The sequence below is a fragment of the Triturus cristatus genome, chromosome 3_2 (genome assembly GCF_964204655.1).
Source record: "Triturus cristatus chromosome 3_2, aTriCri1.1, whole genome shotgun sequence".
Lineage (NCBI taxonomy): Eukaryota > Metazoa > Chordata > Amphibia > Caudata > Salamandridae > Triturus > Triturus cristatus.
Window position 1 is genome coordinate 1158839914 of NC_140584.1, and position 144179 is coordinate 1158984092.

Genomic DNA, 144179 nt, shown 5'->3' on the forward strand with positions numbered 1-144179 from the left:
GCACCTTCCGCGTCGAAACCCGACCACGCCGATTCTTGTATTTATAACGAGCAATTCGCACAGCCGCTCTCTCGGCAATAGTTTGGTACGTCTCAAGTTTGTCAGCAAGCAACTTATTTTGACACCGTAACAAAGTATGAGCATTCTGAATCTCAACAAAGTTCGCTTCCAAATCCTTATGCAAGTTCTGCAACTTCAACAACCTCTCATGGAGAAGCCTGTACGCAGACAGAACAATCCAACCTCTGCGCCCTAAAACGGGAAGCTCATCACCCTTAGATACCGGCGCCTTCTGTAAGCAAGTAATCACATTAGCCGGCTCCGCCAGCTCCAAAAAAGAATTCCAATTCTCACTCAAACCAGTAGAATCAGCCCACTCACGGGCTAAGGCTTCATAAGGCGTTGAATCCCAACCGGGAATATCAACGGGCAACTTAAAAGCAGATTTCGACTTTCTAGAAAACATTTTTGAAAAGAAAGAAAAAGAGAAAAAGAAAAAGAAGAAAGAGAAAAGAAAATTATACGCAGGTAGATACAAATAATATACAAACAAAACCACGCACGTGCCAAAGGCAAACACAATACAACCACAACGCACACAGGTTTCGTAAACGGTTCGTGACGCCAAATGTTCTGCTTGGGTTTTCGGATCAGATAGAACCCACTCATCAGAGCCTCACTAACCCAGCCAGAACGTTACCCCCTCCCTAGAACCTATTTACAAGAACACACAACCACATATATCTATCACCTAAGGACAGGGGATTCCTACTATGCATACCAAGATCTCATAAGTGGCGGCCTCGCGGTCCCATACGAACCCAGACCTCTCTGCCCATACGACAGTATCACAAGTGGCGGCCTCGCGGTCCCATACGAACCCAGACCTCTCTACCCAGACGGCAGTCTCAGCACAATCGGCGGCCTCGCGATCCCATACGGATCCAGACCTCTCTGCCCATACGACAGTATCACAAGTGGCGGCCTCGCGGTCCCATACGAACCCAGACCTCTCTGCCCATACGACAGTATCACAAGTGGCGGCCTCGCGGTCCCATACGAACCCAGACCTCTCTACCCAGACGGCAGTCTCAGCACAATCGGCGGCCTCGCGATCCCATACGGATCCAGACCTCTCTGCCCATACGAGAGTATCACAAGTGGCGGCCTCGCGGTCCCATACGAACCCAGACCTCTCTACCCACACGGCAGTCTCAGCACAATCGGCGGCCTCGCGATCCCATACGGATCCAGACCTCTCTGCCCATACGACAGTATCACAAGTGGCGGCCTCGCGGTCCCATACGAACCCAGACCTCTCTGCCCATACGACAGTATCACAAGTGGAGGCCTCGCGGTCCCATACGAACCCAGACCTCTCTGCCCATACGACAGTATCACAAGTGGCGGCCTCGCGGTCCCATACGAACCCAGACCTCTCTACCCAGACGGCAGTCTCAGCACAGTTGGCGGCCTCGCGATCCCCTACGAATCCAGACCTCTCTACCTAGACGGCAGTCTCATACGACAGTTCATCCTATGATCACCATAACATACAAAAAGGGAATCAGTCTCACTATTCATCAGATCACACAAGGATTCCCAGTTCGGGCATAGCCTGTTCTCAGGTTTGAGGGGCTCCTCTTTCCCTTATTCAGTTACCACTTACCTGATCAGGGTTAACATCTGTTCATGTAGCCGCAGCTGACTAGAAGAATAGGCTACCCTCTTATACAAGAACACACAGCATATGTTGGTTCACTACAAACTGGATACTTTATTACTCATTGCACATACAATCACATAACATTACGATATAACACATAACCTGCAAAGAAAAGTGAAAGATTAAGTTGTACACTCTAATAAGAAAGGGTCGACATCACCTTAGTAGTATGTAGCCTGCACTCAGTGGTCATCTAGGCTCCCTTCTCGTCTGTGCCTCGGCTCGCCTGGAATCACCCTTCTCCGAGTCACTGGGACCTCTTCCTTATCGGCTACTCTCTCCTCTCTGGTTATTCTGTTAGGAAAGCATCTGTCTCTCAGTTCTTCTCCGCCTTCAAGATGGCGTCTGTCTTCCCTGGAATAAGTAGTAGCTCTACTGCTAACGGCTAGATGCCGCCTACGGACTGAACATGTAACTGCCTCAAACTTTCACTAATATAGAGGTGCATTTCCTCATGGAAAATTCCGGCCCGTAACCTGCCGCCCACCAAATTCTTGTACCTCCCCGTACCAAGGACACGTTCCCAGCCGGCCGGCCTGATGTAGTGTCTTCGGCATGAAGAAAAATACAATTCTTCGATAAGGGCCGGCCTGAACCGGTTCTCTCCAAGCGAATAACACCTCATAACTAAAACATTGAATTTGACCTAGAAGAATCCCAAGCTGCCGGAGCAGAAAGAAAGATGGAGTCCCTCCCGTTTGAGGCCTACCAGGCCGCAATTCAGCACGGCTCCATGAAATACCCTCACTACAGGACAGGTTATCCCTAATACTAACGAATCTATCCCCTAGGCTATGTGTGCAAGCCCTGATCTATGGGGAAGAGCACATGATCATGTCGAAGTGCCTAGTAAATAGGCTCCATTCACTACTCTAGCCCTTAGGCTTGAATGGTAAGAGACTGAAGTCATATTCAATCACTTGTTAACACAAGAAGGCCAGGAAAATCGAGCAGAACACCATCGTGACTCCCATGAGATTGTAGATGGTGGTGGCCACTTTGACTTCCATGAGATTGTAAAAGTGGTGGCCATCTTGACTCCCATGAGCTTGTAGATGGTGGTGGCCACCTTAACTCCCATAAGATTGTAAACGGTGGTGGCCATCTTGACACCCATGAGATTGTAGATGTCGGTGGCCACCTTGACTCCCATGAGATTGTAAACGGTGGTTGCCACCTTGAACTCTTACAGTATAAGTTCATCATGGTCCACAGCGTCGTTGCTAGGCACTTGAGATATAGAGTTGCTGCAGCTAAATCTAGGTTATCAGCATTTTAAAACTTTTCAGATAGTTATTTCTTTAAAGTCGTCAGAAGAGTGAACTGTATACACAGAAATGTTCGTGGACAACACTTGTGTTTAAGGATTTAGACTTTGCCATTAAACACTATTTTTAGGAGACAGCTCTCATAGATTAGGAACTCTTATATTTTGCACTTATAGTTTTCATGAGAGGAATGAAAAGAATCATCATCTTGCACAGACTTTTGTAACTTTTCTTTTGATGCACATATGGTACCAAGGTATCAGTTTAGGAAGGAAAGTGATTGCTTGTTATTGGATGAATATTTAAATAATAATGTACATCAATTATCTTGTAGTTTGTGAACCTGTCACTTTGAATATAATGTGGATCACAGAGTGTATACACATAACTCCGAAGGCAGTCACTATACAATTAGTTCATAGTATACCCTTTGCATATATTATAAAGCTTATCATTTTATTTCAGTTTCAGTAAAGCTCAGTATTTTCTCAACTAGCAGAGAGTTAGAATTACAGATATTGTTTAAATATATAAACGTTGTACAATATTAGGGATTAGGTGCTGGAGCCAGAATGATAAAATCGTTGAAAGCTTCTAATTGTTCTAGGATAATAACTCTCCTACAGTACTGTATCCAGTTCCAGAGGAGTCATTCGAAGCGGGGTATCTGGCTCAAAAGGAGTCATCTAAAATACTGTGTGCAGTTCTACAGGAGTCATCTAAAGAGCTGTATCCAGTTCTACTAAAGCCATCTGTTTTTGGTTCTTGTTTTTTTTTAATGTTATTTATTCATACCCAGAGCAGACTATTTGCAATAATACACATCAATAAATCAGTTCATAAAAATAGTTGATTAGAATACATAAATAAGATATATCACATAATATTTAAATACAGTACCCAGGGATAAATAACAACATATCGAGATATAGTTCATAGAAATACATAGCTTTTAGATTTATCGCCAAATTCCTTCATAAAACAATTGAAGCAATCTCAGAAGTAAGGTAAAACTTTTAGCAGCATTTTATGAGTTCCAAGCTACTCCGGTCCCCTCACATCTCTGCTCCATTCAGAGATCAGTGCCCATATTTTTAACCCCCTAGTTCTGGCTTGCCTGCCCCTACATGCATACAGAGCCGCCTCTTGTTACCAAACTCCAAGAAGCCTGACTAACCACATCTGAAATGTTAGGGGTTCTATATCCTTCCATCAGGCCACTAACATTATTCTAAAAATAGCTGTGCCCAGGAATAGACAATATTCATGTTCTTTATTAAGGCCAAGAGAGTTATCATATCCCAGGATCAATAAAGTAGGGGTCAGCTCGAATCTGAGACCAAATAGTTCTTTCCAGAAGCCTAGCAGCCCTGATTTTAAGAGAGTCAATTTAAGACACTCGTAAAACATATGCATCAGTCCGGCCGGACCCGTCCCGCATCTGGGACATTTATCATCGGCCCTTTTCCCCCAAATAAATGATTTAGCAGGTGTAAAATATAGATTAAATATAGTTTTATACAATTGTGCTTTTAAGTTAGAAGATAAAAATATTTTAGCAGATAAGCCTAAGCTCATGCAAATATCCACATCGGGGTTATCCAATTTCACAGTCCAGAATGACTCAATCTTTTCCAAATTGTCTGGTAGTGCTATTAATAGCAAACTATATATGTTTCTAATTCTACATGATTGTTCATTAATGAGATCCATCAAAGGTATACTATCAATTTTAACAGCTGGTCTATATGCTCTAAGAATGCTCCTGATCTGTAGAAATTTTAAAAAGTGGTTGGGAGCTATATCAAAATCGTGTTGGAGCTTAGAAAATCGGGCAATTTGTTCTCCCCCATTGGACTCTCCAATTGTAATCACCCCTCTATTTTCCCAATCTTTCCCCATAACATCATAAGCTAGTGTCGGAAAAAGTGATGCGTGCCACAGGGGTGTATATTGAGTAACTTTAGGTATCTCCATACATTTTGACACTTGTTTCCAAATCCTCCATGCTCTATGTATTATTTTGAAGCAAACTTTTTTATAGTACCTTTGTTCTAATTGTTTCCATAACAGCCCAGAGGCCTCTTTCCCTATAGCAAGTTCAAATATTGTGGGGATTCTCACCATCCTTTCCTCATCACTACTTCTATCTATTACTAACAAAAAAGTCATCTGGTGGAGCAGGGCAGCCCAATAATACAATGTGATATTTGGAATTGTAAGTCCTCCTCTATCCTGTGGTAATGTTAGATACTTCAAAACCCTCCTCACCTTCCCATATTGCCAAATAAAATTAGGAAAAATAGAGTCAAAAGTCTCAAATAAATGATCATCTAAGGCAAGCGGATTTGACCTAAACAAATACAAAATCTTGGGTAAGATAGTCATTTAAAAAAAATTCTCCCTCCCAATTATTGACAGCTGTAGCCCGTTCACTCTCTTTAATTCCATGGCTATTGATTTGACCGGCAGGTCAAAATTACATTTAACTATTTCATCCACCTTCGCTGTAATTCGCATCCTGAGATAGACTGCTGATTACGCTCGACTAGGATCATTAAAATCCATGTTATCTGTGCAAATAACAATTGTTTTTCCTCTATTTAGAGCATACCCTGAAAGGAGGCCAAACCTTTCGGTTATGTAATTAATTTCCCCAAGGGCCTCTTTTCTATCCGTTGTTAAAACTGCCACATCATCAGCATAGACCAGGACTTTAGTCTTATACCCCCTGGTAACTATAGGTTTGATTTTACGAGACTGTAATAATTTCTCAACTAGAGGATTAATGTACAAAGCAAATAATATAGGTGAACAGGGACACCCTTGCCTGGTTCCCCTGGATATTAAAATATCGCCCGACTCTGTCCCCATCATTTGTATCCGGGTTCTTGGATCACAGTACATTGCTTTGATTGCCCTGATAATGACCTGCCCAAACCCTTTTAACTTCAAAATCCCCCATAAAAATTCCTATGTCACTCGATCGAATGCCTTCTCGGCATCTAGGAGGATCATGGCCATCTGGCTCCCCATTCCAGACATAACATCAAATAATGAAATGGTTCTACGAATGTGATCCGTTGTTTCTTTTCCGGGTATAAATCCGTGCTGCCAGGGGGAGACCAGCTGACCAATGATCCTCCCCAACCGAGTAGCCAAGATTTTAGAATAGATTTTGGTATCTGTGTTAATCAAAGAGATTGGCCTGTATGATCCTGGGTTATCAGGTGGTTTCCCCTTTTTTGGAAAAATTATAATATTCGTCTCCCTCCATGAGTCCGGTGTGTTGCCACCATATTGAATACCTCTGAAAAGATCTAAAAGGAGAGGCATTATCATTATACCCAGGATTTTATATACTTCAAGAGGTAGCATGTCAGGGCCCGCGGTCTTGCCTGAAGCCATACTTTGCATAGCTTCTTGAACTTCCTCAAGTGTGATTTCCATCTCTAAATCTTCTTTAAGAGACCTATCCAACACCTCTCCCAGTTCACAAGCAGTCACCAATTGAGGAATATCATGAAATGTCAAGGCTGTATCCTTATCCCTTCCCTCTAAATATAATGCTTGATAGTATTCCTGAAACATATCATCCGGGTCAGTGTATGTTAGTCCATTTGCATTAATAGACAACATTTGATTCTGCGCTATCTTCTGTCTAGTACGCAGATCTAATCTCTTCCTAACTAGTTCACCACTTTCTTATAAGCTATTCCGCTGGGATTTATACTCCTCTGCCGATTTCTGAGCAAGCCAACTATTAATTTCTGTTTTACTGTATCCAGTTCCATGTGAGATATCCGAAGTCCTATATTCACTTCTAGAGGTTCCATATGACTCTATGTCAATTTCTACACAAGGCATCTGTAGTTGTTTATCCAGTTCCACAGGAGCCATTCAAAGTACTCTCTCTAGTTCTAGAGTTATTGTATGAAGAACTGTATCCATTTCTACAGGAGGAAGCTGGAGTGTCGTATCCAGTTCTACAGGGTTCATCTGAAGTCCTGTGTCAAGCTCTGCTGAAGTAATCTGTTGTATGGTATTCAGTTTTACAGGAGTCATGTGAATTACTGTCAAGTTCTAGATGTGTCATATGGAGTTCTAGATCCATTTCTACAGGAGCCATCTATATTATGGTATTCGGTTCAAGGTTCAAGGTCCACAAACACTTTATTCGGATAACATTGTATCCATAAAAGCACCAAAAACACAACAACAAACAGATTAAACAAATATACAAAGGGAGTCATGATAAAAACCATTAACAACATGCAATGTACAATAAACTTTAAATTCATAAAAGTTCATTAATGAATAAAAGCTCAAGGATTAGACATCATTTGACGTGCGCGAACTGCAATTCTCAAAAAAGTGCCTGTGCGAAAAACCAGCTCTTCATCGTCCATGCGAAGTAGCCTCAAATAGGCGTTTTCCAAGCTGATGGGCATATGCTTTTTAAAATACAGAGTTAAAAGCCACTTAATATACTTTAAATAATAATTACAAAAGAACAAAAAATGTAAAATAGATTGGCCACTCTGACCATCGCATGGACAGGGTATGCGATCAAGGTCAGAGTGGTGGCCAAGAGGAAAACATAATACAAATTTAATAGTGCCTTCCCTTAGGCGAAACAGAAGGCTCCTTTCCCATTGGCTCATAGGCAGGGTACTGTAATTAGCCAGCGGGTGTGCTGAATTTTCAACAGCCATGTAGCTATGGACAAGTGATTTTTTAGATTCCTTTTCAATCCTTTCTGTTCTATATAGTGAATAGAGCGCACTCTTTAGCTCGTTTTTGTTTGTAGTCATTGCTGTGCTGGAATCTGAAAAAATTCTTCCCTTGTTAATGCTACATAGGCTCTGATACACCCCTGACAGCCATGGTATATCCTTCCCTTTCACACATCCCATACAATCACTGATAATCTCTCTCGTCAGGGATGCGGCCGGGTTTTTCCAAACCGATAACCAAAAAAGGGCAGGGCGTGCCCTGATAAAATCTTCAATAAAATGTAGGTTGAGTTCCCTATGGCAAATGTATTGTGGTGTTGAGATTGGGACGCCTAATAACTTCCTGCAGAATTTGTTCTCTTTCTGTTGGATGCAGGTTCTCTTGGCAAAGCCCCAAACCTCAGCGCCATACTTGGCTGTTGGCACGCATTGGGACTTACATTTTTTTTAAATGGCTAAAATGCCACCTGTTCTCTTTGGGCATGGAAGACTGTGGATCGAGCTGGTGGCCTTTGAGAACTTGCTCCTGGAGTGAGCCATATGCTCAGTCCAGGAGCCATTCACGGCAAAGACCACCCCAAGATAAGGAAAGGTGCTGGTGCTCATCAGCTTCTGGTTACCCATCGATATTGAACTGAGTTGATGTTTCTTTGGACCACACGACATTATGAAAGACTTTTTAAAATTAGTGCATAAATCCAGGCTATCCATGTGGTTTATAAAACCCTGCACTAAGGTGCGCAAGGAGTTCGGAGTGCGGCCCATAAGGACCGCATCATCTGCATGGAGCAGTACGGGGAGGGATTTTCCATTGATTTTTGGAACGTCTTGGGTTAGTGTTTTTAATCTTTATTTAGGCCATTAATATTCATAATAAAAAGGAGGGGGGCCAGAACACAAACCTGTCTGACTCCTGTACCTACATCTATGGCTTCGGTGACCTCACCCTCGCATCCAATCCTCACCCGGGCTTGGAGATCTTTGTGAAGGTGTGCCAAAAAAATACACCAGGGGCTCATCCAGTCCATGGGTCAGAAGGATAGACCATAGCTTTGACCTTTTAACAAGGTTCTAGAGGACCCATCTGTTTTACACTACCCAGTTCTATAGGAGTTATGCCTAGCGCTAATTCTAGTTATACAGGAGTCATTTGAAGAACTGCATCCAGTTTCTGAGCTTTCATCCATAGTTTGGTCTCTGGTTCCAAAGGAGTCATCTAAAATAGTGTACCCAGTTCCATCAAAGCCATCTGTTGACTGTTTCCAGTTCTATAGGATACATCTGAAATACTGTATTCAGTTCTAGAGATGTCATATGAAGTTGGGGCATCTGTCTTGCTTTATCTAGTTCTACAGAAGTCATCTGAAATACTCTATCCAGTCCTAGAGGTACTATATGAAGAACTGTATCCATTTGTCCTCGAGGAATCTGGAGTGTGGTATCCAGTTTTAACAGAGTCATCAGAAGAACTGTATCCATTTCTACAGGCGGAAGCTGGAGTGTGGTATCCAGTTATACAGGAATCATATGAAGTGCTGTATCAAGCTCCAGAGGACCCATCTTAAGTTTGATATCTGGTTCCAAAGAAGTCATCTAAAGTACCGTATGCACTACTATGTGTGCCTCCTGTAGAACTGTATTCATTTCTAGCGGTGCCTTATGATGTGCTATATCCAGTTCTACTCATGCCATCTGTGTTCTATTCACTTCTACTGTGGGTCATCTGAAGTAATGTATGTTGTTCCGAGGAGTTCCAGAGAACCCATCCGTAGTACTGTAACCCATTCCAGATGAGTCAACCGCAATTCAGTATCCGGTTCTGAAGGAGTAATTTAAAGTACTGAATCCAGACCTACATGAGTCATCCAAAGTACTCTATCTAGTTCCAGAGGAGTCATCCGTGGTTCTGAAATCAGAGGAGTCAACCATAGAATTGTATCTAATTGTACAGTAGTCATTGGAAGTAATGTATCCAATTATACTGAAGCCAAAGGAAGGACTGTGTCCTGTCCTGTAGGAGTTATTGGATGTACTGTGTCCTGTTCCATAAGAAATCATCTGACATACTGTACTCAGTTGCAGAGGAGTCCCCTGTAGTTCAGGATCTGGTTCCATAGAGATCATCCAAAGTACTGTAGAAGTGAAGTCATTTGACCCGTTCCATCCGCTTCTGTAGGAGTCATCTGAAATATTATATCTATACCTTGATGAGCCATTTAAAGTGTCTGAGTCCCTTTCTTTGGCTGCACCTGGAGTGCTGTGTCCAGTTTATCATGAAGGATTACAGAGGAGTAGAGTTAGCGAACTGGGGTGCTACCTGAGTGATGAATGACCAACGCCACAAATTGTATGGAGAGAGATGCAAGTATTTAAATATTGAATTTGAGGTAAGATTTGAGGTACACATCTGTTTCCAAATTCTTTGCAATTCTATGCTTGTGATGTGTAGATTATTTTTACTAACTTGCAGTTTTTCATGCACATAAAAATATTTTTCTTTTCACAAATCTAGAAAGCACTATTTCTCAGTGCCAGAAAAAAGGATTTACTAAAGTCCTATTTCACACAATATTCCTTTCAAGGACTTGCATATCGATTTAATTTTCAAGTATTCACAATATTTAAGAGATTTTTGCTCTTCTTATCAGCAAAAATAGGATATTAAATATACAAATCTTAAAGCTTTTTCTAATGCTTTAGAGTGAATCAGCCATACCTTCCAATTCTATTTGGAATCCATATAATATAGCCTTATAGCCGCTGCTGAGGGCTATACTGATTGTTAAAGGACCTGAACCAGACTTATAGGCCCAAGCCATAGACTGGGTTAGGTAAATTTAAAATGGGGATTTTTACTCACTGTTTTGGTGCACTGATTCAGAAGGCCCATGGAGACGAGGAAGGTGGGGCTTAATGCGTGGTGCATATTAGTCACTTCCGTACATTGTATCCCGAGATACAGTTATGTGGTCAGCACCGTCTATCACGGAGGTTCTGCAATGTCCCCTCCCCATGTGTCTTTGATCGCCATTCATAGTGCCTCAAACGATAGGAATTTGCGCTCCCGATTTGGGAGGTTTGGTTGGAACTCTGTGTGCCTGCTCACTTGTGAAATATTTAGATTGAGTGTTCTTAAGTACTTTATTGAGTAAACATTTCTCCATGAACAGTTCAGCTGAAGGACACTTTGTCAATTCCGGGGGGGCCCACCACATTGACATTGAGGCGGCTGGATCTCTCCTTCACGTCCTTCTCTCTTTCCTGTAGAATGTGTAAGCCCCACAGCATTTCTTATATCTGTTGTTGCAGCATCACCACCGTTGGTCTCAGTGTGGCTATGGGGGATTGTGTTGTTGCCACCCTATCTGAGAGTTCCCCATGATCAGCTCTCAGCAGGCCAACATCAATGACTACTGCAGTCACCTTTTGTTTGGGTTCTGTTCAAGAGTCTCGGATGGCCTGTATTTTTGCGTCAAAGGGGTCAGTTGATTCAGCGGCAACGTTCACAGATAGCGCCAGTGTGGTGGGCACCACATTCTTCTCACTCCCTGCTTCAGTCGGTATCGTTGCTTGGCTGCCTATCTGCTCATTTAAATCATTATTGCTGCCTGCTGTGTGCCTGATTGCCGCGCTGAACAATTTGCATTTCTGTACTGCTAAAGCGCCGCTTTTTCAGCATTTGCGCATTTCCGCTGGGCTCCCCCCTCCGCCTCCATTTTGCCTGTGTTGTTGTTGTTGTTGTGCTCATCTCTAGCCCGCCCCGCCTCCCAGCTGAGACGCCCTCCCACTGACCAGAACAGCGCTCCAATACCTGAAAGCGCCGTGACTCGCTCCTGTCCCTCGGGCTGAGTGGTCGCTCCCCAGTGCCTCCCTGCTTCAGTCGGTATCGTTGCTTGGCTGCCTATCTGCTCATTTAAATCATTATTGCTGCCTGCTGTGTGCCTGGTTGCCGCGCTGAACAATTTGCATTTCTGTACTGCTAAAGCGCCGCTTTTTCAGCATTTGCGCATTTCCGCTGGGCTCCCCCCGCCGCCTCCATTTTGCCTGTGTTGTTGTTGTTGTTGTGCTCATCTCTAGCCCGCCCCGCCTCCCAGCTGAGACGCCCTCCCACTGACCAGAACAGCGCTCCAATACCTGAAAGCGCCGTGACTCGCTCCTGTCCCTCGGGCTGAGTGGTCGCTCCCCAGTGCCTCCCTGCTTCAGTCGGTATCGTTGCTTGGCTGCCTATCTGCTCATTTAAATCATTATTGCTGCCTGCTGTGTGCCTGGTTGCCGCGCTGAACAATTTGCATTTCTGTACTGCTAAAGCGCCGCTTTTTCAGCATTTGCGCATTTCCGCTGGGCTCCCCCCTCCGCCTCCATTTTGCCTGTGTTGTTGTTGTTGTTGTGCTCATCTCTAGCCCGCCCCGCCTCCCAGCTGAGACGCCCTCGCCCCTCCCCCTCCGCTATCCATATATGACAGTAGTTCCCGCGCGCAGCATCCACGCGCAGCGTCCGCGCCCAACCCGCGCCGAAGGTGCGCCAAAGGTAAGCCCGTCTACGCCCGTCCGCGCCTGGACCGCGCCCAGCGCCAGTCCCCCTGCCCCTCGCGCTGCCCAGCCCTCCCGCATTACCTACGATGCCGCCTCCCTCCTAGCCCTCGACCCCGGTCGCGCCCCCAACTGCGTCCAAGCCGCTCCTGGACACACCCATGGACCTTTCTCTTGCTACTCCTGCAAATTCATCGGCACCGACAACATCTCCGCTACTACCACACCACAGATTCCCGACCCCAACCACCTACAATGCATCCTTCTCAACACCCGATCTGTCCACAGACACGCCATTGACCTATGGAATCTACTAGACACCACCTCCCCGGACATCGCCTTCCTAACGGAAACATGGATGAACGCTTCCTCCGCCCCAGACATCACCATTGCATCCCTGAAGACTATAAGATCACTCGCAAAGACCGTACCAGCCACACAGGAGGAGGAATCGCTATCGTCCATAAGAAATCAATCCGCATCTCAACCAGCTATGACGCCAACCTCGCCAACTCCGAACACCTTCACTTCCAGATCCACATCGACCCCAAGACCACACTCAGAGGCACCCTCCTCTACAGACCACCAGGACCCCGCGCAAAATTCAGTGAAGACATCACGGACTTCATCACTCCACTCGCGCTCCCCTCCAAAGAATACATCCTTCTGGGAGACCTCAACTTTCACCTTGAAAAGATCAACGACCACAACACCACCACCCTCCTGGACAACCTCGCCAACCTCGGACTTAAACAACTGGTCACTTCCCCCACCCACATCGCAGGTCACACACTCGACCCCATCTTCTCCTCCAGCAATCATGTCTCCTTCAGCCACACTACGGATCTCCTCTGGACTGACCACAGCTGCGTTCACTTCACCTACAACAAGCCCAAACCCACCAACCACCTCCAACCGACTCTGCAAAGAAACTGGAACAAAATCACCTCCGACCAGATCTCCTCATCGCTCCTTCTAAACACCCCAGCCCACTCCTCGGACCCAAACCTAGCCGCCGCCAACTTCACCCGATGGCTATCCAACACCGCAGACACCTTAGCACCACTGAAAAAACGTCAAAGCAAACCTGGCAACAAGAAGGCCTCATGGTTCAACGATGATCTTAAGAAGTCCAAGAAACTCTGCCGCACCCTTGAAAAAGCGTGGAAAAAAGACCCAACCACCAGCACCAAGGACGCCTTCAAAAACGCCACCCGCACTCACCACCAACTAATCCGAAAGGCCAAGAAAACAGCATTCAAGGACCGACTCGACAACAACGCCCACAACAGCAAGGAACTTTTCAACATCGTCAAGGAGTTTTCCAATCCCTCGGCCAACTCCAACGACATCACCGCCTCTCAAGCCCTCTGCGACTCCCTAGCCTCATTCTTCCACAACAAGATTGCAGACATCCACAACAGCTTCGACAACCAACCCGGGGCCCAACCCACCCAACCACATGCTGAACACTCTCCCCCCGCGAACACCCTTAACGACTGGAACCCAATCTCCACTGAGGACACCATCCGCCTAATGAACTCCATCCACTCAGGATCCCCCACAGACCCATGCCCTCACCACATCTTCAACAAAGCAGACTCCGTCATAACACCGCACCTCCGAGACGTCATCAACTGCTCCTTCAACTCCGCCACCTTTCCGGAAACCTGGAAACACGCTGAACTCACCGCCCTTCTGAAAAAACCCACAGCGGACCCCACCGAACTCAAAAATTACCGCCCCATCTCGCTCCTTCCATTCCCGGCCAAAGTAATCGAGAAAGCTGTCAACAACCAGCTCACCGCTTTCCTCGAAGCCAACAAATCCCTCGACTCCTCACAATCTGGCTTCCGAGCAAAACACAGCACTGAGACCGCCCTTATCGCAGCAACAGACGACATTCGAACCCTACTGGACAATGGAGACACAGTCGCCCTCATCCTCCTCGACCTCTCTGCTGCTTTCGACACAGTCTGCCACAGCACCCTGTTACAACGCCTCAATAACATCGGAATAAAAGGAAAAGCACTTGAATGGATCACCTCTTTCCTCACCGGAAGAACCCAGAGAGTCCGTCTTCCACCATTCAAGTCCGAGGCCACCGAAGTCATCTGTGGCGTACCACAAGGATCCTCTCTCAGCCCCACCCTCTTCAACGTATACATGAGCCCCCTCGCGACCATCGCCCGCCAACACAACCTCAACATCATCTCTTACGCGGATGACACTCAACTGATCCTTTCTCTCACCAAGGACCCCAGCACCGCCAAAACTAACCTACACGAAGGAATGAAAGAAGTTGCTGAATGGATGAAACATAGCCGTCTGAAACTGAACTCAGATAAAACAGAAGTCCTCATCCTAGGTACATCCCCCTCTGCATGGGACGACTCATGGTGGCCGGTAGCCCTTGGAAAAGCACCCATCCCGACAGACCACGCACGGAACCTAGGCGTTATCCTGGATTCTTCACTCTCAATGAACAGACAAGTCAGCGCCGTATCTTCATCTTGCTTCAACATTCTTCGCATGCTCAAAAAAACATTTAGATGGATCCCCACCGAAACCAGGAAAACAGTCACCCATGCTCTTGTCACGAGCCGACTGGACTACGGAAACACCCTCTACGCAGGCACTACCGCTAAACTCCAAAAGAAACTCCAACGAATCCAAAACGCCTCAGCCAGAATCATATTAGACATCCCACGCAACGAACACATCTCTGGTCACCTGAAAGACCTCCACTGGCTACCCGTCAATAAGAGAATCACTTTCCGACTGCTAACCCACGCACACAAATCACTCTACGACATCGGACCAGAATGCCTCAACTCAAGACTGTCCTTCTACACCCCCTCCCGCCAATTACGTTCCTCCAGCCAAGCCCTCGCCACCGTACCTCGCATCAACAAGACCACCATGGGAGGCAGATCCTTCTCTTACCTGGCTGCTAAAACATGGAACTCACTCCCCACTCACCTTCGCCTTACCCAGAACCACCTAGCTTTCAGAAAGCAACTTAAAACGTGGATTTTTGACAAGTAATCCTCCCCCCCCCCCCTCCTTAGCGCCTTGAGACCCTCTGGGTATGTAGTGCGCTTTATAAATTCTCTGACTTGACTTGACTTGACTCCTGTAATCATCTGTGGGGCCATTTTGTACCCTTTCAATGCAGACAGCATTTTATGTCATCCTGGCCATAGTTCCAGTCGTCTATGGAGGTTTTGCCCCAGAGGGTCACCTTCCATCCTGTACACTGCTTGTCTGCCCACGCTGGCTAGTTGTGGGCCTGAACATGCACAGACATATGCTTTGCCTGTCCAGGCATATGGGCTCTTAGTAATTGTCCATGTGGGTGGCTTACTGGTGTCAATTTGGTGAGGTCCACTGGCCATCACGGCTACCATGTCAGTGCCACTACCACTCCTCAATCCTCCCCAGGGCCTAAGTCTCTGTCACGTAAAGGAACAAGGGTTTTCTGTGCTGCGTAGTCTAGAAGTATTTCACCTCTTCCAGGCTGCCTCCCTCTGGGTCCTTCTTGTTTATGGCTCAACTAGGTAGCTGCTCCCACCAGAAGCCAGGGGATTTGTTGTCCTGTCTGTCAGCTCAGCCCGGATGGGCAGCTTCTCCGCAGAACAGGATGCCGCTTTGGCACCCCCAAGCATGGTCTGTACTCATTAGGCCCCGTGGGTCTGCTGCCTCACACAAGGGAGGTGGTTCCTTGGAGAGATTGCAGCTCACGGCTTCAGCATGTTCTAGGGGGTCTGCCAGTGCAGGGAGAGCCCCCTACAGTCCCAGGGCATGTTCCATGTGCATCCCAGCCCTGTGCTTCCATTGCCGCACCAGCACCCATACAAAAATATTAGCTTTGGGATATCAAGGTAGAATTTGATTCTTTAGTCTAATAGCTTGAATCATATATACAAAAAGTGGTGTAATATCATGTATAATATCTTATAAACTTTAGCAGGAACACTGGCAGGAGAGGAACTTTACCGATTTGCAAATGTAAAATAACCACTCTAATCTCTTGTGTCAATGCTGTTTGCAAGAGTTGTGTGCCTCGTGTTCCATATCTGTTCATGGTAGCATCTTATAGCAGACTTGAAGATGTCTTTATCCTTGGTGTCTTGACTTATTCTCCATTTTAGCTCCAGTTGCCTGAGTTCTTCTATGTACCAGCTGGCCTGTTGGAGAGCTCTTGGTCGGGGTGTTGATGCACACAGTGAACCAGCTGTTGAGTTTCTTGATGGTTTTATGCAAGTTGCTGGTGTGCTAGGTCCAGTACATGAGAAGGGCGGAAGCCCAGTCTTCTTCTTTGATGCTTTTCCAGCTGCCGCAGGTGGGTCTAGTGGTAGATATATGGCGGTGCAGGATTGGTATGCTGAAACTTAAAAGGGCATGGTCTGTCAAGGTCATACTTACTGACTTGTCGACTGTGATGTTGATGATTTAGAAGAAAATAGGATAGAATATGTTTCTGGCAATGTAGGTGAATGTGCTAATGTGCTGGCTGTGACTGAGGTTTCTGAGGTTTTCTAGAAGGGTCGTAAAGTTTGAATTTTTGCATTTTTTTTGTGTGAAAGTTAAGGTCTTCAAAGAGGATGAATGTGCTGGTGTTGGTAATGAGGGGTGCAACAAAGTATGTAATATCAGTGGTAACATTTTTGCAGGGTTCTGGTAGTCTCTATACGATGGTTCCGCCCAAGGAGAAATTGACTGTGATGCGTATTTTGAATGTGAGTTTTTCCATGTAGTTGGTGGAGGTGTCTTTTTAGGTGGTGCAGCTGATTGATGCTAACTCCGCCTACAAGCTTGTGCTGATTGTCTTGCCTGGCGATCTTGTAGCCAGCAGGAAAAGCTATAACAATGTCCAGTGCATAGGCTTGGTTTAGCCATGTTTTCATGAGAAAGCGCAGGTCTGGAGCAAGGTCATGCAGTAGGTCCATTATCTCCGTGACATGTTTCGTGAGTGAGCAGTTGTTGAAGAGCATACATGCAAGTGCGGTATGTTTGCTGGATGGTAGTTGGTATGTGTGAGCGGGTGGCTGCTTTGTGTGTGTGAGTGAGTGGGGTGCTGGGTGCTTTTGATGTGAGAGTGGCGAGTGTAGGGAGTGGTTGCGTGCATGAGAGCTTGCAGGAGGCACACCTGAACACTCCCTTCATGTTGTGTGGTGCAGTGTGGCAGAACTTCCACCTCGAGAACAACAACGACACAAACTCCACCACCCTGATTAAAAACCTCGCCAACCTTGGACTCAGACAGCTCGTCACAACACCCACCCACTGCGCAGGCCACACGCTTGATCCCATCTTCTCCTCGCAAGCCCCCACGTCACCTTCAGCCACACCACCGAACTCCACTGGACCGACCATCGCTGCATCCACTTTGCCTGACGGAACCACTCCACACACCACCGCACTCAACAGATCCCCCGCCGCAGCTGGAGCAAAATCACCAAAGACCAGCTAAACACCACCCTCGCCCGGAGCCCACCCACCGACCCCACCGACGCTGCAACCTCAGACACTGAATTGACAACTGCGCCAACACCCTCGCCCCAATCAAGAAACCCTCCGACAGTCAGCTGGTTCACCGCAGACCTCCAGACCTCCAAGCAAACCTGCCGTACACTAGAGAAGAAACGGCACCGCGAACAGATGCCGAACAGCTATGCAGCCCACAAGAACGCCATCCGTAGACACCATCTCCTCATCAGATCCGCCAAAAGGGTCAAGGATCGACTCAACAACAATGCACACAACAGCAAAGAGCTCTTAAACATCGTGAAGGAACTCTCCAACCCCAGCTCCAACACCAACGACATCCCACCATCACAAGGCCTGTGAGACTCCCTTGCCACCTTCTTCCATCGCAAGATCGCTGACATCCATGACAGCTTCAACAACCTGACCACCACGACACCCACCGACATCTCAGACCACGCAGCCACCACCCACATCGGTCCCCTGCTCACCTGGACCCACATAAATGACGACGACATCATCCACTCCGGCTCTCCGTCAGACCCATGCCCACACCACATCTTCAACAAAGCCAGCACCACAATCGCACCCCATCTCCGCAAGGCCATCAACATCTTCTTCAAGACCGTGATCTTCCTGGAGAGCTGGAAGCCCGCCGACATCAACGCCCTAATCAAGAAACCCAAGGCGGACCCGAGGGACATCAAGAACTTCCGGCCCATCTCCCTGCTCCCATTCCCGGTGAAGGTCATCGAGAAGACCGTCAACAGACAGCTGACCCGCTACCTCGAGGAGAACAACATCCAGGACCCATCCCAGTACGGATTCCGCAGCAACCACAGCACAGAGACTGCCCTCATCACCGCCACCGATGACATCAGGGCCCTGCTGGACACCTGCGAAACCACGGCCCTCATCCTCCTGGACCTATCAGCCGCATTCGACACTGTCTGCCACCGCACCCTATGCACATGCCTCCACACCACAGGGATACGAGACAAGGCTCTGGAATGGACCACCTCCTTCATCTCCGGCAGAACCCAGAGCTTCCACCTCCCCCCTTTCTGTTCTGAAGCCTCCGAGATCATCTGCGGTGTACTCCAAGGATCCTCCCTCAGCCCGACATTGTTCAACATCTACATGGCACTGCTCGCCCACGTCGCCCGACTGCACGACCTCGACATCATCTCCTACTCCAAAGACACCCAGCTGATCCTCTCCCTCACCAAGGACCCCCTCACCGCCAAAGCCAACCTCCACGAAGGAATGAAAGCTGTCGCCAAGTGGATGAAGAACAGCCGTCTGAAGCTGAACTCGGACAAGAAAGAAGTCCTCATCCTCGGCTCAGCCTGGGACGACTCCTGGTGGCCATCTGCACTGGGAGCAGCACCGACACCCACCGACCACGCACGCAACCTGGGGTTCATCCTGGACTCAACACTCTCTATGACCAAGCAATTCAACGCCGTCTTGTCCTCCTGCTTCAACACCCTCCGCATGCTCCGCAAGATCTACAGGTGGATCCCCACCGAAACAAGAAGAACGGTCACCCAGGCCCTTGTCAGCAGCAGGCTGGACTACGGAAACGCCCTCTACGCAGGACAAACTCCCGAAGCGACTACAATGCATACAGAACGCCTCTGCACGCCTGATCCTCAACATCCCACGCCACATCACGCCACACCTGAGAGACCTGCACTGCCTTCCCGTCAACAAAAGAATCACCTTCAAGTTCCTCACCCACGCACACAAAGAGCTCCACAACACCGGACCGGCATACCTCAACAGAAGACTCGCCTTCTACACCCCGAACAGACAACTCCGCGCCGCCGACCTCGCCCTCGCCACCATCCCACGCATATGAAGAGCAACCACCGGCGGCAGATCATTCTCCCACCTCGCCGCCAAGACCTGGAACTCCCTCCCCATCCTCCTATGGCAGACCTAGGACCTACTAACCTTCAGGAGGCTCCTCAAGACCTGGCTATTCCAGCAGTAGCAGCACCCCTCCCCCCCAGCACCTTGAGACCCTCACGGGTGAGTAGTGCGCTCTACAAATGTCCTGATTGAGCATTGTGACAAGAGACAGGCAGGTTGGAGAGTACATAGGAGTATGGCAAGGTAGTTTTGTGTACGGGCACAATCAGGGTTGATGGCACAATGCGCGGGCCATATGTAGAACAGCTTGACTTTGGCACCTGCAGCCCGTTCTACTGTGCAACTGGGCTTTGGCTGCCATTAAGTAGGTTCTGGGAGTGGGCAGGAGTGCAGAAGCGAAGGTGGTGATGGGTGTCTAGGTGGATGATGGGAAGTGAAATCCTCTTGCTTGGCTTCTTCTTTTAAACATGGTTTGGTAGAAACTAGTGATGCCACTTCCTGTGCATATAGATGATGGATGTTAAGTAAGGGAATATATACTCTTTACTCGGTCAATACATCTTAGAGCTGTTTGGGGAGCTGTTTTTGGATGATGTTAAGACAAATTCAGTGCTAAAGTTTGCCAAACCAAAATTCTTCAAGAAAATCACCTCAAGTCTCTAGCTAATCTAGAGAAAATTTGGTGTGTAATTCTTAACATTGCATTTCTGATTTTCACTCACTTAGGACCAGATGTACTAAGGTATTTTGCAGTCTGCGAGGGTCTGATTCACAAAATTGGACACTTTGCGACCGCAAAATGGCCTTTTGGTATGAGCCAAACTCAAATTGTGATTTGGTAACATGTTACCGAATCGCAGTTTGGGTCTGTGACTAAATACTGAATCAGTATTTGGAAGGGATGTGTTTAGGGCGTACCTTCCAAATACCGATTTGCAATTGGATGTATCAGGGCCGGCTCTAGGGCAGTGCGATCGGTGCCATCGCACCGGGCCCTGACTTGGGGTGGGAGCGTCACTTTCCCAAGTATGTTGTCTATTTAAGAACACCTGCTGCCGCCTCCTGGCCTCCAGGAATTTTCAGGCATCAATTAAAATGTCAAGGGAACTGTGAAAGTGGAAGTTTGACTCGTCCTAAGGTAGCGCAGAGGGTTAAATTGTCTGCTGCTAAGAATGTGTACCATGTAGATAACAAAGTGCACATAACGTAAATAGGTCAGTGGATTACTGCTTTTGTAAGAGAGCTCCTTTTGTTACTTGTCGTTTATAAGTCAAAATTCTAATATAGAACATTGAGCCAGGAACATCTTAAGGATTTTGGGGGCCCTAGGTCAAACGTATTTTGGGGGCTCTTGTTTGGATTAGGTTTGAATTTATTAACCAGTTGCAGCTGTTTCGCGGCCTCTATGGATAGGTCACAGACAGTGCACAGTCGCACTTGTCCAAATTGTAAATTGATACTCAGATACACCGGCAGCTCACTAATATTACTGCAAATATTTTCTGTGAAATAAAACCCGTGACTCCCTCCCATTTCTAATATGTGGGGTTCTGTTTTAATCTCAAAGAAACTTGTTTTATGGATGTTGCATGAAACGTATACACAATATTTTATGCAAACTGTCTGCAGCAGCCTCTCACACATCACACATATTAAAAATAAATTAACTAAAAGCAGTATTTAAAACAAGCTAAAAAATATTAAAGGTCATCAGAATCAAGCTGCCTCTATCAGGGGGCCCCCTAAAAGCCTGGGGCCCTGGGCCAGGGCCCACTTTGCCCCTGCATTAAAACGTCTCTGCATTGAGCTATTAACTGTCATCAAAGAGCTGCATGCAAACTGCAAGGTATATGTTAAAGCTATATGTGTTTTGCCTAGTCTTTCATTATCCTAATCTTGCCAAAAGGCTTCATTTGATTAGAAAACAATTCTTCTTATTATTAAAGAGAACCCCTAACAATGATGTTATGTTTTACATTCTGAATTTGCGCTTTACCAGAATAAGGACTCTTAAACTATATTGCTTACCAGTATCGATGACATGTCACTCCTACACTACACCTTGCACTACTGTCTGATGTAACATTTCCTATACAATGATTTACACACGTATGATTGTCTCTGAGCAATGTGTGTGTGGTGTAAAGTGCTCTGACACCTCTGAAACCCAACCTGGATCCTGCAGATCTGGGCAATTATCGCCCCATTTCCCTCCTTCAAGGGGTCAGCAAGATCAATGAGAAATACATAAACCAGATTTTGTCTGGTTTTCTTGAATCACACGACTTGCTCCATCCCTCCCAAACAGGGTTCCGCCCGCGACAGAGCACTGAAACTGCTCTGTTAGCTGTGGTGGCAGAACGCAGAAAGATTCTAGATTCAGGTGGGTCTTCAGCTATTATACTCCTCGACCTAGGCGCGGCCTTTGACACGGTGAGCCACCGTATCTTGGTTCACCGCCTCAGGAGCACCGGAGTAACTGGTACCGCCCTTCAATGGCTGCGCTCCTTTCTGGAGGGGAGATTCTTTCAAGTATTTGAGGATGACAAGGTTTGAAAGCCCCTCCCCTTACAGTGTGGAGTCCCTTAGTGCTCATCGCTGAGCCAGACTCTTTTCAATGTTTATATGGCCCCGTTGGCGGACATTGTAGCCCCATTTGGGATCCACATGGTGACGTACGCTGACGATACTCAACTGGTCGTAGCATTGAATCATACAGATCAGAGGTCTAAAGGCCTCCACCTATGTCTTGAAGAAGTCTCTAAGTGGATGGGCATGTCACACCTTAAGCTCAACGGTGAGAAAACCGAACTTATGATCCTGGGCAATCCTCTAAATTTGAAATCCAGCACTATGTGGCCAGCGTGCATGAGATAAAGAGCTTGGGCATCTGTTAGATCAGAACGTAAACTTCAAGGCGTAGGCCAGAAAGACTGCGGCCACTTGTTATGGCCTGCTCAGAATGGCCCGCAAAGTGCTTCCCCTCCTTCCTTTTCAAGCAAAAAAAGTATTCGTCCAATCACTTATATTATCCAGGATAGACTATGGCAACGCTCTATATTTGGGTGCCCCAATTACAGTAGTCTCGAAACTTCAGACGGTACAAAATTGTGCAGCCAGACTGCTGATGGGAGCTTCCAATCGCTATTCAGCAAAACCTGCACTTCACACCCTTCATTGGCTTCCGGTGCAAGAAAGAATCAGTTTTAAGGCCCTTTGCGCTGTCCATGAATCCCTGCAAGGGAAGGGGCCACCAATAAATTCAGCCATGATTTGCCCATACAAGGCTAAGAGGAAACTGCGATCGGATGAGCTTCATCTAGTTGAGGTCCCTAGGATCAAGACGGCCAGAAGTGGAGGTCGGCTGTTCTCATATAACGCTGCCAAACTCTGGAACTCTCTGCCTTTGTTCCTTCGCAGGGAATCTAATCACCTGGCCTTTCACAAACAATAAAGACTATTCTCTTCCCTTAAAGTTCTGTTGCCTTTCTCTAGTATCGCCCAGCCCTGGGATGCTTCCAGGTAGCCATGCACTATACAAATGCCTCTTTCATTTAATTTCATTTTATTTCATTAACTTTCACTGGTATGAGTGGTGCTATAAAACTAAATGAATCCGAGTGACAGTGTTTACAGAGACTTGAGGGGGCACTGGTAACGGGTGCTAGTGAGGGAATTTGTGGCAGAGGTGGTCATTGGGGGGCGCCAAAAGACATGGTCATACAGGGCGCCACCAGTGTTAAGGCCGGCTGTTTTGTGACCGAAAAATCCAGTTGCAAACATGAATATTTTACTTACTAGTGAAAGATAGTGGAAACACATTTGAAAAAGACAACGGATCTCTAAAGGATCTCTTCCCATTTGTGTGTATTGAAAAAAAAAGGAGTTCTTAAACGCATCATATTTATCTTTAAGGTAAATGGGCTGCTTTTTTTTTTTTTAAGATTGCTTTATGTAAAACCAATAATAGACATAGTGACCGCTGATCCCAGCAGGTCAGCATCCATGTGATGGGTGGGTTGTAATTTGAGGCCAACCTCATTAATATTCATTAGGTAGGCCAAACTGTGATCCACTATTATTTAGCTAACCGACCTATTAGTACATAGATCGAATTGCAAAATACCACAGTGTTCGAACAAATATTGGTTGCAAATCGTGACCAGTTTTTTGTGACCAGTATTTAGTACATCTGGCCCTAACTCCACTAAATGAAAACTATCAACTACTATTGTCTTTTTATGATAAATATTTTCAGAACTGATTTAGGAAAGGAATCACCAGATTAGCAGATTTATTTCAAGATAACCCATTAAAGCCCTCACAACAGTCAAGTTCAGAATTTAACCTACATAAAAACAATTTTTTAGGCATCTGCAAAGATCAGTCTAAATTTTGGATAATGCCAACGCACAATTCTGAAACTTTTACTCGGCTCTGAAGCATGTTCCATATCTCCTTTATACATCAAGGGCCTGATTTACAAAGACCCTCCACACTCGTGGCGGAGGCTCCTCACTCGTGACGGGATCTACGCAGTGTGAGACTGCAATGTGGAGATCTCGACACGAGTGCTAAGATCCCACCACAAATGCAAAGCCTCTGACACGAGTGCGGCAGATCTTTGTGAATCAGGCCTCAAGTGCTTTAATGTTAAACGTGATGATAGATCACAATAGAGGAGAAATTATATATATGGCTATCTGGAACTACTTCCGTTGATAAGTTTTGCAAAGTTATTACTCCCACTCGACTAAGAAGCCAAGTCTATCACATACTTTATGTTCTCTCTTTAACTCCATTGAAACTAACTAAATGATACAAACAAAGTAAATGCTTGCAGGATCAGGCAGACAATGTTTATATTGTCGTTCGCCATTTTATGTGAATTTTCAATTGAGATCTTTGAAAAACTGAGTAAAATTGAGAATGAGCAGGTTAAACTGAATCCATACACAATATTATTAGACGATCATGTAAAAGATATCCTTTTTTTTTAGGCAATGTCAATTGCACGGCTACTGATTGGTAAGAAATGGGAAGACTGTACAGTCCCGACCTATTAGAAATGGTGGATCGGATTTAATACATCTTTTGAGATGCTGTTACAAGAGGCACTATATATGTTTTTATTTTGAACTTGAATATTTGAACTTATTTATTTAATTGGATGAACTGTTATCAAATTGTGATCTCTTTTCTGTTACAAAAAAGGTGTTACTTGAATCACTACTACAAAGTGGATCTTTGAACTCAGAGAGTTTTAACTGGGTCAACGTTTCACTTACAGACTTTAACCGGGGAAGACTCATTTAGTTTTCTGCCCTTAGCAGATCAATCTGCACCTCTTCATGAACTTCTTCAAAATTCTGATCCACGTTAATTAAGGGGTATAAGGCTGCTTGGTCATTTAGGCCCCAATTACGAGCCCGCCAGATTTGTGGGGCACGGTGGTGGCGGTCTCCTGACTGCTCTATTACAATTTGGGAAGTCGGACCACCACAGCCCACCGCAGCCGCCATTCCCTGGTGGTGGTGCACCGGTCAGGAGGTAGCAAGATGCTTGGGGGACAGCCGTGGTCCCACCAAGCATATTACGAGTTTCTTCTCTGCTGGCGGTGTCATTGAGGTTCTTGCTCCATAAACATTGAGGCAGAGTTTAAACATAGGGGACCCTGCAGGTCCCCCTGTGCCTCCTCTGCATGGGGCTGCACACAGGAGGGCACAACGGGGCCGATTCACAGAACTAACTTAAGACAAAATCCTAAACTTACTACTTTTGGTATTCACAGAAGTTAGGATTTTGTCTTAAGTTTTACTTAAGACAAACTTAAGACAGACTTAAGACAGACTTAAGACAGACTTAAGACAGACTTAAGACAGACTTAAGACAAACTTAAGACAAACTTAAGACAGACTTAAGACAGACTTAAGACAAACTTAAGACAAAATCCTAACTTAAGTCTGTCTTAAGTCTGTCTTGAGTTTGTCTTAAGTCTGTCTTAAGTCTGTCCTAAGTCTATCTTAAGTCTGTCTTAAGTCTGTCTTAAGTTTGTCTTAAATCAAAGTTAAGACAAAATCCTAACTTCTGTGAATACCAAAAGTAGTAGGTTTAGGATTTTGTCTTAAGTTAGTTCTGTGAATAGGGCCCAAAATGTGCCCCAATGTGTGCATGCACTCCGGTTCCTGCACAAAGTAACTCCTTAGACCTACAAAGCATAGAATAACATTAAGAGGACCTGATTTCCTGATCTGTGATCTTAAAGCCTAGCATTGCTTGAGTGGTATTTCTTAATACGTTTGTGGCTGTAAAAATGTGTGAAGACCGAGGTACGTTTTTGGGAAACACTATGCCAAGATAGAGAAACCAGCCCATCAGTCAATGCATTTCAAGGTTTGTGTATCAGTAAGAACTGGAGTTGTGAAAAAGTGGACTTCACCAATATGTTCTTGAAATTAAAAAAAAGTATTTTTACAAGAGAGGAGTGTAGAGAATTCCAAGGGAAGGTTGATTCTAATGGATCGATGAGACATTTGGATTTTCCTAGGGAAAGGGTAATAAAAAAGCAACATTGTCTGTTGTGCATATGGCGCTCTGTGTTATTGGGTTTTGGGTTTCCAGTATGGAGGTGGGAAAGGTCCTGTAAAGTCGGTTGTTCGTGATCCTAGAGGGAGCTTTTGATACTTGTGGACGCTGATTTGAATAAAGTTTGGTCTTCAGAAAACTAGTCTCTCTCTCATTTTTCATGAGGACCTCAGGCAGGTCACCTTTGTGGAATCTACACCTTAGGTGGCTACTTTCGAGGATACATTCGGCTTCTACATCTTTTAAGGAGGCACAGTGAAACAAGAGCCAGATTCAGGGCAGGTGCAATAATTCCCCCTTCATCTAAGGGCAGAGATAAATCTAATCCTGTCAACTATCGACTTCTCACCCTTCTAGATACAGATGCCAAGTACTTTGCTGGGCTTTTAATTCCAGGTCTTGGGCCACTGAATAGGAGATTGTTACAATGAACCAAACAGGCTTTAGGAACGGATGGGGACAATGGCCTGGGGACAAAGACCCTAATCCAGGCTTTGACAGTGAGTCACCTTGATTATGGGAACTCCCTAATGGTTGGAATGAAGGAAGGCCCATTTTCCAGACTTCAGGTGGTGCAGAACACAGCGGCATGCCTTACTCGCAAGCTGCCTCCACGATCCCCTTCTGGGCGTTTACTGGCTTCCTATAAAATCATTGGCTTCCTATAAAAAGCCGGCCCTTTTCAAACTTCTATGTTTGGTCTTTAAAACCTTGCACAGTAAGCGACCCTGCTTTCTGAAAAGACTTATATTCTAATGCGCCGGTTGAGATCCAGCAGACTGCTTTTGCTGTGCCCCAAACGTATTCATAAAACCAGATTTGGGGGTCCCTCCTTCTCTTTTTGGGCTCCTCATCACTGGAATCATCTGCCATTGCTCCTCCGTTCCTCTTCAGAGCTAACTCTTTTTTAGAAAACTTCTAAATACGTGGCTGTTCAATCTTTAACCCTGATATCGCTCTGTGAACTGTTATCTGCGGCTACGGCGCAGAGAGATCCCCTCGGGGATGATTTGTTGCACCTAACAAATTATTATTAATATTAATTAAAATGGCAAAATGACTGGTCCTCTCCCTAATCATGCACAAAACGAATGTGACCTGTTGATCATCATATCCATGTTTTGTGGATTTTAAATCCACTTTCAGTCTGGACCCAAGAGCCGCCCTACGGACAAAACTCACCAGCAGAGACATCCCACCGAATCTCCTGAAGGGCGTCCTAATATTGTTGACCAATATGAGGCCACGAGTTAAAATCCATGATAGCGCTACGGTATCACGTAAAATGTCCAATCCACCAAGACAGGTTCAAAACAGAGCTGTGTCCTTGCACCACTATTTCTTATCATCTTTGTATCGCATTTACCAGGGGAGTTAGATGAAGTTAACAAGCACGCCCCAAAACCTGTCGGGGACTCCTGTAGGCTGACAAAACATGGATCAGGCTGCAGGGACTACATTGTACGAGTACGCTGTAATAAACAAGTTGGGATTAACCTTAGTAAAATTAAAATAATGGGGGATAAAATTGAAGAAACAAGGTTCTGGGCACCTAAAGGGTCTCAAGGTTGGCAAAGAGCTTGAGTAGAAGTATCTTGGAGTCCTATTGATAGCAAGGCACTTCCCCACCCTATAAACAATTTATAAAATCTAACGCCTCTTCCTTGTTGCTCACCTTTGCTGCGCTCTGTAAGAATCGTTGTGCTGACCCAGGGAGCCCAGGCAGAGAATCATTTGTGTGAAACTGCAGGCCTATGACAGCCTCTAGCTGCGAAGCTTAATGCAGGAGAGAAGTCAAGCTTCTAGACAAAACTATTGTCAATAGGTGCAGGAGGATATTCCAACTTCCAAGAAATTCCTCTCCAACACAACGTTGCTTAGAATTCGGACTCATGTGTGTAGATGTGTTTCGAACTCAGGCATTCCAAGCACAACACATTACACCCTCTACTTTGGTCGGAAATTACATATGCGAACAATAAAAAATGTTTTTTGTTCTTTTTTGTGAAGATACTTTAAATTAATAAAAAATAAGGGAGTTATGGTTCACTCTGGTTACTTTTAATACTTAAAAAAAACACTTCTTATAAAATATATGCTGGCCCTTTCTTTTCTTCAAGACAAAAATGAGCTTGCTAAGCTGTCACAAGCATGGAGGATTATTATTAATTATTCAACATTCATTAGCTGTCATATGGCCATTAGGGTCATTGTCGACATTGCTAAGTTAGCCTGAGCTCTGCTGCCATGATGCTGCTTTTGCGCACGTTACTACATGACTTTATTTTTGCAAGACTTTGTTCGTGCCTCTCACATGAGAACCATCTGCTTTCTGCGTTCTCTGCCTGTTCCTGGAGTTTAGTCCAAACACGGTGTGCAAGGTCGATAAACAATGCCCCTTGTTATTCTGTTCTGGTCAGTCCCTAGCACCTACACAAAACATGCTAACACAGCTGTGGCTGCTGGAAACTCGTGCTTTGATAATAGGGGGATGCATGTTGTTCAAACGCACTTGGAGAGAGATCTTTCCAGGGAGAAGAGCTATGCTGTTCCTATGACGTAAAAATACCATCTAGGCACTAAGGTATGGGGTCTGCTGACAAAGCCCGGAGATCTTCTTTTATATAATAAAACTTCTTCTTGCCAAGGGGAGGGTGGTTAGGCCTTATAGTTCTTTATCCACTGTCTGTATACGATGACATCCCCCTTTATAATCTATGGACTTGCAACAATGCTAACTGTTATAGGTTTTAACTTTTTGCTGCTTGGAGTGGCTCGTCTACTGCATTATAGAGCACTATAGTTAAAATACATTTTTTAACTATAACAGTGACTCTGTCAATTCTTATTGTGAACAGGTACGAGTGAGGAAGCAAAAAGGTACGTCTTGCTACCGCGATTCCTGAGAGAGTCGGGAGTGTTGTGTTCTGGGTTGTCTAATCATTTGCAGCTTTGTGATTATGTAGGAGAGCGAATGAAACACTATAACATAATTTGGTGCTCCCTGCCACATAATTCCGAGTGGTACAACATTTAACCAGGGCCTATAAATTATATGATACTGGTGGGCCCGTAGCTCTTGTTGTGGCACTCACGTGGCATTTTAACCCATGTCTCACGCCTGCCATTGCAGCCTGTCTGCAGTTTTAAACTGCCAATTCAGACCGTGAAAAATACCCTTTTGCTAAAACTAAAACCTCCTTTAAAATAAATGGTCACCCCTAGGGTAGGCCCTAAACAACCCATAGGGCAGGGTGTAATGTATTTAAAAGGTTGGAATGCACTTTTAAATTATACATGTCCTCACAAATTCGTTTTTCAATACTGGAAGGCCTACCTCTCTTATAGGATTATATTTGGTGAACTTATACCATTTTATAAGTGATAACATTTGCCTGGAAACAGGTAGAAATGTCATGTTTGATGACTAATGAATTGTGATTTATAGCTAACTTTAATGGTGAAGTCGGATTTTAAGTCACAATTCTGAAAATGGCACATACAGAAAGTCAGCATTTTCTTGTCCTAACCACTTGGTGCCTGCAGCCTGTTTGCTGGGTCACATAACTAGGTCCAGTTGGCAGTTGGTCTTTGTGTATTCCTCCCAGACAGTCACACATAGGGGGGACTGGGTGTTGGAAGGATGGGCCATCCTGACAGGATGGGAGGGGCAGAGCTGTGCACAGCCCTACTTGAACTTCAACGAAGCTGCCTCAGCCTGCACATAGAGAACTTCACACTAGCCTTTAGTGCCACCAGACATCCCGGGACAAGGAAAGGGAGGAAAGAAATTCCAATACCATCTGTGGGGGGTAATCTCAATATTTATCTTCTAATTCTAACCTACAGGACCCTCAGACCCACTCTTTAGTACACCCCTGAACCTATGGATACTGTAGAAGATGGACTGCCCTGCTTCCAGAGGACTGCCATGCTACCAGAAGCTTTCTCTGCTGTCTGAGATGGACAACTGGACCTGATCCTTCATACCAGGCTACCTGAGTGACTTAAAGGGTCTGCTGACTGACCTGCTAAGAGCTAAGAGTACAGAACAGGATCCAGAGGCCTCCCTGCAACTGGACCTACCTGAGCACTGCTGGACTCTGCAAGAGTGAGTCCCTGGTCCCTAAGAGGCACCTCCCCAGGTCCTGGGCCCTTGGTTGGCATCAGAGTAGCCTCCACTGAACAAACAGGAGAAATCCTGAGGTTTTGGGATCTTTATGACTGTGAATGGGCCCATTTGCACTGAGATCACCCACGATGACAGCCAACACCACACTCATGCAACTCTTTGTGATGCAGGAACCACCAGCAACAACTGGCAATGCGAGATCTGCACTTCGCGCTATAGCATTGACACCCTTGGTAACCATCAGCACGAAGCTCCTGCAATGACCGTCTGCGACGCCAAACAGGATGTTCTCCCTACAGCAACGACCATCTGTGATGCCCAACTTGCTCTTCACGATAAAGTGACGGCCATCCACAATGCTCTCACTACTCATCGCTGCCTCCTCCACCGCACACGGGACTCTTCAAGCTGGACATTGGGAAGGTGACTCTTTCAGTATGACATGACTTACCTTGTCCCTGTATCTGGCACTACTTCATCGCGGTCGGCCTGATCTTGGGACTTGCACCTGCTCTCACACAACCAGATAATTTGTGCTTTTAGGTGCTATATTTACCTTATATCATTGAAATTGCATTTCTACTGTTCTACTCATTGAATTTTTGTAGTTTTGGTGTCAAATTTTCTATTGTTTGTCTCTGTTTCCCTAAATTATTGTGGGATTTTTCTTTACACATTGCTTCTAAGTTAAGCTCAGCTGCTTTTTGTGCCAAGCTACCAGAAGGATTAGCACAGGTTAATTAAGTGACTTTTTATGGCTCACCCTGACAAGGATTGTTGCTGTTGCTTGAGAAGGGCTTACAACCCCCTCAACCAACAACGCAATTCTTCACATTCGTGCTCAATGGTGGGATCCAGTACTTGGGTTTGTGCAGTGCCATGCAGTGATTAGCGTAACACTAACATCCCAGATAAATGATTTGACACAAGATTTGACCTCTTTTCAAATTCTCCTTAGTTTTTGATTGCCTATTTTTTTTGCTAATCTAAGCTAACCTAACCTCATTTTTGCTGCAACAGATATGGAGCTGATCAAGGTGGATGACCTTAGCCAGGCTAAGCTGCAGAAGTTTTGCAAAGAGAGGGGGCTGAATGCAGTAAAGAAGGCCACAAAGGTGGACCTCCAGATAGACCTCTGTGCCTGGAAATCAGTGACATGATAAACGTGATGTTCTGGGTATGGGCACTGATGATCACATTGGTCGCGCTCCCACCTTTTTCAACATCCTGACATACACATGAGTGATGTCATGTCCTGTCACAGTCTGTCCTGTGTCTTTAAGTGTGTGCTTTCAAGTCGCGACCTGCTCGCGTAAGAACGTGTGATAAAAAGACTGTTTCTATGAGTGAGAGTTTCTCTGGGAGTCAGTTTAAAGGTCTAGTAGAATGTTGTAAGTATTTTAGCCCCAGAAGCAAAATACAACTATGCCAACTGCCCCCTCCTTCTAGAAAAAGGGTTGTATTTAAAATTGTAAAATGCGAAACATGACATCCTGCTGGTGGTGCCGGTAAGTGGTTTCTGTATCATGCATTTCAGTGTCGCTATCCATGCCTGTAAATGTGTTCAGCTGATAAATCTGTTACAAGTACCTTTGAAATTTTGTGGACAGCAGCCTTTAAATGTGAACATTATCAGAGCAGGGCTGGAGACAAGGTAGATCTTTCAGTAGGTGGGGGTGAGGGGGCCTGCATGTCTGCTTTTCTTCATAGAATTAGACGCCTGTGGTTTGGAGAGCAGTGTGAAGGACTTCCTGTGAGATAAGCGCTCGGCGTAGAGGCTGTGCTGGGATAGTAACCACATCCCACTTTGCATCTTGAGGGTCAGTCTTTATTTCCATTGCTTGTCAACACCAGGGGACAGTCCCACGCCTGTCCCAACTCACATGGCTGCCATCATGTCACACTTTACTTCTCACTCCTGCATCCAACTCTTCATCAAGAGTTTGCTAATGCAGGTGTGAATTTTCTCTTCTAGGGCAGAATATGATGCGAATCTCAACATCAGAAGGTTCGGCATCCCGACATGGTCTCCCGCTCATCAAAGACCACATATTTCAGCCCTGTACATTCCTTTTACAAATCTCTGTTTTCAGGGGCGTTCGGCCAAATAGTTCAAATGATGTGGGTTGAAACTGTGGCTCTTAAAATGCTTTCTTTTGAACTGGCCAATAGATTGCTACATATGGTGCCTGGTAACATTGACAAAGCTAATAACCTCCAGAATGGATTTTACTGACTTATCGACTATGATAATTTGATGATTAACGATATTGAATATTGATAACCACAATATCCACTTTGAGTAGCCACTTTGTAAAATACAAAAATCTAAATAAGACTAATATTGTGTTTCTAAATATTGATATTAAAACAATATCCAAGTGCACATTAAAGAGATATCAAATATTGACTTCCTATTAACATAATAAAAACACTAATATCAAAATGGGAAATATCAAGAAATAAAATGTTACTAAAATAATTAAAATATACATATATTTTATTGCATAAACTGACATCAGAAATTATGCAGAATATTGAAAAATGTCACATATATAACTAAATTAGCTCTTTAAATGTAAGGAAATCAACAAAGAAAATTAAAAACACATATCCAATCATATTCAAAATAAAAAAAGTTATAAAATTTGAACAAATATCTTATAAACAAAGCACTGTAAAGAAACAAAAATAAGCCATTATCGTAATTGCACCCTAACAGCAAGACCAACGCCTTCCATGCTGTCTAATCATGTAAGAAAACCCACAATAAAAAAGACAATAGTTTAACAACTATTACATTAAAAGACCTAACTAACCTGCTTTACAAATTATCAAACATAATTATATTCTCTCTATTGTCTTTCATACTTCCAAGAATTGAAAAAAGACTATGTTTTCAAAAGAAGCCAAACTAAAACACCAGAGTGCCTTCACCTTCAAACATCGAAAATAACAACAGAAAATACTACGAGAAATGTAAGTGAAATTGAGAAAAGAAACATATAACCATTCATGCTAATTAAAACACCACATAGAATGTGAGAGTGAAACTTTGTTTTTCTTATTTTCAAAATCAACTACAGATACCAACATGTCCAGTGAAGCCACTTTCATTGAATTTCAAATAGGCAAAACACTTCTCACAATGCTAGGCACCAACCAAAGCAAAGAGCACAGTGGCAATGAATGAAACCACTGGAAATGTATGAAATATTAATCCAATGGTTGCTATGAAACAGTCAACACTATAAATAACCAGGTTGAGAATTTAATTGAACACAATCACCCTCCAAATAGGGCAGAGATTGAGTTCCTCAACATACTACAAGGCTTAAAAGAATGATGTTTTTCAAGACCATCTGGAGCCCCCTCACTCAGACATCTATACAGTTGAGAAATCGTGCATTCGTCCTCACCTATTAACCCCTTCCATGCTTGTGACGGAGCGGTTCCTTCATGCGCGTCGGTCGCGCTGTGTGGATGATGGAACCGCTCCTTCACGGCCCCGCCCGCGCACGAACCTTTCAGCACAGCGCGGTAATCCGCGCCGCGCTGAAGGGGTTAAAACATCCAACAGGGATATCCTAGAAAATCCAGCCAAACCCCTCACCATTTTCTGTAAGAAATCCTGAAGTTGGAGGTATTTAAAAAAAATCCCTTGTACCTATATCAGATCTAGCCCGAAGCCCGTCAAACGGTGTCAAGTGAAGCACTTGAAAAAGATCCCCTAATCTCTCAAGCCCCAGTCTCTCCCAATTTAATAAACACCTATCATGAAACATTCCTTGTAGTTGACTTTTCCGATTAACAGGAGTATACCAACGATATATCCCTATTCCCAATTTTCTCCGTAATCCAGCCCTATTTTTAAAAGCAGTCTTCAGAGTCTTGAACCACGTCTTTTTATAGTAATTAGGCTCGAAAACCTTTAACAAACATCCCTTTGCGGACCTGTCAATCAGAAGCTCAAATATAGATGGAACAAAAACATCAGCGCCACACTCTAATACTTGTTTATCGAAGAGTGGACACATATGCTGCAAAGCCGCTGTGAGAAGTTGGCCTGGTGTATGCTGCTCACTAATTCTAGTGATCACCTTGTACCGTGCCAAGCAACCCTTATGGTGGTGGTTGAAGTCAACCTTGATAGACCAGCTATCCTAGTGGTAGCGTGGACAGTGCAGTCTGCAGGCTAAACTCTTGAGGGCATGTGAAGCCAGCTGTTTTACCATATGCAACCTCCTTGAATACCAAATGAAAGGACACCACACAGATATATATTCAAAATATATATGTATTTATTTACTAAAAGTATCCCCTATACTCTTTATGAGCACAGAAGCACATTCGTTTAAAACAAGGCAGTGTTTAAATATACAAAAGTTGCACAATTATGGATGGGCCAGGTGGCCAGCTAAACCATATACTAAAATAGTGGTATAAGAACCACATATAGAAAGGAAAGAAGGCCTAGGGCCTTGGGAATCGCTGGGACGACAAGGAGCTAACTGTAGTTAGTGACCAGGAGGCCCACAGGATGCGTGTGCAGTGTTAAAAGTTACACGCGGGCACCTATTGATTCCAATGGGTGCGTAAAAGTCACAAAGTTAAATGAAAAGGAGTCTTCCGGTTGGACCAGAACCTAACAACTTGAAACCTAGACCCTAGAGATGTTTCTCTACCCAGGAGCACCAGAGTGCCAGCGTTACCTCACCCACAGGAAGCGGGTGCATAGGGGTCAAAGTGCGTTGGGTTTCGTCGTGCAGGTCTATGGAGCCTGAGGATGAAGATGCTGCAGGCGGCCAGGCAGGAAGAGTTCTGGAGGATCCAAGGATGGATCTGAAGAGTAGATGACCTGCAAGCAGAGGGGACAATGTTCAAAGTCACTAGCCAGTGACCGGCGTGGAACCAGGAAGGAACCAGGCGATGTCGGGTGCCAACAGGTGAAGAAAGGAAGCTTGTCTCTGCAGCCACGTGAAAGTGAAGAGGTCGACGACGTCCAGGAGTCACTCACGAGCTGTCCTACAAAGGCTCTAGCTGACGGCGGTGTCGGCTTCTTGATTGGAGCAAACAGGCCTTGGCTTATGCAAGCCACGCAGGAATCGAGGAAAGCTTGGTGCTCTGGCCAGCAAGGTCAGAGGGGCTGCTCCTTTTCACAGGAGCAAGGGCCAGCCTGGAGCAACCAGACCCGCAGTGTTAGTTGTCGTTTTCGTCACCAAGATGAGCACTAGCCAACAGGCCAGTAACCGGGATGACGCGTCGAGTGGCAAAAAGCAAAATGGCCCCACGCAGATCTCGTGGATGCTGGAGGGCTGGTCTTTGTGCAAATGCTGCTCAGTGTTGGGGCTTCTCAGGGCCCAAAGCACAGCGTTGAGGATGCCTCAGGTGCTGCGCAGTCAGCTTGTCATGGACGTTCCATGATGGCCGGTCCCACGTCTCTCGGTGCCTCCACGGGTCTCTTCTTTGCAGGGACTGTGGATCTGGCTCAGAGATGTCTGGGAGTCTGGGTCTTGTTGGGCTCTTTGTTCGGTCGCCGGCGGGAGGCGGCGGCAAAGCAGTCGTTGAGTTGCTGGGTGGTGCCTGTATTCACAGGGTGGTCACTCCTTGGCCACAAGGGAGATTCTCTTCAGTCTTCTGTGCAGCAGAGCGTCGAAGTCCAGTAGTTCTTCTTATTAAAGTCGAGTTTCAGGATGATCTGAAGTCTTGGGATACAGCTCCTACTCTTATTCCAAATCTAGGGGCCGGATTACCTGCTAGGTCCCTCCTCTGGGTGGGACCAGGAAGGGGGCCGGTCACACCCCCTTTCCTTTGTCCAGTTTCGCGCCAGGACTGGGACTGGAGAGCCCCAGCTCCGGTTTGAACTGGCATATGCATAGGGACACCTTGTGTGCCCCAGGCATGTCTCAATCTATTCAGCCCTCCCTAACCCACTACACAAAATCCTGTCTAGGGTGGTGCAAGCACCTCCCCTGACAGGAAACCCTTTGTCCACACCTCCCAAGCTGGAAGGACTCCCAGCAGCAGGAGGGCAGACTTGTGTCTGTGGTGGCAGCATCCATTTTGTGATGCTGAGGCTCTGTCTAACTTTACCCGGGTTTCAGGTTAGGTACATGTTGTGTCCCTCTAGAAGGGTGGAATGCTACCCCCGTCGCCAGAATTGGCAAGGGGGTAGTATTCCAAATCGTATGACACCTTACTCGACATGATTTGATAAAGCCAAACCAAAGTTAGCATTTGACCGCGAGGTACATAATGCACTTAAGAGTATATGGTATGGCAATATCATGAAACAGCTAAAGGACGTTGTTCCGAAAGCTGTAGACAGGCTCAGCTCATGCCAGAGCACCATCTCACATGAAACCAAGCACTCTGCCTCCAGGATTGTTAAGGCCTGCCATAGGAGTGGCTGATTGGTTACCATGTGTCCATATATGTTAGATATAGATATACTATATCTAAGTAAGAGGTGATTACACCAACTTACCCCAGCTGAGTGATCAGCCAGTTGTGTCAAATAGTGAGGCCAGGCCAGGGGTGGTATAATACATGCTGCAGCCCCTGGTAGGCCTTGGATACACCTATGCCCTGGGTACCTGGGGTACACTGTTACAGGGTCCAATAAGGTGAACCAGTTCCAATTGGTAATGCACCTAGTGTGCATTGGCATTAATTTAGGGAGAGAGCAGCAGGGCTGTGGGTCTGATTAGCAGGCCCACAGCCACACTAAGTCATAAAACCAGTGAAGCAAAAGCAAAAATTTGGGGTGACCATAGGATAGCAGACCCTACTCTCCTACAACCACTAAGTAGTATAACCTAAAGTTAGGTGGAGTCCAAATCCCTCTTTCCCTAGATAAAGTCAAGAACTTATTTGCCCTCCTGATTTTCCCATAGGACTATATAAACCTAGAGAAAATCGCGTCCATTGCCTTGAACCAGAAACTCTCAAATTTAGGTGGAATGGTTCGAAAGATATACAGCACTTTGGGGAGAAACAACTTCCTAACTAAGTTGTACCGCCCCATAACTGATAAATGCAGATTCCCCCATTTTAGGAAATCTTTTTGGGCATTATCAATGACCGGAGACATATTTATCTCAACAATTTTTTCCACCTTAGCAGTAATATTGACCTCAAGATATCCCGCCTATACCACCACCCAATGGCCCTGGGTTACCTCTTGACTATTAACTAGCAGTTGCGTTTTAGTACCATTTAACAGCTAGCCTGTAAGTGCTCCAATTCCAAATGGCAAGAGAGGCTTGACCTGGACGGTCACTGCTTTTTTTAATCCCTGGAATTACGTTGTACAGTAGTTTGTACATCTACAATCCCAGCATTATAAAATGATTTTGGATTTATATTTTACTCCTTCTAAAAAATAGTTAAATGGGGGAAGTGTTTGGGATACACTGTCCTCTGTGTAGAGATCTAAGAGCTGATTGGATGCATATGTCTTGTTCTTGCTCTTGCCTCGCTCCTCGATATTGCATTATTGTTAGGGGAGATCCTTAATCTAAACATTTCCCTGACACCACCGAATATGCTGCTTGGGATATGTGAGTCGATATTGAGGACGGGGCTCAGTTAATATTCATGGCGATGACAGTTTGCTGGCTACGCATTGCTTCAGCTTGGCTGGATCCCCAACCCCCATCATTCCAGATATGGAAGGGGAAGAGGTGTGGCGCCGCGGCCAGTGCGATTGACTCCGGAATCTGGGGATCACGGTTCGATCGCCGGCGGCAGATTAGCCTAGCACCATGTGACTCTGGGCAATAGCTTGCTTAATTTCCCAACGGCCCCCAGCGCCTAGAGAACCTTACGGGTGATTGTTCGTGCTTTACAAATGTGGATTATTATTTTTCTATATTTATAGTCTCGAAACTGCACTTTATGAGTGCAAGGGAAAGAGAGCAAAACAAAAAGGTAGGAAAGTTTGGGGCCCCGTCAAATGGATTCAGTCTCATAAATAAACTACTTTTGGGCTGAAATTTAGATGGATTTAAGGATTGGTTTAATATTTTACTCCCAATTTTGTTTACGTTAGCACGAACACTGTTGAATGTTGTTTGGCTTCATTATGGATCTATTACTATTTATTGTTAATTATTAACGTTTTCAATCTTAATCATGATTAATTTGGAATAGAGATGACTTTGTATTTATGCTCAATTTATGGATTTTTTTCAATGATTGTATATATGCATATATACCTATCACCTAGGGTGTGATTAAAGTAAAAGGGTAAAAAGTTTCAATAAAAAATTAATTACAAAAAAAAACAAGGCTTAAAAGAAGCCTCAACAAGTTCCACTTCTCTGATACCTACTTAGTGTACAGCCCAACTACCCTTAACTACCACGGAAAATCTCTAAAAAAAAGAAGTAAAAGAATTGTTAACCCTGCTCCAAAAGTATTTTTCAGAAATCAACACCCCCACCATCTAACACTCACCTACACAAAAGAGGACCCCATGCAACCCACATTTTAACAATTATATACCAACCATGCAAAACTAATATTCAAATTTCTTATACACTTTGTGATTCGCCTAATTTTAGTTTAACCCCTAACTTTTTCTATATAAACCACCCTGTAACAATATAATCCACTCATTCGATATCAAAGACTAAACTCATTCTATGCCATAGTTTCGACTCATCCAATATCAAAGATCTAAATATTTATCTAAATCTTTATCCACCATGTAACTTACTCAGCATTAAAGACCTAACTCTTTCTAGTCCAAATAACTCATTCTTTTGATACCACAGACCCCACTCTTGCTATTCCAAATAACCCGTTCTTTTGATACCACAGACCCTACTCTTGCTATTCCAAATAACCCACTCTTTCGATACCACAGACTCCACTCTTGCTATTCCAAATAACCCGTTCTTTTGATACCACAGACCCTACTCTTGCTATTCCAAATAACCCACTCTTTCGATACCACAGACCCTTCTCTTGCTATTCCAAATAACCCATTCTTTCGATACCACAAACCCTACTCTTGCTATTCCAAATAAGCCGTTCTTTCGATACCACAGACCCTACTCTTGCTTTTCCAAATAACCCATTCTTTCGATACCACAAACCCTACTCTTGCTATTCCAAATAACCCATTCTTTCGATACCACAAACCCTACTCTTGCTATTCCAAATAAGCCGTTCTTTCGATACCACAGACCCTTCTCTTGCTATTCCAAATAACCCATTCTTTCGATACCACAAACCCTACTCTTGCTATTCCAAATAAGCCGTTCTTTCGATACCACAGACCCTTCTCTTGCTATTCCAAATAACCCACTCTTTCGATACCACAGACCCTTCTCTTGCTATTCCAAATAACCCATTCTTTCGATACCACAGACCCTACTCTTGCTTTTCCAAATAACCCATTCTTTCGATACCACAAACCCTACTCTTGCTATTCCAAATAACCCATTCTTTCGATACCACAAACCCTACTCTTGCTATTCCAAATAACCCATTCTTTCGATAACACAGACCCTACTCTTGCTATTCCAAATAACCCATTCTTTCAATACCACAGACCCTACTCTTGCTATTCCAAATAACCCACTCTTTCGATACCACAGACCCTACTCTTGCTATTCCAAATAACCCACTCTTTCGATATCAGAGACCACAGTCGTCCCAAGAAACAACACTTCCCGATAACATGCTTTAGGACAGATTGAATTAGTCTTTGCTAGCCCGAGTTGTAAAGCTATTTTGTGTGAAAGTTAAGCTTATATGAGCTCTTTAAAACCATTTTTGTAATTTACAAATGTGGTTTTATACATGATTGGGAACACAGTGCTGCAAACGTACTAGTTTCATTGATTGAGTATAGCAAAAAACATGTTTTTACTATGAACAGAACAAAGAAAACTGTCTTAAAGTTTGGAAAATATCGATGTATGCTCCTCTGAAGATTCTGCTCGAACAGGAAGTATCTTCACCACAAGGGTTGCAGGTGATAGGTCATTGGGATTGAAAGCTTTCAACTAGCGCGAGATCCCCAACAAAGGAGTTTCTATGTTCTCTATGTATGTGGTATTTCTATATCACAAACCCAGTCAAAGGCAGGCTAGCCCTTTGTGAGAGGTGGGGCAGCCTGTCGGATGCGTTCAAGAGGGCCCATGTGAGTTGCCTCAGGGTGGGGCTTATGTGGTCGTTTTTCTCCTGGTCCCAGGGAGACGTACTGCGGCATTGAGGCTGCCTTCAATAAGGTCCATATCTTCCACCAGGTAGCTGTGTTTTTCTTTCTTTTCAAGATGAGATGTGCTGTGTTGTGTAGGGTGTGCTCAACTGAGTCCATTTAGGCTTCATCAGGGTGGGGGTGATGTGTTCATATTTGTTCCTGCCCTAGAAGAGATGGACTAGGGATGTAGGATGTGCTCAAAGGGGTCCATTTGTGTTCCATCAGGGTGGGGGTGATGTGGTCATATTTGTTCCTGTCCTAGTTGAGAAGGGATTGGGTGTTTGCAAGATGCCTTCAATGGTTTCTGATGCTCCGTTTTTAGCGTTTTCATTCGAGTTAACAATCTGTCATTACTCGCCTTGTCCTGCACACTTTGACACTTAGAACATTTCAGCTTTTAATGGCGGAGGCCAAGGGCTGCGGCTGGACACCTTGAAAACCCTTTTTCTTGGGCACGGAGGACAGACCCTGAGGGGCACAGCACGTCCAGCTGAGCAGAGACCGGGGGCACGTGCTGTGGAGAGGCACAGCACGTCCAGCAGAGCAGAGACGGGGGCGCTGCCTGGGGAGGGGCACAGCACGTCCAGCAGAGCAGAGACGGGGGCACGTGCTGGGGAGGGGCACGTGCTGGTCCGTCGGCTAGACTGCTGACTTTAGTGCTGGAAACCAGGGTTCGAGCCTCAGGGTCGCGTCCACATCCTGTGATTCTGGGCAAATCACTTAATCTCCCCGTGCCTGAATATGTAATGTAAATATGGTGCTCATGTACAGCGCTAGGGCCGGCTTTAGTGCTGGTGGCGCCCTGTGCGACAATGTTTGTTGGCGCCCCCCCAATGACCACCTCCACCATGGCTTCCCTCACTAGCATCCTTTAACAGTGACCAAGTCACCATAACCACACTCTCTCAGATGCATTGAATTAATTATATAGCGCCACTCATACCAGTGTAGGGTGTCCGAGCACTTTGCATCACACACACATTACACAGAGACAACCAATCATACGTGTAAAACCGTGTATAGGAAATGATACATAAGCCAAAGGACTGAAAGTGTAGGAGTCACATGTCGTCCATCCTGGCAGGCAGTATGGTTTAAGAGTGCTTGGTGTGGAAAGCACAAACTCAAAGTCGAAAGAAGTGGATCATTCCCCTGTGTAGAAACTGGGGGATTAGGAATTGCTCATCTTCTTATCGAATATTAAAAACTGACCTATCTCCACTAACTGTTTTTGCTGTTAGTAAATTCTTAGCTGCCACGTGGAACATCAGAAGATCTCTTGTGGCAAAATGAGTTTGGTCCATCAATGTTTAATACAAGGGGCTCCAAGGTTATAAATGAGGAGTTGCATCTCCGTAGATATAATGTATAAATGAGGAAATTGTTATGATTATTAATTATGAGCGGAACTTTATTATAGATTTTATTTTTTCTAAATGTGTTAAGATTTGCTGTGTAATGCATTGTAATCTCTTTTATGACTTTCTAAGTCGAAATAAAGATAATATCAGATGCAAAGTCGAAAAAGAAACAGCATAGTTGGGAGTTTTCTTTAATAAGAATCGATTTCTAGCCAAATTATCCCTTTTTGCAACATTAATCAATGTTCTAATAATGTATACTTTGCAGTGTGTATGCAGTTCTGGGATGAAAGTTAATAGCTCACTATTCTGTATTAGGACTTTAAATTATAAATTGCAAGTAACAAAAGGATGTCTCTTTTGAAAGCAGTAACCTGTTGATCTGTTTACATCACACGCACTCTGTAATCTACCTGATACATGTTCTTTGCAGCAGGCATGTTAACCCTCTGCACTAACTTCACCGAAGTCAAAACCTCAACTATACAAAACTCTAATCTCTCTCCAGGAAGAAAATTAATCACACGAGTTTTCTTGACATTTATGTGAGGCCTGGTAATTGCCGGGGAAAGAAACGCTGCAGCAGGTGCTTCAAAAGCTTTATAAACTTTCAAACACGGCGCCCCCAGGAAGCCAGCACCCGGTGTGGCGGCACCGGTCGCACCGCCCTAAAGCCGGCCCTGAGCGCTCCAATACCTTCGCGCTATCTAAAAGATGCAAAAAAATATATAAATAAAAAACAGCATTGTCTAGCAGAGCAAAGACCGGGGCACGTGCTGGGGAGAGGCACAGCATTGTCCAGAAGAGCAGAGACGGGGGCACGTGCTGGGGAGGGGCACAGCACCTCCAGCAGAGCAGAGGCCGGGGCACGTGCTTGCGATGTCTGACCTAACCGGAAGCAGCTGCCATGGCCTACAGGGGAGGGCCGAGCATCTGTTGTCTGGCCCGGCAGAGACCGCACCTGGCTGAAACGAGGCTGTTGCCTGCCAGAGAGGCCAGCCATCCGCAGGGGAGTCGTCACACGCGGGCTTCAGCGTGCCCCAGCTCTGCTCGGCGGGGGACCATGGGTGCCAAGATCGTACTCTGCGTTCTGTCTCTTCTATCAAGTAAGTCACCTGTCAGTCCATCCATCCATCCGCCTGTCATCCGCTCATCTGTCCGTTTGTCCGTCCATCCATCCTTCTGTCTGTTATCCACCCACTCATCTGTACATTCGTCCGTCTGTCTGTCTATCTATCTAACCATCTAACCCTACCTGCCTAAATATCTACCTGTGTGTTTGCCTATCTACAAGTGGTTCTATCGATAAACCTGTCTATAAGCTACCTGCTTATCTATCTACCTGCTTATCTATCTACCCATCTACGTACCTTTCTGTCTATCTATCATCACTTTGACACTACAGCCATCTTCCAGACTATCTAATAATCTATTTCTCAAAGCCCCCTTCTGTTTCTCACATGTTCTCTCGGTGTAGGTCAGTCGACCTCTCTTTACGTCTCTTAATCACCTTGTCAGTCAGTCTGCATCCTAAAGGAACCAATGACTGGTCGATCAATCTATCTGACCTCGGATACACCAGTCTTTATTTATATCTGTGAAAGTATTTCTCGGTCTCTAGTACCATCTGTGGATCTGTACAGACAGATTTAACAATATGTATTAATAGAAAGCACGCGCTTCATATCGCGACCCAGACCAGTGGATGGACACTTGCGTGGAAGCGGCACGGACGCGTTAAATGCTGCTGGGGACGACTCAGTGTTTAATCCGTCTAAGGTCGATAATGTAGAGAGCATCCGTCCGAGGTTAAACTAGCACCTTTAATTCTTGTGTAAGGTGTTTTTCAGTTTGTGGTGTGCGCTCCATACAGGGTCAGTGCATGTGTGTCAAGGACGGGGGGGTGGGCGGGGAGTCAGTGAAAGCTCGCGGCCTTCCCTTGGCCTCTCGGTTTGTAGGTCACCAGCGCGTGACCGTACCAGCAGCCTTCTGCTGTGGAGTAACGTGGCCTCTTTTCAATCTGTTGTTTGTGTGTCTACTTTACAGTTGCGTATAAAACTCAGATGAAGGATGGAAATGTTTCCCCCTTTTACCACGCAATCCGCGTGACCTGGTTCTGGTGCTCGCAGCTGTGGTTTCTGCCCAGAGCCCCACGTGTCAGGGGGGCCTCTCTGGCAGCACACGGCACACTTTGACTGTAAAACATCTGGTTGTGTCTTTTACACACTCTACAATTGATCAGACTCAGTAAGATTTGTAGCTGCAGGAAAACTCTGAAGTCGAGGCAGGTTTGCGACCCCAAATGCATTTTTCTGCGCATTTAAAAAAAAAAAAAATTAAGCTTAAGAACTGTCCTGCAAAATGAACAATATTTTGCATTAATAAGACAGAAATTCTGCTTATATTTTCGGTCTGTGTACAGCTTGTGCACTTCCACCTGACCAAAGCTTGCGATTTCCAGATGATACAAACTTTTTGAATTATGCAACAGTTTAGTGGTTTTTTTTATTACCAGAGAATATACATACGAACATCCTAAAATATGTATGGGTTTTAATATGTGTAAATTGTTCATGCCTGTTTTGTACCGCACTCACAAACAGTCACACTGACCTACACCCGGAAATGCCAGGCACAGATTTGATTTACACCAAAAACAATTTGTATAAGTTTTTGCAGTTAGTGGAAAAAATGAAAAAGTTCCCTTTGTTTCATTTTTCCTGTGCTATTAATAATGAATCATTCTGACCGAGTTTGCTTTAAAGCAACATTTTGCACCGGAGCAGAAAATTACCAAAATAAACTTTTTTGCTGTCAGTTTTCAGCTGTTCAAATGTATAAAAAACAAGCAACTCTAAAGTGGAAACCAACTTTAATTCCAGTCTGTATAACTGTTATGGGACTGGAAAACGAACCCAGCACAAACCATAACAAACCCCCCTTAGGAGAAAGTATTCTTATCCTATAGTGGACAGCAATAATATTCTTCTACTAAAGATGTCCGTGTCTTCATGTTTGACAGCTATAAGCCTGCCTCGACTACTTGTACCTTTGTACAGTTTCTTAAAAATCAACACAGCCATACCATTAGTAACCAAATCAATCTTAGGCACAACAGTAGAAGGAAAAAATATCATTGTATTGATATACTTTTTTATTACTCATTAATCCTTCAGTGAATCACTACAGAAAATGTATAAATAAACTTGTGCAAACATTTTATTAGTCTTGGCAGACTTGACCGTGCTCATGGATTCTTCTACTGCACACATACACAGTGTGAATGCGGACAACTAATCATTGTTTCGACATCTATCATCGGAAAGAGTCCTTCTTCAGGACAGATTTGTTTTACATTTGCATTGCAAAGTATGGAAAATAGACTTGCAGAGGGAAATGTTTACACTAGCGCACATCCCTGATTAAGATGGAGTAGTCTTATAGACAGTATAAAAATCCATCTTCATGTGCTGAAGTCTAAAGGTTCACTATAAATATGAAACCTTGTAAAACTTAATCTTACGCTCAAATGCATGATCAGAGCATTTGTCGTTCAGTTTATCCTCCAAATATTTGCAATTTCAAATGTGCGACTTAAACCCTATCAGGGAAGTCACTGAATACTCCAACTGAGTGGTAGTTCCTAATGATATTTAGCAGGCCCAGTCCATTTCAAAATTGTAAGTAAACCTTGCAAAAAGGTGTGTCCTTGCATGGCAATGTCTCTCGATCATAAATATGTCTACGAATATATTCCGTTGCGGCAGAACACAAAAAGTTTGCACATGTGACATGTCTCAGACCACTATCAACAGTTTAGTTAACTGCAGTACATTTTGGAGTAAACAAGAAGCCAAACATAGCAACAACTATGGTTGTTGGATTCAGGAGGTAATAATGTAAGTCCTTGTGGTGACGAGTCCCACAAGCCAGGCCTCAGCTAACATGTACCTTGACATTATTTTCACCTCCGTATTGAGCTGGAAACTGCAGAAGGACCAACAGCTCATTCTTTGGTCCTCTTTACACAAAGCCTACGATGGACAATATTTTCCTTGGTCTATATTTTTGTGAAATCTATATTCTTGAGGCCAGAAGGAGGTAATGACTTTTATGGTAAATGTTTGAAGGAGGGCTTTGGTTTACATAGAAGTTCAATGATTCCGTCCCTGAGGGTTGCACGTGTCCTTGGGTATTTGGAACAAGTCTTACAATGACACTGTACCTCAGCAATTAAATATTCACTCCCTGTTTTTTGTATCTTTTTGGTGAGTATTGGATTTTTGGTAAAAATGCTGTTGGGCTCATTTGGATGTCAGTTGGAAAGCCTCTAACTGCAGGTCGGAGGCTTTCCAACCAACATTCATGGTTTAAAGTCCGACCGCCTAATTACAATGTAGGCGGTCGGAGTTTAAACCGGCCAGTCAGACCGACTGGCTTCCGACGGGCTCAAGGAGCCCATCGACCAGTTGGAGACTGCACATAATCCCCTCCAGACGGTGTTTCCGCAGTGGGGATCATGATGTCGTTTTCCGACAGGTTTTTCATGTCAGGCTTTCTGCACCCTGTATTATTATGTGACTGCACATGGTGTGGTCACAAACTCCTATTTCTCTAGGGGAGCTTGTGTGAATCCCTACATCAAAAGACAGGCACCTCACGGTGCCTGCCACATGGTGCAGGGATTTACAGGGGTGCACCATAGGTGCCCCCCAGGCCTCCAACCGGAGGCTGCAGAGGCATGGGGACCCTGCTAGGGGCCCCCCAAAGTCGGTTTCTGACAAGCTTTTCATATCAGAAAGCACAGCATGAAAAGCCTGTCGGAAACCAACATCATAATCCCTATGGCGGAAAGAGCATCTATAGGGTATTATGTGCGGCCTCTGACAGGTCGACGGGCTCCTTGATCCCGTTGGAAGCCCGTTGATCTGACTGGCAGGTTTAAACTCCAACAGCCTAAATTGTAATTAGGCAGTCGGACTTTAAATCATGGACGTCGGTTGGAAAGCCCCTAAGCTTTTCTTCATCCAGATCAAAAAAGGAGAATTATTAAATTTAAAGACTGGGGTGTTACCCTTGCTTGATGGTGTTAGGATTCCTACCTAGAAACACCACTTGCTGATAAAATGTTTTAGTTCAAATAAAATTAGTCTTTTATAGCCCAAGTCGCAAAGCTATTTTGTGTGAAAGTTTATCTTATATGAGCTCTTTATAATAAGTGTTGAACCATTGCTGAAATTCACAAAAGTGTTTTTATACTTGTAAAATAATTAATTCACCTATAATTTCCCGGGAGTTAAACTACTCCCAGGACCAGAATGGCGAAAAAGATTGGGAAGACAGCGCTCACAATTCATTGACTATAAACAATACAAAGATTTAGCTCTTTAAATTTTGGAAAGATCACTGCCTACATTTTTGGTTTACAGGGGGGTAACGGTGGAAATGGTGTATCAGACAAGCACCCTGGCATACCTGTAAACAGAACCCCACTGCTGCCTTAATCCGGAATGAACTCTGCTACAGTTATGCTGTTTTTTACCCAATAAGTCCTAGGTATTTGGCGTCCAGATACTAGAGCCCAATTAAAGCTCAAGAAGACAGGCCATTGTAAAATGCAAATAAAGGGTTTGTCATGAAGACATTAAGGGGCATATTCACAAGCCCCTATCGCCTCGGGAACGTCACTTTATTGACGTTCCCGTGGCGATAGAGCCAGAGTCCTATTCTCAAGGTAGCGTTAATTCACTTAACGTGGTTTAAAGCCACGTTAAGTGGCTTAACGCTGTCTTGAGAATAGGGTCCCTTTCATGCTAACCTTAGCATGAAAGGGGGTGTGCAGTGGGTGATGCGGTGAGCGTACCACCGCAACACCCATTGAGTTTGACGCTACTCCTATTATCAAGGGCGGCGATAATAGGAGGTAGCGCCAAACTTAAGGCCGGGACATTTCCCGTCTTAAGGTGGCTAAACGAGGAGAAAACCTTTATTTCTCCTCGTTTTTGCTTTTTCCATGTGTGCTGCATGTAGCAGCACACATGGAAAAAGCAAACTGGCATTTTCGGTTTGTTAATGTACAGGAAGGGACACCTTGCTGTGCATTAGCAAACCCCCCTGCTCAGAGACACCCTTGCGCTCTGGTGCAAGGGTGCTTGTTTTGGCGATAAATCATGAGATTAATCTCCGTTGATGTGGGTAACGCCACTCTGGACCACATTCTTGTGAATAGGGTGCAGTCTGGCGTTTACAAAGTGGCGGTGAGAGGCGGTAAGCCGAGGAGGCTGACGCCTCTCACCGCCACGTCTTTGTGAATATGCCTCTAAATTTCTTGGACACCTTCCAATCTGTTGTGTGGGAAGAGAGATTTATGGTTCACTAACTTACATTGTTTGCTTGCCAGTCTATCTGCTCTAAGGTGTGGGACTCATTTTTCATAAGATTTCAGCAGATTGTTTTAAAGGATCACTCTGGAAGATGGGATAACAGAATTTTTAATTATAAGTGTAGGGTCTGTTCTCTTCATAGAGGCTTTATCAAATTATTATTATAATATTACTGGGCCTCTCACAATAGATATTATCTTATCCCGGATATTTAAATAATATAGAATAAGAATCTGTTTGGGACCTTTGAAATTGTGCTTGGAGGGCCCCTCCAATACGATTTTTTATGGAGTGTTAACATTTGTCACAGAATCTATGAAAACACTTGAGAAGTAGGAGTTGTTGGAAGGTGGCATCTCACTATACAATTGATGAATTGAAGTCTCAGTTTTGTACATGCCGGCCCAGAATTCTGGTTATTGGACGGGGAATTGTATGGCCATGATGATTTGATTTTTTTATTTGATTTTTAATTCTTTTAGAGCGCACAAGCACCAAAGGGCTGCCTGGGGCTTGAGAGCCACAAACCAAGACCGAGATATTGATTAATCGAAAAGATGAGCCCCTTCCTGAATGTGAGAAGAAGCAGGACTTCTCCTTATTCTAGGAGATCCTGATCCCAGAGTTTGGCTCCCACGAATCCGAAGAAGCAATGCCGCCTCCTGAATTTGCGGGAGTTTAAGTTTCTCAGAATTATGCCAATGAGCAGGAGTTTTAGGTTTAAGTCGTTCAAGCACATATTATCCTGAAAGTAAAAAGCCTTACGTTCAAGGCATAGGAACTCTTTAATATACGGGGAGCAAGCGAAGCACCCTTCTAGCTTCAGATCCATGATTGTGTTCTCTCAGATATCAGACGAGATGGACTTCTGCTGCATTTCGGGGTCTTTAAGTTTGCGCCAAGGTCCGCCGTGAGATGAATATAAGGATTGATTCACAAGCTGTGATCATACTCACTTAAAAACAACTGAGAGATCAGTATGCCTTCCTAGATTCTGTAAGTCAGTTTCTCTGGGATTGAGTTTTTTTTTTAATAGAAAGTCATCCATTGTTCCATCTTCAACAAACAGGCCTGAAGCATGACAAGCGAGGATTTAAAGTACTTATCCAAGGAAACAATGATCTGAATATCATCATGGTCAGAATAGATGTTGCATCCGCAGGCGCTTATCATTTCAATAAAAGATTTAACTTAAATTTTCAATGACACCGGGGACAAAGACGATCCCTGCGGATCCCTCAAAGAACTGAAATAGAATCAAAGAGAAATGTGACCAGTTTTTCCGGCTTGCGCTCCTCCATCTGAGGAAGAAGAAAGCATCTGAGTGAAGTACCACCAATGCCGAGGTTCTCAAGATGTTGAATCAAGATTTGGGGGTCAACTGCTGCGGACAAGTCTAAATAAATGATAATCGATGAGTGTCCTTCATCGGGTATGGGCTTCAGTTCTTCCGTAGCATAAAACCACGGCAAGCTCAGGGCATCTCTTCGGTCCAGAGTTGAACTGCTCACCATCTGTGGTGATGTTGTTCCAAAGATAATCTGGTAATTGCTTGGTGACTGCCTTTTGCAGCACTTTATTTAGTGCATTTTTTATTTAGTGCATTTTTATAAAGTGCGGACATTACCCAAAGGTGTCAGAGCGCTGTACAATAGAGCTAGTTACGTTACAAGAGAAAAGTGGTACAGAATATAACATTACACAGACTAAAAATGAAGGGTACACAAACACAAAATCCAACACAGCACACAGGGGTGAGGAATGTACAGGAAAAAATACAAATTTACAAAGAAGAGCGAACTTCCAAGAGGGGCCTGAGAATAAAGGGTACACAAACACAAAATCCAACACAGCACGCAGGGGTGAGGGATGCACAGGAAAAAATACAAATTTACAATGAAGAGCGAATTTCGAAGAGGGGCCGGAGTATGAAAGTATTAGTTCTGAAAGTGTGTTTGGAAGAGAAGAGTTTTGAGTTCAGCTTTGAAGATCCGGGTAGAGGAGGTGGCACGGAGCAATGGGGGAAGTGAGTTCCATATTCTCACCGCATTGCCTGAGAAGGATTGCGCCATCGATCTTTGCCTTTTGAAGACGGAGGGCTCAAGCAGAAGCTTTTCCGCATTACGAGAGGGTCGAGAGCCTCTGGACAATTTCAATTTATTTGCCAGGTAATGAGAGGAGGACGTGTGCAAGGCTTTGTGTGTGATGCAGGCAGTTTTGTAAATAGATCTTGCCTTAATCGGAAGCCATCGAAGAGAGGACAGGATAGGAGTGATGTGGTCGCTTCATTTAGACCCTGAAATGAAGCGAGCTGCTGAATGGAGGATGGATTTGAGAGGGGAGAGGTGGGATTTGGGTAGGCCCGTCAGAAGAGAATAGCAATAATCCAGTCTTGAGAGAACTAGCAATTGTACCAAGGTTTTTAAGTCATTCTCCAGGAAGAACCGACGGATCCCCCATAGAAGGCGCAACTGGTACCGTGCGTTCTTGGCAATAGAGTTGATGTGGGAGATTAAGTTGAGTCTTTTGTCAAGAATGACACCTAGAGATTTAGCGCTGTCGACAATGATGGGTTTGTTGTTGAGCAGGTTCAGCTGATCCATCCACGATTGAACAGGAGGAGGTGAGAGAGAGGTCGAAAGGAGGAGGAATTCAGTTTTGGCGGGATTTAGAATGAGTTGGTGAGCTAACATCCAGTTGTGGATGGAGTTGAGAGTAGAGTCGAGTAAAGAGAGATCGTGTGCGGAAGACACCTTGAGGTAGATTTGAGTGTCATCCGCATAAAGATGGTAATGGATCCCAGATTTGCTTAGGAGGATCCCTAATGGTTCCAGGCAGAGATTAAACAGAGTGGGTTCCAGGATAGAGCATTGAGGGACACCTTGACCTACAGCCAATGGAGATGAAAGACTGTTCGCTATCTTAATCATTTGGGATCTGTCTGAGAGGAAAGAGGCAAACCATTTAAGCACTGTGCCATCCAATCCCATTCTCTGTTGTAGAGTGTTGAGGAGGGTGCTGTGATTAACAGTGTCAAAGGCTGCTGAGAGGTCTAGAAGAATCAGAAGACACGATTCCCCGGAGTCGAGTATATGCAACGCATCATCAATCACTTGCAGCAGGGCTGTTTCAGTGCTGCAATTTTGGATGAAATTTGCTCACTTTACTCACTGCTGGTTGAAGGGTGATCCGACGGGAGCTGGAGACCTCTCTTGGATCTAGTTTACGCTCTTTGAGAGCAGGCAGGAGGTCATATCCTTCCTGCAGGCCCAGGGACCAGTGCCTGTTGAAAGGGAAGTAGCAATACATTTATCAAAGACCCCTAAGGGGGAAGGTATGAGCAATTTCCCTATATGGACTGGGCCTGGGTCTAAAGGGTCCTGAATTCTGACCTGATGCTGACACCTCGATAATTTATTTATCGATCTGACGAATGACGTCCGAGAGGACTCGCCCTAGAGCTTTATTGGCCTCGGTATCTAGAAAGGTCTTTAGCAGCTGTTAAGCAGATATAACATCTGTATCAATCGGTAAGATTTCTTAATTGAAGAAGGCAGCAGGTTCTCACAAACATCCTGCGTTGGTGTGGTTGTAAGAGGTTCACATTTAGGATTGATTACAGAATTCAGAATATCGAAGGTCATTTTAGGTGCGTTCCTGCATGGGTAATCTCATTTGCTAAAATGTCGATTTGGCCTTGACCATAGAGTTTTTGTAAGTCTTTAATTGTGTTTTATCAACGAGTCACTCTGCCGCGGCATAGGCTCTATGCCTTCGCCACGCAGCGTGTTTAGTGATGAGTTTAGCACTTTTTAGTTGTTACTTAAAGCAAGGGTTGATTCTGCGTGAAGTGAAGGCTTGACTGTACTTCAGAGGCACATGGTGAACGGACGGAAGTATATGATGGTTTATGGCCAAGGTATGTGCTGAAGCACTGTATCATGAATTGACATATTAAGGTTATCAACACCGATTTGCTGTGACATGCTTAGAACAATTTTGGTTTATCGAGATTGATTTATAGATGCAAAATATATATTGTATTTAACTGGTTTCGTTTTAGCACACTTCTGGATTGTATTAATCCTGCATGAAAGTAAATAAAGATTAACTACTCATCTGTGCCACCCTTGAAGTGTTCACAGACTGGTTTCTGTAAACAACAGCAGTAGATTCCTTTCCAGGGAGGGACCACATGGGTAAGTTGGCGACCCGTAACCATGCAGAAAATCTCGCGAACATGCCGGAAAAAAAATTCCGCATCTTCGCGATATTTCCGCTTGTTTGCGATAATTTTAAACATTTTCGCGAAAATTTGCGAAAGTGGATTTCACAAATTCCGCCCACCCCTAGTTGGAATGGAACACCCCCGAAACTGGTGCGGGGAAACAAAGATATTCCCATTTGGTACAATATTATGTCTCATAGAGAAAAAACAGAAGAGTAAAATGATGTGCAGTTGCACACATGCATAGGTGTTTCCCAGTGCACACTGTACGTTGTTAGAGCTGCCGATCTATTTATTTTTGTATAGCGCTGTGCACTGCTTATCACTAACTTCGGAGCGCTACGGAGATGCAGCTTGCTTTTGGAAGGGACGGTTCTCGTCCACCAGGGCGCGAGAGTAACATGTCCAATATGACCCATTCCCATGCTGATCTAAGCTGAAAGAAATCCGAAGAAGTCCTTTTCAAGGGGTTCCTGAAAGTGCTGAAACATCCCCCCCCCCCCTCCCCTCCGAAACTATAAGCACAGTACACATGAGGAAATACCTGTGGTCGTATGTCACAATTCACATACAATACCTGGCAAAGCATTGTGAATGCATTAAATATGGAGGCCTGCACTCTGCCAATCACCTTTGATGAACTCATCTGTTGGATTTGATATTGCACTGCTTGGAGGGGAACCCATGAACCAAATACACACAGTTCTCTGCAGTACGGACATTAACCCAAAAGGCTATTCGGTCGAGATTCACACCAGTGACCTTTACTCCTCTTCTGCAGTCGCCTTACTGCAACAGCGTGTGAGCTTGGGACTCAAGCGTGTGATCGACACCTGGGGTACAGATCTCTGCAGCAGCCACATTAACCACCGAGCTCTCTTGCTGGGATGTGAACATCTGCCCTACGGATAGCCGCAGCTGCCATAGTGACCCACTGACGCAGGTCACGGGGATGGGAAGTTTAGCACAGATATCGGCAGTAGGCACATTAACCTGCCGAGCTATCAACCTGCGCCCCACTTAGACATGTTGAGCTGTGCCCATTTTTGTTTTTAGATAAAATCTCATCTCAGTGAACAACTGGGGAGACAGTAAGCCTGCTCGAAGCACACAGACCCTGCACCATAATAAACCTTACAGCCTATTCTTCTTACACCTCCCTTTCTGCGGTGAGTACGTACCCCAGGTGTGCACTGGCTTGTCTCTGAAGGACACTTCTCGTGACATAAAAGGCTCCATCCATTCGTTTCAAAGGTAAAACTGTATGCCACAATCAGTAGGTTTTCAAACCAAAATGTGTTTATTGCAGGGTTCGTCCCCTTAAACTAAATACCATAAATACATACAGTCCAATAAAAAAGATAAATATATATATTACAGCGTTTAATACAATTACTACAGATTTAAAATGAACAGAGAAATCATTTGAGTTATAAAAACTTCCAGTTCATCTCGGTTTCAGCCACAAAACACTTCCTCAGCCTCCATGCTCAGGACAAAAAAGCTGCAAACCGGATACAGTTAGGTCGTTGGTATCCATACCGGATACAGTAGGGTCATTGGTATCCAAACCAGATACAGTAGGGTCATTGGTATCCAACCCGGGTACAGTAGGGTCGTGGTATCCAAACCGGATACAGTAGGGTCACGGGTATCCAAATCCTATACAGTAGGGTCCTTGGTATCCAAACCGGATACAGTAGGGTCCTTGGTATCCAAACCCAATACAGTAGGGTCCTTGGTATCCAAACCGGATACAGTAGGGTCCTTGATATCCAAACCCTATACAGTAGGGTCCTTGGTATCCAAACCAGATACAGTAGGGTCCTTGGTATCCAAACCCTATACAGTAGGGTCCTTGGTATCCAAACTGGATACAGTAGGGTCCTCGGTATCCAAACCGGATCCAGTAGGGTCACGGGTATCCAAATCCTATACAGTAGGGTCCTTGGTATCCAAACCGGATATAGTAGGGTCGTTTGGGTGGGGGGTATGGGGGGGGCTGAAGCCCGTTGAGCCCAATGGGTGTTGCCCGCCTGCTCGGTACTGAGGGTGGGGAGGCACCCTCTGCACAAAGGCATAGAGAAACCCCTTATTCTGTAACACTACAGAGACTGGGGGTGATATATTCCCTTTCCAAAACTGTACATGTGCCTTTGCTGGAGTAAATGTCAGGCCATTTCCGGGTTCGGAAGGGGTCAGAGAGGAGTTTGTGAATGCCAACAGCTCTCACGGTCAGCCAAATTTTGAGCAACCCCTCCCCGAGACTAGCGCAGAATTTACTATTGCGTATGGTTTTTTTACCTATAGTTAAATAGAGTATCATCCGATGTCAAGGGTAGGCAGCAATACAAGGTGACATCTCAGTTAAGAGACTTAAGAAGCAAGGACTAGAGAGACAACAAGAGGAGCGGAGCGGGGGGGGGGGGGGGATAGGCGGTTCTAGATCAAGAGAATTCCCAGCAAAACAGACTGAACTGAAAAGAAAATTTAATTACACGCCATCCTGGTGTACAATTACCCAGTATTAAAACCATTGACACTAGTGAGGTATTTTATTATTTATTTATTTTAAAGGTTTTCTATAGCGCTAGCTGGACCCTGAGGTATCAGAGCACTTTAAAAACTCAAGAGCAAGGCAATAATCATAGGTACAAGTATTACATAAAATATAAAATAAGGGAAGTATAATTTTACAGAGGAGCACACAACAATGTAGCCATCCTTTTCGGATACATAACGAGCCTAAATGGAGCAAATTACTGGCTGTAAAACTAGCTTTATGTATGTCTAAGGAGCCTATTTACAAAGGCAAAGTTACATGTAACCAAATCTACATATGTAAATTGCCCTATACATGCTTGAGTACATTTACTAGTTTTGGTTGTTCCCATTTATGAGTGTAAACTTACCACAAACTGTAGACTTCAACGTCTTCATCCCCTGAAACAAGAATGGAGGCAGAATTGTGCGTGTAAAGTTACTACCAGTAATGTTTCATATGTAGACAGAGTTCTCTGCCACTGGGGCAGACATCTTGCTATGGATAAGATAGGTAACATTTAAAAAGTTTGATGGAACTAAAAAATAAATTAAAGAATTTTAGGTTAAATATATCTTTATTTTAAATGTAGAGCAAAATAAGTTGCTGCACTAGTAACATAATTTTGAATAAATATTAAAATAATTTACATATATCAAAGTGATATAAGTATTGAGTTTTATTAAACATAACTTCCCAAATTAAAAGGTTCAGATCTTATTATGTTTTAGAAATTACAATATGTTATAACTAGAATACATTGAAATTAATATTATTATGAAAAAAAGTTAGATTTATTTCTAAAGTTATGAAAATATTTTATAAAAATATATTAATTGTTTACTTATATGTAGTTTTTTAAACACTTCATTAAATTCATATGTATTTTAAAATTTCGAAATTGATTAATGTATTTTAACATTTCAAATAGGGTTCTTTTTTAAGTCCCTGCTTTCATTATTTTATGTGGGAGGATGTTGCAGTGCCAGTGGTTGGCCATGTGTGGTGCTGGTCCTACTCCAAGCCTGAACTGGAGTAAATTTACGAATATTTTTGGTCCATTTTGACTGTAGTAACTTCAAAGAGCAGTTTGTAAATAGCAATGGCTAATCTTTTTTGGGTGCGGTCTGTCCCTCCCCCAAAATCCTCTTTAGCCATTCCCAATTCTGTCCTTATCCTCCTTTGCATTTTGTCGTAAGTAAGTTGTACTACTGTAGTATGACTTTACATACTTCAGAATGTAGTTTGTGAATCAAGTCCAAGGTCTTTAAATATCTTGCTGGCAGGGAGACATTAGTAGTCCTCCCCGAGACGATGGTCGAGACGAGCCTCAGCTGACTGTGGATTACACCAGTTCTTGAGGGCAAATTCCCAGCTCGCTGCCTTAGCCCATTGGAGTTTGCACTATACTTTGGCTGGGGATAACAATAACCAACCACTGAGTGCACAGCACAAACTGAATTGTCTCTGTGTGCAGAACTTATAACCAGTAAATTGTTATTTTTTCCAAGTTTAGTATGACTCAGAGCAGGGTTCCCCAGAGTCTGTCTTCGAGGGCCGGATCCATGCCAGTATTTTAGCATTTCCCCTTTTGGAAAAATGTAGTTATCTTAAAAATCTGGCATGGATCTGGCCCTCCAGGACCGACTTTGGAGAACCCTGACTGAGAGGACAGCGGTGAAGGGGGACCCGCCAAAAAACATCAGATCCTCCGTCTGCATCTCTGATGGCTCAACAACATGGTGGACAAGACACCAGCACTGCCGCCACCATCTTTTTTGCGCCCACTAAGCGGAGGCTCTAAAAGGGCAGCAGCATCTGCCGCATCAATTAAGGTGGTGATCCCCCACCATGTTTAGTTGAGTTAAATAGCAACAGGGACAGGATTGCACATTTCTACTCATGGGTGAGTATAGTGCCTGCCAACATGTTAGTCAGTTATGATCTGTGGCACAGGCGATGCACCTTCGCTGCGGGGTACATTTTGAAGCACGCGCTTGGCACCTTCTGACACAGGCAGAACCTCTGCTGGAGGCTGATTTCCCCACGCTGGAACAGAAGGCCCTATTCACAAAGGCGGTTTGGGTTGTAAATACTGATTACAGCTGAATTGGCCCTCATTTATGCCTGTCAGGAATTCTAGGAATGATTCCCGAGTGTGTAATTCTCCACCACACACGCGTAGGATCACACAGTAATATATGCCATGGAAGGGCAGGCCGAACAAAGCACGGCTGCCTTGTAAGTCTGAGATTGCCGCTTGTGAACTTGTTGGCTTTCACCACTCTAATCTGAGGGTGAGAAGGTGAACCGGGGAGGGGTTTGGTTCCCCAAGAGGAAAAATGTTTTCCTCATGGAAAAAAATCAAAACACTATGCTGTTGCACATACAGCTGCGGCTTCTCCGCTAAGGCAGAAAAAAGGAAAAATCGAATGATAACAAGATGTTATTATCATTTTAATTTTCCGTATTGAGGCAGTTTTAAGGAGTGGGGCGGGGCAGGGCTGGGCTGTCGTCACAGCCAACAGGAGGGGAGTGGTTGGAACAATTAAGCGCGCATGACAGTTTGGCCGGCCGTCTCGGTGTCATGCTGGTGACAGCAGCATCATGGTTCGCTTTGGGGAGCCTGTGTGCTTCCTGCTTTTCGAAGGAACAGAAGAGGACGGAGGCGAGGCGGCCGCCAGCAGCCAGGTAAGTCACTTTTATTTCTTTTTCTACCTCCGCCCTTTGACTCACCCCTACTACTCGGTGGAAGCGGTCACTGTGCACATTGGCTCAATTTCCCGAGTGCTTAATTGTGCACTAGACGCTAGAGGAAATTAGGGCCTTGAGATGATGTCACTGAACATTTCCAGGAGAATGTCTATAAACCCGCACATTGCTCACCTCTCCATGCGTGCGACAGGAAATGTTGGTGAACTGGAAAGAACATACTTTTACACGTTTTTGTTGTGAGTCGGACCCACACAATTTAGTGGAGCAGTTCAAAGAGCTCTAAATGTGGCAGTTTCCACTGGCAGCGTGACACCAGCAGATGAAGTTACCACCAGCAAACTCTAAAGCGATTTACCAACATTTCACCTCAGGACTTAAGGCCCCTGTTTGCCTGAGGTGATTACCATTATTTTTGTTTTTTTTGCGGGGATACCCCCTTTCCCTCCTCACCCACAGGCATTTCACTACCACTGTAGCGTTGTTCAAACAGGCTCCGCAGTGCAGGCGATGAAATATCCGTCAGCAAGAAAGACACAACTCACAGTTCGCACCCCTCTGGATCAGCCAATCAGAACTGGTGAAAAGGAACCTCTTAAGAGCAGGTATTCAGTGAGACAACAGAGAAAACAAGCTCAGACTTTCTTTCACAAGGCCTGCAGTCATACATGCCTTACTCTCTTATCACTACCGTCTGACGTCCTTTGTCATGAACAAAAGACTGTGCAAAATGCCACAATCGCCTCACATTAAGTAATGACGCTTTCGCCTTTTATCAAAAAAGACGCCTGCAGTGTTTTTCCCCATTATTAGTAATATTAACTACACGTTTTTAAGATGGGTCCTGCTGACACCATGTTCATTTGGCAGCTTTGAGGACTGCCGGCTCGGACGGACAGTGTGGGGCGCGGTATCAACCTGAACTATTGTGCTTTACACTGGGCTGCAATCTAAACCCACTGACAGACAACCGGCACGGGAAAATATATTTACCGGTATCTGCGTTAAAATACATTTAAATTGTGATGCTTACCTTTAAATTCATCAATAATTTCCTCCCTCCTCCTCATGCCTCAAGTCACCGTGACTCCTGAGCATCCAGCAGTGACATGACATTACCTCCTCGCAAGTCTTCCTTGCCACATGCTAAATGAGGTGAGCTTCATCTCCACACCAGAACCCTCCAAAGCAAACGTTAGCCTCTTATGCCTCCCAACCCTTCCCAACATGGCCGACCCAAATCACCCCTGACCTCTATAAGAGGTCCCAACCCCCAGCCCGTTTTTTTGGTTCTGCACTGACTCTCTAGATGCTCTGTCAGGTAAGTGTGTTTCTGCTGTAGCAGGAACGTGGGTCCCTGGTTGGTGGCCCTGCTCTAGCGGGCCCATGGGCTTTGGGATACGGTTATACCCTGGTTAGTTGTATAACATGTACTCCAGCCCTGCTGCCTCTTGCTGCTCAGCCAGAGTGAGAGATGGTAATGGAATGGTGGTGTGCCTGTGATGCTTGGAATGCCTGGGTGTCTGAGTGGATGAGTGTTGGCAGTTAGAGATGGGCTGAGCAGCTAGGCAGGCTGCTTCTGGTGGGGCTGGTACCACACTAGGCTGGCTGGCTTAAAGACTGATGTAACCTGTACTGGAGACTGAATAAAGAAGACTTAAATATACATCCTGGCTCCAGGTGTCTACCTTCATAGGACACAACTTTATTTTGGCGACGAGCGGACTTGAACCCTAGAGACTCTTGGTACAGCACAGAAACAAAGGGACTACAAAGAAACTTCAATAGAAACCAATAGATCCCACAAGTAACTAATCTAAAAATAAAGTATTTCCAGGCAAGCCAGCACCAGCCCCACCAGTGTCCTTCCAATGGACAGCCCCACTGACCAGTGTCATCACCAACTGACACTACAGCCTAGGAATACTACAGCCACCGAAAGGACTACAGGGAGTTGGAGGAGTAGTTAAACTACAGCCACATCTGGCGTTCTAGCCACATCATACGCTAAAGGATTACAGTGAGTTGGAGGAGTAGTTCAACTACAACCGCATTTGGTGTTCCAGCCACAAAAGGAAGAAGAAGACAATTTGGGATTTTTAGTCAAAAAGATGCTAAAACAAACAGCGTGCAGTTGCTGCACAGAAGGAGATTGCAGAAGCAGATTGTTTAAATAAACAATGGACCTGCTTCAAGTTTGTCTTTACCATCCTTTCTTGCTTTAATGGTTCTTTCTCCTGCGATGTTTTGTCTTTATTGCTGCATCCGAGAGACTTGTTTATAGTTCTTGCTTGATGTTATATTACATTAATTTTTCGTTTTCTTTGAAGAAAAAGGGATAATGTTATACCCTACTTAGTTGTATAACATGTACTTCAGCCCTGCTGCCTCTTGCTGCTCAGCCAGAGCGTGAGATGGTCATGGAATGTTGGTGTGCCTGTGATGCGTGGAATACCTGGGTGTCTGAGTGGATGAGTGTTGGTAGTTAGAGATGGGCTGAGCAGCTATGCAGGATGCTCCTGGTGGGGCTGGTACCACACCTGTGCTGGCTGGATTAAAGACTGATGTAACCTGTACTGGTTACATCAGGTGTAACCTGTACTGGAGACTAAATAAAGAAGACTTAAATAAACATACTCCCCCTTCTTTCCCCGTTGTCCTCTCTGTAGGGGCGGTTAGGCTCTGCCTTAATAGGGGGCGGCCAAGGAGTTCTGGGGCGCTGCCTATCGGCCCCTTCTGCCCCTTGACCGTGTGGGCAGGTTTTTTTGAAGGATGGTTTGGTTCGATCTGGTCCCAAACCTTCCATCTCCACTTTGAGTCAGTGGATTAAGCAGGCTATCTTGCTGGCCTACGGGTCCCATGGGTGAGCTCCCGGCCGGGATTCAGGATCGTACCACCTGGGGCCTCTCTGTGTCCTGGGCCTCTTTTAAGGGGGTTTCTACAGAAGATATTTGCAGGGCTGCGACCTGGGCCTCACCGCACATGTTCATGGAGCATTACCGGGTGGTTTTGGGTGGTACTCCTGGGGATTTTACGGAGGCGGTTCTGGGTGCTGGGTCCTGCGTCCCTTGATTTGGGCTTCTGTGTTTGTCCTGTGTGGTATATTCTGTATATTTTGTACGCTAGAATAAATCCTGTTTTTTGATATCATGTTCTCCTTGTCCGTGGTTACTTGTTCACTATGAAGCCTCTTGGCTTGGTTATGTGCTCACTTCGTTAATCATGTGGCGAGGAAGACTTACAAGGAGGTAATGCCCTGGTTACTTACTGGTAATCTTCATTTCTCCAAGTATTGTCTTCCACGCCACTTGTTTTCCCATCCCTCCCTCCCAGTGGTGCTATCGGCTGCCTATGTGGGCTTGGTAGTTCTTCAGGCTGGGGGTTGGGCCGACCCTCCACTTATAGAGGTCAGGGGTGATATGGGTCGGCCATGTTAGGAAGGGTTGGGAGGCATGAGAGGTTAACTTTGGCTTTTGAGGGTTCTGGTGTGGAGCTGAAGCTCACTTCGTTAATCATGTGGCAAGGAAGACAATTCTCGAAGTAATAAAGATTACGGGTAAGTAACCGGGAAAATTTACTGGGATTAAAATCTTGAGATGTAAACATTTTGGAAATTAAAATGGAAGAAGAAAAACATAAAAATTGTGATAAGTTGTAACTGGATATAGCTCTGTTTAAGAACAGTCAAGGAAGGGTTAAAGACCAAAGGGAGAGGGTTAGGTGAAGGGACCATGATGAATAGAGGTCTCCCAAATAAATAAAGCATAATAACATTTTTTAAAACTAATCTTAAAACCAGAAGCCGGACATTAATCATCCCAAAACTGATCACTTGTGTTTGACATTGAAAGGATTAATTATCTTGAAAAGACTATCATGGACCCAACCACGTGCATAGACCACGTGGTAGAAGAGCACAATATAGAAATGTAGAGATACTAGTGCTGCATGTAGGTGATGTTAATGTTACCATTATTAGTGATACTCATTTCCCCAGTCTCTGAAGGATGAAAGGCTTACCCAGTCCTGCCACGATTGGAATCTACTGTCACCATCTTGTTGAGCAGAAATAGTGTGGGTTGTTGGGTAGTAAATCTGCAGCAGCAGAATTAAGTCTAGGTGCTGTTTCTGATTTACTACGGTTTCTAATTCAACATTTCCAATTGGAATCAGCATGGAAATCGTCACGTGTTATCTTTTGTTTCCATTCCGTCTGGAAGGAAGGAGTTCTCCATGATGCCAAGCTCTCTGAACAGGGAGAATGAGTTGCCTTGTACAAATGCACCTCTTTCTCTCTCCATCGGGAAAATATTTTTCCTCATAGAAAAAGCCCTTCCCTTACACCCTGACCAAATGTTGAGGAAATCAGTTCTCTTTACCAACCAGGAAGGAGGGTCATGCCAGCCATGTCCTGAAGTAAATCCTAATCTGTCCAGGTTGAACATCGGGTATTTGGACAAAATATTGCGTTTTAAATATCGAGTTACAGAAAAATCGTAAAACAGTATTGTAATACAGTTCAGTTCAGTTCAAACAAAAGTTTATTTGGCCTAATTAGTCCTTAAACACCCAAAATCTCCATGAATACAATCTCGTAAAAAGCATATCTTAAATAAAATCTGTCATAAAATTCATACATTTAAAATTGACCGATCATTAAAATATTATATATCATATAATTATTTATAAGAGACAAATTTCAGTTCTATTCACATTTAAGGATTAAAAAAAACCTTTTTGGATAAACTTCCCCCTGGCACATACTACATCTAAATTATTCATTTCAGTTAGGAGATCTACCGCTTGTAGCCTATTTTTAATACCATACTTTTTAAAAATTGGACACATTTTTTTTCCCTTATATCCAAAACCTTCTGACAGGCCAATAATATGTGTAATATGTTGCATGTAGTTCCCAGATTACAAACACATTTCCCTGTGATATCAATCATCGCTCTTTTTACCCCATCGTTAGCATAACAGGGGTTAATACCAATTCTTAACCCTCTTCTTATCCAATGTCAGGGGAGTATATCAATATAAGGGAAATATTGTTCATTTTGCCACAAATTAGTCATAAAGAGTACTGATTTGTTTCTCGTGAGTTATACTTGGTCACGATAGCGAGAGATTCCTCTCCCCTGGGCCCTGAGTTTCCTCTTGTCTACCTCACAACATAATATTATCGTGGTGCAGAAATATCGTTGTTAAGAATATCAATATTTACAGGTATTATCGTTGTCATTGTGTACTAATTATATTTTTTAAGTTATATATTAGGTGTGGGCTGCTGGGTTTGTAGGGGTATAAGGTGAGAAGGTAATTAAGTAATAACTAATCATCAATTAATTATTAATTTATCATTAAATATTTAAATTATGTAAATTGTGTAATAATTATATTTCTTAGCTATATATTAGGTGCAGGCTTCTGGGTTTGTAGGGGTATAGGGTGGGAAGTTAATTCAGTATTAATTATTTGGCACTTATTTATTATTTTATTATTAATAATGCAATTGATTATTAATTATGTAAATTGTGTAAGAATTTTTGTTGTTGTTATATTTTAGGTGCGGGCTGCTGGGTTTTTGGGGATAAAGGGTGGACAGTTAATTTAAGTAATAACTATTTAATAAATATGTATTAATTTCTTGCTAATTATTGAATTATTTATTAATTGTTTTATTTTTATTATACATATTTATTGCAGTTATATTTTAGGTGTGGGCTTCTACGTTTGTGGGGGTATAGTGGGGGAAGTTAAATAAGAATAAATACATACAAAATAATTGATAATAAATTATTAAAGTGTTTACTAATCAATGCATTGTTTAATTTTTTTTACTATATATATTTTTGGGGGTTATTTATCAATGTTCATATTAAGAGTTTTATATTTGTTGAAAATTAATAGGGTTATTAAAATATGGTATGTGTTTGAAGTGCAGTACTTTCCCTACTGTTACACAGAATGGAGTGGGAATAGTCAGACCCTCCAGGATTTCGCGATTTCGCGATTTGCAAAATAATCGCGAAATCGGCACTTTTGTAAAAAGGCCGCGCTTTTTACAAAAGTGCCCGCGAAATCGGGGCTGGGCGGCAGAAAGATTTCTGAAGAGGAAATTCCTGCAATTAGTTAACAGCAACAATGTGCAGGCAGCAAGGGGGGCCTTTTTTTACTGTCACCTCCTGCTGCCTCCAAGATAAAGGTCAAGTTAAAGGGCCATCAGGCGGCTCCTTTTGATCAAAAGGAGTAATGTTGTTATTAGTTGAGCTCAAACAGCTGTTCTGTGGCATTTCGACATTTAGCCGCGGTCACCGTTTGCTCAATGAAAACTCTTCTGTAAATCGATTAAAGCATGATTTATTTACTAAAAACCACGAAAGTCTTCAGAATTATGCAGCAGTAAGCATAGCATTTCCCACTGTGTTTGGTATTCCTTTTGTATAGCATTCTTTCCTTTTGGAGAATTGCTGCTGTGAGTACTGCCTATCAAAGAGCAAGTGAACCAATGTCCACACTTAGCAGGCGTTGAGTAGTGTTATTTCACCGAAAATATGCTAATCATAAAAATGATTAAACCATAATTCAAAATATTTTAATTCCTTGATCTTCGTAGACAAAACGTTTTTTGATGGTGTGTGGTCAAGCAATGTGCAGTATGACGCACAATCTATTTCATTTAGAAGATGCCGCTTTCACCTTTACTGAGGAAAGTAGTTTATTATATAATGTGGTTCTGTGACATTACCATGTAATAAACACACAAACCAATAACAAGTCCAGTCAGACTCATAAAAACCTTTAGCTCAGTCCTGGCTAGCTGTGCACGTGGCCTGGAACCTCACTTAAATACAAATACAAGGAACGGAGGGGAAACAAAAGCACACAGCTTAGCAAACAAATACTCTCAGACACTTTACACATGCCTATTTGAAAGTGGAATGCTATGCTAAAACAGTTTTCTTTGATTTAAGACTGAAAAGGAATGATTTAGAGTAAAAATAAAAGTGCTGCACTAATGCCGCTAAATTTCAACTTTTGTGCCGCTAAATTTACATTTTTGTGCCGCTAAATTTGTGAATCTATGCCACAATATCCTGGGGGGTCTGAATAGTAAATATTAGCCCTCCAAAGTCCAACGCTTTCTCTACTGTTGCATAGACTGGAGTGGGAATAATAATTTGAACCCCTCCGAAGCCCAGCGATTTCTTTACTGTTGCACAGGCTGGAGTGGTATTAGTAAATTTAATCCTTCAGAAGCCCAACCCTTTCCTTTCTGCTACACATACTGGAGTGGGAATAGTAAATGTTACCCCTCTGAAGTCCAATACTTTCTCTACAATAACGTGCACAATGGTAAAGCATTCTGGAACCATAGTTGCAAATGCATAAGGTGAATATAAATGATATGGAAATCACAGACACCTATTAATTTATAACAGCAAACATAAAAAAAGGGGGAATAATGTAGCAAAATAGCGCACACTTGTAAACTCATATACATCAGCCCCAGTGAGCACAATATGAGTACTCCTATCGATCAGCCCCAGTGGGCTCCTTTGGACTACACGATCAGCGTATCTACACTGAACCATGGCGAACAATTATGCCATAGTTGGCAAATATTAAACACGTATTAGTGCAAGTAACCCCTTACCTTCAAAACAACATACAATGGTGTCATCATGAGTTCCTATTTGATTAAATATCTGCCATGTGGCAAAACCAAACAATGCAACTGATTACAAATAGCATATCTAACCCAGGATAGCTAATGTGGCTTCAACCCAGAATGTACAGCAGTCCTGCACTAGTGGGCAAAGTATCAACAGTTCACCTGCGAGTTCATTGTCCAAATTGTCTATAAAATATTGCGGATGTGTGTACGGCATTACACCCTAGACTTCATAGGACATCCTGACCAGCATCTAAATGCATCAAGAAACTCGCGGACTCATTCTAGGTGTAATAGCTTCACTGCTTAGTAGACTTTGCCATCTAGAACAAGTACAAACATAAGTAATGATTAAAACCAAATTAGAACAAACACACTAAGTTAAAAAGGCATAAGCCTATTGCAGAAGAAGAAAGAGGAAGGAGTCTAAAAGGCAAAGTTTAGCCTAGGTGAACAGCCATTTCATCATCCATATTCATACCATTAGGATACATGGTGTTGTACTTAATAATCATCCTGGACTCTAGTCACCTCAACTCGGTAGTACGATCACCCCCCCCTTTAACCTTTTTGGTATGTTGTCTAGCACCACGAATTTCCAAAAATTACTGTTTTGTGCATGTTTCATTTGGAAATGTCAGGCCATTGGATAGTTTCTATCATTGTTACGAATGGCACGTATGTGTTCAAGTTTATGTTTTTTAGCCCTGTGTATGGTACTGCCTATATAGGCAAGTTTGAGGGACAAAAAAGAGCATACACCACATATTCTGAATTACATGCTAGGTGTTTGTCAATGAAAAATGGTTTATGCATAGAAGATAGTGAGACCTTTTTACAACTGTTGCTAAACTTGCAGGCCTTGCATGAATTGCACGTGAAGAAGCCTTTGATGTTACGGCGACTACTACCTGGCTATATAGAGGAATGACACAGTGAATCTTGTAGCGATCTTGCTTTTTTGAAGGTTATTTCTGGATATTCGCCTATTGCTTGTGCCAAGTCACGATCAGTTTGTAGGACATGCCAGTATTTCTTGAGACTTTCTCTCAGCTGCCCCGATTGATTGTTAAATTTACTTATGAACCTGATCTTTTGTTCACTTGTCTCTTTAGTTCTAGGACTCAGTAACTCAGTTCTATCTGTCTCCATCACTTTGCTTACTGACTTATGGATGGTTCTATGACAGTAACCTCTTTCTTGGAATCTGTTAGTCATGATAACAACTTTGTTGTTGAATCCCTCCTTGGTGCTGCAATTGCGCTTGGCACGTAGAAGCTCCCCATACAGGATACTTTCAATCAAAGATCCTGGGTGGCAGCTATCAGCCCTCAATAGGCTGTTACCTGCCGTAGATTTTCTAAACAGGTAACTGACAAGTTTACCCTCTTGGACAGAGAGTCTGAGATCAAGGAATTCAATCCTTTTTTGTCAATGTGACTCGTAAATGAAAGGTTGAGTGAATCCTCATTCAGAGTGGACAGAAACTCAAGAGCTTCATCTTGAGATCCACTCCAAATGCCAAAAATGTTGTCGATGTAACGTACCCAGAGAACGGCATGGGCAAAAAGTCTGATGTTGTGGACAACTTGCTCCTCCCACCAGCCAACGTACAGCCATGCAAAGCTGGGGGCGAATCAAGTGCCCATTGCTGTTCCCTGTGTCTGTCTATAGATAGTACCATCCCAAAAAAATAATAATTAGTAAGGCACACCCTGATCATTTCAATGATTATTTCAGTGTGTCTTATAAAATATACCGATCTGGATTAAAAAAAATATTTACATGCATCCATCCCGAAGTCATGGGGGATGCATGTGTGCAAACTGTTCACATCAAGTCTTAAGAGATGGTACTCTTCTTTCCACTCAATGTCCTTTATACACTTCAAAAAATCGCCTGTGTCGCGTATGTAAGATAGGAGAGCTTGCACCAATGGCTGGAGAAAATGATCTACATATTTAGATGTGTTTTCTAACATGCTGTCTCGTGAAGAGACAATGGGCCTCCCTGGTGGGTTAGTTGCATCTTTATGCAACTTCGGTAATAAGTATAGTGTGGGAATTTTAAGGAATTTGCATAGTAAAAACCTAAATTCCTCTTCTTCCAGGATTTCCTGGTCCTTCCAGTCAATTAATTTATTTGCATACAATTTGTTGCTCATCTCATAGCAATCAATAGATGATTTCTCGTAGCGTTCACAATCATTCAATTGTTTCATGCCATCACTGAGATACACTGAGAGTGGCCATACCACAACAATTCCTCCTTTGTCAAATTTTTTTATGACAATACTTTTGTTGTCCTGCAGTTCTTTAATGGCCTGTATCTCCGATTTCTTAAGATTTGTAATGCCATTAGTTCTTTTATAATTCAGACGTTTTAATTCTTTGATCAAGCCCTGTTCAAACACATTGATTGCCTCGTTCATAATCTGAGGCACAAAAAGACAGATTTGGCTCTAAAACCACAGGGTGCACTCATGCCAATGTCAATGTCATCATTGACTAGATTGAGGATAGGATTATCAACAAAGTTAGGTTTGCCCTGCAGCTCATGCATTATATGTAATACATCTAAATCATTTACATCGAGTATACTGCTCTTCTCTCTTTATTTCTCAATTTTTTTGCATGGCATAGTAGCATACCATTTTCTGATTTTCAATTTGCGTACAAACTGGAATAAGTCAATACGACAGTCGGTGTAATTAAATTTAGCAGTCGGACAAAAACAAAGTCCTAAGGATAAAACATTCATTTGATGTTTAGACAAAGTCAGATTGGATAAGTTTACCACAGTTTTTTTGTCCATCATTTTTCTGACTTCTTTCCCTTTGTTAAAACTCCCACAGGGGTTGATTCTTCATTTTTTTGCTGCTGCTTGCCTCCTCTGCCTCCTCGTCCGCAACCTCTTTTGGCTGGTGTTCCCCTGTTGCTTGCGTTGGTGGCTCTTCCACGGGCCATGAGGTTGAACTCCTTTAAAAACTTGGTTTTTACTCCCGGTGGTTCTCTTTGTGATGGAGCATTGCTGTCATCAAGTGCGTCATTGCTACTGACTGTAGTTTCACTCACTGTGGCGCTCGGCCCGCTTGTTACTTCATCTCTTGCTGTCCTTGATGTGGATGGTGCCTCCTTATTAAGGACGTCATTAGCCTCAGTTCTTAGGTGGTCGATCTTTTTTCCAAAAGCGAGAATCTGGCCTATCAAATAGTCAGTCTCATCCTGGTTAAATTTCCTCTGTTTTTTTAATTTTATCTCATCCTCCACTTTCTATAATCGTGTATCGATTTTGGCCATTTCGGAATCAAATTCCTCTTCAATGTGTAATTCTTTCAGTTTGATGGTTAGCATATCAATTTCTCATTTAAGTTTTTACCATTCTTAATTTAACCAGAATGTGGAGCATCACTGTGGAGCATTCGTGGTTATTTGCCGTCAACTCATCCAACATATCTGGGTCAGTGTTTTCAAAGGTGGGGGTTAGGAAAACCTTCAGTCCTTTAGGCACTCGGTTGCAGTCTATGTACTTTTGGAGTGCAGTCGTCTCCCACCATTTAGACTGCTCTGTTTTTAAGGCTTTCCAAAGGGTGTCCCATAATTGTTTCTTGGTTTTTGACAGACTAGAATCAGTTATGGATGAAGTGCTCTCCACCTCCTGTAAGGCTGATGCGGAAAACAGTTGATCCGCCGCCTCTCTTCTTCTGATATCTCTGTTTGTTGCCATATTTTTGTGTGCCACACATAAAATCCCAAAACGTTGTAGTCAGCTTGCGTCAGGGAAACCGTTGTATCAACCGCCAACGCGTCTCTCACTTCGACAAGGACGCGTGTTTGTAAGTCACAGCCTCTGTATTTAAACGGAATCAGTCCGTGAACAATTCAACACAATATAGGCTTACCTTTTCGGTACTAGCTCTTGCTGCAGGCGTCCTCCGACTTGAAACTCCAAGACCTCGTAAACCCATTCCGATAAGTCCCAATCCAGTTTTCCGTTCATCAAATTCAGTTCCGACGCGGTGTTTCAGCCGTCAGTTACAGAGGCGAGCGGGAGCAAATTTAAATATCCAACAAAGAACGTCGCGTATACTCCAGCCTCTTCGAGTGAGGAGTGGTCGGCGAGGTAGCGAGCCTCACATATCCAACACAAACTGCAACATTTCGCAGTTTAGATCACCCAGGTAAATGATTCAGAGACGCCACTCGATTTCTCAGCAAAGCGTATGTTTATTCACACACGGACAACACAGGGAAAACCCAACGTGTTTCGGATTTTTGTATTTTTGTAAAAAAACATTTTACTGAAACACTAAAAGCACCCTCATTGGCAAAGGCAACAGGCTGGCAGCCAACACCAAACCTATTGTCTTTTCCCATGCATGTTTCATTGTTGTATTTATCCCGTTATGGGACCATGTAATTCCCGAGTACAGCACCAGGGGGAATTAGTTTGGGAATGCCTACAAATGTGTACATTTGCACGTTTAGAAACTTGAGCAGTGTTTTCACCCCATAAAACCCAACCATACAGGTCCCGTCTGGTAGGTTCACGCGTATGTTATCGATGTGCGAGTGAATCCTTTCATAAGTGCCCAAACAATGAATGTGAATTGCAAAAATGGTTTGGCAGTTGTAAAAAAGTCTATTGCGTATAGAGATAAACTTTACATGTGGAAATATTTTTGATAATTTGGCAAAAGTTTTGTCACTGCCTTTGTTATTTACAGATGGGAAGAGAAGCTGAGGTACCTTGGCTAAAGGGCTTGGGGAGGCACATGTTGAGAGGAGAAGGGGTTTGCACAAAAATATAATTTAGAAGAATGTCACCTCAAAAAACTTCTAAAAATTTGTAAAAAAAGGTTTTCAGGAGATTTTTCCTAGTTGGACAATTTTTTTTCAGGATAATTGATCTGCAACAAATGTAGCATTGATAGATTTGTTCGCTAATAAAGTTCACATTTTGCAGTACTTTTCAACTTTTATAAACCGTTTCCCCCAAAAAAGTGATGTTGGCAAAAGCAAACCTCGAAATGTGACCCGCTAGGATCCCGTTAGGTAGATCAGATGGAGGCGTTCAGTAGGTGCATGAAGAACATAGACCAGAGGTAGGAGGGTACATTCCTCGTGATGTGCAATCACATTCCATTATTTAGCTACACAGTGGAGGAAATCATTGAGTTGAAGTCCTCTTCTGTGCTGGAATGAGGGCGATGGCGTGGATGCAGGTTGCTCTCTGCCTACCAAAGGCCAGTGGGCCATTGGCAAGGCAGTCAGAGATTCAACAAGTCTTCAAAAGAAAGCCAGCTGTAATGATACATATCAAACAAAATAGTGATAAGAAATAGAGATTCATCAATAGAACTGATATAATTTAAGATTTCATCACTGGAAATGCATGATTCCTTTTCTTTTATATAATAGGATATGCTGTGATAATGCAAAGATCATTGTAAATTATTTGTCGAAGAAGGGTATTTAACTAGTTGGACCTCAAGTCTTCTAGCAGTGGTACTAATGATGAATCTTGTGGCCACTCTTGTACCTACAGGTGCCCAATCACTCAGCGTTACCCAGCCCAGCGCCGCTCACGCGATCATTGGCAGCTCCGTCACCCTGGAGTGCACGTATAGCACCTCCAGTGGTTCAAGACTGGGCCAGTACCAATGGTACCAGGACCATGTTAGTGGCCTCAAGGTGTCCAACGAGTCACGAGAGTTCTGGGGCCGTGTCTACCGCCCGGCTAAGAGAAGCTTTCAAGACGAGCAGAAAGCGGACATCGAACTGAGGGATGTCCGGTTCTACGACGCGGGCATTTACATATGTGAGGTGGAGATCCTTGCAGATGGGAAGGTATACGGAAATGGCACCTGGCTGCATGTGGCTGCCAATGGTAAGTGGAAAGGGATGTCAGGTAGAGATCAAGTAGATAACAAAATAATCCAAAAATGAAAACCAAAATAACAAAAGCTCCAAGCTCTACATTTCAAATTTGATTAACAAGGGCGTTGAAACATCACAAAATACTCCAAAATCTAGAAAGTGAAGACTAACTTATCAAATATATCTGCAGATTGTGAAAAGTAAGTTTCCGAATAAAATGTAGTAAAAACCTTTCAAAAAGTAATGTTAACTTACCTAGTAGTTTACGACCCCTGTAATGCTTTGAAGGTTATTTTACAGCAACTGTACTACAAGGATATTTGATTTGCATTCTCTTCTGGGTTTGCCAAGTTTTGTTAAATTGTATTGGTTTTTTTTTTGGGTGGAGTTGAGTCCCATGAGGACAAGTAGCTTGTGAAACGAATTGTGAATGGAATGGATTTTAAGAACCTCTATGGATAAAGTGGGTAAATGTCCTATGCTGGTGGGATGAGTCAGGCAGTGGGAATGCATGTGAAGGCGGGCAGTAGGATTAAATGAACGGTAGATGAGGGATTCTGCTATTTCAAAACAGACAACAAATGTAATTACCTAGTTACTTCAACCTATCATTTTTAATATTTTACACATTTTAAAAAATGTGTAGGAAGTGGAACCAAATTTGGTACGTCTTTTTTTAGTGCTATTCGTCTGAAATTTTCAATTTTCTTCATATTTATTTCTGTAAATAGGGCACATATACAAAATAAACTGCAGAGTATTTTCTTCTGGAAAACTTGGTTTCCCTCGAATGCCCAGTATTGCACATGACTGAACTGAAATGCGGAGACGTACTCCATCAAGGTTAAAATCTTTCACTATATATACGTGCAGTTCTAGCGAAAATATTTCCATGGAATGCCTTTTCAAGTTAATTGACATGGTATCAATTAAAATTATGTATTTCAGATCACCAGTTCTTCTATTCCACTTTCCAAAATGGAACGGCTTTCTGTTTGCCAATTGCTTGTTGGCCATTTATGCAAGGTTTTGAGGCTCTCTAGCTAGTGTCACAGATCCTTAGCGCACTGTGTATGTTTGCTAATAACATTATAGTAATATTTATTTTCTGAAAAAATATTATTAATGCGCTGTGCTCATTGTAAAAATGAATTGCCCCTCACAACAGTCAGAGCCTTTTTAGGCCTCAGCTAGACAGGCCTTGTGCTGTCTCTTAGAGACATGTTGTATATACTTCGTGGGCTTCAACCCACCCATAGGCTTCCCATTTGCTGGCTCCATTGTCGTTCTCATATTCTTTATCCCCATTTGTCCATGGCATGCATTTATCGTGCCTCTTCCTGTGTTTAGCCCGCCCAGAGAGCAGGGACAAATTACAATTTCCCTTCACTGCTTTCAATTTAGAATCTTTCAGGAACTCCTTTTTTCTTTGTTAAAAAGCACCTAACACACGTGCACGTGTTTGCTCTGCATTCAAAGATCGAGGTCAAATTGCTTCTTCACCCGTCCCACCACTCCCTCCCTCATCACTGCTTGTTAAAACATGCAATTACACAACAAACAGCTTGTTTAGAAATTGTTTTTTTCTCCCTCTCACACACTCGCTCTTGGCTCGTGCTCACTGTTTCCTGCTCCAAAAGCCTCTCCCTGGAAAGTACACACAGCTGCACGTGTGGCTGCAGCCCGACCAGGAGTGGATCCCTGATGGATGCAGCTATCTGGAATCCTAGACCACAGCAAGGTGACATGCAAGAAAATGCAAGTGGGCGCCATGTTGCATCTGCTCGTTATCATGCACACACAAGCTGTGCCCATTGTACCATGCATGCTTGTGCAAAAGCCGGGCCCTTCTTGCTCATGCTGGTTCCTAGAGGTGATCCTGTGCCTGATTATGCTTCTTCCTGTTGGTGATAATATTTCTCTATTCGTAGGTCTTACTTCGTTCCTTCTCCTTTCCCTGGCTGCTGCTGCTGGCCCGGTTGAAGCTCCCTCTTTTAGTTGTAAATAAGTTCCCACATGCCATGAACTCAACCTGAAGGTATTGGATCACTTTACACTACCACCAGTTTAGCAGGTGTTGGATTTACCAGCTACATGTTAATTAGCACAGGTTGGAGAATTCTAGTGATTTCAGTTTTTCCACATGATATTGACTGATGCCAGGTTAATTTCCTTTTAGCAACATAAGGCTTCTTTTCAGCCAACCACTCATATTTTTGACCAAGTGTTTGTTTGACCTTTATTGGGTTTAAGCAGCTAAAACTGGCTGGGCAAGTCTCGGTCCCTAGAGCCAAACGGCCAAAGTTACATCCAGACCCACGGCAGTCGGTATTCTCGGTTATTTATCTGAACGAAATATACTTGAAAATGTTTGTGATTAAATGGCTATAGCTCTACTCTCATTGTTAGTTGGAAAAAGGGCACCACATAATGGCCGTGCAAACACTGACAAAAGCGTTAACAACAATTTTACTTGTTTAGCTATTGTAAAGAGACTAAATAGTTACTCTGGGCAAATCTCTTTTTTCTAAGGTTTGTAATTACCAGCATTCTAACATGGCCGCTGAGCACCAAAAGATACTGGTGTCCATCTCTAACTTCTCTTGTATCTTTGCCAAGCTACAAACAGTAGCTGGCTAGGTGGATTGACAGATGATTTATTTTAGAAAATAGCTTCCCAAAGGCTCCAGAGCCATGATGGCCACAGCACTCTTTGCACATAAGTTCAGGGAGGTGTACAAGCGGCCACTGCCGTCTATGGCCCATCAGCCCATCTCCTGCCCCAACCATCTTTGTTTGCGGTGTACAGCTCCAGTCGCTACCTCTATAGTATGCAGTACTGGTATTGCTGGTCAGTGAAGGCCATTTTCTGCTGTGAATGCCTCATCTGCGAGGAACTGTACGTAAAGGGGCAGGTTTGATCCTCTCAGCCGCACACCAAAATATAGACCGAACCTCGTTACGTCCGCAGCCTCGAAGAGCCTTTGCCTGAAACTTCCAGGTTTTGTTCGCTTTCTACCCACATGCACATCACGTTTGTCACTATAAAAAAACCCTTTCTATTTCATTTATGTAATAATTCAGGTACTATTTCTTGCAGGAGCGCTGTCCCGCATGAAAGGTTGAATTTTCCTCTCTGAGATTCATACTCACAACCTGCTTGAAACTGCGTACTTCAGTGATCAGCTCACTGAACCATCCTGTTGTGTGTGAGGATCAGCTCACTGAGCCATCCTGCTGCATGAAGCGGTTGTTTATTTCAGCTAACATCTTTTAACAATGGCTACGATGCTTTATTCCACTCGCACCACATTTGAAAAGCAGGAGAAGGCTGTGGTGGATCAGATTTAATTTGATTTGAACCCAGGATTTACAAGTATTCAGCGCAGTGAGCCAGGCAGCTGCCTGTTTAAAGCAAGGTTTCCTGGATCATCCATTTATTTCTACTCCTAGTGTGTGTTGCTACATAAACAGGGGCATAGCTATGAGGGATTTAAAGTTTGGACTCCCTAAGTCCATGTTGCTTCCTTTCCCTATGTCCATGTTGCTTCCTTTCCCTAAGTCCATTTTGCTTCTTCTCCCAAAGTCCATGTTGCTTCCTTTGCCTAAGTCCATGTTGCTTCTTCTCCCTAAGTCCATGTTGTTTCCTTTGCCTAAGTCCATGTTGCTTCTTCTCCCTAAGTCCATATTGCTTCATTTCCCTAAGTCCACGTTGCTTCTTCTCCCTAAATCCATGTTGCTTTTTCTCCCTAGGTCCATGTTGCTTCATTTCCCTAAGTCCATGTTGCTTCTTCTCCCTAAGTCCATGTTGCTTCCTTTCTCTACGTCCATGTTTCTTCCTTTCCCTAAGTCCATATTGCTTCTTCTACCTAAGTCCATGTTGCTTCTTCTCCCTAAGTCCATGTTGCTTCCTTTGACTAAATCCATGTTGCTTCTTCTCCCTAAGTCTATGTTGCTTCATTTCCTTAAGGCCACATTGCTTCTTCTCCCTAAGTCCATGTTGGTTTTTCTCCCTAAGTCCATGTTGGTTTTTCTCCCTAAGTCCATGTTGCTTCATTTCCCTAAGTCCATGTTGCTTCTTCTCCCTAAGTCCATGTTGCTTCCTTTCCCTACGTCCATGTTTCTTCCTTTCCCTAAGTCCATGTTGCTTCTTCTACCTAAGTCCTTGTTGCTTCTTCTCCCTGAGTCCATGTTGCTTCCTTTCCTTAAGTCCATGTTGCTTCCTTTCCCTAAGTCCCAAATGTTTTTTTTCCCTCCAATGCATCCGTTTTACTTCTTTGAATCCCAACCATCCCCGGTCCGGGCTGTTTCTTCTCCTCCCACCCATCCATCCCTGTTTTTTCTCCCTCTCTCACTTTCCCTGTCCCTATTTATTTTCCCTCCTCCACCTGTGCAGTCAATTTGCCCCACTCCAATTTAAAACAATCAGCCCCACTCCAATCTTCCGCACTCCGATCTGCTCCACTCCAATCCAAAACAATCTGCCCCACTTCAATCCAAAACAATCTGCCCCACTTCAATCCAAAGCAATCTGCCCTACTCCAATCCAAAACTATCTGCCCTACTCCAACCTGCCGCACTCAATATACAAAACAATATTCCCAACTCTAGTCTTGCCTGCTCCAATCCAAAGCAATCTGCTCCACTCCAATCTGCCCCATTCCAATTCGCCCCACTCCACTCCAATCCACCTCATCCCAATTTGCACAACTCCATCCCAATTCAATCCACTCGTATCCACCACAATCCACCCTACTCAACTCCAATACAATCCACCCCACTCCAACCCAAACAATTTGCCCCACTCCTATCCAAAACAACTTGCCCCACTCCTATCCAAAACAATCTGACCCACTCCATCCAAAACAATCTGCCCCACTCCAAACCAAAACAATCTGTCTTAATCCAATCCAAAACAATCTGACCCACTCCAATTCAAAACAATCTGCCCCACTTCAATCCCAAGCAATCTGCCTCACTCCAATCTGCTCCACTCCATCAAAAACAATCTGTCCCACTGCAATCCAAAACAATCTGCCCCACTCCAATCCAAAACAATCTGCCCCACTCCAATCCAAAGCATTCTGCTTCACTCCAATCTGTCCCACTCCAAACCAAAACAATCTGCCCCACTCCAATCTGCCACAATCCAATCCAAAACAATCTGCCCTACTCCCATCTTCCCCACTCCAATCTGTCCTACTCCAATCCAAGCAAATGTGCCCCACTACAATCAGCACCACTACAATCCAAAACAATTCTCCCCACTTCAATCAAAAACAACCTCTCCCACTCCAATCCACTCCAGTCCAAACCACCCCACTCCAATCCAGTCCACCTCACTCCAATCCAATCCACCCACCCCACTCCAATCCACACCACTCCAATCGAACCCACCCCAATCCAATCAACCTTAATCCAGTCCACCCACCCGAATTGAGTTCACGCCACCCGTTCAATCCACCTCAATCCAATGAGTACCATTAAATTAGCTAATAGAAGAACTTGCTATTGCAATGCTAAGAAACTGCTTTAGAAAAGGCTGTCTAAAAGACGTCTCCTCGGTATATAACACTATCTTCTCTAACTCACTCATTGGCTATTGGGTATTTTTAGCGATTTATGTCCTAGATCAAATCTCTTTAATTAGTCTGTAGAAATTTGTAGGATTGTTTTGTTAGATGTCTGTTTATTTGATGTTAATCTTTCATTACAGCCTGATATAAATTTCCCATCAAACATGGGATATTTTCTGCACATTATGCACATGATGCGGTCACATTCCCTATGAGAGCATGTGTTACGGCTGTAAAACCTGCCACAGCACAAGCTCCCATAGGGAAATAGGAGGCTGTGTTAATGCACAAGGTGCATGCCACAAGGTGCAGGAACTAACAGGGGGGCACCATAGGTGCCCCCTCGACCCCAACTAGAGGCCGCATGGAAAAACGAGCCCTTCTAGGGGCCCCCAAACTCACTTTCTGATAGGATTTCCATGTCGGAAAGCCTGTTGGAACCCGAGCATCGTAATCCTGAAGGCAGAAACGACTTCCTATGGGATTACTGACCAATCGCCCACTGGCCGACGGGCTCCTGTAGCCCGTCGGAAGCCAGCAGGAATGACCAGCCGGTTTTCAATTCCGACTGGCTGTATTGTAATCAGCCAGTCGGAATTGAAACCAACACTCTCGGTCATAAAGGTTGTAGGCTTTACGACCGAGATCATAATAGGCCACTTAGTAGTGAACTTACATGTGGGAGGATCTTTCCATAGAAAAGGTAGGAGAGGTGAAGATTTACACATGTAGGTTTGTGAATCAGACAGCGGCTGGGTCTTCTATTTTTAGCGGGCCAAGTAGTAGTCTTCCAGATCTGGATTATTTTTTAAATGTGGAACCTCTAGCAGAAGTTTAAAATCATATAACAGCATTCTTCTAGAAGTCTTACACAGTGGCAGTGCGTCCATTAGGGCGCTGGGGCGTTGGCCCACAAGCCGCTCACACCCGAATGGACGCAACGCCAGTGTGACTAAAGTAAACTGACAATTACAATGCATGTCAGTCAGCGTGATGCTGGCGTTATGCTGATTGACATGCATTGTCACTGTCTGGCCAAGGGGTGGTGCCGTGCGCACAGCAGGCAGCAGCACAAGTGCGCATGCCGGGTTTAGGTTGGAGAATTTTTCCGACCAGCCTAGTCATGCTCACTAGTGTTGCGTCTGGCTGGCGGCTGCGCATTAGGAGAGTGAGGGTTGCTCAACGCTGCAACCCTCGGTCTCCTAATGGGTGGCAGGGCGGTGAGTACCCCTGCTAAGCCAATCCTGGCGTTGCTGGAGCAGCGCCAGTATTGGCTGAGGGGTTGGTGACGCAGCTGTTGTACTTGTGTTCCTGTTCACAACGGCAGAAGGCGCCAAGCAACCCCCAACGCTGGACCCCGGCCCAGGCGCAGAGGCGGCGCAGACCAGGTAAATTTTCTTTTTTATTTGAAACTCCCCCGGCCCACGCAACCCCCCCCCCCCGCGCAAGTTTTGCGAGCCATGACAGCTTACTACTCGGCACTTTGAGCAGTCGAATCATCCTGGCGAGTAATCGAGGGTGCAGGGTAGAATGTGAAACTGGGCTGAAATGCTGTAATTTATTGTCGTGCATCTTGCCATCTCTGTACAGATACTTCTGTAATCCCTGAGTGTCTAAATGTTTCAGTTCAGCCTTTTCCTAGGGAAGAATAATCCTATTGTGACTCCAATGTGCTCCGTGTTCATTAGCCGCCTCTCATTTGCACGCTACGGTTCTACTGCTGAAACAAAGGCTTTTATTTATAAGCAGCCCCTTGCCTCATAAATCACACCTGCGCCGTGGTGCCCTGGGCTCCCTGTGTTCTCCCAGCATTTACCTTTTATAAATGATTTGGGTTTACCTCCCAACATTCGGACTGTGCAATGTTTTTTTTATAAGATGTTGTGTGACGGTGTATTACTGGGAATAGTACTAATGAATTCCAAATGCTCGGGTAGAATGGGTATAGGGTCAGGGAATGGGTGACAAAACAAGTGCTTAACTAAGAGGAGACAATTTATGGGTGAAACTGACCCTCCTTGCCGCTGTTTTTTGTGGTGGGATTTCATCTGAGACATGGCATAGTGCCAATATCGGCAACTGTAGTCACATAACACACATGATACATTAATAAACCACACAACACTTTTGTAAGTGGAGAAATATTGCTGCAGGTTTATTAGCATAACCAATATGCAAACATGGTGGGTTATCTTACGGGCGATCCCAGGGCAGGCCAACCCCTATGCCGCCTGCCCATCTGATAAGCCTAAATGACACAGTGGCAGTCGCCAATTGGTGCATACCAAATCTTGGGAGGGCCACCCCTCCCATCCGTGGACCACCAGTCCACTTGCTTACTCACGCCCCCCCGAAAGAGGTGGGCGGAGCTGATTCTGGCAGCCCCCGGTTGCTCAGACCCACAACCGCCTGTAGGACTAACGGGGCGCCGTAGTTCTTCCAGGGGACAACGCTACGACATCCCTGGGTATCCTGGCTTAGCACCACGCTGTGCTGCTGCATGAAGTACCCCTTGGTATCTGCAGACTCTGGATCGCCCTGTAACTCCTCCACAGCTCTGGGGGTGGCCACTGTCACAACCAGGGCCCCCCACCAAGATAGGCCTCTTTGCTTACACTGCTAATACCGGACTTCTCCCACGTCCAGCCAAAACAAGTCTTAGCCCATACAGGACCGGAGGCCAGCTGCCCCTTCTGGACAGGTGCCCCCATCCTTTCTAAACTCCCCGTGGATTTTTGACTGACATGACCTGAAACCTAAAAGTAGGCGTAGGTCCAATGTTACCTTTGACTGGCTGAAGAACAGTACATTTGACAGCCACTCCTGCCATGAAGCCAATGCAGGGGGCGGAAAGAGTCGACAAGCCCGCTCTACATCCTCCTACACTCAGTCATCTGAGTCTAGCACTAGTCGGAGTATGTCCCTCGCCTTCCGTCAGTCACCACTCACTGTGAGGCCTTGCCCTCCCAAACTTCCGCTAGTATACCAGGGAGCAGACAGTACCGAGTGACCCAGAGGGGAACCAACATATAAAATACCTCTCTATTTTGAATACCGGGAATGCCAATTGTTCTCCTGATACTTTGTCGCCCAAATTTGTTTCCCAGGAGATTCCCCCAACCTAATGGACCAAATCCCCCCGTTGGAAGGCCACTTCCACAACCTGCATAGCTGCCCGCCAGTGCTGGAGGGCGGGAGAAATCACCCGTTACCGTTCCTCAAATCAATGGTACCTGTTTCCTTGAACTCAAGGCCGGCGTACTAAGTGAACCTACCAGGATCTGCAACTTGCGTTTCCCACCAAACCTATGTACCATGTCGCCCTGGTTGGAAGGCAACTTCCTCAACCTGCAGCTGCCAGCCCAGGCTGGAGGGCGAAAAATTCACACATTAACGTCACTCAAATCAAGGTGCCTGTTTCCATGAACTCGAGGACGGGATACTAAGTGAACCGACCAGGATCTGCGCCTGAACCAGAGGTCGGACCCAAGCCCCTCTAAATTCGGACGCTCAATCTGCCTGTTAACATGAATCCCAGGGCAGACCACCGGCATCTAACCCCTGCATGGCCCAGCCTGAGCTAAAACACCTCTGAAAAGCATGACAACGTGCTAACCACCAACATAGCATTCAGAATGTTCACAGACGTCTACCAAGGGCATTGCGTGTGATGAAGTAACTGCACCATGCCATCAAAATGTCAACTTAACCTTCTGTGACTGCAAGAGAGCTCATATTAATGTCCGTGTTATTGCTCACTCCCATATATGTCAGCCCTAACCAGGCAACCCGCACCGTCTTGGCACTGGCACCCTCCCGCCTCGGCAGGCAGAGGGTGCCTGGTCATATGTAGCCCCAACCATACTTATGTCACTGACGGTATGCCAGGGTACGGAGACACTCAGCTGGCTCCACTGCTAAGTGCCGTTGTACCAACACAGGTAATCTTTGCCTGTGCCGTGTCTGGCTGCAAAGTTCGCGACATTGCCAGGCCCAGTCCCGGACGCAAAAGAAGCATTACAGCTACTGGAGCTATTGATGGTACACTTGGCCTGCAGACACAGAAAGAGATGCCCTAACTACTGCTGTGTACGAACCCACAGCCATTGGCTCTCCATGGTGCAATACCTTCCTGCTAATAATGGTTTCCTTGAAGAATGTTGCCAACCATGTTCTGCCATAGCGGGACTGCGAGCTCTAATCAGTTTCTAGAAGGACCCTAGTTCACGCCCCCAAAATTACCACTTATCGCCGTGTTGCCTGCGCAGGGGCAACTTGGCAAAGTATCCAATGCAACCAAGCAGGCTAACCTTACCCATAACAGTGACCCCAACTAGCCCTGAAGCGAGACAAACCATGCAAGGGCAACTCAGCCGCCTCCCTCCGACTTTCCTGCTGTTTATAAGCTCAACAGATTGACGGCTGATAGCTCCGTTCTCCCTGTGACCCCTGCTTGCCATCTTCGCCAGGGGTGGGGCGGGCATTGAGGACTACTTAGCATGCACCATTTTACCAGTGCCTAGACCCGAGTCTCCCTGCCCAGAACTTACCATAGACACCACAACACCCAAAGTTATTGCTCACCGACCTAAGTGCAGGAAGACACCGGCCGGTCCATAGACCCGCGGACCTCTAACCCCAAATAAGGTGACCTGCCACAAACAACAAGATTTCCAATATCGTCAACCCGAATTCAGAGAGCAGTACTGCTGGGAGCCCAGGCCCCCGACTTCGCAGCCCCTCGGCGAAAGGACATGCCGCGCTCATGCCCAAACCAAACGACATGCTACCCACCACACTTGGCACAGTCCCCTTGCCAGGTTACTACGACCTTATTACGCACCTCCTGCAGGAGGCTGGGAATTGGTGCATGTGCTCTGCATGGTATAAATTAGTAAAAGATGCACGTTTGAACGGGTAGCGGATGGCGTTGATAAAGCCTGCAAATACTCCACTCAGAGCAACCCGCCAGCCAAATGGCTTCCATTGAAACAGCGGTGCAAAAGACCTCAAAGCACCGGAGACGGTAGAATGGAGCACAGCTCTGATCTAACCGCTGCCCCTTGCATCAGATATCAACCGTACCCTTTTGGCTGAAAGCTGCTCCGTGCTTCTGATGCATCGGCACCCCAGCCCGCTAACCCTGATAAAATCGGCTCATGACCGGGACTTAATCATGCGATGAAAGCACAAGACCCACTAGTACGATGTTAACTCTAGAACCAGGCTCCACCACAAGAGGCCTGCACAAGCCATGTGGCCTAACATGTTTACCTTGTGATGCGGTTGCAAATGGACTGCGAACAACTCCTAGGCATTCTCTACCACTGTAACAAGCGGAGTTCTGGTTGGCAAAGGTCTGCCCTGAGCCTGGCCGAAGCCCCCACAAGTCAGGAAAAGAAAGTACACCTTATATCTAACTCCTAATCACCCCTTAGTCGCTAGCCAGAGTATCCCAGAGACAGTGTATATACTATTCAAACCGCACACCCATAATCGCCAACTAGGCACCCCCACAGCGGCGACTACATACACCTCTCACCTAGTTACCAAACTGTCACAGACCGCCACCACTATGCCAGCTGGCACCAGTCCTCAACCTGTCTTGAGCCTTGATGCCGCGGTGCGCCTCTTGCAGTCATGTAGGGGACAAGAAAATCAAGCACACAACCATTGTTCCTGCAATATGTATAACATAATGCCCCGATCGTGAAGTCAGCTACCGCTCAAGAGAAAACAATGACTGGTACGCCTCCCTCGTCACCCCTGTTACGCGTTCAACACAGCGACGTGATGCCCCCAGGACCTGGTTAACGGCGTGATCGTCCCAATAATCGCGCTGCATCGCCTGCCCAGTTCCAACACCGCCCCTGGCATTCCAGTGCTGACGTATCCTCTTCTAACATTTTATTTACTTGCCAGGCTTCCCTTTCATCAATCCTACTGATGTCATCAAAACTAGAAACACCTCACAATCCATGGATGTAATTTGAATGACGCTAGCATGCAGGTAACCCAATAACATTCCAAAATTCCATCTGCACGCTCATCCCTGCTCTATAATTCTACTCTTCATTGGAATATACTTACACAGCCAAGTTCTTAAGAAGGGAAGGGAACAACTGACACAACCTTTTCTTATAACACTAATGTATCCCGCCTATCAACTGCACACCACCTACTAATTGTGCTTTAATGAAAGCGCTGTAACGCAGAGACCCGTGTAGCAACAGTACCCGAGGTAGAAATATACCCGGAAATAAGAAAACGTTGATGCAATAAGGCTCAAAACCATATCCAGGGTTCAGATCCCAAACCTGGCCTCCCTCGCCATGTCTGACACATTCGCAGACATTCCCAACAGACCGCTGCTCGGTGGACAAATCCACAGCTGTCTGACCAGTAGGCGAAGATTCGGCCCTATGGGCTGACCGCACGCACGCGGCCGAGACCCAAATCACCAGACTCGCTGCATGATGTCCTGACGTTTTTCAACATACCCATAGATGATCTGGTTCGAATATGGATGGCACCAGAGTGGGGTCAAACACATTGAACAATACTGCCAAAGGTTAATTTTGCTATGTGAGACGTTTTCGCACAGTGTAAAGAGTGATAGTTACCCAAGTGTGAGTGACACTTATCGCCAGCATAGTAAAGCCAATGAGCATAAATGTAGAAAGATGCACCAGTTCGAGCAACAAACTCAAAAAGATCGTACCCCTGATGCGAAGCACCAGAACGGAAGGGCCCTTATTGATGCCGTGTTGCAGTTTGGAAAAAAGACAGACGCGCCGAGCGGACCCCGCCCGCACATAGATGGGCTGAAAAGTCGGCGCGTTCTATTAAGCTATCAACCGCGACGCCATAACCTTAGCTTGGGTTGCCATAGAGCGCTGTGTCCTAATCCCCAAAAAGAAACCTCCCGTGTGAGGCGCCCCTATACTGTGACGAGCACATCCGTTGACGGATGAAAGAGAGCATGGAACCTAACTACTGGAATATGGGGCACCAATTAGGTGCTGTCAATCAAATCTGCCTCCCGGACATCATAACCCTTTGCTTATGTTCGATCCTTCCCCCTGGCGCCACCATATTACGCCTAAAAGACATCATGTGAGATGTGGCCTAACCTACGGAGCATCAAGCCGCCCGTGACCACTCCCGCCTGGCCACCTACCCCGCAGTACGGTGGAGGTTCCAAAAGGTGGGGTGGCCTCCCCTGCTGCCCAATGTGACCACTCCTGGGGCTCCCTAGGGACGTGGACGCGAGCCACGCAATATCATAGTTCATCATGGCCAAAACTGAGAACAATACCAGCAGCGCAATGAAAGGGGTATGTTGGACACTGCCCAAAGGCACTGGATATAAGTGATTCGTCCGGAGCAGAGGACGGAGTTGGCGCACCAGCGTGCGCACCCCCCTACACCGCACGAGGCACAGGATATAAGTGATTTGTCCAGGAGCACGTGGCACAGGAGATGCGTGATTAGAGCAGAAGCACAGGACGGTATTAGCGTGCCGGACGCGCACCGCATTACACTGCATAAAGGCACAGGATTGATTTGTCCAGAGCCCTCAGGCCCGGGAGAGGAACGACTTGCCCAGCCGCACAGAACGGTATTGGTGCGCTGGCAAGCACACCGCCTCACATTCAACATTCAGGCACGCGAGACAAGCGCGTTGCCCAGGAGCCCAGAGCGGCACCCGTCACCACTGCCGCACACGCACTAGCACCACGACAAAATAAGCACCACAACAAAATACCACGCACTACCAACACAACCGACCGGCCTGTGCAGAAAGCAACGCAACGCGCCAGTGCTGCCCGGCGGCCAAACAAGCTATCCCCAAACCCCCAAGTCGGGACCATCGACGCAGTCAATGAATGTCAACTGCCTAAGAGAAACAAGCAGCAGCTAGGCCCTTGCACCATAGGCCGTGAGCACAGCCACTGAGACACCCCCGACAGCGTTCCGTGAACACATGCTGTCCGGGAACCAGCGTCAGAGCCATGCTGCAACCCCACTGAGGGAACAGCACCTGCGCCCGGGCCCAGCCCCTTGCCGCCAATAGAGGGCATGGCAAACCCATGTGCCCAGGCTCTGGCCGCCACGGCACCGACCTGTGGACAGCTGCCTCGCCACAGCATCCACGCTTGAGTGACCCGCAGCACCTCCCAACCACAAGTCAGGGCTGCCGGCACACATACAATGCCTGCCCCTCCGCTCGGGCCGAAGCCCCGACACCGCCACGGAGGGAATGGTTCATATTTTCCATATTTATATATAGCGCAAGCTCGACCCGAAGGTAATGTAGCGCTTAACATAGCATCGTCTTTGCATTACGCACTCACGCACGGGGAGTATCAGTAATTTGCCCAGGATCACATGATGTGAACGCGATCTCGAGACACGAGCCCTGGTTTCCTGCCCAGAGGCGGCCGCGCAGCCGACAGACCACATCCGCCCCTCCCAAGGTGATCCAACTCATTCACCCATGTTTTTTTTTTGTTTTTTTTTATATCTTTATGTAGTGCGGGCACAACCGGAAGGTATTGGAGCGCTGGCCGCACCATGTATACTACACATACAGGCGCCGGGAGGGGGTGAGCGGCTATGCCCAGAATCCCAGCATGTGGACGCGACCTCTGGGCTCGAAACCTGGATCCCTACCACCGAGGCTGTGGCGCAGTCGACGGACCACAAATGCCATCAGGAAGGTGCGAGCAGCGATGATGGAAAGCGCGAGCTCGACCCGCCGGATAAAGGCGATGGCCTAGGCCCCATGGAACAAGCATAATCGCTCACGGTGCGTGCCAGTTGTGCCCCAGGAACACAGGATGCGGACACGGCCACGATGCTCAATCCCTGGTTCCTGGCTGGGCCAAGGTAGTGCCTCAACGCACTGCGCCAACCGGCGCTCCCCTTCCCCCACGCACCTCAACCCCTAAATAGTTCCGAGGACGCAGCGAAGAGAGGGACCTCACGCGACAGAGCCACGCGGGCCACGGGCACCCGCCACCGCGTAAGCCTGCCGCTGGCGCGGTCTATGTGCCGCACCTCGCCCCCCCAGAGGAGTCGCATTGCCGATCCTGGCGACCTGGAGAGGGCCGAGCAGAATGGAATTCAAGGGTTGTCAGAAGTGGGATCGAACCCACGCATCCAGGAGAGACTGCAGTGAAAACGCAGCACCTTAGACAACTCGGCACGCGCAAAAACCCAGGGGCGACCCCAAGCCCCATCCCGGACACCGAGTCGCTGCCGGCAGCCCAACCGCCCACCCGGAACACAGGGACAGCGTCCCGGAGGGTAAGATGAGAGGGCCTGCGCGAACCCTGATAGCCGCAAAGCTCGCCTGTTCGACCTCTGCCCTATCCCACACCCGCTCCCACCCGGGCGCAATGGCGCTGGCATGCTCTGATCGAGATGCTGACCAGTGCCATACACCTATCATATTCCGCGGAGGCACCCGCAGCCGGGAGCGGGGAGAGATGGGGGGAAGCATACCCGGGAGGCCACGCAAGCGAACTACCAGCGTAAAAACACTTGCCCCCCCACCACACCCGCAACTGCATATCCGACGCCTTGAGCCTGGCTCCGAGCACGGCCCCCCCCGCCCGTGGTACTCCGACCACAGGGCCCCGTCGCCTGGGACAGCCCAGGGACAGGTCCGCAACGGATGAACAGAGGCAGCTGGGCGCACGACGATCAGCTGCGACATGCGATCAAGGCAAGACGGCGAGGGAAAAAGAGGGCGAAGGATGGGCGGGGACAGCCTAAATACCCCTGTCCCCTCCCCCCTCCCCGGAAATGGGTTGTCTGGAGGTCTTCCCTGGCCGTGGCCCAGGGACTAGACCGGCGACCCCAGTGCCTTCCTGTGGCACTAAGGCGGCTGCCCTTTTAGGGTGGCTGCTGCGCAACCCCCCCCCCGGGCAGCCTTGCAGAGTCACTGTTAAGGAGGAGACATTCATCCCTGACACGTAAAGACATTAATACTTTCCCACAGCTCAAAACCTGGCCAACGTATACAGAGACTGCTTCCATTAAAGACTGACAGAGCAGAAAGCAGATTAAAAAAAAGATTCACTACTGCTCTCTCAGCGGAAATACATCCAACCCCCTCCCCCCGTCCATAGCCCTGCAACCCCCCTCCATAGCCATGCATGCACAGCTCCGTGAACCGTCATACATGGTCTCCATAGTCCCGTGCGGTGCACCCCCTGCTTTCACACCCCTTTCGCCTTCATATACTACCTGCACAGCCTCGTGTACCTTGCACAGCAATGCCTTCAAAGCCCCGTGCACCATCATACCCTGCTTGCAGAGACGTTTTAATGCAGGGGCAAAGTGGGCCCTGGCCCAGGGCCCCAGGCTTTTAGGGGGCCCCCTGATAGAGGCAGCTTGATTCTGATGACCTTTAATATTTTTTAGCTTGTTTTAAATACCGCTTTTAGTTAATTTATTTTTAATATGTGTGATGTGTGAGAGGCTGCTGCAGACAGTTGCATAAAATATTGTGTATACGTTTCATGCAACATCCATAAAACAAGTTTATTTGAGATTAAAACAGAACCCCACATATTAGAAATGGTAGGGAGTCACGGGTTTTATTTCACAGAAAATATTTGCAGTAATATTAGTGAGCTGCCGGTGTATCTGAGTATCTTAGATGTAAATGCATTTACAATTAGGACAAGTGAGACTGTGCACTGTCTGTGACCTGTCCATAGAGGCCGCGAAAGAGCTGCAACTGGTTAATAAATTCAAACCTAATCCAAACAAGGGCCCCCAAAATACGTTTGACCTAGGGCCCCCAAATCCTTAAGATGTCCCTGCCTGCTTGCATAAACCCGTGCGCCATCAGACCCTGCCTGCACAGCCCATTGCACCTTCATACATTACTCTGTCTGCACAGCGCCTTGCACCATCATACCATGCCTGCACAGCCTTGTGCACTTTCCTACAGTCAGAGTCCCTCCCACCTTCATACTCTGTCTGAACGGCCCCATCCAGCCTCATACACTGCACACAGCCCTGGCTGTAGACCTCCATACACCGGTCTTGCCCCGGTTACTTACAGGTAATCTTCATTACTTCGAGCTAGTATTCCTCGCCACATGACTAACGAAGTGAGCTTCAGCTCCACACCAGAACCCTCCAAAGCAAAAGTGCCTCCCATCCCTTCCCAATATGGCCGACCCATACACTCCATGACCACTATAAGAGGTGGGCCAGCCCAACCCCAAAGCCTGAAACTACCAAGCCCAAACATGAAGTCGATAGCCAGACAGGGAGGGAGGGATGGGAACTCATGTGGCGAGGAAGACTAACTCGGAGTAATGAAGATTACCGTTAAGTAACCGGGGCATTACCTCCTCATTAGTCTTCCTCGCCACATGACTAACGAAGTGAGCACATACCCAAGCAAAAAGGCTTCATGGTACACAAGAAACCACAACCAAGACGGAACATGTAACCAAAAATACTTTAATCCATCGTATGAAGAAACAACAGAATGAAAAACACAGGCCATCCAAGGGACCAATCAAGGGACGGCAGAACCTGCACTCAAAACAGCACCCGCAAAACCCCCAGGAGGAGAGCCACCCAGGACTACCCGGTAGTGTTCGATAAACATGTGGGGAGATGACCAAGTCGCCGCCCTGCAGATCTCCTCAGTGGACACACCCTTAAAAGAGGCCAAAGACACAGAAACGCTCCGGGTGGAACGACCCTGGACAACCCCCGGGAGGTCAGAACCCTGGGACTCGTAGGCTAGCAGGATAGCTTGCTTCAGCCAGCGACTCAAAGTAGACACAGAAGGCTTGGGACCAGAACACACCGGACCAAAGATCACAAACAAACTGTCACATTGACAAAAAGAGGAAGTGCTGGCTAAGTAAATCTCCACCGCACGATAGACATCCAGCAACTACAGGGAGACTTCCACCGCAAGGACACCTCACGAGAGCGCTTAGCCAGGGAGGGAATCTTGGCGCAGGACCAGCCGGTCCGGCAAGACCTTCAAGAAGGGAGGAGACCGAAGGAAGGACCCCAGCTCGCCCATGCGGCCAGCCGAGACAAGGGCCACCAAAAAAACCACCTTGAAGGTGAGGAATTTAAGATCCACCAACTGAAGGGGCTCAAAGGGGAGTACCCTGCAGAGCCCGCAGGACCAAGGGAAGATCCCAGGGAGGAGCCAGGCACAAAGCCCGAGGCAGCCACAGGAAACCGCTCCGCAACAAGCGAGCCACCAAGGGATCCAGTCTGTCCAGGTCTGAACTGCAGAAAACCCGTAGGGCAGCCCACTGAGCCCTCAGAGTGGAGGTAGCCAACCCCAGGGAAAAACCCTCCACCAGGAAATCCAGAACCCTCATGGGGTCCACCGACACCAGGTCGGAACCCAGCAGGCCTCACCAACGGGAAAAGGAGGACCAGTGACGGAAACGGGCGATCCGGAATCGGCCAACAGTCCCGAGCCGCCAGCTCGCACAGGAGAGGATACCAGGAGCGGCGAACCCAACTGGGAACCACCAAGAGCACCAGGGCCCGGTGCATACGGATTTTGCAGAGGACCAGAGTAATCAAGGGAAAGGGGGGAAAGGCATACAGGAGACCCCGATGCCAAGGGAAAGACAGAGCATCCACCCTCCAAACCCCCGGAAATGGATGGAAAACGCAGAAGCAAGGCAGGAGAGCATTGCCCAACTCCATGAACAGGTCTACCCGGGGAAGGCCAACAGGTCCACCAGACGCCGAAAGATCGAAGGCGCCAGGGAGAGGGCACTCAATGGAGGGAACACCCGACTGAAATGGTCCCCCACCACATTCTCCGACCTCGGGAGATAAACCGCCCTGAGAGACAAGACCGACCCCTCCGCCCAGGACAACAGTTCCAGGGACAGCAACCACAGGGAGCGCACCCAGCAACTCCCCGGTGATTGATGTAACACCTCACCACCTGGTTGTCTGTCTGAACCAAGACATGATGACCCTGGAGAGAGGTAGCGAATTCCCGGCAAGCCAGCAGGACCGCCTTCATCTCGCGGAAGTTGGAGGAGCAGTGGGACAGAAGAGGACCCCAATGACCCTGAACCGACCAGGATCCCAAGGTTGGCATCCACCGAGGTGACTGGCATGAGTCGTGACCACCCGGGATAGGGAGACCAGAAAAGGGAGACCCTCCGAGACATAGGACGCCACAAGCCACCAGCCACCAGCCCAGGTCGGACCGAATCTTGGGGGACACCAGGACCGAAACTTCATAGTCCCCGGAGCAGGGGTCCCAGAGAGACAGAAGGTGATTGACCAAGGGGTACAGGTGTAGGCGAGCCCAGGGGAGAACATGGATGGTGGCAGACATTAACCCCTGAACTCTCAACCACAGACTCACAGGAACAGAGTCCCGCCCCAGAAGAGCCCCCAGATCTCGCCATAAGACGTTGTGGCATTCCAGGGGTAAGAACACCTTCCCCAGGAGCATGTCCAACCGGCCCCCAATAAAGACCAATTCCTGGGTGGGAGTTAGGTGGGACTTCCGTAGGTTGATCAGGAAACTGTGGGCAGATAGGACCTCGTAGACCCTCTGGACGTGCAGCCTCCCCTTTGAAAAAGAAGAAGCAGAAATTAACCAGTCATCCAGGTATGGAAAAACCCTGATCCCCTCCCAGTCAAGAATGCCCACCAAGGGCACCAGAATCTTGGTGAACACCCCTGGGGCAGATTACAACCCTAAAGGAAGTACCTGGAACTGGTAGTGGAAGTCCCCCACGCAGAACCGGAAAAAAGGTTGAGAAGACAGGTGGACTGGCACATGGAGGTAGGCACCCAACAGGTCCAGCGAAGCAACCACCTCCCCCTGGACCAGCAGTGGCAGAATCATCTGTAGAGAAAGCATCTTGAACTTAGTGTGAGGAATGAAAAAGTTCACCCCCTTCAAGTCCAAGACAGGCCGAAAATCCCCAGACACCTTCCTTACCAGGAACAGGATGGAATAGATGCCGGAGCCCCTCTGAGACGGAGGAATACGCCGGATGGCCCCCTTCACGAGTAGGTCCTGGATGCCGGCGAGCAAGGTCACCCGTTTGACTGGAGAGGAAGGCAGCGGAGCAGCGCGGAAGGCGTCCGGAGGAGGGGAACTGAAGGAGATGGTGGTACCCTCCCTAACGATCCGAAGGGCCCAAAGGTCCGAGACAGAGGACTCCCATGCCGGAAGGAAGTGGCAGAGCCGGCCGCCCACCGGGAACCCAGCCGGCGGGGCCAGAAGATAGTCAGGACTTGGGCGCAGAGGTGGAAGCTGCAGGTTGAGGCCGGGATTTGGAGACAGAAAGGGGTGCTCCGGCCATGACCCCTACCTCGAAAGGGCACCCCGCCCCTAGCCGAGGACGAGGTGGAAAACGCGCTCTTGGGACCCAGAAAGCAGGCCCTGTAGGACCTGAGGGGAGCCAGCAGCTTCCAGTCCTCAGCCGACTTCTTAACCATGTCCTCCAGAGAAGACCCGAAGAGCTTCGGCCCAGAAAAAGGAATCTTCATCAGAAAAAGCCTTCTGGGCAGCCTCCGCCTTCCAGTTACGCAACCAGATCTGCCGTCGGGCCTGAATAGCGGCACTACCAGCTGCGGCAGAGGCCCCCAAGGTGTCGAAGGAGATGTCTGACAGGAGCCGAGTTTGCTGCTCCATCAGAGCCAGGGTAGGAAACACATCTGCCCCCTGGTCCAGTAGCTCCGCCATGGACTGGAAATCCTTCAACAAGGACTGCACCGTGTAAAATAAGTAGGCAGAGGCCCGAATGGAAAAATGTGCCGCCGAGTAGGCCCGCTTGGCCGCGCCCTCCACCTGCCTGTCAACAGGGTCTGATGGTGAGGCGTCCTCGGAAATAATGGACCCATGCGAGGAAGCCCTGCCATCAGAGAGTCCACCTTCACAGAGGGAGGAAAATCCTTGACAAAGTCCTGGATGGTGTAGCGCTTCGCCAGGTACCCCGGGAAGGCCTGTTTTTCAATCTACATCCACTTCCCCTCCAGCACCTTCTTAATGGAGGAATGAAGAGGCAGAGACACCGGTCCCTTGCGCTGGTAGTGCAAGAAGAAGTCCTCCGAGAGCTCCTCAGCCACCGGAGCCGGAAAAGCCAAGTTCTGTTTGATGTGCAGGAGCACATCCCGCAACTCTTGACCCTGGGCATAGCGCCCCGGAGATCCTTCTCCTCCCCCTTAGCATCAGACACCAGAGAGGGGTCCAAGCGAGGATGTTTAGGAGAAGAGGGACCCTGCTCACCAGCGCGCTGCGCAAAGGCAGCCACCACCGCAGCCTGGATCATGGCCTGAATAGACTGCAGGGAGACCGACTCAGCAGGAACCTGGGAGGCCGAGCCTTCCCCCACAGGGGCATCCCCCTGCTCCATGCCAGAAGAAGGACAGCAAAAGTGCAGGGCAAAGCAGCAGCACACGGTGAAACCACAGCCAAGACCGAGAAGACCCGAGAACACAGGGGCCTCTAAAAGCAGGCAGGAAAGGGCGGGCCAGCCGCTGAAACTGACCAGCAACACTTGTGCAGCAGCGCGGGAACCTGCATCTGACCCCGCACCGGGAGGACGAGCCCGTCACAGGAGCCGCCCACACCGACCGGGCAGAAGGATGAGAGCCCCACACTGCGGAGACTCAGTAAGAGCCGCGCAGGACCGCCGCAACACCCCGATGGGCAGGTGGGCGGCGAGAGCAACATGAGCGAGCGGGGTACCCAGAGCAGCACAGCCGCCTCCCGCCGCAGCGCCATAAGGGCAGGCGGGAGGCCGGCGAGTAATAATAAACAAGCCAGCGGGGACGTGGGTAACTGAATGCCACGTAGAACTGCTGCCGCCTGCCACAACGTCACGAGGGGCAGGTGGTCGGCGCGGGCAGCAGGAGCGAACAACAGGGTGGCGAGAACAAAGAGCAGGGACAAATGTAGAATCTGAAAAACTGCAAGCACAGTCAACGCTCGCCGCAATGCCACAAAGGGCAGGCGGGCGGTGACAAAACCGGGCACAGAGTAAAGGGATTAGACAAAAGGACCGACCGTACAGGGAGCCCAACGAGCAGTGGCATGGCAGAGCACCGGTCTCCATCCCAAATCGTACCCCGGCCACCGCCCCTGCAAACCTGTTGCCCGCTGGAGCAGAGCCTAACCGGCCAGAACACACCAGGGATAAAAGGGGGGAATAAGAGCCCAAGATCCTAGGGTACGCTAGAGCAGGACCTCCAATCCGAGACCCACGTACCTGCTACCGCAGGCACCACTTACTTGACGTGCACAGAACTAAAAAAAACAGGCTTTGGGGTCGGGTCGGCCCGCCTCTTATAGTGGTCATGGAGTGTATGGATCGGCCATATTGGGAAGGGATGGGAGGCATGGGAGGCTAACTTTTGCTTTGGAGGGTTGTGGTGTGGAGCTGAAGCTCACTTCCTTAGTCAAGTGGCAAGGAAGACTAACGAGGAGGTAATGTCTGCACTACACCGGGTACCCTCCGTTGTCTCGCCTGCACGGCCCATGCACTTCTATAGTCTGCACAGCCCTTTCCACCTCCACACCCTGCCTGCACATCCCACACGCTTTCCGTAGCCTCTCTGCTGGAGCCATGCACAGCTGTGCCTGTTCATAGGCCTGTCTGCACACCCATGTTTGGCTGTTGCAGCATTCTCGTGGCGCTTAGTGCGGGTCTGCAGTAATGGGAGTTTCTATAAAAGGTGTTTCGTGGAGGGGGCCCCATTGGGTTCAAAACCTGTGGGGAGTACACTCTTCTCGTTTTTATTTTTTAATCATTGACAAAGGATGCATTAAAAATGGTGCAGTGTGCACAGCGCTTGGCAATATGAAAGGCATTGACAGCAACATAACCATTTTTTACAATACATACTTAAATACGCGAGCACACACACTGTGTGTGCTCGCGTATATGTATTGTAAAAAATGGTTGTGTTGCTGACGCTGTCACACATGTCGAATGCATTGGAAATACAGAGCGGGCAAACACGCTCTGAGGCAAGCACACAAAGACATTGATTCTACAACACACGAACGCTAACTGCACACAGGCACACTCCCCCACCAACCTGTCACACTTGAACTACCCCGAAGCGCAGCCACACACACAAACACAAGTAAGACACATAATCGGAAACACAGACACCAGCCCTCCTCACACAAACACACTCACACTAATATCACACACATCAGTATCTCACGACACAGCAGTCACACAGTCCAACACTACAGAACAGCGTGCACTCATCACGCTCACCAACTACACACAACAAAACACATAAACTCACTAGCTCAAAAAAAAACCTGCACACGCAAATAAAATGAAAAGTGGACAAGTGGTAGGCCAAATAAAGATAAAAAAGTGATCGAAAACTCGAGCACGAACTTTAGGAGGGACTATGAAAGAGTATGAAAGAGGCCCCGCGCAGATGCCGGTTTCCTTGCCCTCTCCTGAGCTGGTAACGTCGTGGGTTAACATTTATTATTCACTATTTAAGTGGTGTACTCTCTTTTTAAGTATATCCCAATCCCCGGAAGAGTGAGGGTAGGAGAGGGATGGCAGAAGACACCAGAGAAGAGGGGAGCGGCAGGGAGCAGGAGAATCACGGAGAGAACAGATACAACCTTTTCTGGTACCTTCTATTCCTCTCGCACTCATACAACTAATGCTGCTGTTCAGCAATCGCCAGACGTTTGTGCAGTGCATGCTTTTTGAAACAGATTGCTTAGACAGGTTAACAGCACGTTCAGTATCACAACCCACCACAAGTGTCCCCATTACACTATTCAGCACCCAGTGTGAGAGGCCCAGGTAACACCCACATTCAGCAATGGGGCCCTTCACAAATCAGATTTTTCTCATTGTGTTTCACTTATTTGTGGGGTGAGGCTGAGGCGCAAGAACATTGTGAAAGTTAAAGGTGTGACCAAGGGTGCTGCAAATACGATGCCTAATGGTATATCGGTTATGTACGAAACAAGGCTCAATGGAATCTATGTCTGCAGGGTCTTAGGGTACTAGCCTTTTGTGCGAGACTTTTAGGCCCTTCACCTAGCAGGGATAATTGTAATTATGCAGCTTAGGGAAACCAAATTATGCGGCAGGGTTGACTAAAGTATGTGGCAAAAAAATGCAATTTACAGAGTGTAAAGGGGCACGTTTTATGATATTATTACTTCATTTTTTGTATGAGTTGACACTGTCTTGGCAAAGCTTACACCTCGTTAGTATCAGTTTAACACTAAATACAGCAATAGGCAACTGAGAGTTGACCAGTCAGCCTCTGCAAAGGGACTTCACTGGGAAGCAACAGGTCACTGTGTTTTTTAGTTACTTTTGATCCGTTTGAGGCAGAAACTTTTTTTCTCTTAAAATCTGCAAATTATGCAGCAGATGATGGAGTATGTGACAAATGTGGCAAATCCATAATTATGCGGAATATTCTATAGCCTCAGAATTACATATTTCCAGCAGCCATGCTTAAAGACCGTGTATTAGGCACCATAATTCTGACTATGGCAACGTTTTGGCTCTTGAGTGAAAAGACTTGCCAAATTTCACTAATAAAACACAGATACAGAATATGAAGGAGCAGTGCAAGTGCCTATTATGGGAAGACAAGCACTGGTAACACGTGCTGTCAGTGTTCTTTCTACTCTCATTCTCCCGAGGTACTTGCAAAAGGCAGAAGAGAACTCTAATATAAATAGAAGGAGCATAATGAACACACCCCCCACTTTGGGGTGCCAGTGTTATAGCCAGGGGGGGAAACCCCCACGAACCCCCCGTGGGTTGTTCAGGCACGCTTGCTACGCTCGGTCGCTTCAGTGCAGTACCGCAATAAATTTACGCTCACCACTTCAAATGTCACCAGCCGCCACTGGTCTTACACGCTCATGCAGGTGATAGATCAGTATCACTAAAGACCTTGTGCATGAGATGAAGAACTGTAAAGTAGATTATTTAGTTAATTGGAAGCCAATTAAGTTGGATTCTGTCTAGCCAACTGTAAGAAATTGGGTTATAAGTAGAGGGTGCTAAGTACCCATCTCAAACAATGATCACAATCAATGTGACGATGAACCCTTAAAGTCACTAAATTAACTTGAGCTCAACCCTCTCGTAGATATGGCACAGAGCAGACAGTCAACTTAGAGTCAATGTGTAAAGTTTTTAGGCATTACCACAAAAGTAATAAAGTAAAATGCAAAGCGATAAAAATTCCCAAATGAATGAGAAAAATAGAGTAAAATCTATTAAATGAAATGACACCAAAATATCTCAAATCTAATAAGGAGAAACGGAGATATGATTTTTTAAAGTTTTAAGTAGAAATAGTGCCAAGAAGCACAACGTGCCAATGATATTCAATGCTCACAGCAAAACAGGAGCAATTTGATGTTGAAAGTGATAAAGCATGGGTCGATTAAACTAACTAGGTTCAGCCTGGTCAAAAACGTTATCTTCTGACTTCAGTCCTTTAAGGTCCAATTCACCATATGACTACACTTCAAAAGCCCCCAGGACCTCAGAGGAGGCACCTTGAGACTCTGAGAGGCAGAAAGCGAACAGCAGAAGGGTCCAGCCCAGGTCCAGTTGCTACTTGTGAGGTGATCAGTTGCAGGGAAAGGCTTCTTGTAGCTTGTTGTGTCTCTGTAGCTGTAAGCCTTATGACCCTTGGAGTCCTCCTTTTTTCCCTGGGTACAACAGAGAGAGAGCAGGTCCAGTCTACTGGGTTCTTCTCAGGTGTCAGACATCAGCCTCAGTCCTCTTCTGATCTTCCACAGGTCCAGGAATGTTCTGAAGTGGGTGCATGGAAATGCCACATTTATGCCTGACACTAGCAAGTGGGTGGGAATGACCCCTGGTGATGCCCTAACCAATGGGGTAAACGTTCCAAGGGCTAACCCTACTCCTTTAGTATTTTAAACATGGCTAACGTCTTTGGATATACTAAATCTGGGATGTGAGGGCTTGTTGTGTGCATGGGGAGTGTAATGATCTTAGTGTCCTCCCACATCTAACACTAAAATTCACGTTTTAGGCAGTCCTTGTACCTCCAATAAACTCAGAGTAGGCAACTCCGCGAAATGACAAATAAACTCCACGGAGGTCTGCACGCTGCGGAGTATGGCATGAACTGCTGTTTGTGCTGATCTTATTGCTGCTCGGGTAGATATTCTACCTGAGCAGCAGCTCGCGCTCGCCAACTTACTGTTGGCGAGCACAAGGGGGGTAAAAACTCCGCTCTGCTATGCAGACAGAGTTTTCTGTACTTCTCAATCTCCGCGGCACACCGAGCGCGGAGTGCAGAAAACTTCAAAAACTCCCCTGCACCTGGTAGAAAAAAGCTGAGATTTCAGCAACCGGACAGTAGATACACACAAATTGTTTTGGCAAACTGCTTCCCTGCTTTGAAATGTGCCCCAAATGTCATATGAAAAACCCCAGCAGACCAGTCAGGCATGTCTTGAATTCCAAGGGGATCTGACACTGTGATGTCAACAAGAGGCCCACTGTCACGGAGGATGGTCAGGCGGGGGGGGGAGGGCAAAAGAAGGGTGAAGGTCTGGATTTATCTACATCTGCTTGTGATAGTGTAGGCCTCTTTAAAGTTACTTAAGTCCTTGGGTCCTGCCCACAGGCAATCCTGTCAAGGGCACAACAATTTCCCAAATTCAGGGTCTTTTGTCACTGTCTAGGAGCAAGTTCCCACTTCATTCACACCTATTCAAATGCTAATTAATGGCTGGCAGAAGTTGGAGAACAAAATGCAGATTTAACTTTTAAGGATTTCAGGCAGGACAAAGGTAACCTTTTAAAAGTCATCTTTCCAAAATATTTATTACAAATCTGCTTAAATCAGTGGATTGAACTTGCAATAAATGTTTCAAAAAGTCCAAAATGTAATTTGTGGAAGCTTTTATTAGGTGAAGAGGTAACATTTATTAAACTTACTATTGTATACCAATGCTTTCCCATGGAACAGCTAACCAGAGCTACTATGAAACTAGCTTCGAGAGCTTTTTCACTCAATTTGTACATGTCCTAATTTTGAATACAATGCACCACGCCTGATAGGCAACAAGGCCAATTTATGGGTATTTAAAAGGAAGTATTAGGCCTGTCCAAAGGCGTTATTAACTGGTCACATTTTCAGCTAATACTTGCACAGACCGGGTACTGGTGGCAGACTTCAGTCATGTTTGCATTGTCACTGTAGTGGATGGCTCAATTGGTGTGTCACTCCACTTGTGACATTAATTTTAAAGGCCCTGGGTGCCCCTTGGTACCCCTTGGTACCCCTTGGTACCATATACTAGGGAGTTATAGGTTAGTTAAATATGCCAATCATGGGTATGCCAGTTTCATCATGTTGAAAGGAGAACCACAAGCACTTTACTAATGGTTAGCAGGATAAAGTGCACAGAGGCCTAAAGTCAGCAAAAATAGGGTTCTGCAAAAAGGCACAAAAACTCTAGGATGACCTTGTGAAAAGGGCAAATTTCCATCAGTAACGTTTGCATTTTGCTCCTGATGAGCTATTTTACGGGCCATAAAATTGTGAATTCGCTGTTTCTTAGCTATACATGCTTCTGGTAACACCAGGTAGGACAAGTTACAGTTGTAAATCCTGAACAGGCCTAATGCTGAAACTCCTTGAGATCGGTCCCGGGGTGCTAGAGTGGCAATCCTTTCTCAGATACATTTAAGTCTGTAAAAACAGGTTTTCATACGTTTGTTTATATGTGGTTTAAGTGAGAGATCTTTATCAAAGATCATTTTAAGGGATTTCAATTTATCTGTGTGCTGCATGGCGCCACTTAGCAAATGTAGTCCACCAATGATTTTGATAGTTGCCACAATATCAAGTCACTGGTTCCACCTGTAAACGGATCTCCTCCCACATCTTCCAGTCAGGTCCACAGCCAAATGTCTAGTGAAGTATTGGTATTTTTCAAATTGCTTTGTTTTTGGGATTTTCCACACTCTCTCAGCCTCAGGAAACAAGTTCAACAGTAGGCAGGTTTCCCTAGTCCAGACCTCGTGGTAAAGCAAGAAGTTAGCGTCCCTAGCCCTTAGATCAGAATTTAGTTTGAGAGAGGTAAAATGAAACTAGAGACTCCTCTCAACAGTCCTTTACTAGTCATAGGAGAATTCTTCTAGCAAACAGTATATTGTCTTCTATGATTATCTCTACGTCTGTCCTTTTCAGATCTCCCTTGCAAGTGAGGTCACAGCAGTTTTAAATGGGTAATATATAGATAGGATGTGAGAATGTGAGAAAAAGAGAGCGAGTCAGAGAGGGAGAGAGAAAGAGAGGGTGAGAGAGCATTATGCATTTTTTCATTACAATCTAAGAATATGCGGTGTCGTTTCTGATCCCATCCTGCAACGTTACTCTGCTCTCAAACTTAAATTCCAACATGTCTCATTCTAGACTCTTAAATCCAATCTGATCAGATCAACAAAGAGGCATCCTAGAATCTTAAATCAAATTAGACCAGATCAACAAAGAGGCATCCTAGAATCTTAAATTAAATTAGATCTGATCAACAAAGAGGCATTCTAGAAACTTAAATTAAATTAGATCAGATCACCAAAGAGGCATTCTAGAATCTTAAATTAAATTAGATCAGATCAACAAAGAGGCATTCTAGAATCTTAAATTAAATTAGATCAGATCAACAAAGAGGCATTCTAGAATCTTAAATTAAATTAGATCAGATCAACAAAGAGGCATCCTAGAATCTTAAATCAAATTAGACCAGATCAACAAAGAGGCATCCTAGAATCTTAAATTAAATTAGATCTGATCAACAAAGAGGCATTCTAGAAACTTAAATTAAATTAGATCAGATCACCAAAGAGGCATTCTAGAATCTTAAATTAAATTAGATCAGATCAACAAAGAGGCATTCTAGAATCTTAAATTAAATTAGATCAGATCAACAAAGAGGCATTCTAGAATCTTAAATTAAATTAGATCAGATCAACAAAGAGGCATTCTAGAATCTTAAATTAAATTAGATCTGATCAACAAAGAGGCATTCTAGAATCATAAATCAAATTAGATCAGATCAACAAAGAGACATTTTAGAATCTTAAACCAAGTGTGATCCCATCAATGAAGGGGCATTCTAGAATCTACAACTCAAACACATCTAATCAAGCCCAGGCACATTCCTGAAACTAAAACCTAAAGATTCCTCATTAACAAGAGAGAGGCCAGAAATATAAAACCTAAGAAGACCTTTATTTAGGGGCATTCTTAATTCAAAAAACATAATTTTACAAAGAGGCCTTCTACGACCCACACCACCATTAGACTTCAACAAATGGGTATTCAGGAATCTTTACAATTGGGGTTTTTATTAGTGGTGGAATAAGAGGTAAATAGATTTTTCCCTAGTTGATTCGTCAATGGCTTTGTTTGCTATTGTAAGACAGATGACTGAGGCTCTCTGCACACGCAAGTCAACGACCAAGCGTTATAAAGATAGTAAACTGTATTTGTGTGTTTGCTAAACTCACGTCCTCTCCTCTTGTGTTTCTGTTTCTGCACAGTCACCAACGGGGCTGCTGATGGAGGGACGCAGGGCGTGGTTTTCGTACTTCTGCTCCGCGCAGTGTGCTACACATTCGGCTTGATCCTGAGTGCCCTTGTGTCCATTATTTACTACTGGCACAAAGGTAATACCTGCGGAATGTCACAACACTGTCACTTAGAATAAAGACAGACCATTACTGTTATGTGTGGTTGGTACCACGGTGTCCCCAATGTGTAGGAGGCACAGATCAGATCCCTCCTTTTATACTGGAGTGTCTCTGTTTGTGATGGACACTGTTAGGTATTTGTCTACCTTTCCCAAATTCTGAGTTAGTCCTTCTAAGTTCTGCGCCAGCAGAGTGACAGACACTGGGGCTATTTGTAAGGGGGGGGCAGACTTAAAGCGTATTACATGTGGAGCCCTGACCGCCTACTAAGAAATGGGATGTTATGGGAGAATTTACAAATTCGATCCTAGTTCCTCTGGTTTTTCCTACTTTCTCCCTTGATATTTCACCCGGAGAATCCACTGGCCTTTAGCAGGTCTCTGAGTAAAAGACACCAGATCCACGGAGTTCCCATAGATTCATGTAAATCTGATCTGGTCAGCAACATCGGATTTAAGAATTGACTCATAATGAAGGGCTGAATGTGATGACGATTTATAAGGTACACCTATCTAAAAGCAGCAGAGGGCTGTACAAAGAGGAAAGATATTTCCTTGGTAATGGGGTGATTGGAAAACAACTACGGATGACAAGGGGTTGGATGGCGGGAAAGGGGTTATGGGGATAAGGGAAGGGGAAGGGAGAATGGGCATCACTGAAGGTGGCCAGCTTGCCTGGGCAGAGCAGGGATTACAGTATCTTCATCTTGGTCTCATGGTCATGGTGTTACCTGTTGAGAAGATGTTGAGATAGATTTTGCTAGATTTCGACCGGAACGGGGTACCAAACTCTTGGTGCATAAATGAAATAAGTCTGGCCTTTGATGTTTGTTTTCCTGTAAATCCTGGACTCTGGCTTGATGTCAGTTTTTCAGAAGTGGAGGGTCAAACCACTAGCAGTGAGTTAGACCTCAAAAACACACGTGCAGTCACCTTGAATGGGAAAGAAATCACAATAGACTTGGAGTTATGTGGGAAGGAAACAGACACTTAAAAATGTAGGGCCTTCTTTATTAAGGCCTGCGTCACATTTACGCTGCTGTTGCATCACTTTTAGTGATGCTGCAGCAGTGTAAATAATACGCCATGCTGCGTCATATTTACGAAGTGACATCTAGGCAGATGCGTCAATTCGTAAACTCCTGCACTACATTCTACCTCCAATCGCCAATGTGTCAAAACCTTACGCCTGCCTCATGGCAGGCGTAAGGGAGATGCAGGCCCTTTCACATCGGGCTTGCCCCATGTGAAAGGAAATATTGCTGTAGTCGCGTCTCTTTTCAGACACCCCAGCAATGTGCCACTCTGTTACAGATACATCAACAATACTGATGTATCTGTCATTCCTTGCAACATGCTGCGTCAGACAGTAAATATGATGCATCCTTCAAATCGCATGGAGGGCGCACTGAGAAGTGTTGCATTGCTGCTTTTACGCAGCGATGCGATGCTTCTCATAAATGAGGCCCGTAGGTTGAGGCATAGGGGGACAGAGGACACCTGGGAAAGGGGAGGTCACAACCCAGAATAAGGGGCCCTTATATAGAGGAGTAAAGCAGAGGACAAAATGAGCCAGGCCTAAAGTCGCTTACCTAGGGTTCCCTGGGTATGGATCTTGTAGCTACAAGATTAACTAGGAGTGTTCTCTGAGTTTAGGTGAACTTGACAGAGCTTATATGGGATCTCCTGTGAATGTGGCTGACCCTGAAAAAAGTTACCTGTACACATCTGACAATGCGGCAAGGCATGAAAACACCGGCCTCAGGTCCTTAAGAATGTGGCAGGCACAGACACCATTGGTGTGGCATTACATGAGAATGGGAACAGCTGGACAACATTGAGCCAGGATCACTGGAGAATGAACAGGCGTGGATGCTTTTTCCATAGGTTTTTGTGTTTGTAGACAGCTCTTCACCAGATTTGACTGTCCTATTTTCTATTGTTTTCCAGAACCATGAAATGAAAAATACGACAAAATGGTGCATCTCACTGATGGGGAGATGCCAGATTGGATGCCAGTGTGTGGATTTCAGCCAATCAGATATCATGATTGAAGACACCGCCTTGCTGCCCTCTTCAACATGCAAAAACCAAACACTTCCATCTGGAACCAGCGCATAGGAATTTCAACTTTGCCCATACTTTTATTCATTCAGTCTGGCAAATATTCACTATTTTTGCTTAAGATATTATTTCCATTAGAATCCAGTTACCAAAACATACACCCATAATTTCAAGAGGTTTCCACTTAACTGTGGGCTGTGTGACACCACTTAGGGAAATTGACCAAATACAGTCATTCCAGTGATTTTGATAGCTGCCAGCATGTCACGCCACTGGTTCCAGCTGTAAACGGACCACCTCCCACATCTTCCAGTCAGGTCCATAGCCAGATGTCTAGCAAATTGTTGGTATTTTTTCAAGGGCTCTGATCCTCATTTGCAATGATCGACACATACGGAGGATGCTGGTCTGGTGGCCCAATGGACTAATGCCTCCTCTCCAGATCTGTGCTCTGCCTCATGGCCACAGGTACGGATGCCAGGGGCTCCTCTGGCCTGACATTGTTCTGAGCTCCATTGATTGACTACTATTGAATTGGATAACAACAAACACCTGTTATTCAGCCCGAAGAGGTGAACATGCGCTTTACAAATACACGTTAGTCAGTAGATGGTCATTTGCTTTACTGTGCAACAGTGTGTTCTTTCACTAAACCATCGATTCAATCAGTGGATTGTGCCTTTACACCAACAGGTCAGTTTAGTCATAGACACAGCCATTCACCTGTACCTCCTACGAATATAGCATGTTACATGTCATGCTATTACATTGCGTTCTATTACAACACGGTTGTTACAATGACGCGTAGTTAGAACTCGATAACTTTACATAGCAAGTCATTAAAGGTAGGGGCTGTAGGGGGCGCGCTGGACTCAGGAATAGTATCACTTACTATTCCAACTCCAGCCTGCGCAACAGTAGGGAAGGTGTTGGGATAGTAAATTATACTATTCCTGAGGTTAGAGCGCCCCCACCGCAAGTCAATCTAATGACTTGCGATGTAAAGACATTGCGTTCTAACAAAGCGGTCGTTGTAACGACCGCGTTGTAATAGTTACGCCACGTGATGACAGCATTGTAAACGCTGTTTCCCACCTCCTACAGCCATGCATACATTCATGCCCGAAGAGAAGTCTTCCAAGCCACTCATTGCTGCATTCTTCTGGATTGACACCTTATGTTAAGGAGACATCCTATTGCACAAGTCCCTCTTCCACTGTCAAAGAATAAATGGCACAATGCACCTTGATATGGGAGAGCATACCGGGAGTGATAATGCAGGTCGTGGCACAATGGTCCTTTCCACTGATATTGGTCCATGCCTACTTCCATTGGTATTGTGTCCAACAGAGCATCACTTTTACCCATTGACAATCCATATAATGCCACAGAGCCATCTTCCCTGTTAATAAACTGTACGCAGGGGAGACTATCGCATGTTGATACAACCAGTGACTCATTATTCAAGCAGCAAGCTCACATTGCAGCCATTGCACAACCTTCCATTACTAATCTTTGCATTCAATGTCACAGTACCTCCTTCCATTACCAATCATTTTATCTAATGGCACAGTGCTTCCTTTCATTAACAATCTATGTATCCAATGGCACAGTGCCTCCTTCCATTAACAATCTATCCATCCAATGACACAGTGCCTCCTTCCATTAACAATCTATCCATCCAATGACACAGTGCCTCCTTCCATTAACAATCTATCCATCCAATGACACAGTGCCTCCTTCCATTAACAATCTATCCATCCAATGACACAGTGCCTCCTTCCATTAACAATCTATCCATCCAATGACACAGTGCCTCCTTCCATTAACAATCTATCCATCCAATGACACAGTGCCTCCTTCCATAAACAATCTATTTATCCAATGGCACAGCGCCTCCTACCATTAATAATCCATCCATCCAATGACACAATGCCTCCTTCCATAAACAATCTATTTATCCAATGGCACAGTGCCTCCTTTCATTAGCGTTCTATTTATCCAATGGCTAAGTGCCTCATTGCATTAACAACATATGCCTACAATGGCACAGTGCATTATTCCATTAACAATCTATTCATCCAATGGTGCAGTGCCTCCATCCATTAACAATCTATTTATCTAATGGTGCAGTGCCTTGCTACATTAACAATCTATTTATCCAATGGGTCAGTGCCTCCTTCCATTAAGAATCTATTCATCCAATGGCACAGTGCCTCCATTACTAATCTATGCATCCAATGTCACAGTGCCTCCTTTCATTAACAATCTATTTATCCAATGTTACAGTGCCTCCTTCCATTATCAATCTATTCATCCAATGGCACAGTGCCTCCTTGCATTAACAATACTGAATACAATTGCACAGTGCATCGTTCCATTAACAATTAATGTATCCAGTGGTACAGCGCCTCCTTCCCTAAACATTATACGCATACAATGGCACTGTGCATCCTTCCATTGACAATCTATTTGTCCAATGGCCCAGTGCCTCCTTCCATTAACATTACACGCATACAATGGCACAGTGCACCCTTCCATTAGCTTATCTACTTATCCAACAGTGCAGTGACTTCTTCCACTTACAATCTCTGCATCCAGTAGCAATGTATCCAGTTGCTTAGTGATGTTAAAATACAATGTATCCAATGGCACAATCCCTCCTTTCACTGGCATTGTATGCAGTTGCTTAATGACTCTCGGTGACAGTGTATCCAATGGCACAGCGCCTCCTTCCACTGACAATGTATCCAATGGCATAGTCCCTCCTTTCACTGGCATTGTATGCAGTTTCCTAATGAATTTCATTGACAGTGTATCCAAAGGCACAGTGCCTCCTTCCACGGACAATGTATCCAATGACACAGTTCCTCCTTCTATTGACAATGTAACCAGTTGCTTAATGGCTTTCATTGACAGTGTATCCAATGGCACAGTGCCTCCTTCCACGGACAATGTATCCAATGACACAGTTCCTCCTTCTATTGACAATGTAACCAGTTGCTTAATGGCTTTCATTGACAGTGTATCCAATGACACAGCGCCTCCTTCCACGGACAATGTATCCAATGACACAGTTCCTCCTTCTATTGACAATGTAACCAGTTGCTTAATGGCTTTCATTGACAGTGTATCCAATGGCACAGTGCCTTCTTCCATTGCCTTGTAATATCAATGTATCCAGGTGTACTTTGACTCCTTTTGGGTACAATGTATTCTGTGGCTCGTTGTTCCCTCACATCTTCTCAAGCATTTCTCACATTCAGTTAGTCTCTTAAACAGTTACACCTTAAAGTCGCCAAGCAGTTTTACTTTTTGCTAGCTATGCAACCACAATGTTTCTCATTAGATAACCTTAGTAAAGTTCAATAAAGCCGAAATTGACATGATAAAAATACTGCATTTTAATATTTGAAAAGAAATGAGATGTCGTTGGGATCCTGGCTCATGATCTTTCTGACCCGGCACGACAGTGGTGGCCTAGTGGTGATGCAGCTCTTGGCCTACAAATCACCAGAGTGTGGACACATTCCTCACCATGGACCTCACAATGGTGACCATGTGTGAAATCGATACCAAAGGGGATGATGGACGGAGCGCTTGAGCAAATCAAACACTCAACCCCAGTCAACTGAACTGGGTTTAATCCAATTTCATTCTTTAGCTCACGCCACCACCCCTTTTCAGACATGGCCATATGCAAATCAGTCTGACCCTGTGCCTCATGGGAACAGTCCAGCCTGAATTGCCAAGCCATGTCTTCCCTGGACCGGAAACAAGCATCCTGGGACCGGTTCCGGGTTCATAACCCTCATCAGCCAGGCTATCTTGAATCCAGTGGCAAAGTGAGCAAGGGACCCACGTCTGGGCATACCCTGCCAAGTTAGGGCAAACAAAGCGATACCAAAGGGGTTGATGGACGGAGCGCTTGAGCAAATCAAACACTCACCCCCAGTCAACTGTTGTTTTTGCATTTGTCACCCCGAGTGGGAAGGGTATGCCCAGACGTGGGTCCCGTGCTTTCCATGTCACTGGAATCAAGCTATCCTGGCTGAAGAGGGGTGAAACCCTGAAACCAGTTCTAGGATGCTTGTTTCCAGTCCAGGGAGGACCTGGCTTGGCAGTTCGGGCTGGACTGTTCCCATGAGGCACAGGGTCAAGACTGATTTGCATATGGCTGGGTTCAAACTGGAACGGCATGGTGAGGAAAAAAACGAAGGATTTAGGCCCAGATCTCTGTACTGGGGTGAATGAATGACATTGTTCTGCATTCTGTCCATCAGCTGTTGTGTTTGCATGTGTAAAACCATCACAGTCTGCTGCCCAGTGCTTAAATACGATAAAACCCAGGTGTTAATCATCATATCCTCGTTTCTGGACTGTGGTCTGCTCCGCTCCTTGGATTTCAGGCCTAAGTTTACCTTTGTGAATTGGGCCCTGCGTTTTCACTGCAGATTCTGCAGTTGTGTGATAAAGCTTGTATGAGCTATGACATGGCTGCCGGTTTAAGTATTTCCAATGGGGGTAAACGTGGGAAAATGTGCAGTGTGAGATATTTGTCCAACATGGCTGCCCCTTGCAGTGACACCAAAAGATGCTGCTCAGATTAGCCCTAAAATGGTGGATTGACATTCGTTCACGGCAGTCAGTGCTCTTGTCACACCTCAACACCCCCTTCAACTGCACTGGGAGCAGAGAAATGGTTTAGTTTTATTCGTGATCTCCCAAAGCACAGGCCTCCCTATCATTGCAAAACAACTTGAAAAGTTTGAAATAATTTCTTAATCCTAAACCAGTGGCAGAGGACAAAGCATTTCCAAAGGTTTGTTCCGATTCTTTGGACCAAGCCAATGGTTTAGGGGATACCGTGTGCAGGGTGTAATCCCCAAATAATAGGATAACCTTAAATCAAGGTCTCGTGTAGAAAGGAGGAGCAGCGCTTCCAAGACAGTGAGGGGAAGGGGATGGGAGATCACCAGGGATGGGAGGGAATAAGAGGCATCATCCACGGCAGGCTTCTTGTATTGGAAGAGAGAGATGGAGCACTTTCATAAAGAAGATGCCAACTAGTGAGCGGGAAAGTGTAGAGGAAGAAGGAGCTGCTCTACAGGAGGGTATAAAGACTAGTAACCAAGGGTCAATAGGGGGATTGTGTTCAACGATTGTACTGAGAAGGGCGTGTCTGCTACATTTGCAGCGTCTACATCGCTGCGCCCATTCAAAATATGTATTGACAAGAGGTCTAGGCAAGGTACGGGCAACGATTCTGTATCAGAAAGGGTTCAGGTCTCTGTGAAAATATGTATGAGATTCAAACGTGATGGGACAATATCAGATATGGATTTGAGTGGGGCTTTCACAGAATCACCAGATTCACGTAGATTGATTTTTTCACACAGAATCGCTTAAACAGCTTTTTCGTTTTCAATACATCAATACAAAAAAACAGCATTACTAGGACAAAATGCAGTACAATTCATGATGGACCTAAAGAAATAGCCAGGGGACCACTAATATGAAGAGGAACACATGCATTAGAAATGCCAAGTGCATCAATTCTTTTGCCCGGAAGCGGTCAAGACGAAAATGATGAGGTTTTCAAAGTTGATCAAGTAGCCCATGTATCAAAGCGTATGGCTCCCTTCAGGCACTCTTAAAAGGACTTGGAGCACTCTTTCCCTGCTAAACAGTGGTCTAACGCTTGTGCTCGCCCATGAAAACATGGAGAACTTGGCTTATGCCTGATTGGTACATTTCATTTACTTCTAAGCCTCTAGTAAATGGCACTCATACGCCTAAATTAAATGCTACTAGTGGGCAGCGGCTCGTATTATGCAACCCCTTTTAAACGCCTGCCACTGCGGCCTGCAGTGCACTTTTAATCTGACATTTCTACCTGGCAAAATACAAGTGTTGCCAGGCTTAACCCTTCCTTTTTAATACTTATAAGGCACCCATAAATTTAATACTTACAAGTCACCCATAAGGTAGGCCGTAAAGCAGGGGTTCCCAAACCTTTTCGATCCGCGGATACCTTGACCAATTGGCTGTTGGCCACGGCACCCCATTACATTATTTTTTTTGTCAGTGGAGGGGTCGAATTTACGCTACATAAAAGGGGGGGATGTACCATTATATGGGTAGATGAACTCTGCATTGAGACTTTATTCTTGATCAAGAGGTGTGTTTAAATCTGGATATGACACTGCCCACAACCTTTTGTATTTAATTAAAAAAAAATATATAATATACATACTATCAGGGGCTTTCTGTCAGCCCTTTTCATCCATTATTAGTCTACCGTGGTGTCATTCACATTTTGTTTCTGCCCACCAGCAATACATGGAATGGGGCACAACGTAGGCCTACTTCAACCATTGATTTACCTGTGAGTAATGGCACTTTGCTCTTGCACAGCATGCACTTCAATGCTCATTCATCAGTCTTCTAGCAGAGACCTCATGGCTAATGCAGCATCAGTTCACAGCAAAGGGAAAGAGAATGCTTTAAAATGGCAACTGCAATCCAGGCAGCTTGTAGTTTCTGTACACCAGGAGATACTGAAAGAGGAAGCATGTACATCCTTACTGCACACCAGCAGACGCTGAAAGAGGAAGGATGTACATCCTTACTGCACACCAGGAGATACTGAAAGAGGAAGCATGTACATCCTTACTGCACACCAGCAGATACTGAAAGAGGAGCAGATACTGAAAGAGGAAGCATGTACATCCTTACTGCACATCAGTAGATACTGAAAGAGGAAGCATGTGCATCCTTACTGCACACCAGCAGATACTTAAAGAGGAAGCATGTACATCCTTACTGCACACCAGGAGGCACTGAAAGAGGAAGCACGTGCATCCTTACTGCACACCAGCAGATACTGAAAGAGGAAGCATGTACATCCTTACTGCACACCAGCAGATACTGAAAGAGGAAGCATGTACATCCTTACTGCACACCAGGAGATACTGAAAGAGGAAGCATGTACATCCTTACTGCACACCAGCAGATACTGAAAGAGGAGCAGATACTGAAAGAGGAAGCATGTACATCCTTACTGCACATCAGTAGATACTGAAAGAGGAAGCATGTGCATCCTTACTGCACACCAGCAGATACTTAAAGAGGAAGCATGTACATCCTTACTGCACACCAGGAGACACTGAAAGAGGAAGCATGTACATCCTTACTGCACACCAGCAGATACTGAAAGAGGAAGCATGAACATCCTTACTGTACACCAGCAGATACTGAAAGAGGAAGCAGGTACATCCTTTCTGCACACCAGCAGATACTGAAAGAGGAGCAGATACTGAAAGAGGAAGCATGTACATCCTTACTGCACACCAGCAGATACTGGAAGAGGAAGCACGTGCATCCTTACTGCACACCAGCAGATACTGAAAGAGGAACCATGTACATCCTTACTGCACACCAAGAGATACTGAAAGAGGAAGCATGTACATCCTTACTGCACACCAGGAGACACTGAAAGAGGAAGCATGTACATCCTTACTGCACACCAGGAGGCACTGAAAGAGGAAGCATGTACATCCTTACTGCACACCAAGAGATACTTACTGAAAGAAGAAGCATATACATCCTTACTGCACAGCAGGAGATACTGAAAGAGGAAGCATGTACATCCTTCCTGCACACCAGGAGATACTGAAAGAGGAAGCATGTACATCCTTACTGCATACATTCAGGAATCAAACTGATATCACACAATTTGTTACAGGGGTAAGCCTGAGAAACTATGGAAATCTAAAGGCCAGACTGACTGTTACAAACACAGCACTTAATGTAAAAACAAAATGTTAACACCCTCATGTCTCACTTACTTCAAAAGAGAGTCCTGATGTAAAATATCATCATTATTCTGACAAAGCTGAGAGTGCAACCGTGAGAACAAAAGTGAGTCACCCTGAGTGTGTAGGGCAGGGGTACCATTCTTCTGAAAAACTGCACTTTTTGTTGGGATGAGGTGGCTTACAAAAGGAGAAACATGAAAAAGTAGAACTCGTTCTCCAGTAATCACAATGATGCAACTAGAACCGCTGTTCCTAAGTCTGGAGGTATGTGCTCATACTGGCATCTAGTGGCTGTTATAGGACCTGCAGTTCATTGAAACGATCTGCAAAGCTTCACTGCTACACAATGTGTGCAGCATTGATGGTTTTGTAGTGACCGCGACACCCCTGACTGAGTTTGGTGGTGCACCGGGTTGCCGCGGTCCACAGTTTGGGAATTACTGCCCTAAAGGATCAGAGGGCAGGGTGCAAAGTATTTAAAAAGTAGGACATGTGTGTTTAAGTTTTACATGTCCTTGCTGAAAAATACTCCAAAAGTAGTTTTTCACTGCTGTAAGGCTATCTTTCCCGTAGACTAACACTGGAGAAGCTTATCTCAATTAATCAGTGCTAACATCAGGTTGGTAGCAGATAAGAGAAATGCTGTTCACACTCAAATAAATTGTAATTAAAAATCCTCTTTAATAGTAAAATCTGATTTTAAGTAACCCTGGGCAGAAACCTCCCCTCCGCCTGCGGAGTGTGCGTAGATTTGCCTCCTCAGCGTTCCGCAGAGAAGGCAAATCTCCGCATACTCGCAATGGAGCGGAATTGGCCAGCCCCTGCATCCACCCCCCATATTAACAATTACTTTTACATGACTTAAAATTAAATTAAAACCACTTACCTGGCATGCGACGTCCCCGGGCTGCCCTCCTCCTTTTCCTCGCTGTCCGGGTAATTCTTTGAGAAAACTGTGCATGTGCGCGCATCCACGGAGTTTGTTCGCAAATCCGTGGACCTCCGTTTAGCCCCGCTACGCCCAAAACGCCCAGGGTTAGTTTTAAGTTACTATTTTAAAAATTGCACTTTTAGAAAGTTTACATTTTTCGGCCCCAACCAACTATTCCTTTTTGCCAGTGTCTGGGGTCACATGACTGTGGACTGCTCTGTTGTGGGTTGTGTATTGCTTATTGACAGTGGAACAAAGGAAGCCTAGGTGTGAGGAGAAGAACTCTTCGCACCGGACTTTGAGAAGGTAACTTTTTCAGCTGGACTAACCTGGCCCAGGTATCTGGCTAGTGCTCCATCTCGGTCAGCCTGGACTTGTTACTTTGCCCTGGTCTAGCACGACAGAATGACTGCGAGTGGTGCTTTGTGCTTTTAGGCACTATTTTACCTAAAGTTTTCAAATTCCATTACTCCGGTTCTACTGAATGGGTTTTTGTTGTTCTAGTGTCATATTATTTATTCAAAGTTTTTCTATTGGATTGGGATTTTTCTTGTGTTGTGCTTTCACTTTATAACTGTTTGTATGCTGCATAAATACTTTACACATTTTCTCTGAATTAAGTTTAACTGCTTTGTGCCAAGCTATCAGAATGTTAACAACAGGTTCATTTAGTGACTTTTGTGGTTGAGCCTGAAAAGGATTGTGGCTGTTGCATGAGTGGGGCTTCAACTCCCCACAAAAAATAACCCACGTTCAAACAACCTTTAAGTCCTCCCACAACTCTTTGGAAAATTTTACAAACCTCACTACTTGTGTGTCAGTATTTTCTTACAATTTTGGAAACTAATTTGTAGATTTGGAAAGATCACAAGGACTGCAGGGTACATGCATATATTATTCACCTTCATACACCTCTGTCAATGGGTGCTCTTTGACTGCTGCATCATTGGTACCAGACTTCCCATTTGTCCCCCATATTGTTCTTCTTTTTCTGTTTCTTCTCTTTTCTAGGCCACCATTCCTTGTGCTTTTTGAATTTCACTCCATTTCTGGATTCTACCAACTAATCTCATTCACATACCTGCTGCTCTCATATTCTTTACAATTTTCTCACTTATAAACCTTCTGAGATTCTTCCCTAACTCCTGACTGTTAGACACATCAACCATTTACTGTGTGGCTATCTCCTCCACTTTTTTATGGGTTTCACAAGTATGCCTTGCAGCTTTTTTACTCAAAAACGAAAGCTCTTCCTTCCTCTAACCATCTACGAGCCCTAAATCAAGATTTCCTTTGGCAAGATCCTCAAATTCTGCCCTTAACCTCAAAACATCCAGTCCACTAAGAGGGGTCTCTTTCTCCTGGGTTTGTGGCGAAGGATCTTCCTCAACATCAAAGACAGGCTCATTTATAATGGGAGCTCCTCCTGTTCTAGGTTGCGTTCCCACATCTTGGGTAGTACTAATACCAAATACCAGATGTACCAGGGGCTTTAGTAAGAGTAGATGTACTTGGGGTTGTAGTGAAGACAGTAGTAATTGTGGCTCTCAGTAATGGATCTGGAATGGCAACGTGCAAACCTCATCTGGGGAGACCCTGATCAATAGGCGCACTCACACCGGTGTCTACGCTTGATGCTCCTCCCACCTATTGTGTCAAGGTTTCTTGGCTCTCCCCAACATGATAAACAGCGTTATATTGAGGTGGTTGAGAAGTCAACGAATCATCCAAAATATCATCACTTGAGTTAATATCACTCTCATCTCTCTTTTCTTCATTCCCACCTCCCACGTGATTTCTTTCTTTTCACTTTTCCCTTCGCTATCACAGGGTACAGCCCTATTCCCTCAATCACATTTTCTCTCCAATCCTCTGCATGACATTTTACCTCTAGCCAGCTATGGAACTTATTTCTCACATGTCTCTTTCGCATGTGCTGCTTATACTCACTAAGGGCTGATTTCGATGTCAGACGGACCTGAGTCTGTCCGACATCGATTTGGTACTGGGACCGACTGACCTCCTGTCGGCAGTCCCAACCCAGCAATTAGGATGTGTCTGAACACTGTTCAGTCGCACTCCTATTCTTTACAATGGGAGCATGCATTCTGATCGGAATGCATGCTCTCATTGTAAAGCGATGAGGTGACAGTTCATCCCTGCACCCCGTGGCAGGCACCTCACGGGGTGCAGGGATCTTGAACCGGAGTCCGTGCACCCATGGGCGCCCTGCTGGGGGCCCCCAAAGTCGACTTCCAACAGACTTCCACAGAGAGGCTGTCGGAATCCGACATTGTAATCCCTCAGGCAAAAAGAGCGCCCTTGGGATTACTGAGGGCTTTCAAAATGGCAGACGGGCTAAATCCAGTTCGAATTCCTTTCCGACCAACTCCGTCCAAATGGGTTGGTTGAAAATGAATCCGAACAGCTGATTATGATGCCTTAGGAACGGCTCTGACCGCGAGCTGGAGCCATTTACTACGGCATCGTAATCGCCCCCTAAGTCTTTTTATTGTCATATTTGTTTGCTTATTCAACAGGTACATAGCCATTCGCTAAATCATGTATATGCAACACTGCCAATGTACATAACAGCTCACAATCAATAACACAATGTATGATCACAAAGGGATACAAGGGATGTTTGTGCAATTCAAAGACATCCCAGTGGGCACTGATGTGGCATATGTATCCTATATCAAGCATGACGTTGCTTAAAACAATTATGGTTTCCATTCGTGGAACCATATTATCCTGAACTGTGAAGGCCGGTATTAACTTAATGAGGACAAAGTAAGAAGAAGGAAGGAAGGAAGGGAAGAACTTGTATGCAAAATGCTGCTTCACCCCCGAAGACCCCAGCCACTCACGAAGGTGCACCCTGCCCAGCCCTGCCCCCGTCCCCCACCTGGGTCCACCTCCTTACCCATCTACCACTGCGTAGCGCACCTTGGATGCCAGATGGCATGTGCACTCCTACCCGTCATTGTGGTTACTTGCTATCGGGTTACTCCTCCCCCCTGTCGGGGCGTCTCCTCCACTTCCTTATTGTCCCTCTGGGTTATCCCTCTCGGTGTGCATCAGGGCTTGCAGTATTCCCTCCCAGTGCGCTGCTATGGGTGTCTTCCGTAGCCCCAGCTTTTCCTCACTCAGAATGGCAATTCCTTCTTCTTTGGCCCATGCGAAGAGTGAGTGCCTCCATGCCCGTATGTTTGGTGGGTCTCGTGCATTCCATTTCTTGGTTAGGAGTCTCTTGGCTACCACCAAACCTAGGTCTAGGAAGCGAGAGGATACCTTCGTGGTCAGAGACCTGCGGAAATGGTGTAATAAATAAACGGGCCATTCAAAGGGTGTGTCTCGGCCTGTACAGGCGTACAGCGGCGCGCCTACGGCTTGCCAATAGGCGTGTAGCTTATGACAGCCCCATAGCATGTGTACCATTCCAACCCCCACCTCCGCGCACCGTGGGAATAGCGCTTCTATGTGGTGAAAGTACCTGTTTATCTTTTTAGGTGTGAGGTATGCCCTGTGGATTATAAATAGCTGTATTTGCCGGAATCTCATGTTCCTAGGGATGCGCGTTGGACTTTTTAGTATCCTTTCCCATTCCCTGTCCTCCAATGGCCGTTCCAGGTCTGCCTCCCACTTACGGCATAGCGGGTCGAGAGTTATCACTGCGTGTATACGAAGGGATGCTGCAAATCATCGGAACAAGTGTCTACCACATCCCATAACATGGAGGTACTGGATGGTAAGGTGCTGGCTTGGTTCCTCTTGCATTTCTCCCCATCTAGAGGACAATGTCGCGATGAGTGAACGGTGTCTTAGAAATTGTCCCGGTGGCAGCCCCATCTCGCCAACCAGAGATTCATATGAGCCTGCCGTGACGATACAGGTCTCCCAATGTCTGTATGTCAGCTTCGTGCTGCTTCCATACCCTCATGGAGCTCTAAATATGACACTACTAAAGAAATGCAGGCAAAGAGACCAAATAGATACTGAATTGGATTATATCTAGCATCTGTTATTACTAATGTACTGTTAACTGTTTAAGAGACTGTTGATTATGTTGCTGTAAAGCTCTCTGATACCCCATGGGTCATGCCAGCGCTATATAAAACTCCTAAAATTAAATTAAAATAAAATAAAAAAAATAAGTTGGTATGTATGACATGTGTGAGCGATAGAACTGGGATTCATGGTTGGCTGAAGTTTGCTCCCAGGCCAGCAGGAACCACCAATCTAGTCAGGGTAAGCCAAGTACACACTAGAAGATAGCCTATACTCACCCTCTGGTAGCTTGGCGAAGAGGAGTCAGGCTTATCTAAAGAGGCAATGTGTATAGTATTTATGCAATACACACATGCAGTAACACAATGAATACACCACAAAAAGACTCCACACCGGTTTAGAAAATTAGATGAATATATTTGAACAAAACAAGACCAAAACAACAAAAATCCAACATAGGGAAGTTGAGATATTGAATTTCAAAAGAATAAGCGAAAAATAGCACTTTAGGGGTTATTTGAGGTGGCACTGGATCGGGACAAAGTCAAAGTTCAGGCCAACAGCGATGGCACACCGGCCGGCTACGGGACACAAACAGGCCCTGGTGAGCAAAGCACCTTTCCTGGTCGCAACAGCGAGATGTATCGTGAGATGCGTCGATGCGTGTCCCAATATTTGAGGATGCATCAATTTTCTCTACGCGTTGATGGCAATGCTTCAGTTCCGTAGCTGGATGCCGGAGTCAAGAGACTTCAAGTGAAGCGCTGGGTTTCTCAATGCAGCAGATGGGATGAGTCAATCTCTCCAAGCTGTAGCCGGGGTAATACACCATCCGATGCGTTGATCTCGGGAGTCAATGCGCTGATTCTGATGCAACGCTCTGATTTTACTCCCGCAACTGGGTCGATGCGCTAGATCTGCTCCACGCAGACACGAGATGTGGCTATGTCCGTGTTGCAAGTATCTGCACTCATCCAGTGAGCCAGGCACAGGAGCAGAGGTAGAGACTTTGATATCCCTGAGTCTCAAACAACAGGAGGCAATCCAACAAGCCCTTGGAGCACACATGGAGTGAAGGCAGATTCCAGCTCTCCTTTACCAAAATGAGAGACCTCATGACCTGGCTCTTCAGATGACCCCAACGGATCTGCACCCCCCCACCCCCCTTCCAGCATCCTGATTGACTGAGAGAACAGCAGGCAGCAGGGCAACACGCAGAAAAGCAGGCCTTCCAGATCATCAGTCCAGTTGAGTCCTTTAAGCAGATCAGCAGTTCTTCTGTCAGCGCTTCAGTTACAAGTCCAGTAGTGTCTGATTTTAAAAGGTCAGAGACCCAGTACTTATACCCCACAATGCCTTTGATGTGGGTGTGGCCTGAAAGCAGCTACTTGAAGTGCAAAGGTCCTCATTTCAACCCAGCCCTGTCTGCCAGGCTATCTATGGGGGCCTTTGTTTGGGGACAGTACACTATCTGTTCAGTGAAATTGAAGTAATCTAATAGTAATCCCAAGGGCCACACTTACCAGTGGCCCGCAATTTCAAGTCAATAATAAGCAGTTGGCAACGTAGAAGGTTCAAGTGTTTATTGGCCACAACAGAACTCTACATAGAGGAGCCTCATCGAACCGCACCCATCAGGTGCTCCGAAGAAGACTGCTGGCTCCTTGACAGAACCACACTTATATACATTACAGATTCAGCATACAAAGCATTGCAAGTGGAAAAGTACCAGTTAGCCCTAGAGCTCCTGGGTGAGCTCATACCGTCTGCACACATAAGGTTACTATCTCTTCAGAGAAGGTCGGCGGGGTGACTCCCTTTCGTCTCGGGCGTAGAGGAATGTCTCTTGATACTCCCTACTGCAGATGTGACCTTGGGCCTCAGTCGTAAATACAATTCACCCTGTCTTTAGGCTGGTACGAGCTAAATCATACAGATGGTGTTCAAAGAGAACCACATGACCCAGGCATAGCTAGTCATAATCCAATATGGCTGAACTGTGGCTTTTCGGCCCTTTCTATCATGCAGGATACTATAAGGAATAGGCCATCTTAGGAATCAGTTCTAGTGTACATAGAGGGAGACACAACCCTAGATACGTTATGCTAACTTTACATACTGGCCCGAATCCCACAGAACGGTCCTTTTTAGCATAATGTAGCTATCCATGGAACTACTCTTCGAAAATTCCCTCGTCTATTTGCATCATGTCGTGTATCTCTTTCTGAACTAATTGAGCGTTTACCTTACCAGGGTTTGCTTTAGGAGTAGGTAAGGCAAGGCGAACTTGGGTGGCACAATAGGAGCAACAGGCGGGCCCACATTGAATGCAGACACAACAAGTGAAAAGGAAACCTCCTATTCCTAGAAGGACCATGAAGATTTTCCAACCCCAGGTGGTAAGGAGATCCCAGAACCAGCCTGAAATAGACCAGGTTCCGGTCGCCGTGTGAATCTCGGATGCCAATCGATGTAGCTTCTGTATGGCCAGATGGACTGAGGGGGCGGAGTCAGGTATATATACACAGCAGGAGCTGCCAATCACTCTACATGCTCCTCCGCGATCAGCTAGGATAACGTCTAAAACAAGGCGGTTCTGAAGCGTCACAAATCTGGTCGCTTGAAGCTCGACTGTGATATTGGTCAGTATCCCAGCAGTGGTATTTACTACTCCCTCTACTACCCTGGACAGTCTTCTAATTTCTTTACTGGTCAAAATGGGTCCCCACATAGGCAGAACTCCCTTTATTATATCAACAAAATGTTGGGCAAGGGTGTCAGTCTGGTCAGTGGCATCTCCATTAGTTTTTACTGAGTCTAAACTTCGTCGATTCAGCGAGTGGGATCTGTGATAATCAGAAGGCGCTATATAAACAGGAGGGTCCAAGAAGGATAAGTAGCATTTTCCTGACCATCCTCTGGGAAGCCAAGTGTAAGCATTTTCTCCACACAAAAAATATACATTCGGGGGTGTGAGTACAGGTGGGCTGCTAAAGGTTTGCAATCTATAGGTATAGTTACATCTACTATAACCAACAAATAAATGGCCAGTACCATGTATGCAAAAGGAGGATGTGCTATTCAACACGGGGACCGGGATGATTCTTTCATTTGACACATTTCGCTCCTGGAAATATCTAAAATACTCGGTAAAGTTGAAGGACACAAAATCCGATACTTCATCCCTTAACCAGGTGTCATTCTCATGTTCCGTATACACATTCATACAAGCGGTAGGACCCAGGGTACCGTCCGTACCTTCGTCATTTGGAGTGAATCCCTGATGTCTTTCTATATAGGCCAGAATCAGCTCATAATCCTTTTCTGAAAATCTGTGCCCATCAACTGAATAATGTTCATACATCATCGACAATAATCTAAACCATGCTTCACAACTGCCTAAATATGACAACGGCATTGAAATGAACAGATCATGTTTGTGCATTACTGAGGGGAGGAGCCCACATACCCAGCAGTTTGTGGTATTCGTTGAACTGTGGGTTTGATGCAACATTTCAATGAAAGCATTATTTACATAGGTCTGGCGGTGTCTTTATGCGGGGCAGAAAGTCTGAAAATGGTGCTCCTCGAGGACGGGGGTGGTAGCTATCAGGGTATGCACAGGATAGCGGAATTCTAGATAAATGAACATCCCTAAACATAACATTAATGAAACAACTATTATGACAATAAAAACAATCTTGGCACGCAAGCTCCAAGTAGAAATCATTGGCAAATGTGGATGTGTACTATGGGACGCTCCTCTTCAGGGACAAAACGAGCAAAAGGGTACATTCTCACTAAAAGTCCAAAACTAATCTCGGGGAAACAGAAAATCTATAAGCAGTCCAACCTGCCGGAGGGTGCTTCTTTCCTGTGTCCGTTATAGAGCCTCACAGGCAGACTCCTATTGTTCCATGTAATCACAAAAAGGAAAATGAACACAAAAACTTCTCGCGTCGGAGTTGTACTTGACACAACTCTTGTAGAAAGGAAAACTCCACCTGGGCCCCCACCAATCAACCAATGTCTCTATCTTCTTTCTGAACAGAGCAATATCAAAGGTTCCAAGCTCTCAACGGGTTTAGTCCAGTGTTTTTACTTATTCCCAGAGACTACTCAGATCTCTCACTTTCATTCTCTAGCCTGAGCCTGGGATCTTTGCTTTCGGCCGGGGCCGCAGGTTATAGCGAACATGACCCGGTGTTTCAGGATTAATGAAAAGAACAGGCACAGTGGGGTCAGGTACAGGATTGAGTGTGTGACTTCCCCTGTCACCTGTTGCAACCCCAGGTGCCTGATTACCTTTTACAGATGTCGCCGAACTAACGACACCCTCCGCTCGTTTCTCCTTGGGCCTCCAGGGAAGGTGACTCTTCGGTCGATTTGTCGCTTTCGTATCTCAACACCTCGCTTTGGTCCCGTTGGTCATCTGGCAAGGGAAGTGGAACCTTTTTTAGATGAGACACATGGATCCAGTGCCGCTTCCCTTCTACCTTCACAGCCGTCCTCGTGGCTAGAAGCACCTGGAAAGGCTTGGTCCAGCGTGGGTCTAGGCTCGATTTCCGTTGGTAGTTCCGAACCAGGACCCACTGTCCAGGCTCCACGCCGTGTCCGGGACCCTCCGGCAAAGGCTGCAGCACTGCTGCTATCTGTTGGTGAATGGAACAAAGATCTTTAGTTAGTGCATAAAGGTAGTCTGCCAACATAGGGTACTCGATGTCTCTAAGGGATTTTGGTCGCGGCACACCCCATACATTAGCAGGCCTACCAAATATCACTTCATATGGCGATATTCCACTGCGTGAGTGGGGAGTGGTCCTTACAGATAGTAAAGCCAAAGGTAAGAGATCAGGCCATTTTAGACCTGTGGTGTCCTGCAGCTTAGCCAATTTCAATTTCAGGACCCCATTCTATTTTTCCACCAATCCTGCTGATTGGGGATGGCGAGCCGCATGAAACTTCTGCTGTATTGCCAGACCCTTGCAAACGTGTTCAACAAGGTCAGCATTGAAATGTTTCCCATTGTCACTCCAAATCACCCAGGGTACCCCATAGCGAGGGAAGAACTCTTTTACTAGGGCCTTCGCGGTGGCTAGGGCAATATTTTCCTTGGTAGGGTACGCCTCCACCCACTTGCTAAACGTACAAACCACCACCAAAACGTATTTAAGATTGTTAACCCGTTCAAACTGAATGAAGTCTATTTGAAGCACCTCAAAAGGTAGAGTGGGTGGCGCAAAGCTACCAGTCAAAACAGGGATGCTACCCCCTGGGTTATGCTGTAGACAGATCATGCAATTCTGAACTAGTTGCTTCGCAGTCCTGTGGATGTTGGTATTATACCACACAGGATCTAGTATTGTGCAAATACCTTGAATCCCCACATGTGCAGGACCGTATGCCATGGACACGACCGCATTCACAAATCATTCAGCAGCAGCCACCTACATCTTTCTGATAGATCAATCCAGCATCCATTGTCATCCAGTTTTCCTATCTGCTCTTGCCAGTATTTTAGTTCTTCAGGGGTTGCTTCTAATAGCAATTCTCTTACGCTGTCTATAGTGTTACTGAATACCTCTGCTTCTATCATCCCTTTATGTGAACTCGTCACGAACATAGAAGTGGTATTGGATTGGGCAGTCTATTTAGCGATTCTGTCCGCAAAGGAATTACCCTTACCTACATCATCAACTACTGCTTTATGAGCACTGCATTTAACAACAGCTATGGCTTGGGGCAGGGTCAGGGCGGCTAACAACCTCAAAACCAACTGACCATTCTGTATCTCCTGACCATGGGATGTAAGGAAACCTCTCTCTGCCCACAATCTTCCAAAGCTATGTGCTACGCCGAAAGCATACTGGCTATCGGTGTAGACATTTATCCTTAACCCTTCACCCAACTCACAAGCCCTCAGTAGTGCGACTAACTCGGCAGCCTGGGCCAATCGATAAGGTACCTTGACCGTCTCAACTATTGTTTGCAACGTGGTGATCGCATAAGCAGCGGTCGTAGTGCCATTGGGTAACCGAAAACATGAGCCATCGACATACAATTCCCCTTGAGGGTCAGATAAGGGAATATCTGTCAAATCTATCCGCCCCTTCATTTCTTCTTCTGTCTGAAAAATGCAATCATGTATATCTTGACTGTGATCCTCTGGAGGGAGGGGTAGTAACGTAGCAGGGTTCAAGGTGACACATCGTTTGATAGTGATGTGTGGTGCAAACAGGGTCAATTAGTACCCCGTAAGATGCGCACTAGTTAAGTGCTGAGTCTGTGTCCTGTTCAACAATACGTCCACAGCGTGGGGCACCATCACTGTCAGGTCCGTATTCAGGACGAGCCCTTCCGATTGTCGGATCGCCACTCCAACCGCAGCCGTGGCTCTCAGGCAACTGGGAAGTGCCCTGGCGACATTATCCAATACCGCCGAAAAGTATGTACAAGGTCTTTGCTTACCACCAAATCCTTGTGTTAACACTGAAAGCGAGCAACCGTCCACCTCATGCACGTAGAGTACAAAAGGCTTCCGGTAATCAGGGGTGCCAAGCACAGGGGCAGAGCAAAGAGCAGATTTCAGAGAAACAAAAGCATTCTGACAGTCAGCTGTCCAAGGTAAAGGTTCATGCACATCTTTAGTCGTTAGATGCAGGAAAGGTTTAGTCAGTAAGGAATAGTTAGGAATCCATTGGCGACAGTAAGAAGTTATGCCAAGCAAAGCGCGGACATCACGTTGCGTGCAAGGAACAGGCATGTTAGATATGGTTAGAATACGATCGGGGGTTAGCCGTCGTCCCTCCTTCGACAGGAGATGACCGAGATAGGTCACCTCCGGTCGACAATATTGAAACTTCGACAACAAAACTTTATTACCGTGGTCTGCCAGGTGCTGTAACAACGCAGTCGTCGCCATTCGGCAACCATGCTCAGTATCAGAGGCCACGAGAAGATCGTCCACATACTGCACTAAAACGTTACCGGGTGGCAAGGTCAATGTGTCCAACAACGTTTTAAGTACTTGGCTGTAAATACTAGGACTCTCTGTATAGCCCTGTGGGGCGCGACAAAATCTGAAGCTGCGACCTCCTAAGGAGAAGCCGAAAAGATAACGGCTATCTTGATGCATGGGAATGCTGAAAAAGGCATTTTTCAAATCAATGACAGAGAAAAATCTAGCCGTCGGGGGAATCATTGTCAAGATAGTAGTGATGTCAGGCACTACGGATAGGAAGAATAGGGCTGTTGCACGTGTTAGAAGCCGTCTCTTCCACCACCCCCGTGCGGATCAAATCGTGAACAATGGACAGTAATGCCCGCTCCCCTGCGGGGGCAATCTTATACTGCGGAACTCAGGGTAATCGAGCATCTTATTTCAGAGTGATCGAAATGGGTGGTATGCTCAACAACCCAACATCAGTATCTCCAGTAGCCCAGAGACTCTGTGGAATCTTTGCAAGCTCAGGGGGCAGAGGGTCTGTTTTAGAGAAGCATTGCGCGGAGGGAGGGAAAGGTTTCCTAATAGTCAAGTAAACACCGTCTGGAGAGCAATAGATGCGGGCATACAGCTTCTTCAGTATATCCATTCCCAAAAGATTCTCACCACATTGTGAAGTCAGAAGGAAAGGTGAGTCAATTGAAATCGGCCCCAAGTTAAGAGAAAGAGGTTGGGAGATGGGGCTTACCACTGGAGTTCCAGAGAAACCTACAGACACGTTATTCTGGCCAGACAGAGCAGCCCAGGGACAAGGGCGTGTGAAACGGAACTATTCATAGCCCCCGTGTCAACTAGAAACTTACCCGATGCATCCATTAGACGAGCATGTACGTAAGGTCCGTTTTGATCGATCGGAATTGACACGTGTCCCTCACTCTGTCCTCGGCTCTCCTATGCCTCAGAATAGCCTGCCGAGTCATTACTTACACATCCTTCATTATAATACTGTTTTCCTTGACCATGGTCGAAACAATTCTGGCTATTCTCACCTTGCCCAACTCCTTCCTGTCTCGTATATCCACCTCGACGACCACTGGCACCCATTGTTCCTGGAAACGGGCGTCTACTCTTGGGCGGGTAACCGCCCCTTGTGCGTCTACTATCTCGGTTACTTCGGGGTGATCTATAGGGTGCACCTCACGCATTGGGAACTGCTGTACCCCTGCAGGGCTAGCTGCTTGCAGGCGCATTCTGTAACTGACCAGAGTGTTCACATTCCCGTACACCGCTTCTGGACTTAGCTGAGATTTATGGGCCTGAGTGTGGATATCATGCAGTATGGCCGGGGCTCTTTCCCCTTTATAGGCTTGTTCCCACAATGAAATGAGGCGTTGGGCCATATGGGCCAGCGCGTGCTGCTGCATCACTGGTTCATAATCTCGCATGGTGTTCCATATGTCAGTCAGGATATAAATAGGTTGCCGCATCCACTGGGATGCCTGGACTGCAATGACCTCCTTCTCCTCTGTTCCTAAGGCTGATCGAGTGAACAACTTCCTGCCATCTAATGAACCGGTCGGATGTACTGGAGTTGAAACAGCTGTGAAAGGGGTTGCACTCGCGGAAGAGGAGGTCAGGGAGGAAGGAGAATACATGGCCCCCGGAGACAGCTGTGGAGCTTCAGCTGTCGAGGCCGACAGCAAATTGGGCAATACGGCCATAATTTCCGAGACAGAGGACAGCCGAGAATGATCAATGACAGGCACAAGGGAGGGGGGCTGAGGCGCCGATGCGACTAAAGTTGCTGTAGAGGCAACTGGCGCCGGCATGGAGTCAATGGTCTTCGCTCCAGCCGATACAATAGCAGCTGTTACCTCCAGGTACAACCGTTGCGGAACATACGGAGGCGGTGGTCGCATGTCCAGCAGGTCTTCCATTTCATCCTCTGCATTGGGTCGGGCCACATAACTTTTATCAACTTTTAATCTAAACTCCCGATTCATACAATCGATTCCTTTCTCTACCCTTGCTCTGTCATAGGCTACAGCTTTCTGAGTTACGGTCTGTCCCGCCATGGCTCTCGCCAGCTTCTCCTGCCTCATCCGTCTCTGCTTGGCCTCTTTCTGCCAGGCGCTTAAGGCATCAAACATAGATTGCCTACTGCGCCTGGAGAATAGTTGCTCCTGTAGAAAGGCAACTTTCTTTTTGTCAAATGAACCAGTCTTCGGCCATTGCAACTCTTCATTACCTTTAGTATACTTATGCCACAGGGTGTTGAACAGTATGGGGGCAATTCCATGCTTCACATACATGAAATGGCTAGGGCTGCCCTCCGGTGGGGCAGGCTGACTCTCGGCCAACCAAGAGTCGCTGGTCCGACAGCAACAACCAAAACAATTCAATTTGCTGAAACACGACATGTTGGTTAGTAGACAGACACAAATAACATATAACAGACTCTATGCCACAGATAACATGTATGTCGACATTACTCTCTGCAGTTCAACCTATCCAAATTTGATGCATCCAAACAAACGAACGGAGCCCGTCGACTCTCGTTCGTGGAGAACTATTCAAAAGGATCAACAAAATCACAACAGTCCGTCGTTCAATAGACTGGCAGGAGACAATCAGACAGGGGTAACCACGGACTGGATTACGGACCATCCCATGACCTCCCTGGTTCACCCCTGAGACTGTTCTGATGTAGACCAAGCCGTACCTCAGATATGTCTCATGGCTACCCAGTTAGAGCCGCAGGTTTTTCCGAGTGCAATCCGGCCGTGCATTACTCACAAGTAACAACTAGGCATCTGATCCGTATCTCAAAACATCACAAAGGATCCGCGGAGTCTCTACAGTCAGTCCCTACCGGACCACCCTGCAAGACCTCCGTAATTCTCCTAGGGTACTCACAACCCCTCAAATCAAATACAGTTAACTGTTCCAGATGCACCGCTCAACAGTGCGTGCTTCAAACAAATGCACCGCTCAACAGCGCATGTTTCAAACAAACAAATTACTCACCGGGTGCACCCAGGTACGAATGTTCGTTCTCCGCTGCCAACTTCTTACCACCAATACCGTCAGCTCCTGGGTCAAGCCCGTAGGACCCCGGTGAAGGGTCACTAGCAGTAGAGGGCACCCCGATCGGAAGCGCGGAGCGGACGTAGACTCCCCCCGCCCACCCTGCCAAGACGCCCCCCGATCCTCTCACCCGTTTACGGGGAAGGAGAAGACCCTATCACGGGGTCCCTTCGTGGTCGCCAACTGAAGTAATCTAATAGTAATCCCAAGGGCCACACTTACCAGTGGCCCGCAATATCAAGTCAATAATAAGCAGTTGGCAACATAGAAGGTTCAAGCGTTTATTGGCCACAACAGAACTCTACATAGAGGAGCCTCATCGAACCTCACCCATCAGGTGCGCCGAAGAAGACTGCTGGCTCCTTGACAGAACTACACTTATATACATTACAGATTCAGCATACAAAGCATTGCAAGTGGAAAAGTACCAGTTAGCCCTAGAGCTACGGGGTGAGCTCATACCGTCTGCACACATAAGGTTACTATCTCTTCAGAGAAGGTCGGCGGGGTGACTCCTTTCGTCTAGGGCGTAGAAGAATGTCTCTTGATACTCCCTACTGCAGATGTGACCTTGGGCCTCAGTCGTAAATACAATTCACCCTGTCTTTAGGCTGGTACGAGCTAAATCATACAGATGGTGTTCAAAGAGAACCACATGACCCAGGCATAGCGAGTCATAATCCAATATGGCTGAACTGTGGCTTTTCGGCCCTTTCTATCATGCAGGATACTATAAGGAATAGGCCATCTTAGGAAGCAGTTCTAGTGTACATAGAGGGAGACACAACCCTAGATACGTTATGCTAACTTTACATACTGGCCCGAATCCCACAAAATGTTAGCTCCTCCCTTCCATCCTGCCCAGGTAGGGCCATCAGAATGCAGATGTATTTAGATGGGTATCCAGACACACCTATCCTTCCTGTGTTTGTGACTGTCTAGAGGGAATGCATAACATGTAGCTGTCACATCAAAAAGAAAGCTTGTTTTTTTTCACAGGCTAAACATAATGAAATCCCTTTCTGTGTCCTTCAAACTTTGATAATCTGCAACATAAGAAGTTGCATTCATTATAAGATGTTCTCTCACAGGTGGTCCTTACTGAGTGCTTTGAGGATTGTGTTAAGCTAAACATTCACATGAGAAAAAATATCAAATGATACATCGTTCTAAGTTGCTGGTACAGCTTTCTCCTTAAATAAAAAATAGGAGGATACATGACAAGAAGAAACATAGCAAACTAACGTTGGTCATTTTAAAATGTGGCCTTTGTTAACCACAGCAAAGACCAAAGGAAATGATGGACGGAGCGTTGAACATTGCAAGCACTCACCAGGTTTTTGCTTTGTTCGCCATAAGTTGGCAGGGTATGCTCAGACGTGAGTCCCTTGCTCACTTTGCCACTGGATTCAAGCAAGCCTGGCTGAAGACGGCTGAAGTGCCAGAAACCGGTCCTAGGAAGCTTGTTTCCGGTCCTGGGAAGACATGGCTTGGCAGTTCGGGCTGGACTGTTCCCATGAGGCACAGGGTCAGACTGATTTGCATATGGCCATGTCTGAACTGGGGTGGCAGAGTGGGCTAAAGAACAGTGATGGATTAAACCCAGATCAGTTGACTGGGGGTGAGTGCTTGCAATGTTCAACGCTCCGTCCATCATTTCCTTTGGTTTTTGCTTTGTTAACCACAGTCATTTAAAATGTGAAAAGTGCACCATAAATACATCTGTGTGTTGCATGTTAATATTGTTATGTATGCAAATCATTTAAATATAACAATTTATTTCAACGCCATAGACACTGAGCCCTCAATAGAGACTGTGACTTATGCCTGTACAGCACTACCATAGACACAGAGCCCATAAGGGAGAGTAAAGAACCTGGGTAGTGATAGAGCGCTGTTCACCAGCTTAGGTTAAACACACACATACCTAAATACTTACCTGGTTCTAAACCATTCACGCGAATGAGCTAGCAAACCCCGCTGATATCAATTTTTTTGAGTTTACCTGTAATTTAATTTCACCTTTTAGCAAGTCTTACCCATTTGATCTCCTTAATAAGTCTTTCTCGATGAATCAGGTTTCTGAGACTTTACCTAAATTAATAATTTTGTGAGTCAGATTCAATTACAGCTTAAAACACATTCTTTCAAGAGGCAAATTAAAGTCAAATAAAACAAAGTCATAATAATGATCAATGAAGTCGTGTAAAGATGAATGATGTCTCGTAGACAGGTCACATAGAACAAGTTGTAGGTTTATTTGTTAAGTTACAAAGTCCATGTAATGCCCCACCAGGAGCAGCCTCCTTGCTGCTCAGCCCATCTCTTCCAACTGCCATCTCCTCAAGTCCCACACACTCAACATTCCAAATGACATCATTAATGGCTGAGCAGCAAGGGACAGAACAGGAATAAGGAAGATGCACCAACTTCAACAAATAGGTTATAGCACATCTCCCCTCCTTAGGAGAACTAAGCAAAAAGATATAAATGCATTAAGGCAGGATAGCACAAAATTACTTTGCATACATAAACAAGAATAAACATCTTGAACAAATTAATAAGAAAATACATTAAGCAATTGAATACACATAAGGCAATCGAATCAGAAAAGACTCGAATCCAGAAAATACATTAAATAAATGAATGCATGAAAATACCAAAAGCAATTACATAAAACTAAAGTAAGCAAATTAATGCAAGAAAATATCTTAAGCAAAAGAGTGAATGAGCCCCATCCCTCTTCCTTAGGTAAACCCATTAGTTGTGTACTGACCAACAACGAACGAACAGTAATAGGGGAAACACACCTCCCTATAGGGGAAAACACCTCCCAATGACACACCGAACATTGTAATAGGGGAAATACACCTCCCTATGATACTCCAAAACTCAAAACATTGCAATAGGGAAGAACACCTCCCTATAGGGGAAAACACCTCCCAATGACACACCGAACATTGTAATAGAGGAAATACCTCCCAATGAAACTCTGAACACTGTAATAGGGGAAACACACCTCCCTATAGGGGAAAACACCTCCCAATGACACACCAGACATTGTAATAGGGGAAATACCTCTGAATTAAACACTCTGAACAGCATAAAATAAAGCATACATTATGCAAGAAAGGAACATGTTACTTTTTTACAGTACTGTACTTTCCTTGTTCTGAACTGACAGTCACAGTCACTGTTGCTATGCCGGCATTACTGTTTCCGCACTCTTGCAGTAGGTTTTATTATATTCAAACATTGCTTTCACTTGCCTCTGAGAAGATATCCATAAATACAAATTGTGAAACGAAATCACAAAAAAAAAAAAAAAACTTCAAAAATCCACTAGATGGCACTCTTGTAAAGAAATTAAAAGTCTTAACTTCAACTCGTTTGTGCTCGTTTGTGACGTTTTGACTTATCTGATTTCCATACTCAGAAGGAGTATCAAAGTGCAGCGTAAAGGAAACTGCCGATGCTTGACATTTCTTCGTGTGTCCACTAGCGCACCTGTCTTCTTTTAAGCACAACACACGCTCTTAAGAATGGAACTGCCAGCGCTTTGATGTTCCCTGTAACTTATAACTCTGCATGCATTCACTCACCTTTAGGTTTTGCGGCATCGTGGTGTACTTTTGTTCCCATGGCAACGTTAGTTACCGGAACACAACACTACACAGGCAGAATGAAATTGCAAAATGGCTGCTTGACGTCGCGTCATGACATTTAACGTTGCGCGATGACGTGCTGAAAACACTATTCTAACCATGAATGTAGTCAGGACAACGCCAAGAACAGTGAACATTCTGAAAGTGTGACGACGAAGTCTCTGCCTCTCCGCTAGTACCCACGGAAATTCTACGATGTCATCAGTGTGAGGAAGACAGTACATGGGAAGGATCTCTCCACAAAGCAACGGTAAGAAGTTTGACACGCTTCACTGAAGGAGTTTGACACGCTTCACTTCTCTCTTCACATTTTGCCGATACCGAATTCCCACTCTCTCAGCTGACTCATAAATTATTCACAGCTTGTCACAAGATCTAAGCCAGTAAATTGCTTCGGAAACACGCTCCTTTAAAATATCTCAGTTTAAAATTATATCATGCACTTTTCACGCTTGCTAGTCTCTTTTCTGACTTGTCCTGTTGAGTCAATATTCTTTTAACAATTTTTTTAGTGATTTAAACAGCAACAGTCTTTAGTACCTGACAGGACGTCTTGATTCAGAGTTGACAGCAGTGCACACAGTCAACAGTCATCTCCAAAACACTGGGGCTCGATGTGTGCCCCCGACTATTATACTTCATAGTGAAACATTTCTGACACTCTTGGATATAGGACGACCGGGTCAGTGCTTAAATGTTGCAGGGCTTTACAATTACTGCTCTTGATGCAAACCTCAAGCAGCCATTTTGCAATTTCATTCTGCCTGTCTAGTGTTGTGTTCGGTAACTAACGTTGCCATGGGAACAAAAGTACAACACAATGCCGCAAAACCTAAAGGTGAGTGAATGCATGCAGAGTTATAAGTTACAGGGAACATCAAAGCGCTGGCAGTTCCATTCTTAAGAGCGTGTGTTGTGCTTAAAAGAAGACAGGTGCGCTAGTGGACACACGAAGAAATGTCAAGCATCGGCAGTTTCCTTTACGCTGCACTTTGATACTCCTTCTGAGTATGGAAATCAGATAAGTCAAAACGTCACAAACGAGCACAAACGAGTTGAAGTTAAGACTTTTAATTTCTTTACAAGAGTGCCATCTAGTGGATTTTTTAAGTATTTTTTTTGTGATTTCGTTTCACAATTTGGATTTATGGATATCTTCTCAGAGGCAAGTGAAAGCAATGTTTGAATATAATAAAACCTACTGCAAGGGTGCGGAAACAGTAATGCCGGCATAGCAACAGTGACTGTGACTGTCAGTTCAGAACAAGGAAAGTACAGTACTGTAAAAAAGTAACATGTTCCTTTCTTGCATAATGTATGCTTTATTTTATGCTGTTCAGAGTGTTTCAATGGGAGGTATTTCCCCTATTACAATGTCTGGTGTGTCATTGGGAGGTGTTTTCCCCTATAGGGAGGTGTGTTTCCCCTATTACAGTGTTCATAGTTTCATTGAGAGGTATTTCCCCTATTACAATGTTCGGTGTGTCATTGGGAGGTGTTTTCCCCTATAGGGAGGTGTTCTTCCCTATTACAATGTTTTGAGTTTTGGAGTATCATAGGGAGGTATTTCCCCTATTACAATGTTCGGTGTGTCATTGGGAGGTGTTTTCCCCTATAGGGAGGTGTGTTTTCCCTATTACAGTGTTCAGAGTTTCATTGGGAGATATGTTCCCCTATTACAATGTTCAGTGTGTCTTTGGGAGGTGAATTCCCCTATAGGGAGGTGTTCTTCCCTATTACAATGTTTTGAGTTTTGGAGTATCATAGGGAGGTGTATTTTCCCTATTACAATGTTCGGTGTGTCATTGGGAGGTGTTTTCCCCTATAGGGAGGTGTGTTTCCCCTATTACTGTTCGTTCATTGTTGGTGAGTACACAACTAATGGGTTTCCCTAAGGAAGGGGGATGGGGCTCATTCATTCTTTTGCTTAAGATATTTTCTTGCATTAATTTGCTTACTTTAATTTTATGTAATTGCTTTTGGTATTTTCATGCATTCATTTATTTAATGTATTTTCTGGATTCGAGTATTTTCTGATTCGATTGCCTTCTGTGTATTCAATTGCTTAATGTATTTTCTTATTAATTCTTTCAAGTTGTTTATTCTTGTTTATGTATGCAAAGTAATTTTGTGCTATCCTGCCTTAATGCATTTATATATTTTTGCTTAGTTCTCCTAAGGAGGGGAGATGTGCTATAACCTATTTGTTGTAGTTGGTGCATCTTCCTTATTCCTGTTCTGTCCCTTGCTGCTCAGCCATTAATGATGTCATTTGGAATGTTGAGTGTGTGGGACTTGAGGAAATGGCAGTTGGAAGAGATGGGCTGAGCAGCAAGGAGGCTGCTCCTGGTGCGACATTACATGGACTTTGTAACTTAACAAATAAACCTACAACTTGTTCTATGTGACCTGTCTACGAGACATCATTCATCTTTACATTATCCCATCCTCGTCGCCAATGTAAAGATGAATGATGTCTCGTAGACAGGTCACATAGAACAAGTTGTAATTTTATTTGTTAAGTTACAAAGTCCATGTAATGCCCCACCAGGAGCAGCCTCCCTGCTGCTCAGCCCATCTCTTCCAACTGCCATTTCCTCAAGTCCCACACACTCAACATTCCAAATGACATCATTAATGGCTGAGCAGCAAGGGACAGAACAGGAATAAGGAAGATGCACCAACTACAACAAATAGGTTATAGCAAGTCGGTACCTGAAAAGGGAAAAAGAGAGAGCAGGTGCAATGACAGTTTTCGCAGAATTATATTTACCTAAGGTGATAGATGAACCCAACTCTTTGAAGATAAGCCAGATAGAATCTGTCAGGACAGGATGCAGACAGAGGATTGGACAGATTCGGATCTGGGAAGGTGACCTCTTCTAAGTGCAACGCCAGCGTCACACCCCTCTCTGATACTACTCTCCTCGGGTGTACATCTTCCGAAGTCCCCTTCTAGATGATTAGATTAGCGATCAGTATCTCAATTTCTCAAGCAGAGTTTCTGGCAGCAGCAGGGTCTGAGACAGCGTCTCTGACAGAGTCTGTAGCAGCATACGTGTTGGGTCAGTGACGAGTGGGAATGACGGTTCTGACAAGTCTGACAACATTTCTAGTTAACTTACCTCAATTATACTATTCTGTATGCGTGTACCTCCCCCCAAAATTGCAAAATTTGTGTTTTCCCCTATTCTGATTGGTCAGGGCGAGGAGGTGAGTTCATCACACCATACTGAAAGTAATAATTTTACTGTGGACTATTGTTCTATGTTTCTTCCCCTTAATTTACTTTCCCATAGCTTTATTCCCACCCGCATTTCACATTATGATCATTACAAGTTATACATTTTATTCAAAATTGTTGCTTTCGTCTGGTTCAGGTGTTTACTTTCCCAGGCGTCTTCGGCTAATGTGGCCTTGGCTGTGATTCACGTGTGTCATTCCAGTTTCCAGCAAGTTTCTATGCGCAAGCGCGCGGGTCATGTGAGGTAGGAATTTCAGTCACCCTCCGAGGCCCAAAAATGAACCAATATTAAAGTCAGAAAAAGACACGTTAGAATGTGACAATAAATGATTTCACTGTATGCCACTTATTTCTACTCTATCCCCATTTACTTATTTTATTCTTCTGCATTAGTGTTTAATAGAACTTACGAGTTTTAGTTCAAGCAGTAGCATATGCGTTAACATGTGAGTTTCAAGCGGCCATATTTAAAGCTATTGCGCAGCTGCAAAGTTTTCCCACCACGTGACAGAATGTGTCATACTACGTAGATGCAGTAGACGCATGCGCAATGAAGTTCCCGTGTTTTTGGTGGCCATTTTTAAGACACTCTGGTTACTTGTTAGTAATACACATAGGAAAGCTTCCCCTGGATACTGTATGTCGTGTATAATTCAATGTTAGTATTTACAAAACGTGTTGGTTACGTGGTTACATGCTATTTGAGAGGATTGCATACAAGAAAGTTTCTTTAAAATACGAAACCTTGCTCCATCAATCCCCTCTCTGATGGCATTTAATGCCATCACTAATTTCTACCAAATCAGTTGCCAACTTTAGCACATCTCAATTTCTTCTTCAACCCTTTCATTTCTTTCTTTCTCCCCCTTACACTGTAATCCTCTCATTCTTTTGTAAAAGTCTCCTTTTAATTCTTCTACTTGTATTTCCTCGAATTTTCTTTTCTTACCTCTTTCATTTAATTCATATTTCTTTCTCCCTTTGCAGCATTTATGCCAAAACAGTATTGCTAATACTAAGAGTGTTATTCCCATTATGGGCAGTATTATATGACCTAGAATACCATTACCTATGTTAGAAAACCAACTTCCTAAACTAGAAATGCTATTTGTCAACTTCTGCCAAACATTTTCAACTTCCAGTGGTTTCAACTCTTTTTTATTCTTTTTTTATTTTTTTTATTTTACCCCTTTTATGCAAGGCATTACAAATACATATGGCAGCACAAGGTTATGTTACGATACATACAAATAAAAGAATCAATAGTTTTCATAAGCAACTCAGACAGAAACAAATAAAGAGAAAGCAACATTATCACAAAATATAAAATATAAAGGTGGGCAGAGTCACAATATTGATACTGGTTTCATACTTCAATTAATAACCAGTCGTAAACACCTCAAGACCCCAGTTAAATCTAAATCCATTCAGATATTGGAGACCAAATCTTCTCTCCTATTGCTCTTTTCCTTCCCCCTTTAGTTTTTAATAAATTATACATTGTAAGCAGCCTTGAGTGCCAGTTCATAAAAGTCGGTGGATCAGAGCTAATCCAATCATTAGTAATACAAGCACGTGCCACCTCCATACTAATAAACAAAAAAGATATTATAGCTCTAGATCTTGTCTTTGCCACGTTATCCGACCCTACCCTGATTAAAACCAAATTCTCCTGTTATTATCACAGGGAATCCTATTATTATTGCCAAAAATGACTCAATTTCCCTAAAAAATTCCCCTAACTTTGGACATGAAAAGAACATATGAATTGAATCTGCAGCATAGACGCCACATCTATTGCATTTGACTCCAACAGATGTCCCCCATTTGGAAATCTTACTTGGTGTATAATATAAGTCGTACAGGGCCATATAATATTGACTGCGTGTTCTCCCTGTCGTCAAAATTTGATTGGCAAGCTCTAAAGATTCCTTTATATTAACATCCTCTACCCCCAATTTTCTTTCCCATTTCATTTTACAAGCATCTAAATCATCAGGAAATGTTTCTACTAATTGTAAATATAATTGGCCAATTGGCGTTTTTTACTTCATTTTTTCAATTAGCGGAAACTTTGCAAACTGTTGTTCATTTCCAGACCCTCGCCTCGCCAGAAAACTACGAATTTGGAGGTATTTAAAAAAACTCATGTTTGCTTAAACCATATTTCGTCTGTAAGTCTGCAAATGCTACTAATTGACCATCAACACACAAATCCCCCAGGCATCGTATTCCTTTTAGTCCCCATCTATCTGCCACTTGATCTCGAAAAATTATAGGAAGCAGCCCAGGAGCTGAGAATGGGGTATAGACGTTTAGATCAAAGACATGTAACTTTCGTTTGACTTGTTTCCAAACTGAATAGGCTGCCTTAAGAATTTTAAATTTAGTTTTCTTAAAATAACTAGGATCAATTACCTTAACTAGGCATTCATTGATCTCATACCCCAACCCAAATTCATCTATTGATGGTTTATGACATGGTAAAAGTTCAGCCCTAACACCGACTACCAAGGGGCTGATATATGGCATCATTGCTGCCCAATAACACAGCATGAAGTGTGGTATACCCCAGCCCCACGATGTCTTGGCAGCACCATTTTCTTAAACGCCCTTCTCTGTCTGCAATACCCTCATAAGAATCTAGAACAGATCCTCTCTAGTTTGTTGAAGCATGACAAAGGGAACTCTAAGGGGATTGTTCTGAACATATATAAGAATTTTGGTAGTACCAGCATTTTTTTTATACATTACATCTCCCATGAAGGGATAAGTGCAGGTGGTTCTACTGCCCCAATGTTGAGTTCACCTTCTCCATCACTAAGTTGATATTCAATTCTGGAATATTCCCAACGGACGTTGTGATTTTAATTCCCAAATATGTTACTTCTGGGACAATTGCCATATTTGCCGGGGGGTCAGCTCCTGAATAGAGGATTTGAGTTTTTTCTAGATTTAATTTATAGCCCGAAAAAAACCCGAACTGGCTAGCCAATGTCTTAATTGCAGGAAGTGCAGTACTAATATCCCTCGTGACAACGACAATGTCGTCGGCATATGCTAACACTCTATACTCCATATGCCGAATGTGGACTGGTTTTATGTCTATGTGCTGATTCAGTTTATTAAAAAAAAATTCTATATATAATGCAAATAAAAGAGGGGAGCACGGGCACCCTTGCCTGTGTGCCCCTACTGATATTAAATGAACCCGACTCTTGTCCAGAGATTCGTATACTGGCTACCGGACAAATATACAGTGTCTTAACTGCTTGACAAATCTGAGGACCAAATCCTTTCAGTCGTAAAACCTCCCACATATATGGCCAGGAAAACCTGTCGAACACCTTCTCGGCATTCAACAGGATTACCCCTAATGCAGTCTCGGTCGCTTGTGCCCAGGCAAGGAGAGATTTCACACGCCTCATATGATCAGCAGTGTCCCTGCCTGGGATAAACCCATGTTGAAAATTAGAAACTAAGGGAGCAACAACTAATCCTAAACTCTGAGCAATAATCTTGGAATAGATCTTGCTGTCAGAATTAATTAATGAAATTGGTCTATAAGATGTTGGTAATAAATCAGGCTTGTCCTTTTTTTTTAAAACAATAATGGTGGTTTTTCGCCAGGATTCTGGCGCAGTTCCCCCTTGAGCAGCCAAAATTAACATCATAAATTCAGGTTTTAAAGCTCGACGAAAAGTCCTATGAAATTCAAGGGGGATGCCATCCGGACCCACAGCCTTACCTGCTGTGACATTATTGCCCTTTCTACTTCTTCCCAAGTAATATCTGTATCTAATTCTTCATTTTGGTTGTGTGTGAGTTTTTAAATTTCTATATCCGAGCGAAACTCCTTCATTTTCTCTACCGGTCCTATTATTTCATGCTCTGAGTATAATTTGTGATAAAATTTGCAGAACACATTGAGCACTTCCCCTGGGTTATCTTGTACCTGGCCAAGATGATCCTGAATCTGGTTGGTCCTGTTTACTGTTTCCTTCTGACGTAATCTTTTGCATAAGATCTTACCAGAATTCTCACCAACTTCATATATTTCAGATCTATGCCTAGCGATTTTTGTGGCTAATTTCGTAGCAAAGTTTTGATATATCTTAACTTTTTGAACAGCGATGTCTTTTAAGTTTTTTTTCCATATTTTGACCCCTGGTTACCACCCCCATAAGTTCTATTTCTGATAAACTTAACTTATTCATCCCATCCTGAATTTCACCACGTATGTTTCGCTGCTTGACAAGAGAATAGCTTAGCGTTTCTCCCCGGACCCCGGCCTTGAATGCATCCCAGACAACAGAATCCAAAGAGGTACCCCGATTATTTAAAAAACAATCCTTAATCCACTTACACATGTGCTCAAAGTATACGGAATCCAACAGAAGTTTGCGCTTGAAAGTCCATGCCTTTGGCAGGGGTCTACGACTGAAATCCTGTTCTAACACAACCGGGTTGTGGTCTGAGATGATCTTAGGTTTAATCTCAATCTTAGCATTAGTTACTTTTTCAGCTGTTATAAAAAAATAATCTAAGCGCACATGTTTTCTATGGGGAGCAGAATAGAAAGTTTCCCCAGGGGAGCCTTTACCATTAACACACCATACATCCGCCAACCCAAATTCTTTAACTAACCCTCTAGTAGCTTTAAAAACTTTCATTTTTTTCCCCTCATATAAACGATCACTGGTAATATCAAATCCTCCCTCCAAACGAAGATCAACGGAGATGGCCACGCCACTAATTCAATACTTAAGAAATGCATAATTTCTGGATCATCCAGATTAGGACCATATATCGAACATATCGTCATTGGGGAACCATTAATCAGTAATTCAACAATAACCCAGCGTCCCCATACATCTTCTTCAACCCGTTTGCAAACACCAAAGCCATATCTTTTCAAGATCGCCACCCCTCTAGTGGTCGGGCTCTGCCTAGTGCAGCCAAGTATTTCCATGCCCAGGTCATTCAACCACTTCCGGTTATTCCATGCAATATGTGTCTCTTGTACACAAAGCAGATCCACCTGCATCGTTTATCCCCCTTTTCCTTTATCATTTAAACCACAGATATTCCATGAACAGACAGAGAATTTATCAATCATTGTTAAGCCTTATATTGAACTTTCCTTGCTTGCTCTGCCCAAACCCTGAGCTACGTTTCGAAAATAAAGAAAACATTGTTCCTATCACAAAAATCATTACCATAACCTTGATGCCAAGCAAATACCCTATCCGAAATATGCCTTCCCTTACCCCTCCTCCCCTGCCCACCCAAAATCAAAAAACCCCCACCCAAATGAGGCATAAGGACTGAGTTAGTCCTCTTGTGATGAAGAGAGGATTATGTACGCTCCTCCGACCCCCCCCCCCCAAGGGAAAAACACAAAAAGAAGAGAGCCCCACGATGGGGCATTACCATCTAGGTCACTGGGATGGGGAGACTCAAACTGCTAAAAAATACAGTGTTCTTCCAAGTTACTAACTACCTTCCCTCTAGATTGTGCTAAAAAATTCCTTCGCTGCTATTTCCGAAACAAAAAAAAGCGTTTTATCTATAGAAATGATTTTCAATTTAGACAGATTAAGAAGGAAGGCCTGTGCACCTTTAGTTTGAAAGAGTGGGATAATTAGGCGCAAATGCCATCTCTGTTAAACCGTGGCCTGCCAAAAATCAGGGCGAACAAAAAATTCACAGCCCTTTCCTCCTCTCTTCCTGTCCGGCCTTGCTAAGTCATACAGAGATTCCCTAAGCAAAAAATTATTAAGACATATCAGTATAGCCCTAGGCTTCACATTAGGCCCCCCTGTTCCACCCCGCAAGTGAAAGGGAAACCTATGTACTCTCTGAAGTTCTACTTCCCACTTCCAGTGTGTCAGTTCAGGGAAGGCTTCTGAGAACAAATCAATAACAAACTGTTGTATGGCTTTGCCTTCTCTTCCTTCTGGAACCCCTAGAATTTGTAAATTGTTCCTTCTGGAACGATTCTCCAAATCTATAAGTTTCCAGTTAGTATCGTCTCTCAGAGATTGCAAGGATGCTATCGTTGCCTTCTGCTGCACTATTTCATCCTCCATTGTAGAAATCCTTGCCTCCGCTTCCCCAAACCTTGTAGAGATATCTATGCAAGTCTTTGCAACTCGACGCACTGTATTTTGAAGTTTGCGAACAGCCCCCTAAGTACGTAGTCCCTCCGCTTTAGTTTCCTTCTGGTGAATCATTATAGCTTGGTATATAGTATTAAGGGTGATCTCCCCATCTGCCAAAGCCCCAGCGCTGTTAATTTCTCCAGTTTCTCCAATGTTGCTGCCAGAGCCATCATTATTTTCCCCCAGTTGTGGTGAAAATGAACAGTCCCAAACCAGTGACCCAGCTTTATCAGATATTTCTTTAGATACAGGTTTGGAGAGATCCCTTAGTTTAGGCACTGTTCCTTTATCGATAGAAACATCCAAACACATTTCCTCATCGTCCTGCAAGACATAACTGGTACCACTCTTATCGTCTGCCCAATCTCCTCCAACACTCTCATTATCATTATCCGAGGGAATTAGATGGGTCTGACATTGATTAAAACTTTCCACCTGAGTCCCCTGAATCCAAATCTTTTATTACGTCTTTGTCTGAGTTCTCCATGTTACTTCCTGTATCTTGTAACTCCTCTCGAGAGCTTCTATGATTTCGGTTATCACTACTTAGCATTGTATATGCCAAGATCTGAGCGTCCTCCTGAGGGTTAAAAGGGAGCACCTCTACCTCAGATATAAGCTGGGGGAGAACAAGTAACTCAGGTGTCTCTAATATATCCACTAGCCCCATTGTTTTATTCATATAATTATTGCCACCAAGGGACATTTCTTTCTAAAATATAATTACTTGCTGAGCGGCTGCCCCCCCTGCACCAACAACATTACACCCTGGGTCAGGCAATCGTGCGCTTTCTCCATTCAATATCAACACTGTTGACCCGGGCGGCAGTGAGGGCTTTTGTTTTGTTCTCTGCTCGGGTATTACTGTTGATACTGTTGCAACTTTGTTACAAGATTGACCAATTCCTGGAGCCCCTGGTGAAACAATAATATCTGGGCTCTTACCTTTGCCCTGCGGCTTCTTAAATATCCCTGGAACCTTGAGCGTTTTACATGGGGCGCCCTTCTGTGAGAGCCCGGGAGAAGAGCCAGTTTTGTCGAGCCATGACCCAGCCACGCCGCCACGCTCATTACCTGCAGGAGTGGAGGTGGGGGAAGTCGAGATCGCCCATACAGCCGCCCGAGTCTTGGCGCCCTTACTGGCGTTCTTTGGGGCCATCACAGTCTGAGCACTCCAGTCCTGAGTTTTAGGCAAACTTTCAGCTTCTGCTACCCGCCGGGACCACCACAACGAATAGTATGCTCCTGTGCTCCACAGGTATCTAATGGAGCTGCACTGTTTACGACGGTCAGCCTTCAGGGATCCTTCAAAACTTAGGTAACAACACATCCACAGCATGCCCAGAAGATTTTTAACAATTGATCCTCGGTAGGTTGCACGGGGGGTCACTGCAGAGGAGCGTCCACCGCCTGCTCACTTGATCGCGGGCGCGACCGCCATCTTGCCTCCCGAACAAAAATGTCCAACTCTTCTTTCAATTTTGTAATATTTTTAATGTATTTCCCATTTTCAACGCTTTTATCGGGAATATACGTGCAACAATGGTGCGCTTTCAATAATTTACAGACTCCACCCTCTTTTGCCAATAATACGTCGAGAGGAAGTCAATTTTGCATAACCATAGATCTGACCGAAACTAATTCAGTATTGATCATTAAGAATCCTCCAGCAGTGTCAGTAGATAACCAATCAACTACTTTAGATAACTGACAAATCTTCTGTGAATTTAGAAGAACTCCCACTGAAGGTATCAATGCTCCAAAAATGTCACCTACTATTTCTGAAAAACTAGCCCTTTTTACATGTGTTAGTTCATTATTGCCTTCATTGATTCCAGTGATTCTCTTTACATGATAAACTTTAGGGAATACTATTCCAAAGTAGCAACTCCCACACCAGTGGTCAGGCATACTAAAACAGGTTTTATTGCCAAACACATAATAGATTCCAGGAAATACTGGATCCGTTCCTCCTTTAAGTCCCCATCCCCCAATTACTAAGAAATTATGTTCACATTCACTGGAACCAATAAACACATTGTTATATTCAGTCTTTAACCTATGAAGACAGATTTTTCCCTTCTTTTCAAAATCCAAAGACATTGCAGCATGAGTCTTGCCATTTGCATAATGCTCTTCTTCCTCAGCCCATTTAGGTATCTGAGGTTTAGGTTGAGCAGCTCTCCTTTGGACATCCTGTCTCCTTGCCTCAACTAGATTAAAAAATATTTTCTCTTCTTCATGCAATTTACAAGTTAAATTGTGCTTGTGTGCTTCAGCTATATCTATTGCTGTCATTGTTAGAAAATATTCACCCATAAATTGTGAGTCTTTCGTACTAAGGACAGGGTTCATGCTTCTTCGCATAGGAACCTCAGAAAAGATCACATCTACATTAGAATAATAATACTGCATTTTCCCTGTTCTATAGAATAAACTTGCTAAAACACTACACGAAATACCATATGTCAATGGTAAATGATGATATGTTACTCCTTCTGCTACAGATGCGGGTAATTTCATACATACATAACAATCACTAACCTCCATGGTTTCTAAATAATGTACTAACAAGTTGGTAAAAACATTCAGGTCTGTATTATTTTTATTAACAGTGTGATGCAAATCTAACTCATCTGGTGCTTCTAATTCTACTTTGTCTCCTTTGATGGTATCTACCTTCGTATGTGTATTAGTTCTATTTTGTACATTTGTAACCATCAAATAAGGAATGCCCACGGTTAGTACTAACCATAATATGAGTACTAAAAATATATTACCTATACATATTCTACAACATTTCTTTACACAATTTAGTTTTCCAGCAGCTCTATTGTCAGCCATTTATCAAATGGGATAAGATCTCTCTTCTTTACTTTAGTTTTTAACTTCGTGACAGAATATAAAGGGAAATTCTTTTCAGGTTTGTCTCACTTATTCATCAATTGGTTCTGCATTTAAACTTTCATCATCTTCTCCAATTATTTCCAAATTTTAGAAATCTTCAAGAATAACATAAGTCCATTCGGGATCCTTGAATTTGTTATTTATTATTTTCAATCTTGGACTTCTTTGTTTTGGTACTTCTGTTGACGGTGCAGATTGACTGGATACTTCGTCTACTTGTTCTGGTTCCTCTGTTATGGGTTTAAACTGGTACTTCACTCTCTTGATAACACTAGGCCAATTATCACCTCTGCTGATTCTTTTAGCTTGCACTGCACTTTCACTTTCTTCGAGTGTTCTTTTATTTTCACTAAGTTGTGGCACAACTTGTTTATTTTGGTTTTCCGAATCCCTCTCTACCTGACCTCGTCCAGGCCTTAATATTTTGATGTCTCCTGCATGGATGCGTTCCTCTTCCCTAATCTGACCCTGTTCAGGTTCAGTTTTAATTGGCTTTTCTTCTTCCTTTAACTGAACTTGTCCGACTTTGCCTGTCTGGTCCTGCTCAGGTCTTTCTGTTTCTTGATTTTCTTCTGCCTGAACGTTTTTTCTAAGACCTATCTGTCCCTCCTCAGACACCGGGCTGTAACTTCAACATCGTCTGTCTGAGTAAATTGCTCTTTCTTTTTCTGGTCCTGCTCAGGTTCCTTAACAATCGTGGTTTCACTTACCTGAGCGTGTTCTTTTGTTTCTACCTGGTCCTCACTCTTTTCCTTGAGGTTCTGTAGCGATCCGAACCCGTGAATTCGGTATCGTAGTACTGACACGATTTCGGTACCAATGAACCGCAAATGATCCATTGTATACATGACAGTGTTTTCGCTGCGCAACTAGCATGAATTCACTGAGAAATAGGGCATTTTGTTGTAAAGTCATGGCATCCATTTTAGTTACGGCATCCATCTTGTTTCTTGCCCTCACATAGTCAATGAACGGACGATGACCCCGGCAGAGTCACCTTGTTAAGGACACGTAAGCTCGAGCCCGAGAAAGGCTGACGCTGCATGACTAGGCAGAATCAAGCTGCCTCCCTTGCCTGAGGCCAGTCCTGCTATACTGGTTCTCGTGTCCGTTGTCCTGACTGAAAGGCCGAAGACGATTGCCCTGCCCGTTTATGATCCATAAACACCCCTTATCCTACATTTCAATCCTTTGCACCTGGCTCTGCTCCTTTCCTTCTGGGCTTTTACAATGGGGAGGTTACGATTTTTATGATGGGGAGGATCGGGCGAAGAATGGAGAACTGTCGAGGGAATCTGATCGAATACCGAAAACCTACGACTAATTATTGTTTGATGTCAAATTTACTGTTTGTTTGGGATATCGGGCTGGGCATGAGAAATATTCGTGTAATGTTGCCTAAAGGCGATTTATGTGTATTTAAGGAGTGACCCACTTGATGCAATTTGAACAGTCTCGTAGATTCTGCCTCTGTGTGGTTCCTATGATTTCTGTGTCCCTGCAGTAAATAAACCTTGGTCTTTGACGCCGCCATCGAGAAGCCCGTGTCTCTGTTTATTTGTGCACCGAGACAGGAGGAACTCAGGGGTCTTCGGGTGTTGTTTCCCTGACACCTCTGGACTCTTAAAAGTCCAGAACCTGAAATTGGCGCCCAACGTGGGGCGACGTCATCCGGTACCGGTCCAAAGCCTGAAAAGTTCGAGAAGTTTCGTGTGAAGATTCCGGAGGGAGGTACCCCGCTTCATCGATCCCTGCATGTCGTAAAAGTGGCCCGACGATCTCTTCCACGAGGGTTCCCGTTCCCAGACGGCTAAGGAGGACCGCTGCCTTGACTGTCGCCCTGTCTTGGACCCGAGGTGCAGACCTTAGTACGGCGAGACGTAGACGGGTTCTCCTTGGTGACGTCTTCCACATTTCAGTTAAGTATTAATAGGGTAGTGCTCAGTCTGGTCTTTTGGATGCGTTTGTTTTTGGATTTGAAGATTGTCATTGGTTGCTCTTGTTAGGATAATCTTTGTATTTGGTATTGGTTCGTTTTTGGTAGGCCTAAGTTCTCTGCGCATTTTGGTTGGAATTTGTCTTTGTAAATCATGATTAAGGGTAAAAATTGTTTCTTGTCCTTATTACGTTGCAACGGGGATTCCCGGTTGGAGGATTCGTGTTCGGTTCCTCCGATTGGAACTCCTACATATGAGCTCTATTGTAAACATGGTGTGGGTCCTATTACGTACAATGAAGTATGGGTCCGTTATACCAAGAAAGATGGTGTCCTTAGTTGGCCACCGAATGGTAGTTTTGAAAGTGAAATTCTAGATAATTTAGAAATGAAGTTGTTCAAGAAAAAAGCCCGGCAGGCAATGTTTGATTCTTTTCGCGTATGGCGCAAAGAAGCCAAACAGAGAGAAATTAGGAAAACGAAGAAAGATCAGAAAGAGAAAGGGTTGACCTTAATGGAGTCTGCTAGGCAGCTACATGTCAACGAGACCAAAAAAGCAATAGAAATAGCGAATAGAAGACATAATCTGGCGATCGATAAATGCTACCCTGTCTTGCCATCTTGTCCTGCTAAGCCGATGGAGGACCCTGAAAAGGATCCTCTGTTGTCTTACCTGTTGAGTTCACCTCCACCGTATGCACAGGGTATTACAGCACCACAGTTACTACCTGTTGTACAGCCAGCTGCTGGT

At 45.1% G+C, this 144179-nt stretch overlaps 1 protein-coding gene across 1 annotated transcript; it reads left to right on the forward strand.

Annotated features, from left to right (window-relative positions):
• The first annotated feature begins 42698 nt into the window (after positions 1-42698).
• On the forward strand, positions 42699-106115 carry LOC146859326 (natural cytotoxicity triggering receptor 3-like). Its single transcript, XM_085649987.1, has 4 exons — positions 42699-43027; positions 71012-71353; positions 100508-100633; positions 102607-106115. The coding sequence occupies exons 1-4, from the start codon at positions 42829-42831 to the stop codon at positions 102612-102614; spliced, it is 675 nt and encodes a 224-aa protein (XP_085506113.1). The 5' UTR covers positions 42699-42828; the 3' UTR covers positions 102615-106115.
• Positions 106116-144179: the final 38064 nt, after the last annotated feature.

Coding starts and splice junctions, on each gene's coding strand:
- LOC146859326 (XM_085649987.1), top strand. CDS start 42,829: ATGGCCTACAGGGGAGGGCCGAGCATCTGTTGTCTGGCCCGGCAGAGA. Junction 43,028..71,011: donor CGTTCTGTCTCTTCTATCAA/GTAAGTCACCTG, acceptor TTGTACCTACAG/GTGCCCAATCACTCAGCGTT. Junction 71,354..100,507: donor GCTGCATGTGGCTGCCAATG/GTAAGTGGAAAG, acceptor GTTTCTGCACAG/TCACCAACGGGGCTGCTGAT.